At 36.5% G+C, this 144179-nt stretch overlaps 2 protein-coding genes across 2 annotated transcripts in view; both read right to left on the bottom strand.

The window, feature by feature from the left end:
* Positions 1 to 453: 453 nt before the first annotated feature.
* On the bottom strand, positions 454 to 94536 carry slc24a4a (solute carrier family 24 member 4a). Its single transcript, XM_056477034.1, has 17 exons — positions 94050 to 94536; positions 70428 to 70541; positions 39723 to 39799; positions 39368 to 39442; positions 36872 to 36956; positions 36685 to 36788; positions 33177 to 33251; positions 31204 to 31229; positions 31066 to 31119; positions 28553 to 28698; positions 24527 to 24696; positions 12325 to 12469; positions 8627 to 8793; positions 5207 to 5321; positions 5007 to 5119; positions 4856 to 4921; positions 454 to 838 (listed from the first exon to the last, which is right to left on the bottom strand). Exons 1-17 carry the CDS (start codon positions 94225 to 94227, stop codon positions 686 to 688), a joined length of 1863 nt encoding a protein of 620 aa, XP_056333009.1. The 5' UTR covers positions 94228 to 94536; the 3' UTR covers positions 454 to 685.
* A 46006-nt stretch (positions 94537 to 140542) lies between these two features.
* crim1 (cysteine rich transmembrane BMP regulator 1 (chordin-like)) overlaps positions 140543 to 144179 on the bottom strand; it is a 313308-nt gene continuing 309671 nt past the window's right edge. Inside the window, exon 17 of the mRNA XM_056477346.1 lies at positions 140543 to 144179. This exon is cut by the window's right edge and continues 1943 nt beyond it. The gene's annotated coding sequence lies outside the window, so the exon portion shown is untranslated.

Consider the following 144179-nt stretch of genomic DNA (forward strand, 5'->3'; position numbering starts at 1 on the left):
AAAACCCTTCACATTTGGGATGCGTGTGATTTTCAACGGTTTCCTGTGCGCAACGGGCTGCGAGAATCAGTTTCTTGCTCGAGGGCAGTTCGGTCGTTTTATTGCGCCCACACCAAGGACGTATTTTTCATTTTTCCATTCTGGAGGACATAAATTAATAGGATATAGATGTTTTATGCCACATATAAAGTGCATTATGTTCACGTTCATGTCAGACAGTGTCTCAAGGGAAGACAGAAATTCAAAAACGTAGATTGCTAATGCATACAGGAATGAGCAGCATTCTTTGTCAGTGCCGTGTGATGAAAGTGTGACCGTTTAAATGATCCTGCTCTGATCGATCCGGTAAAGACTTTTTTTTGTTTGTTTTTTTAATGGGGCTGCGTTGTGATTGTCCGAGATTAAGAAGTGGAAAGGATTTCCAGTTACAAAGAGAGCTGCCAAGGAGAATTTCGGTTCCTGGAAATTGGTGGAGTAGAGAGAGTCAGTGATTTTTTTTTTTTTTTTTTTTGTCTTTTTTTTGGGGAGATGTAGTTCTTCCATCTGAGCCACAGTGGTGTGAATGTGCAGCGAGGAACAGTGGTTTTCCTTTAACAGTAGAGCAGATTGAACAGGAGAAACAGCAGATTCATTGGTGATTTTGGTTGGAGGTATTTTGGTTCAAAGCCCATGGAGAACTTCTGGCTTACTCTGCCTCTATGCACATGGGCAGGTTGACAAAGGTAAAGACGTTGTATTCGATCATGATGGAAAAGGTGAGGAAGACTGCATATAGAACAAGCACGTAGATGCCCAGCCTCAAGTCCAACCGCCATCTGTTCACGTGGATTCCCAACACCTGAAGGCAGAGAAACAAATTTAAGACGCAAAAGCAAATGATCGCATTCAGAGTTCACGAAGACTTCCAAATAAGGTTAGGCTGGAGCAGAAATTTGTTTTCTGTAGCATAAAGTAGGTAATGGAAAAATATGTTTTACAGTTTATTGCAATCTTAATCTCAAAATAGGTCTCAAACTGGATTCCTGGTGGGCCGCAGCTCTGCACTGTTTTGCTCCAACACTAATCAAGCACTGCTGATGCAACTAATCAAGGTGTTCAGAACTACTAGAGCAGGGGTTTTTAAACTGTGGGGCGCGCACCACCAGGGGGGCGCCAGCACCTATTAAGGGGGCGCAAGACATTGATGCGTGCACTCGAGTTATTATGATGACGATTTTTATGCGTTCACTAGAGGGAATAATATGATTAACGTTAGCTCCACAGCGAACTATCAGGCACCTGCAGAGTTAATGCGTTCCAGTAAAATATATTCAAATAAAATGGACCGGGTGCCTTTTAAAACGAATGACGGTGAATGAAGGAAAGTCAAACCGGTGATCTTTCACTTACTTTGAAGACATGCTGACTTTGTTTACATGGACATCAGTAATCTAGTTATTTGCCTTAATCTGAATAGGACAATACTATAATTACGTGAAGTGCTTTTTTGAATGTTGCTTCACCAGGCTATTCACGTTTCCTGCAGAGTCTCATGTAATTTTAGGCGTTCATCTTCAATTTCTCGACTTTAACTGCAGATTGGCAGTTCAACTTTCACTCATGAACATATGGAGTATTTGACGTGAATATGAAGGACTGGTTGAAGACTGTTGCTTTTATTGATACCGCACGTCGAATGGAAAGAAAAAAACTTCCGCATTTCGTGATGTGCGTGTCTGTGTGTGTGTGTGTGTGTGTGTGTGTGTAGGTGCGCGCGGTCCAGTATAGACTGACAGCCGTGTGTGTGGATATGGTCACAAAATGCGGCGAAAAGTCCTACATGACGGTAATAATTTGATCGCGGTGTTTACTTCAATAATGCATACTCCACGTCTTAATTTCATTTCCATTATGACTTTAGTCAGATTAAGGTAATCAAAAATTTCTGTTTACATTGTAGACTCTTAATCGGGGGGGCGAGTGAAATTGGACAAACTTGGGCGGCATGTGTCCTAAAAGTTTGAAAATCCCTGTACAAGAGACTATTAAGCAGGTGTAAGTTGGAGCTGGTTGGAGCTAAACTATGCAAAGCTGTGGCCTTCCAGGAATTGAGTTTGAGACCATTGATCTAAACCACAGGTGTCAAATCCAGTTCCTGGAGGGCCGCAGCTCTGCATAGTTTAGTTCCACCCTGCTTCAACAAACTTAAGCTGCGGTCACACTGGACTTTTCTCCCTATAGATTTCTATTCATTTGCACGCGAATGCGTCAGACCAGAAATGCAAGTTCGTGCATCAAGTTTCGCAGTTCACTGCGTTTCAAAGTTCCAGCTTGGTGAACTCTGACCTGCGAACAATCGAGGATCAAAACATGACCTTTCTGTACAGAAATTTTAAATATGGACCAATCGCTCGCTTTTTTAAATGTCTAAATATCTTAATAATCCCACCCCTTTTCGCAGGGCCATACAACAGAATTTCGCAAGCTCAAACTTTAGTGTGACCGCAGCTCTACGTGTAGGTTTTAAACAAGCCTGAAGGAGTCAATTAGTTTGATTAGATGTGTTTAATTAGAGTTCAAGCTAAACTGCAGAGCTGCGGCCCTCCAGGAACTGCATTTAATACCTGTGATCTAAACTCTTTCACAGGCAAGTTCCCTCTGACATCCCTGCATTAGTTTTATTGTAATGTGACTTATTTACAATGCATCGCTTTAAGGTTTCCATGGCGACACGTCAAGTTTATCACACCTGGATGGTTTATGCATATTTTGTTTACTTTTTTCATTTTCTGCAAATATTGACTTATGTCCTTACTGTGAAATATCAGACATTCCGATTCTCAAATATGTGTAAGAACATGTACTGCATCATTTAAACGTGATCATATTATTTGATCTATGATCAGCGCATAATGTAATCCTGCGCTTTAGTGGAGAGATTAGAACTGCTGGACATACAACATGTTAATTCATCAACTTCTTGCAAAACACATGAAAGTGAGTGGCTGTTTAACTGGGAGAAGAAAAGAGTAAATGTTCTAGTTAACAAAACAGTGTGTATCAGATATGAACAACACACATTGTCTGATTATGTTGAATAATTATCATTATTTCCATCTGCTTGTTAAGTGTGACGTTATGTGAAGCGGCTTCCAGGTGCAAGCGCTCTATTAAACTCTATGGGGAGACTCAACAAATGGTAATTATTAACATTTACAAAGTGATACTTTCGAAAAATCACGATCACAATACATCCATGCCTAATATCTAATGGCCAGAAAGTGATTAATTTTGTATAAATTGATTAAGTATTGATGTCTGTGATGCAGAAAGTCCAGAGACTGTTGTGTACACCATGATTTTATATAAAATTCACTTTAATGTGTGATATGACCAAAAAGTGGTCATAAACAAATATTTTCTCAATTCAAATGAGTAGTGGCTTGAACCCTGAAACAGTATTCCGTACATCACGACTTATCAAGTAAATAGACATCAAAGTATATTTTATAAATCATAAATGTTATGTTTTCCTAGTACATATGTGCATTTCAAATGCCTGAAACCTAAAACAAACATTACTTGTTTGAAAATTGACACACGTGTGCCGCAAGTGAGACAGAGAAAATGAAAGCACATCAGCAGCAAGGAAAAATCAGATACTCAAGACATAATCTTTGAAATAATTACATAAAAATTAGCAAATATATGACAGAGGTTTGTGATACAACAATTTCAGTGAATCATTAAATAAATCCTTGTTTTCCACAAAGCGAAAAAGTAGTGTACTGGCACAAACAAAAATATAATTTGTATATTTTTCTTGTGAAAAAAATCTATGTAAAACAAATTTTGTTTGGTATAATTTGTGTCTTAATTTTAATGTAATAATAATATGTAATGTAAAAATAATGTTTAATGTGTGTCTTAATTTCGTCTGTCAGTTATCTTCTAGATAAACAAGAATAACGAATAACATCAGAGGTGACGTGCTTCAGAGTCAGAATCAGCGTCAAAGCACAAATTGGTTTGTTAAATAAAATAAAATCTAGCCTAAATAAAATTAAAGTGAAATATTCAAAGTTTCAGAGAAAATTATCTTAAACTGTTTTAATTTTTAATGACAAAATCATACATTGCCGGTGGGCATTTACAATGTATTGGCAGCACTGAACATATTTCCAGATTACCTCAGAAGAACAAACTCTGTTGGAAGAACTCAGAAAGTCATTGTGAGAATGGAGATGTCTGCATATGTGTGTCAGTCTGTCAAATAAAATAGCTTAAAACACTTTATTATTTTAGAGAAAGTAGTTAAAGTTTGCATAAACAATGATTGATCTTATCCACCGAGACCCACCCATAAGTAAATATGCAGCCTATTTTTTGACCTGACTCACGTATTAACGGCAGAATCTGTGGATATAGCTGAGAAATGATGTGCTCCTATTGTCCAGTGTCACCCACATGACGGAATTCAATGTGAAAATCAGGGAAAAAAAATGTAACATGCTAGACTTTCTGTGATGGTGTCTTGAAGTGTTGCAGACATGATATGGGTTGTCGTGAACTATGCCATATTACATGAAAAGAAACGATTGAATCTTGTGTCACGATATCCATTTGTCGTTTACGACTTCCCACAACACCCTACGTCAAGGAAATCGTGCCAAAATCGTGTGATCTGACCTGGGCTTAAACATATAGTAATGTTTTATTCATAAAGTAAATTCAAACACTACAGACTAAAAGCTAGATCTTGGGCTTTCAGAACCATTATCGATTAGTTAAAATTAATAAACAAATACTGGATTTTCTATTTCTGGTTAAATGAACACAATCAGTAACAAACAAAACAAGTATCACATTTACTCACAGTTAAAGCCACTGAACCTAGTAACAGAACGACAGAGTATACCAATCCTCTACTGTTGATTTTAACCTAAACAGGAGACAAAAAGAAAACATTTTTACAGCCTTTGCGGGAGTGTCAATGTGTCTGTTTGAGGAGTGAAAAAGACAGATACCACAGAGCCGTAGTTGACAGCCATTGTCTGGATGCCCCAGGGAACGCCAAGTCCAACCAGGATATCAAAGACGTTACTGCCAATCGTATTGGAGACAGCCATGTCCCCCAGGCCTGAGCGCACAGACACAGAACTGGAACTTTAACTCAACGTGAATGAAAGATGAGCAATGGTAGAAACGCCAAGAAAATAAAACGTACCCTGACGTGCCACAATAAGACTTGCTATGCAGTCTGGAACACTGGTACCGGCAGCCAGGAAAGTTATGCCCATAATGACATCTGGGATTCCAAGAGTGTATCCGACAATAGTGACCTGCACACAGCGACTCACATGAATGAATGGGTTTCAGTGATGTAACATGCCAGCAAGCAACATGACCTCAAATTGGCACCCTAGGGGCTGCAAGGAGGTGCTGGAGGTCATATGTTTGATCAAATTATTTCATCAAATGTATTACAGTTAGTGGTGTAACGGATGGCAAATCTCATGGTTCAGATCACATCATGGTTTTTTTAGTCACGGACCATTTTTTGGATCAGCCAAAAAAAAAAGGGGGGGGGGGGGTCAAATGTAATTTGCTTTCCATTTATTACAAAAACAGTACAGCAAGAAGCTTTCAGTTTGAACAAACAAAACTTAGAACCTGTAATTTTATTCAAAATAAACTGAAGAAATAATAAGCTGAATAAAAATAAATTGTAAAATATTTAGTACTGTGTTACTACTACTGTTGCTGATAACGCTAAATGTATAAATCGACCATAATAATTTGTACAACCCATATTTATTTTTAGTCTCATTATCAATAAATGATTCACTCATAAAGCTTTATGTTTCGTTTCTAGATGGACCATTTTTGAAGAATTATTCAGTGGCATATTTTTGAAGGCTGGTTGTCGCCACCTATTATTTTGTCGCTGCTTTGTTTACACTGCAAGATGAATCGGCGACAGGTGGTGTCACACTGCATGAGTTTACAATAGGAATCGGCAACAATTCAGTCCAAAGCATGCCAAATATCTCACGGGGGTCAGCGACTCATCAACGATTCTCTCAGATCGCGTCTTTGATAGTTCACACTGTTTGATTGTTACTCATGTGAACGAGCACTGATATGCCTGTGATTTCAGGTATTTGTCGGCAATTTCACAAAACCTGTCGGCGAGTCACAAAAAAAAAAAAAACGAGGCTAAAATCGCGCAGTCTGAAATCAGCATTGATGGTGATTTTAATCTTTACTATAAACATCAATGGTTATATCTAAACTATAAACTGTTCTTCCAGTACTTCTGTTTTATTTGACTGTTTGTAAACTAAAGACTGAATCTGTTTTTTTTTTTGCACTTTGCAAACACATTAGAACGCAGCGATTTAAAGGATTAATAAACATACAGTATGCAAATCACCATCATTTACAGTTTATGTTGCGTGGGTGTTGAGATCCCGATCTCTTAATGATTAATCATACAGCCTTCACTGAATACATTAATGCAGGCTAAACAAGTAGTGACAGAAAACACCTTTAATAACCTAAGAAACCCACCACATCCCGAATAACCTGCCACAACTTCTTCCGTCATCATTATATTTTACAGGAAAGCCTAAATGCTTTCATACATGTGATTTGAATGACATGAGACAATCTCTCTGCAATCGTAACAAATTTAGTAAAGTAAATATATATATATATATATATATATATATATATATATATATATATATATATATATATATATATATATATATTAATTTGCGGCACACAAGTGTTCCGAACCGTGGATTGTGATCCGTACGAATCACGGATAATCCATGATCCGTTACATCCCTAATTACAGTCAATCTTAATGCATATTTACATATTATATGATGCATGCATTTTCATGTGTTAATTACATTTTATTACCAATGAGAGTGCAGCAACAAACGTAAAGATAATTCATTCAAAATGTAAAATTCTGTCATCATTTATTCCGGTCACAAACCTGTTGAAGTTATTTTGATTACTACACTTTGGAAGTCAGTACTTACCGATTTCCATCATACTTCAAAATACTTTCTTTTGTGTTGAACAAAGTCTTGTCGTCAATACCAGTTGTAAAAGCAACAAATAATAACTTGACTTCAAATAGATCATTTGGAAAAGTGGCAGAAGGTAGATTTTTCCTATGAATCATCTGTTGAAATGCATCCTAATCATCACAAATACTGCAGAAGATCTACTGCAATCTCACAGAAACCAGTCCCAGTTGGTGAAGGGGAAAACCATGGTTTAAAGGTTACATTCAGTATGGGGGCATGCGAGAGATCGGCAGAGTAAATGGCAACATCAACAGCCTGAGGTATCAAGACATTTGTGCTGGTACATTACATTACAAACCACAGAAGAGGGTAAATTCTGCAGCAGGATAGCGCTCCTTCTCATACTTCAGCCTCCACATCAAAGTTCCTGAAAGCAAAGAAGGTCAAGGTGCTCCAGGACAGCCCAGTCCCCAGATATGAACATTATTGAGCATGTCTGGGGTAAGATGAGAAGGAGGCATTGAAGATGAATTCAAAGAATCTTGATGAACTCTGGGAGTCCTGCAAGAACACTTTCTTTGCCGTTCCAGATGACTTTATTAATTTGAGTCATTTCAGAGATGTATGGATGCAGTCGTTCAAGCTCATAGGAGTCACAATACACAATATTCATTCTTTTTCCACTGCACCTTGACTGATGACGCCATATATTCTACACTGTACATTATTTCTGTTAAGTAACAAGAGTTTGTCTAAGTAAAGTCAGACCTTACTGTTATAATTAAATAATTAAAAATCAAGGCATGATCATATTTTATTTTGGTAAAATAAGCGTAATCTAGAGGCCTTTCCCTTTCATATAAGCTACTTCTGAAACCAACTGATCAACTAGAAGTCAAGTTATTATTTGTTGTTCCTAAAACTTGGATAGGTAATAAGACTTTTGTCATGTAGTGTATATATTTTCCAAATAAACACAGCAAATTGTTTAGTTTGTTATGCGTAAAAACCTGAACACTCTTGTCCCCATATGCACCAGACACTTCGCTTAAACTCCATCTTAGAAGGTCTCAATAAGGTAAACAATGTTCACATGTGAATGAACCAAAAATCATGTTGCACATAGTATAGTATAGTCTGTTATGTGTACTATTTATAGTACACGTATAGGTTTATTACCGCTCCAATAAAGTGTTAGTATGTATAGGTTTAAAAACAAATTGCTCTTACGTCTAGTGTTGTGTTATATAGTTATATATATAGCTAGATAGATAGCTAGATAGACAGCTAGATAGACAGCTAGATAGACAGCTAGATAGACAGCTAGATAGACAGACAGATAGATAGCTCCGTGGTCCTGCAAGACATGACAATTCGTTCTACTTTATGTCCACACATGTAGGGTAATGACAATAAAGCTCAAGTTGACTTGAAAACCTTGTATCCAAACATTTAATATGCATGTGCATAAAAAAATGCAACGGCACCATTAGATATTTATAAATTCATCTGAACCCCACTCTCAGCAACAGCAGAGTGCATTTTTAATGTACAGTAAGATTTTATGTACAATGCCTTAAAATGTAATATTAACTCACCATCCACACCAAGATGTATGAGAAGGCAGCGATCCAGACCGTGGAGAGGAAGAAGGACAGCATGAAGCAACACTCCCAGCGCTTCTTGGCACAATTGGGAATGGTGAAGTACAGCAACAGCGAAATGGGCCAGGAGATGAAAAACTTCACTTTTTCCATAGCGCCCCCTGCAGTCACATGGTGCAGATCATCACCAAAAAAAGAAAGAAAAAAAATCATGTCGTTTAATGGAGCATCCAATCCTTTTATTTATGGTGGCTTAGGAGTTCACTGAGTGGCCAGCAGATTACATTCCAGCTCACAACAAGAAAACACTTGAGAAATATCTATACAATTCACAGCACAACACTGATACTTTATCACAATAGAGTGTTACTTTGAACTAACTGAACGAATCATTGAAGGTGGATTTCTGAGCTTGAACACAATTCTTTGTACAATTACAGATGTTTTCTTTATTTTCAAAGAACTTGAATGGCCAAATACACGTAAAATTGTCAGTGTCGATCTAGGCTATTATTCAAGTAAACATTATTGGTAGCATTCAATCTGTGCATTACTGTAGGTCAATGGATAGCATCTATATTCACGACTGTCTGTGCTAATGATAATCAAACAGCAACAACAACAACATTAACTGCATGTATTAATGTCTAGTTGTTATTTTTATACCAAAAATAAACATTTTAAGTTAAAATGAACAGAATAAAAGTATTTGAAAAAGGTTTCTTTGGCCCCGTTTCACTGTCAGGTCTTGATGTCCAATTCCGATTTGTTGCCTATATCTGATTGTGATATTGTCCGTTTACACGTTCTTTTAATTGTGACCCATATCCGATTCATGCGTTTACACTTGCCATACAATTTACGATGTCACGCATGCGTAAAGGCAGGTTCTAGCATCTGCGCCACACTAGCCACGATGAAAGAAATTGCCTTGCTTTTAGCTCTGCTAAATATGCGAAGTTCGCCCAGCTTTAAAATGATTTTGAAGCGGAGGAAGAGGGAAAGGGCCGTCATCGCAGCTTGTGCCTATGGTTTATATATGGTGTCCTCCACCATTCAGAGGAATTTGTGGGTACGAGAGAGATCTCAGGTCTGGTGGGAGCAAATTGTGACGGGCTTTAATGAGGAGCAGTAGGTCTGAAATTTTAGGATGCCTCAATAAATCCAATCTGCCTGTTTACATGACAGTGGCATTGTCACATATCCGATTTATATCCGATTTATTTCCACATATGAAGGAGGCCTGAAACCAATTTCTGAATATGCGAATGCATGCATTTTTTTTTTCATGTATACACGGTCATAGAACAGATGCGACATGTGTCACATATGAGCAAAAAAAAATTGGAATTGGGTCACATTTACTTGGCAGTGTAAATGGGGCCTTATACTCACCAAGCCTACGTTAGTTGAATCTAATTAAGTTAATCTCATTTATTTGATCAATTAGGTCATAACAGTTATCCTTAAATATTACATGATTTAAATTAAATTAATATATCTTTATTTGAAAACCCCAAGAGACCAGCAAGTCACATGACCCCTAACGAACCCATTCAAATATCAAAAAGTCCTGCTTTTGAAAAAACTTTTCTGTACTGATTAATATTTTTGTAGAAATTGTTTCATTTTTCAGTAACACTTACTTTAGGTCTCAATTCATGCTATTAACTACCGGCTTATAACCTGCTAATTATTAAGATATTAACTGTTCATTAGTAGTTATAAAGTATGATCTTAATCTGCATCCCTAATCCTACTCAAAACCTAAACGCAACTTTTATCTTACTAACTATTAGTGTTAGTATAGTGTTAGTTAATGGTTTGTTAATACTGTGAATTGTGACCTAAACTAGTGTTAATAATTTTTCTGATGAATAAAAAAAAAAAAAAAAAAAAACACAAATAATATTTTGTTAATCTATTTTCTCCTTGCTGACCCTTGACATTTGGAGGTAATATACATAAACACACAAAATGTATTTAAATTATTTAAAAATTATCCTGGATTTTTATTTTTTTATTTAAGATTTTTTAAGAAAAACTTAAAAGGGCCATGAATGGTCTCAGCAGAGTGTTTTCACACCTATAGTTTGAAAAAAGCCAGGAAAGTGGGAGTTTCATTAAGGGAACTACAGCTGATTTTCACACAGGCAAGACAGACACAGACGCAGAGATAGATGGACATTAGTAATGGAATTATTTGCCTTAATCTGAATAAGACAATAATATGATTAAGGTGTTTACATGAGTTGCGTTTTGAATGTTCCTTTCATGATCCCTTTTTACGTGTTTTAGCACATAATTTGACACCGTGCTATCCACATTTCCTCTGGAATGTAATTCATGTAATTTCTTTAAACTGCAGTTTGGCACTTTCGCTTTCATTCAGGATTTCATGCATGCCCCCCGTGACAAATGAGATATTGGATGCGAGGAACTGCCGTATGGAAGAAAAAAAAAAAACTCCACATTTCTGCGTGTATAGACTACCCTGTCACAAAATGCAGCGAAAATCCTACACGACGGTAATAGTTGGATTAAGGTGTTTACATGTTTACATTCTGAGAGCAGCATGTACAGCGCATCTTTCAGTCTATAATATTGCAGTGATATTAACGTACTGTAAACTTATAAATCATTTTGACTATGTTTTTAAAAACTGAAAGAGTACTGCTGACGACATGAACTAACTTTGCCATCTGAATAAACAAATAATGAACACTGATCGCACACTTACCAAATCTGTAGAGACAGGACAATCAACACAAACTGGAACTACGTCTTTTTTTTTTTTAAAGAAAATGATTTTTGCGAAAAGTAAAAAAAAAAAAAGAAAGAAAAAAAAAAAAGTTCCTTACAAACCTGTTTTTTGTCGCGTATTAGCAGACCACTGTAATCTGGGGCTTTTGACGCTGGGAAATGGAAACAAAACCTTCGTTGCGGCACATTTATACATGCAACACTGACAACCCATGTCTCCAAACAATTCTTCTTCTTCCACTTGTTTTAATTACGGTTGGCAACACAACATGGCATCTCTCTGCTGTCTAAACACTGTAACAGGTAACTATCTTTGAAACTATTATGCATATTAATAAAGATGCACCTCATTTACAATAGAGCGTGTTGATTGGTTTGAACCAAGTCTGTCTCATGAATTAATGCTGAAAGCTCAAAAGACGTCATGTTGTACCCACTGGAGAAGACATGCAGTCTTACACAATGATCTCATGGCCGTGATGTAGCTTCTATTTCTTTTCAAACCGGAAGAACGAATTTGCTCGAAATAACGAAAAACAACCAATTTTCACTTTTTGGTATAATATATGTGTCCTAATAGTGTTTTTAGCAGCGGTAGACACATATATGACTGTCAACAGCTCAAAAAATGTGTTTTGGTGTTTTCTGACCCTTTAATATCTTATAATATGTCTGAAATAATATATAAAATGTCTGTTCATATTAAATTCTACGACTTTCCTCAAACCTGGAATCCTAATTTTTAAATACATTGATTTTACATCATTTAAAATTATTATCAATACTTTTTATTATTAATAGTTGATCTTTATTGTTATTATTAGTTGATCTCTGCAGAAACCATGCTGACTATGTCACAGTATTAACTAATATGAAAATGCAGACATTCAGCTAAAGTGGCGATGTGTTAATGTGTCAAAGCGCCTCACCAGGCAATCTGAAAGGAGATATCTCATTTTCCTGCTCCTCGGAGAGTTTGTCCTCTGCCACATTGCCATTTTCCATGGTGTCAGCTTTCTGATCACAGACCAGCACAGAGTCCACACCATTGGCTGACTTCACCAGCCGCTGCTGCTGCATAAACAGATACAAAATCCATTCTTATTCACTTTTTACATAAGACACTGTAGTAAAAAAAAATAAAAATGTTGCTCCCATCCAATATGATGCTATTTTTCTGAAATAAATATGGGTTAGAAATGACATCAGACATATTCACCCAACAATAAGCTCCACCTTAAAATGTGTTCTTAAAGATGCAGTCAGGTTAAAAATAAGCAATCCAGTCATTATATATTGATCAGCAATTTCTGAATCAAAGACTGCTTAACTGTTGAGAGGCAGTGGAGCCACTGGAAACGGTTCGATCTGCCATCTTACTATTCCCTAGCAACAGAGGACTCCAACACATGCACTACAGGGATTGGTCGATACAAAAATGACCCGCTGTGCAACCTACAAGCGTTTACAGGTTCACTTCAAGCTTATATAGTCATTTTAAGCACATTTTAGGTTATTTGCCTATGAAGCAGTAGTAGTTGCAACAAATAGACAACACTGTATCTTATCACACTGGTGTTTTGATTCTGATTGGTCATTTGCGACATTCCATAATATGTGATTCCCAGATACCAACTACTGAAACCAATAACACAGGCTCACCCAAGTTCAGTGTGTCAATCATTATAAGGTTGTCTGTCACGCTGCTGTTTTTGACTGTTTGGTGCCATCTTGAGACTGAATAGTATGTAGGTTAGTGTATGCTCCATTCAGCAGTTTTTGTTTCTGTCAGCTTTGCATTTAATTAAAGAATTCATAAACTTTGAAGGCTCTAGAGTTGTCGCGATACCATTAATTCATGTTGCGATACTTTACCAGCTGAAGTATTGTGATACCAAGTAGTATTACGATACTTCAATCCAGAACTCAAATCCAAGAAATAAAGAAAATTGTCAGAAATACTATATTTTATGCTATAATAGGCCTATTTGAATTTAATTAATAATTCACTTATTATTAAAAAAATAATAACTTGCACATCACTTCACCTAAAATGTATTCATTCTTTTTGTTTATTTTAATACAAAAAAAGCCCATTAAAATAAAGATACAAATTATATCACATTTACATTTAGTCATTTAGCAGATGCTTTTATCCAAAGCGACATACAAATGAGGACAAGGAAGCAATTTACACAACTATAAGAGCAGCAGTGAACAAGTGCTATAGACAAGTTTCAGGTGTGTAAAGTCTAAGAAGCTAAGCATTAGTAATGTTTTTTTTTTGAGAGAGAGAGAGAGAGAGAGTACAGTTAGTGGTATAGCCAGAGAGGCAGTTAAGATTAGGAAGGAAAGTGGAGACTAAACAGTTGAGTTTTTAGTCGTTTCTTGAAGACAGCAAGTGACTCTGCTGTTCTGATGTAGTTAGGGAGTTCATTCCACCAACTGGGCAGATTGAATGCGAGAGTTCGGGAAAGTGATTTCTTCCCTCTTAGGGATGGAACAACGAGGCGACGTTCATTTACAGAACGCAAGTTTCTGGAGGGCACATACATCTGCAGAAGTGAGAGCAGATAAGGAGCAGCAAAGCCAGAGGTCGCTTTGTAAGCAAACATCAGAGCTTTGAATTTGATGCGAGCAGCAACTGGCAGCCAGTGCAAACGGGTGAGTAGCGGAGTGACAAATTAAAATTTAATATCAAATTAAATTTGTTACAAACCAACCAAATTAGGCTTAATGAAGTGGTCGAAAATTCTTTCAATTTTTCCTGTATCTATTGTTTTTTTTTTTCCAGTCTTATCCGATAAGAATTGACATTGTCGCTGTTGTTGTTGCAACTAAATCATATTGACAGAAGCAGAAATGGACTGATTCAGATTCGAACTGAAGCGTCAGAAAACATGCAATAGGCTACCATAAAAGGCGTGAATTCTACAGTTTTGCACCCTTAAAGGACTTCACAGACTATTAAAATAAAATGGTCTATTGTTGCACAAACGTGTGAGAATTTTAGTGACTTTCCCACATGCAACATTATGTATTGTAGATAAACTGTTGATGATGATACTACCATTTACAAACTACTGTGGCACCGCCAGTATTTTGAAGCCATTGTATCACAATACTACCATAGTACCGGTAAACTGTGCTATCCTATAAGGCTCAGAACAATTTTTTTGTGTCTCATTTATGTTTTGTAAAATCAATTCAAGTTTGGCTTCTGATAAGCATGTCAGGCTTTATTATGTAAGAAAAACCGCCTGGATGTACTTTATCCCTTACATACAGTATACTGTCCAATGGGGACATCATCTGACAGTCTTTTAAGCAATTCATAGAGCCACATACAAATACAATTTCATAAACTAATTTACTGTTGTTCTTTAAATTGCATTGGGATCATAAGAATTTAATTGGTGAACGTGTCTTATGTACTTGGCTAATCAAAACGCTTACTTACTATAATAAACCAATATAAACCAAAGAAAGAGGTATACAAAACATATAAGATGTGCATTCACATGTTATGCTTGGTTGCACCTCTGACATATTACCTCGGATATGCCTGTGCTACGTTTCAAACATTGAAAGCCACATTGGCATCCAATGGGGTATTCGTCACTGCAGTGAATGCACACACTATACTGACACAGAGAAAAAGAAACTGTTGAATAAAGTCGTTAATTTTGTTTTGTGTGAAAAAAAGGATACTTTCCAATGGAACCACTTAAGGCAGATGGTCTGTTTAGAGATTGTTTTGGGTATTTTTCTAGACTTTGAATGAGTTCTCAGATTTCATCTAAAATATCTTCATTTGTGTTCAGAAGAGGAACAAATGTCTCAGGGGTTTGGAATGACGTGATGGTGAGTTATTAATAACAATTTTAATTTTGGAGTGAATTAACTCTTCAAAGTTGTGTACGATCAATTTGAAAATGTAGAGCACAAAAGTGATTATTGTTTTATAAGGTAGGGAATGACTATTTAAGATTCAAACTGAACAGAAAACAGCTTAAAGAAGCCTCTCATGTGGAGAATGAACTCATATGCATTCCTCAGGTGTGACTTTTTTCAGAATGAAACAAAGTGTAAAAATCTTGATGGTTCGGTGGGTTTTGTCTATCCAAACTAAACTTTATTTAGTATTTTCCATTGGATTTAAGTCAGGTGATTGTCTAGGCCATTCTACAGCTTGATTTTCTTTTCCTGAAACCATTAGAGTTTCCTTGGCTGTGTTTTGGTACATTGTCTTGCTGAAATGTCTACTCTGGCCTTTCTACGCCTCCATTTCTTTATGTCTTTAATACTTTTTTACCTGTGCCATTTCATTTTATTATGCATAACTTTATTTGTAAACTAATTAGATTTGTTTTCTTTTCATATATGGATTTATTTGGTTGGTATCAACATCTGGTGAAAATTTCTAGTCAATGACACCTTTAGAAATATGTTTTCTGAGAAAAATGGTGACGTGTTCAATACTTATTTTCCCCACTGTATGTAGCCTGCATCTGCACAGCTTTTATGGTCAGTGCAGTTTACAATTATTCAAATGGTTACAGTGATTAAGAAACAACTGAATGACAAAATTAGAAAGTTAGAAAGTATGAGATTGTACAAATTAAATGTATTATTATTGTGCTATAGTATTAAAAGTAGAAAGCATAATACATCACAAAGAAAATAAAAAAGTACAGTGATATTTTGATACTGGTGATACGGTGATGCTGGTTAAAAACAACATAAGACTACATTATGACTAGGGATGCTCAGATCGCACGTGCGCGCCCGTATATTATACATAGCCAAGAGCAGCCACAACACGTGAGGAGGTAAATGATGCATAGGGGCATGAACGATCAATGAGCTCGCGTCACAAGAGCTAAAATATATACAGATGTGGTGTGACCTGTTAGTGATGGTCTCTTTGCTGCAAGTGCAACCATTGTATTTCCAGTGTGTTGAGTTGCTGTGACTCTAGCGGAGCAATTGCCTCTATTTAGTGTCTCGTCCAACCTCATGACCTCTCCCGGAAGCTCCACAAGTCTCCTGCATATTCATTGGGGCTCCATGATCCCCAAAAAGGAGTTAAATACCCAGAAATCACGGTGATGGGAATGAATAATCAAGATCGTGAGAGGCATTGTGATGTTCTAAGCATTACATTTATTAGGTTTAATGAATCGAGCAGTAAAGATATCGCTAGTGTAAATCCCCCTCTCTCATTGAGAGATCTGCTGTCGATAGTTGGAGACGAGCAAAATATTTAAATGGTATTGCATATATTTAGGCTTTTTTTTTTACATAACAACTGAAAGTTTTATGTTTTTGACAATATTGCAAGTTCACTAAAAGCTGTCTTATTAGATAAATAAAAGTTTTAATGAATATTTAATAATATAACTTCTTGTAATATACGATTTATAAACCTTTTTCCATTTAGTAAAAAAAGTAATAGATTTTTACTTCTTATGCATTAAATATGTGCTCCAAACTTTTTCTTGATTGAGAAATGTTGAATTTTTTCATCATTTGCAATGTTTCCATATTGTATCGTTTGTCATTTTTCTTTCAAATGTTTATATCGGTGTTATATTATTTTCTGTAAAGCTGCTTCTGGCCTTGACATGTTCATACATGTTCATAACCCATTTGTGCCCATATATTTAAAATGGTTTCATGCATGTAGCCTTGTTATAGTGTCCTATATGAACAACTTGCATTTATTTCCTTTAGGTGTTTCATTTTTTTCAAGAAAATCATATTCGAATATGCGGCAACTATAGTTGTCGGTGGGCAAATATGTTCTAATGTAAAATTTTAATAGAATAACATTTGGTATTCTAATTCAAAACAACTGCTTTCAAAAGATCAATTCATATTCATAAACGCGTTCATTATGATTAAAATTAGAAAACCATTTGATTTTGAACCCCCTGAAAATTCTGTCATATAATTTAATTAACATGAAAGCACTAAGTGCTTTGTCTTAAAGTGATGAAACACACACTAGTTTCCCCAACAGACTATTGTGCGTCAAAAAGATAAATAAAAAGTTTTCAGTAAATCTCACTACAGATTTTTGTAGACATCTGACAGAAATAATCAGACAGCTTAGTATTAAGTAAAACTGCTGATTCAGTTGTCAAGAATCAAGACCAATAACCTTGATTTATTAACTTAATAATACATTATTTCCCAATCCCCATGATTTATGTACTTACAAGGTATTTGCCCACCGGCAGCTATAGTTGCCACTTGAACTTTTGACAAAGTATACCAAAAACTAATAGATCTCTTGAAAGATCTGTTTTATTTGAATGAATCTAGCGACCTTCATGATTATGTTGATATACATTTGTGAATGAAATTTTTATTTAGTAACATAAAAAGTTGTCATTATTTGGGAGGGTTTGCCTCCATTTTGCATCCTGGAACTAGGGGTAGGAAGTTGAAGGCCTCATGTGACAGGAAGTAAACCATTTTTTCTTTCTTGAAATCTTCGTTTTGATTGTTTGCTCGGTACTCCGTATCAGCTGATTACCATGACTATGAATCGGTACTCTGTATCAGCCACAAAAATCCTGATCAGATCATCCCTAATTTTGACAAATTTTTCTCTGAATTTCTGGGTGAACTACCCCTCAAAACATGTCAGTTTGATTCTGATCCATTTAAAAAAGTGAGTAATATTTTATATGGCTGAGTATGACGATGTAAATATCAAATCAATAGTGATCTGTTAATATCAGGACATGTAGCCTGTATCCATACAGCTTTTATGCGGTTTATATCTACTCAAATGTTACAGCGATTAAGAAACATGACATTAAACAAAATAAAAATAAAAAAGTATGACATGCTTTAGAACATCAAAAAAATAGAAAGAGAGATATTACAATATTAGAGAGATATTACAATAGATTAGAATAGAAAGAGACATTCTGGAAGGAGAACAAATACTATTTTTATGAAACACTATTCTTAAGAAGCCTTTGTCTTGTTTCTAGTGCAGATATCTAATAATTTCTAATATCAAGAAGCTTTTTCTGGACAAGAAAATATATTTTCTTGTTTTTAAAAATAAAATATCTCAGTTGAGTGAGTTTTTCCTTAAACTAAATCTTCTGCCAATGGGGTAATCAAACTAATCTATTTTCAAAGCAAAAACAACATTATTTTGCTTGTTTCAAATAAAAACTCAATTCATTGTGACTTATATTTCTCAGAACAAGACAATTTTTTTTTCCATCTCTAGAAACTGCTGCTTGATTTAAAAGTTTTTAGATATTTAAACTAGAAATAAGACCTAAACTCCAAATAAGAAAAGCTTTTTTTGGTTACAAACAATACTGTAAGATTAAATCATGATGTGTTTTTCTTTACTTTTGGGTGAACCATCCTTTAAAATGTGTCAAAGTTGCCCATGATCAGTTTTAACAGCATTCCCAGCCTCTTTTCATCCTTAATTAGCTGACATGTCTCTATCAAATTCCTCAGCGGTCTTTGTAGCAGGGGTTTGAATTTCTAACGCAATTCTTTGAGCGCCAGCATATGGATATTTATAGAAACAGTTTAATCAGCCTCACACCCAGAACTGGGCTACCTGACGCGAGGATTCCACAGTGCTGAGTTAACCAACAAAGACTGGCCATTAAGCTCTTCTGAACTCTGGTTTATAATCCAATCCCTGGTTCCCCAGTGTTAAATACGCTCTGTTATAAAACGGATAGCGCAGACCATTCAGAATTGTGAATGGATGAGCACGCATGTGAAGCTGAACACATCTCTCACTCACAGCAGTTCAATTCAGAATGAATCAGCACTGGCAAACCATTTTATGTCTGAATTGTGACATTTTTCCAAGTAAAAGATGATGTTTGAGGAACAAGTCAGATTGGCCTTGATTTTAACCTCAGGAGTTGAGCGGATTTGGATCTTGTTCTATAAAATACTGAAGCTTTTGAACTATTTCTTATTACTAATAAATGAATGTTCTGTTCTCACTTATCTTTTTACATGTGGATATGTACAGAATTGTGTGTGCAACACAAAAGTAATAATAAAAAAAACCCAGATCTATTCCCAGGACTTTTTGAACATTTATTTCAGCATATTTGGGGATGGACTGAGATGATACAAGAAGAATTTTTGTAATTTACAGTAACAATATTTTGTGACACTGATGTCATTGGTTAACTAATCAGTACTGAAATTTAAAAAAAGTCCATTTCCTCCTAACTTTTAAGCACTGTTGAGCGAGTTCTTAAACACAGCTGATCTGCCATCATGTTCAGGTGCTCAATGGAAATCACTGGGATTGGCCAAGAAGGTCATCAGTTCCTCGCTGTTCATGGAGTGCAAACATAGATACACACACTGGAGCGTTTTAAAGCAGCAAAGGTCAGCTGGTCTGTCTATAAGCTGACATTCAAGCAATCCGCTGATGAATGGAATGATCTTCTTGGCTTTAAAATGCTCCAGTGTGTGTATCTGTGATTGCACTCGGTGAACAGCAGTGAACTGATGACCCTCTCGGCCAATCACAGTCATTTTCGTTGAGCATGTAAACGCAATGGCAAATCAGCGGTGTTTAAGAACGCGCTCAATAGCACTTAAATGCTAGCAGGAAATGGATATTTTTAAAATTTCAGTTTCCGAAATTCAGAATCGTGACTAGACAACACTAATTAGTAGTTGTTTTTTTCTCTGAAACGGATCAAAATTTAACATGGCTGGAGACTTTAACAAGTTGGACTACACAATACATCACAAAAGTATTATTATTGTGATAATAGTATATGCTATATATGTATTGCAGGTATGTGGTAAATTACATTTATTTTATGCATTGGTTGTTTATGTAAATTTGACCAATCAGATGGGGGCTTACTATCTTTATCCCCATCTCCCCAGTAGTTGCTGTTCTGTTATTGGCTGGAGCGGCCCAAAAGTAAACCCACAGTTGAAAATAAATACTTTTAAAGATAACAGCCCAGAGTCAGAATATCTGAAGAGGTTTTCACTCATTCGTATTGTTTTAAAGACTTAAGGCCCGTGCACACCGAGACGCGAGACACCAACGCGCAAAATGTCAGGCTTGAAAGCATAATTTTTAAAGAAACGCCTCATGCTTGTTTTTTTTGTGCATCAAAACCTTCTCCACCAATCAGGTTGGCACTTTTGTTCACGTGCATGGAGCTGCTGAAGTTACAGTAAACAGCACTTGGAGGCACTTAAGCGAAAAACTGTCAATGCGAGCGCACATTGAAGAAGATGCCCAGAGGCGATATGAATGTGGAGCTGCTTATTTCTCTGGTGAACAATAATCACTTCTTCATCGCGAGAGCTGGAGCTGCTACTTGAACCATCCATAACAACGAGCATGTCAACATGTCAGAAGCTTAAAGTTGTGTTTTGCAATCTAATGTCAATGAGTGATTTGCATACTCTTCTGCTCGACGCCTGTGGAAAAATCGCTTGGGTTTGAATCCGGAAAAACATCTTAAAAACGCTGACGTTGTGCTTATTCTCTTAATGAGTTATGGGTGTGTTTTGAGCATAACGTTCATTAAACAAAGCAGAGTCTCATCTCCCATTCCCTTTAAGAGTCAGTTGCATTGGCGGACTTTGTAAGTGGAAAAACTGAACGCTTCACTAACGAGAAAACCGTTAAACAGACCATCTACAGCACGAGGATAAAGAATGAGGCTTTTCTATTCGGCCTCTTTCTCTTTATTTACTTTTACTCTTTACTTTACTCCTTTACTTTGGTGGAGTAAGGAAACAGTGTTGTGCGCACTCCACTGAAGACATCCATTAGTCTACATATTCCAAATTCAGTTCTAATTTCCAGAAATTTAATAAATGAACAATAATAACGAAGTGTGGTCAAAGAGTTATGTCCAAACACAGGTCCTATTCTTATACCCTATATAGTTATGCATACGTCTCCAAAACTCAACAGATGGACAAATCTAAACTTCTTTTATTAAAACAAATATAATTTTTCATATAATAAATAATACTGCTAATAATATTAACATTAAAGTAAACTGTCATGAATAAACTGAAAATGCCCCCCAAGGTAAAGGCATGCAGGTAGTGGTTTTTATATTAATGTAGAAATTAATAATTTTTGTTACATTTTAATCCTTTAATTTTTTCATATGTAAAGATATTTGTGTATTGCTGTACATCCTGTGTGTATTAAGCAATGTGCAAGCATTTGAACGCATAGGTGCATAACTAGCTCTGCGCTGGACTTTAGACCAGTTTTTAGATAATCATTGGCGCAGTCCATTATAGTTCTTCAAAATAGCAACACGCCAACAATGCACCTTAACACACCTCCTTTTTAGACCAGCACACCCATGAGTCCAAAGTAGTGCAAATGGATTTGCTATTTAAACAACATGGTGCAAAACATGAAAATTATGGTTGCGCTGGTCTAAAAATAGCAACAAAACGCGCCAAACACATTTTGCGCCTTATTGTGCCGGGTGTATGATAGGGCTCAATATGTTTGCTTGACAGTCTGAATTAAAATTAATATAAATTAATATATATTTAACCTGTTTATTTTAATATCATATTAAATGCAGACGTTTTTTGAAATTTTTACAGAGAATTTTGGGAGTATCATAACTAAAATCTTAATACTGTATGTGAAATAAAAAGTATGACCTTTTTAACTTTTATTTAATGTTTAAAATGCAAATCCAATTGGATTCACTTTATTTGGTAAACAAAGCAAGTCTCTCATATTAAATATCTACTAAAAGACAGTAACTAAATATTACTTTACAAACTGCATTGTGCATAAATCAGATGAACATTTTCATATTAGTCAATAATATTACTGTAATTAATTTAAAAACTGAATAAATATAGATTTACATACATTTACTCGAGTAAATAAACAGAATTAATGAAAATTCTGCGGAAATCTGCGAAATTCTGCGGAAAATCTGTGAAATTCTGCACGCGCAGATTCCGTGTGGGCCTAATCATAGCTAATAAAACATTTTCCTTAAGGTATAAAAAGAAATATTATTATCACAATACTCAACCACATCACATATTTTTCCAGTATTGTGCAGCCCTAGTAACAAGACAGAACAGATGTCAGCCCATTTTAGGCTTTAGTTTTTAACTCAATTTGACCCAATGTGTAAGTGTTGCTCATTGCCTTTGCAAGCAGTTGTACAAGAACCAGGTCTGTATTCCTGATGCTCTCCCGCAGTAACCAATCATATTTCTTGAAGCACATTTAATTCCAAATGAAAAGCAGCAGTTGTGGGTATCTCTGGTGAACTCATGATGGAAGAAATAACCGGACACTCCTGAAAAACACTCTAAAAACAGTTTATCAGTGGTTGATCCACGCGTCACTGCTTCTGCAACGGTCAGCCTCACACAGTTTTTAGTTCCCAACCTTGAGGAAACTGACATGATGTTATTTGTATCCCAGCCACGAGTGCATCTTCAGAGAGAGCATTAGTCAGATCTGTCAGTCAGCGACATGTGGATGTTCTACACACAGTAGTTAGGTTTTGCGTTTTTTGTTTTGTTTTAGGAGTATAAAAAACTAAAAGTGTTCATTCATAGCCAAATTTTGATTGGAGAACTATGCTGATTGTAAAATATATTAAAACCATGTTATATAAATGAATTATATAAAACTATTACTATTTTGGTCCCCTTAACTTAAACTTTCTTTATGGGGAAATTTAAATGTGAGACTGGGAAAACGAGACATGCATTTAGTGGGATTGGTGGGAGAAGAAAATCATTCAAAGCAAATAAGAGGTAAAAACAGAATAAATTGGGAGCAGACATTTCCTAATATATACAGTTGAAGTCAGAATCATTAGCCCCCTTTAATTTTTTTCCTAATTTCTGTTTAACAGAGAGAAGATTTTTTTCAACACATTTCTAAACATAATAGTTTTAATAATTCATTTCTAATAACTGATTTATTTTATCTTTGTCATGATGACAGTAAATAATATTTGACTAGATATTTTTCAAGACACTTCTATACAGCTTAAAGTGACATTTAAAGGCTTAACTAGGTTAATTAGGTTAACTAGGCAGATTAGGGTAATTAGGCAAGTTAATGTATAATGATGGTTTGTTCTGTAAAATATATAGCTTAAAGGGTCTAATAATTTTGACTTTAAAATGGTTTTTAAAAAATTTAAAACTGCTTTTATTCTAGCCGAAATGTAACCAATAAGACTTTCTCCAGAAGAAAAACATTATCAGACATACTGTGAAAATTAATATCTGTTAATATCATTTGGGAAATATTTTTTAAAAGACAAAAACATTCAGAGGGGGGCTAATAATTCTGACTTCAACTGTATAAAGACATTCCAATATGTTACAATGTTCACTTAACATCATTTTTTTTAGTTATTTTTAAAAAAATAATTAAACAAAAACTTTAAAAAGTGAAATAACACAATTTTAGTCATTTAAAAATGAATATATAGCCTATAAGACGTCATATCTTTTTTATTATTTAGAAAATGTATGTTTATGTTTTTTTTTTTTAATGCATTTTCTATTTGGGCTACTTAAAATTATATTTGGGCTACCAAAAACTGAAGAGTGCCTGCCCGGGGGCTACCAGGAATTTAGAAAGTTTGTGAGCGTTTTAAAAAAATAAATAGCTGTACTGTCCCAGCCTACACACATCTCTCTTTTCACATTAATTTTAATGTAATGACATGTACCTTTTGTAAAGCTGCTTTGTAACAATAAGTGTTGTGAAAAGCACTATACAACCATATTTAGATTGAACTGAATTGAATTCGTTGCACTTAATATAAACCATACTTTTGTTTTATTCACAGAAATTAGTGGTTTTATGTAATCTGAAATAAACCTTGTGCAGGAAATGCAATATAAAATAGTATTTGTCTTAATTTGGGAGACATTATACTAATACAATGTTAACTGCATTACATAAGATGAACTGAAATGCATGTCTTATCATATTTCAGATTATTATATGAGATTCCTATTCTGAAAAATACAAGTATTTGATTTCTTTGTTAAAAATCCCATAACCGAGATGTTTATTTTCACACAGATGTTGACTCTGCATGCGTATTTTCTTACCTCGTTGATGATAAGCCGGCTTGCCATGCGCAGACGTGTCTTGGGTCCAAAGTGGTTGGTGATCATGACCCTAAGACCAGCTTCAGGGAAGCGATAGTGCGGAGGGCTCGAATTCATCATCTCATCCACCATCACGACAGAGCCCCTAGTGTATGTTTTATTGGGCTTTACTGCCGACAAAGAAAAAAAAAAAAACACTGGTAAGTGCTCTTATATGTGGTATTCATTCTCAATACACACAGCAAGTATGGTATTTGTTCATGAACCACACAGACACACACACACACACACACACACACACACACACACACACAAACTACTGTCAAACCTGCCCTGAGAGACCAAAAAGAAAATCAAAAATAAATCCACACAACAACTGTGCGGAGCAACCAGCGGGACCATAACCACGTACTCAAAAGAAAGAAGTATGTGTCAAAATTTTCAATATAAAGTCCTGTCTGTCAGCAAGAGCCTGATTCCTGCTGGGACGAACCGTAGGCCCACCTCTGAGCCCCTCAGGATGCTGTCAGAACCCATTAACACAAATAATACTGACGTGAAATGAAATCCTCAACCATCCTCCAGATTACAGCTGGATGTCACAGGAAGAGCTCTACTGCCATATATGATCAAATATGTAGAGACAAACACACTGACCAAAAGGCTTTTGCCAGATTAAAGGAATATTCTCAAACAAATTCAACTTGAATGGTTAGCATTTTTAGCTAAACTGTTTTTTATTTATTTATTTATTTATTTATATATATATATATATTTATTTATATATATATATATATATATATATATATATATATATATATATATATATATATATATATATATATATATATATATATATATATATATATATATATATATATTTTTTTTTTTTTTTTTTTTTTTTTTTTATTATATTTTTAAAAGTGCCATAGAGTTCACATTATGGTTTAGGTGAGTTAAAGAAACTGTATAATATGCTCAGGAATTTAACATCCTACAGAAATTACCTTTGTCCATGTCCACATAAATATTTACATTTGATGTCGTCTTTTGGAAGGAATGCGCCGATAGAGCTGCCATTTTAGTACAGGGTAGCACTCCTTTGAAATTACTGTGGGACCAAGGTGCAGTGGAGGACTGGCCATCTGGAGCCATAGATATGTAAACATATACATAGATCTACAACCAGGAGTTTTCGTAGTGGTCAGTACACATATTTTTTTTAATTACGAAAATTTGAATTTTACATCACTTTTCTATATGAATGGATAAGTGACCGCATGGGCATTGCTGACAAAGAGCATGTGAATACCCATTATGAACGATTCGTTTGAACCCTATCCCTGCATCTCAATATCCCAAGGATGTGCCACCTTTTCTTTGAAACAACGAGCATGTGGGAATTCCAATACTGACAAATTTATTATCAATAATTAGTCAATCATTTTAATAAGGACAATTAAACAAGATTTTGGCCTTATCCTTCACCAAATCCACAGACAGTCAGCAATTAAATTACCGCATGACCTTGAGGGTTCTTAAAATATAAAGAAATGAAAGAAAGAAAAGAAAGTAAAGAAAAATAAAGAAAAAGGAAAGGAAAGGAAAGAAAATGAAATAAAAAGAAAAAAGAAAGAAAGAAATGAATGAAAAAAAGAGAAAAAAGAAATCAAAGAAATAATGAAGGAGAAAGAAAAATAAAAAAGACAGACAAGAAAGAAAGAAAGAAAAAGAAATGAAGGAAAGAAACCAAAAAATAAGAAAAATAAAGAAAGAAAAGAAACAATAAAAAGAAAGAAAGAAAGACAGAAAGAAAGAAAATGAAAAAGAAATTAGGAAAAAAGAAAAAAGATAAAATAAAGAAAAAAGAATGAAATACATAAATGAAAGAAATAAAGGAGAAAGAAATAAATGAAGAAAAAAGAAAAAAGAAAAAGAAACAAAAATAAGATAGAAAAATAAGATAGACAAAAGAAAGAAAAAGAAAAGAAAGAAAGAAAAAGAAGAGAAAGAAAGAAATGAAAAAGAAAAATAAGAAAAATAAAGAAAGAAAAGAAGAAATAAAGAAATAAATAATGACAAGAAATAAAGAAAGAAAGAAAGAAAGAAAAGAAAAAGGAAAAAGAGAAAGAAAAGAAAAAAGATCAAATAAAGAAAAAAGAATGAAATGCATAAATGAAAGAAATAAAAGGAGAAAGAAATAAATGAAAACAGAAGAAAAAGAAAGAAAAGACAGAAAAGAAAGAAAGAAAGAAAGAGAGAAAAATTTAAGAAAATACATTAAGAAAAAAAAAATTAAATAAAGAAAGGAAAACAAGAAATAAAGAAAGAAAAAGAAAAGAAATAAGAAAAAGAAAAAAAAGAAAGAAAAGAAAAAAGAAAGAAAGAACAAAGAGGAAGAAAGAAAGAAAGAAAGAAAGAAAGAAAGAAAAGAAAGAAAAAGACAATAAAGAAAAAGAAAGAAAATAAAAATAATATTAAACAAAGAGAGAAAAAGAAAGAGAAAGAAACAAAGAAAAAAGAAAAGAGAAAGTAATAAAGAAAAGAAATAAAGAAAAAGAAAGAAAGAAGAAAGACACGAAATAAAGAAAAAAAGAAAAAAATTAAACAATAAAGAAAGAAAAACAAGAAATAAAGAAAGAAAAAGAAAAGAAATAAGGAAGAAAAAGAAAAGAAATAAGGAAGAAAAAGGAAAAAAGAAAGAAAGAAAGAGGAAATAAAGAAAAAAGAGAAAGAAATAAAGAAAAAAGAAAGAAAGAAAGTAGAGGAAAAAAAGAGAAAAAGAAAAGAAAAAAAAAGGAGAAAGAAAAAGACAATAAATAAAGAAAAAGAAAGAAAATAAAAATAATATTAAACAAAGAAAGAGAAAGAAAGAAAGACAAGAAAAAGAAGAGAAAGAAAAATAAAAGAAAAAAATAAAAGACAGACACTAAATAAAGAAAGAAGAAAAAGAAAGAAAAAAGAAAGACAAGAAAAAACAAGAGGAAAAGAAAAAGAAAAAAAGAAAGAAAAAGAAGAGAAAGAAAAAGACAAGAAATAAGTTAAGAAAAAGAAAGAAAATAAAATAAAAATAATATTAAACAAAGAAAGAGAGAGAAAGAAAGAGGGAGAGAAAAAAGAAAGAGAGAGAATGAAAAAGCGAGAGAAAGAAAGAAAAATAAGAGAAAGAAAGAAAATTTTGGATGGTCTTTGGAAAAAAAAAAAAAGTCACAGACTAATGTAAACTGTGAAAATGAAGGCTTTGGAAAACAAAGTGAAAAAAAATATATAAAGAGTATTTATTCCATTAATTCCATTCATAACACACATTCTAATGGCTTTCTAACTGCATTGTAACAGGCTCCATCACACCATGAACACTTTTGAGCCCTCAAGTCAATGTCAGCTCGCACATCATTAAAACAACAATTACGATATTATCGTAGACAATAAATACAGCCCACCCCTGACATCCACTGATAAACAGTGCAGGACTAAATCCTCAATTTTGATTTGACGTTCCTTTATATCTCCATATTTCACTTGCCTTTGTCCTTCGCAGATACCCTCACATAAGCAAATACGAATACAAACCTTATCATGCAGGCACAGCGACAGATACCATTTTGTAAACGAGTAGAAGGATGTATCGCTGGAAGTAAGACATGAACACACACATACACACACACGCAGAGCACTGCAGGATAAGACAGGAGCCAGGGCAGATTTAGTAAGGCTAAACAGACAGGCTTCAGCAGGGGGGGTGACAGAGACCGCCATGGTTAGAGCTGCACTACAGGACATGACGCTCTGAAACAGAAAGCGCACCACGGTTATTCAGCAGGGAAGCAAAAGTGTCAGCCTCTCATAAGAGATGTCAGATGGCTACGCTTTCAGTAAGTGCTGCTGGCGGAGGCTTTACAAACAGTGGAAATACAGACAGCAGAGTGGAATTAATTCGAAGAGAGCAAGATCCGAATTTCGTTGTTGCAAGCGGGCAGAGGGTTAGTCGCTGGCCCATGAGGAAGCCTGTCTAGTTACCCTTACCTGGGGCGAGTAACGGCCATGATGGATCATCCCAAAACTGCTCAAAACAATCATTACCAGGCTCCATCTCGCTGATGACCGCATTACCGTTGGTGACCCTCTTGTCTTCCTTTCCATTAAAAAGGTTTTGCAGACTAGTGTTAAACCTTTAAAACAAGAAGAGATAAACAATATCAATAAGACAATAAAAGTGCAGTCACATTAGTTTGATTTCAGAAGAATTATTAATTAGGAATTATTATTATTACATCAATTAAATTGTAATTAAAGGTGCAGTATGTATGTTTGACAGCCAATGGTTGAACTAGGTATTGGACACCTGGTTCAAAACACACACAAGCACAGGTTGACGGATTGACAACACCAACTAAGGCTGATTTAAGTCGTGTTCTAAAAAAAAAGCAACAGCACGTGATAGAAGGAATATTTTTGTCCTATAATAATAATGTACGAATGATGTGTTTGTCCTAACCAACACCTGAAATTTATATTTTAGAAACTAATATTTTAGAAAAGCTGAACAATGGAAAACTATGACAATGACCATGTACATCTCATGTGCTTTATTCAGTGTTAAATGCTATTAATGCGAGTTTGCATGCCATTTCACATGACATGTATTGCCATACTACTGAAAGCAGCAGCAGATAGTTCACCTCAGATCTTTAAACCGAATAAATTGTTAGAAATTGAACTTTAGAACTGTGACTCAGTGAAAGCCAACACATATCAGTGATTCAACATGTACATTTAATAATGTTAAAGAGGTTTAATATGTATTAATTTAATTATAAACCTTACCATTTTGTTGGAGTGCAGTGAGTGCACTATTCTTTGCTTCTGAATGCCTGCATTTACATTTCTGTCGTGTTTCATCTGGTGCAAACAGCCAAATTGCTTATCACTGCATATCTCATCATGTAGCGTGTTGTTAGGACACAGGGTTACAATGTAACCTTCTCACCTAATGTTTACGTTCGTAATATTTATATTATTTGCTAATTAATAACCGCCTCATGTGGAACTCTGAATCCGCATCTAATCTTCTGCTGACCACCGGAGGTCATATTTCGGTCGCAGATGCTTACTTTGAGAGCCTTCCTGGCTGAATGAATGAAATGTTTTCCAGCAAGGCAACCCGGGGTGCTGAAATATAATTGGCTAAACTGGCATTGGGCAGGTTAAAGGGACCAAAACAAAGACAGACGTTACAGCACTGAAAGCACATTTTCAAAGCAGAATATCAGCATTGTTTTTCAGATTTAAAAAAAAATGTTCAATTAGCATGTTTCTTAAATATCTACAAACATATTATGTCATTTTTATTCTTTAGAAGAATCAAAAACATACATACAGCACCTTTCAAATGCTTTTATGATTACTGTGTTTGAAAAGTAATTTGATTACTCAAGAAGGAATTCAATTTAACCTAAAATTCCTTTCATAACTAAAATTAAACTCCAAATTCTTTATATTTGAGTGAAACTTGTATTTTTAGTTTCGTTACAACATGCTTACATAATAACAAATACAACTTTAGGTAAAAAAACGGCCTTCAAAAGAGTGAAACATGATATGTAACAATACATGAAATGTTTCCAAGCAATGACATATTTCATATGATGTCATTAACTAATTTCTGACTTTCATTCATTGTTTCATAAAGCGATAGTTCACGCAAAAATGAAAATTTACTCCCCTACTGACTCACATTTCATTTGTTTCAAACCAGTTAAAGCAGATATTTTGAAGAAAGCCGAAAACCTGTAACCATTGACATCCAAAGAAGGAAAAACAAACGCTATGGAACAGTTATGGTGGTTACAGGTTTTCAGCCTTCTTCAAAATATCTCCTTTTGTGTTCTGCAGAAGAAAGAACCTTAAACAGGTTTAGAACAAGTGACGGGTGAGAAAATGCATAAATGCATTCGGTGTGATGGAGGTCTGAACAGCCATTCATCACTCACAGGAAACATATATACAAGTTGTTCTTGAATTTATTTTGCAGATTTAGGATAAATTTTAGATGAAAGTTTTAATGAATCATCATTTATTTATGAAAACTTTATTTATGCACATTTTACGTATAGATTTTTGCATATGAACGGTTAGTGACTGAGACCCACTGTGATTCAATGTCCCAAATAAGTACTTTAAATGATGTTTTGTAGAGGAAAGACAATAATTTTTTTCAATCGACAGAGATTATTATGATTATTATTATTTTAGTAATCATATTGGTGCATTGCAGTACTGCAGATACAGCATCAGCAAAACATGGACAACAACAAAGAAAGAGCCGCATTTCTGTGATTATATAACTTGTTTTGGAATACGTAAGTTGCAGCACATTTCAGATGATAAAAAAAAAAGTGACGTTTGAGAAAATGTGGCATTTAAAAGGTTTTCCTAAAGATTACAATTATTTATTTGGAACAATCCAATTGAACGTATTTCAAATAGAACAACCATTTGTTCAAATGAATGAGTACACAAACTGAAGGAGGACTCACTTCATGACTATGATGTAGCCAAGATACATGACAATCAGCACCAGACTCTCCCACCTGCAGAAACAGAAAAAAACTGCCAATCAGATCTCTAAATTCAACCAATCAGCATAAGGTAAACACAGACAGAGGTCCACTTACCACAAAATCTCATCATCGTAAATAAACTGAAAGAAATGCACAGAGTTTGTGTTAATATTCATTGAGTAACAGCAGACAATAAAGATCTCAGTGGATGTCTAACTTACTTAAAGTACCTTTACATAGATTTCCTTCACAGATTACATTTTAAAAGCCTTGAACCAAATGAACCTGCCTCATCTGACCAATAGACCCTTTTCACAAGGACGTCACTTCACTTCCCCCTATTTTCAACGCAGTGTATTTTTAGTTCCAGTTTACCTTTCACTTTCAGAAATAAAGATGCACGAGCTGTCACTGGGGTGGTACCTTTTCAAAAGGTACACATTTGTGCTTAAAGGGTACATATTGGTACCTCAAAAGTATATATTAGTACCTATAAATTTTAAGAGGAATACTTTCGTACTTTTAAGGTACTAATATGGACCCTTGAGGTATTAATATGGACCTTTTAGGTAGAAATTTGTACCTTTTGAAAAGGTGCGACCCCAGTGACAGCTTGTGTACCTTTATTTCTGAGAGTGTTGAATGAATGGGAGACTTCTGTGGAAAATTTACAAGCAAAAATATTAACGTTGCACGATCTGATTTAAGACTATTATTGGTATTGGGCATGTGTCCAAATGTTTCCCTTTCAATACTGAACTGCTTTCTGAGTTTGAAAATTATTCTTTAAGGTTTTAAGAATAGGAATAAGCTATTGTTTATCAAGGAAAGCAACCTTTTCAATTAAGTTTATTTCCTCAATAAGGGATTTGTTTTCACTTTAATGCCGCTCTGAATATAAAAGTATATTATTTGTCATATGTAAATGTTCCAGTACAATTGTACAGGAGTACAATTCTTTATTAAATCTTCTTATATTACCTAGCAAGTATGTTTATAAATGCAACCAGTTTCATGATTTATTATTTACTGATCTATTAATGTTTTGTTCAGTTTCTCCACTTGAATGAATAAATTAGGTCCTACCGCCACCTACTGGGTGGATTTAATTTGATATTAGTACTACCTTTGAATTGATAATGTTACAAATAATGTCATAATCTAATAATACTGAATTCAAATGCAGTCTTCTTGGTGTTATTTTCGCAATTGTAAATTTTTGTAATGATTTTGTTTGATTATTAAGAGTCACATACAACTTTGTTATTCTATTTCAATTAATTTAAATATCAAATAGAATAATAATAGAATATAAATGTTTTATGTTCATGAATAAAATACCTATACAGAAAAAAATGAGCAGTAGAGCAGTAAAACACTCACAGTTTCATTTATTTTTGATTCTTCAGGACACAAAACAAAAAAAAAAAAATTCTGACATTTTAAAAAAATGTGCAGTACCCATGTAAACATCTGAAACCTTTATTTGACAAATACTGACAAGTCCATACCAACTTCATCTGCAGTAAAGACAGCAACACAAAGCAATAGACTCTGTTTAAAGTCCCATTTTCTTGGTTCAAGCCGAAATCTGGATGATCCGTAAGTTTTTTTTTAGATGTCAGATGTCTCACCTTGAATGCAGGCAACAGAAAACAGCCGTAGTCACAGTCTAACCATTTCTGTAGTAAATGTACAGCTAACCGGGTGAGTTCTCTATGGGGATTTCTGTGTAGGCGGAAGTAACGATACACTGCGTGGAGTGAAACTGGAAACCACATGACGACATGTGAAAAGGGTCTATAATAGATTATACAATTATAAACTTGAAGTCGATGTTTTCAAAGAAAAACAAAGCTACAAGGATTTGTCTTATACACACATACGCTTATATAATGTGTATGCGATTTCCATTTAATTGGTTGAAAGCACCAACTTGTACACAAATCACTCTCTTTGTATAATCATTTATACGTTACTGCTAATTATTAATTTCTCTATGGGCAAAAATAATGGGATTTTTACATCAAGGCTTTATTCCTTTGCACCATTTAGTTAGCAGATCTCATTAGAATCATGACACTTACTACAATGAGGGCGACAACAGAAATAATGTAGTAGGAGGAGTCTCTGAACACAGCATACTTGGTGAGGAAAACAACCTAGTAGGGAAATAGAAGAGCTGTGTTAACAGAAGTCAACAAAAACAACTTTTCTCCTATTTTTAAAGTCTCATGTTTGCTGTACCCTCAAGTCTGCCTATGGGTCACAACAATATCACCTCAAAACATCGCAGCAGTAAAAGTGTTTTCCTGAATGTCAGTAATGTATCAAAGTTATTTAACTATAATGTTGTTTAATATCTATATTTTTAAGCATTAAATTAAATAATTTGCCAAAAAACGAAAACTGTCATTGACTTCACTTGTTGAACACAGTAGATAATATTTTGAAGAATGTTGTAAACTGGCATAGTATTTTCTAAATCTACTATTAATGTTAATGGCTATCACCTTCCAACCTTTTTTAAACTATATTCAGTTCAAATGGGAACAATATTCAAATAGGGCTGAGTAAATGGTGAGTTTCATTTGTTTGTTTTATTCTATCCTTTGAAGTAAAAAATAAAATTCACCCTGTGAATCTGATATGAAATAAAAAAGCAAGCCTGGAGAAGTAATTCTTCTCACCCCATGACGCTTGGCTGAAAACATGAAAAGGTCAAGAGTGGCAGAAGCTGTAATAAAGAGCTATGAGAGTGGCTCGCAAATATCACACACATGCTTGCGATGCAGAGGGTCTTGAACACAAAGTAAAAAAAGGCCTTTCCTCCTTCTCTTAATTAGATGCTTTGTTTCCAGTGAAGACTTAGAGAAACTTGTTCATGCTTTTATCAGCAGCAGGGTGGATTACTGTAATGGCCTCCTCACTGGCCTTCCCAAAAAGACAGTCAGACAGTTGCAGCTCATCCAGAACGCTGCGGCCAGAATTCTGACCAGAACCAGGAAATCAGAGCACATCACACCTGTCCTCAGGTCTTTACACTGGCTCCCAGTCACATTTAGAATAGATTTTAAAGTATTATTACTGGTCTATAAATCACTAAATGGCCTAGGACCTCAATACATTACAGATATGCTCACTGAATACAAACCCAACAGATCACTCAGATCTTTAGGATCAAATAGATTAGAAATCCCAAGAGTTCAGTCAAAGCAGGGTGAATCGGCTTTCAGCTACTACGCCCCTCACTGCTGGAATCAGCTTCCAGAAATGATCAGATGTGCTCCAACATTAGGCACATTCAAATCAAGACTGAAAACACATCTGTTTAGCTGTGCCTTTACTGAATGAGCACTGTGCTACGTCCGACAGATCGAACTACTATGTTTTTCTCTTCTTTTTAATTCTTTTATAACACATTTTATCAGCTTTTATTTTATTTTATTTTTATTCTTACCATTTTTATGTTTGTTTTTATTTCTCTTATAATTGTTTCTTTTATTCCTGTTTATGTAAAGCACTTTGAATTGCCACTGTGTATGAAATGTGCTATATAAATAAACTTGCCTTGCCTGCCTTATTTTTCTCTCATATCTACAGTACCATTAAGTCTGGTCTCATGTCACAACAAAAAGACAAAAATATATAACCAAAGACCTTTTAAAAAGCTACTGTATATCTTCCTCACTACAACAAAGCTATTTACAGTGGGGAAAATAAGTATTGAACACGTCTTGTTTTCTCCTGGGCATAATATTTCTAAAGGAGCTGTTGACATGGAATTGAACCAGATTGAACCAGACAATACAAACATAGAAAAATAAAATAAGTTATCAGAAAAATAAGTTATGTGTAATAACAATGAAATGACACAAGGAGAAAGTTCTGAACTACTGAAAGGTATTTAATACTTTATATAAAAGGCTTTTTTGGTGATGGCAGCTTAAAGACACCTCTCATATGAAGAATGAAGTCACATGATATGCTCAGGTGTGAGTTTTTCCACAGACGTCAACAGAGTGTAACAGATGGTTCTGTTGGTCTCGTCTATCTAATCTGATCTTTAATTTGTATTCTCTATTGGATTCAAGTCAGGTGATTGGCCGGGCCATTCTACAGCTTGATTTTCTTTCTCTAAAAGCATTTGAGAGTTTCCTTGGCTGTGTTTTGGATCATTGTTTTGCTGAAATGTCCACCCTGGTTTCATCGTCATCATCCTGGTAATGTAGATGTTGGACTGAAGCAGCTAATATGAATTTACAGTGACAAAGAACAGGGGGTTACTTTTTAACTACTTAGAGATTTCAGCTGCTGTCTGGGCTTTCACTGCCTTTCTACACGTGTTCAATACTTTTTCCGTGCGTCATTTCGTTTTACTGTGCATAACTAATTAGATTTGTGCTCGTGCATATATGAATCTCTTTGGTTGTTACCCACATCCAGGGAAAACTTCAAGTCAACGGCACCTTTAGAAATATGTTTTCAGAGAAAAATGGTGACATGTTCAATACTTATTTTCCTGTATCTGTATCTGTAATTTGGCATCAGTTTTACATATTTTAAATATGTAAAATCCTATTGAGAGTAGAACAATACATCATTTACATCATGGTGAACATTAATTTCAAGCATTTTCCTTCTCAGATTTAAAGAGTTGATTTTTTTATTTAAAAAAAAAGGACAGGTCACCTTAAAATGAAATCTTTCTCTCGCTTTTTCCAAATCTGTTTGCGTTCTGAAGAGAACAGAGAAGATGATTTTTTGAAGAATGTTCAAAAATGGTTGCTACTGACAATATATATTTTTTGTTTACTCTGGATGTCAATGGTTACCGCTGTCTGATATTTTTTTTTTCATAAAAATCTTCAGTTGTGTTCAAAAAAGAAAATTTATTAATTATTATTTGAAAGTAAATAAATGGTGAGTAAAATTCTGTTTAGGGTGAACCAGCAATTAAAATGGGTAGTTCACCCAAAACTGAAAATTGGCATAATTTATTGCTCCATTACTTGTTTAAAACCAGTCATTCTTTTTTCTGGTAACCACAAAAGAAGACATTTTAAAGAAAGCTGGAAATGGACCTGGGGGGGCTCACTATGGTCCCCCAGGCTCTGCGATTGGTTAGGGAAATTCCAAATTAAACCAAAACAAACCATTACAATTGGCTTAAGATTGGAAACCTAAATCCGGGATATTGCAACCTGCAGAACCTGGAAAAAAAAGCTGGAAATTGACTCCCGTACTATTTGTTTTGTCCTATTAAATATGTTTTTGAATTTATTTGTCTATTCCTATGTCAGTGGTTACAACTTTCTGAATATTTTCTTTAGTGTTTAACAGAATAAAGAAACTCATAAATATTTGGAACTAATTGAGGACGAGTAAATAATGAGTATATTTTTATTTTTGGATGAACTACCCCTTTAAGTAAAAAGTAATTTTTAAAAAAGGCTCTTTAATCCTGAGCAAAAAAAGGCAATGTTGTGAGCAATTCTCCTCCTGTGATGCTCGGCTGAAAACATGAAAAGGTCAAGAGTGGCAGAAGCTCCAAAAAAAGCCAAGCTGTAATAAAGTGCTCTGAGAGTTACTCACCTGCCCCGCAAAAATCCCACACACGCCGATGATGCACAGGATGTTGAACACGGCTGAGCCCACTATGGTGCCCACCCCCACATCTCCATGTGTAATGAACACACCTGCAGAAAAACGAGAGGTTGTAATAGCAGCATCTGTTGACACATGACTGATGCCCATATAAGCACCTGCACGTGTTGCTCACCGATTATAGAGGCGAACAGCTCAGGGGCGGAGCTTCCAGCTGCCATGAAGGTTGCTCCTGCTACATCTTCACTCAGGTGCAGATTCTAATGGAAGGGAGGAACGTACTGATTGACAAAAAGGAAACGTGAGGACCATAATTAAAAGGCCTAAATAGACACTAGAGAGCTGTCAGTGGGCTGGCTGAATGACTAGCAGCTGTTAAAGGATCGCTTGGCTCGAAAATTAGATTTGTCATTACATTTTTCCCCCATTATTAAATTAAAATTAGCAGCATAAAATTGAATCTGAGAAATATTACAATTTAACTTCAACTGTCGTCTCAGGTTATCGTTTATTGGGGAAGAAATTATGATGCAATTTTTACATTATGCCATGTCATGTTATATTACATTATGTTATTTTATCGTTCAGCCCTAGCAGAAGTCAAAACTAATATAAAATAATAGATTTTAATCTGTGGTAAATTTAATAATAGTAATTTTGTGTTTAACTACACTAATTATACCAATGATCACTGAAGTGATGAAAACAGCCTCATTACTATGCCATTACTTACGCACTCTCCACTTGTTCTAAACCTTGTTGAACACACACTCAAAATCAAACAAAAAACAAAACAAAACTGAAAATCAATTGCTATTGACTATACCATACTATTACTTTCTGTCCTAGATGTAAACGGCTAAAGGATTCCAGCATTCCTCAATAAATCTTTTGTGTTTTACAGAAAAAATAAATAAATAAACAATGATTTTAAACCACCTGAAGATGAGCAAATTTTCATTTTTGGTCAAACTAACCCTTTAAAAGTGCAGTATGTTAGTTTGACACCTAGTGGTTGTACTAGGTATTGCACGCCTGATTCAATACACACGCTAGCCCAGCTGCCAGATTGACGACAAAAGCAGTGTGCCTGAGGCAAATTTAGGGCTGATTTAAGTAGAGCTCTAAATAAAAGCAACAGCACATGATAGAAGGTATATTTTCCGTATTATGAGGATTTTTTTTGTCCTTACCAACACCTGAAATTTATAGTTTAAAAGCGGCTTCAATTTCTTGCAGCTGAACGACAAAACTCACAATGATCACCTCAGGTACACCTCATGTGCTTTATTCAGTGTTCACATGACATTTATTGCCATATACTGAAAGCAGCAGCAGATAGTTCACCTCAGATCTTTGAAAAAAAAAAACTGTTAGAAATTAAACTTTAGAACTGTGACTCAGTGAATGCCTACACATATCAGTGATTCAGCATGCATATTTAATGACATTAAAGAGGTTTAATATGTATTAATTCGATTATAAACCATTTCGCTGAAGTGCAGTGAGTGCACTATTCTGTGCTTCTGAATGGCTGTATTTAAATTTCTGCCTAATTGCTTATCATTACAAATCTAGTCACATAGCATGTTGTTAGGAAAGGGTTACAGTGTAACCTGCTCACATACCTGCTCACATACATCTTTACGTTGGTAATATTTATATTCTTTGCTAATTAAAAACCACCTCATGTGGAACTCTAAATCTGCGTCTCATTTTGGAAGCTGCTACTGTCTACTGGAAGTCGCATTTTGGTCACAGACACATACTTGGAGAGCCTTCCTGACTGAATTAATCAAGTACATTGTTTTCCAACAAGGCAACCCGGGGTGCTGTAATATAATTGGTTAAACTGGCATTGGACGGGTTAAAGAGGCCAAAAAGAGACCTGAAAGCACATTTTTAAAGCAGAATATCTGACTTCAGCATTGATTTTCAGATAAACAAGAATGTTCACTTAGCATGTTTCTTAAATATCTGCAAAAATATTATGGTATTTTTATGCTTTAAAAGATTTAAAAACTTACTTACAGCACCTTTAATGAAGCATTACACTTATGACCATTTTGTCATGGCATTAAACATACATTAAAAACTCTTCCATAATACCCCTTTGGGTCTCCAAACTACATGAAGCAAACAAATGGCACTATTTTCATTATTTGACTAAAGTGTTCCTCAAGGAAACTACACAATTAGGCTGGTTTTAAGGTCACGTCAGTGATCAGACACATTTCTTGGGGATATTTTGACACTAAACACAGACTAATTGACATGTGCAAGTAATAAGTCAGCTGGATAACTATAACCATTTATAACAGGATTCTAAAAGATTATGCAAAATTAGAATAAAGCTCTCAGCAGGCAGTTTGAAGTCGGACAGTAATTTGTCTTAAAATGTATTGTAGGAGACGGTGTTTCTGTTACAAAGGCAGTTCTCTGACTGCTAAGGCACAGCAGGCCATCAGGATACTAAAACCTTCTTTGAGAAGCCGCATCTCTAATTTAATCCCCATTAAAGCGCCGCCTGTCCAAATGAAAAAAATAAATAAAGAAACCAAACATCCTGAGCTTTATCATTATGAGACTAACCATTACAGGATGGTGCAGGAATATCCAGCTTTACATGAACAGTTGGAAGTCATTGTTGCAGCTGTAAATTCATTCTTACCTCACAAATCTTCTCAAGAGAGGTCACAAAGTAGTCGTCGCAGACAATAGCGAGGGCCAGAAACATATATAAAGCCTGCAATGTGAACACAATTAAACCAATTAATGAAACTATAAAGAGATGCACTATAAAAGGCTTGCGCACAAAAGAAATTAATTACATGTCTAAATGTGCTTCTGTTCTAAGCAGTTAACAGGGTGACCAAAGTCACGACCGGCCACAAATGAGGACAACTGCTGACAAACTATTTATAATTGTCATAAAATTGTGAGACATGCACAGTTTATCCTGGATGACAAGGTTAACCGGTGAGCAAGGCTAGATGTTGATTGACGTGCGCGCAACGTTCTCCTACCACAAATATGTGTAGCAGCACGGCTCCTTGTGAACGCTGTTGGTTGGTGAACAGGTCCTCGGGGAACTCGTGGATGGCTGCATTGAAAATGAGAAAGAAAGAGTCACTTTGGTGCAAGTTGTCACTTTCCATAAAAATGATCCTGATAAACACCTGATGGTACGGTCCATAAAGCCAGATCTGCATGAGATTCCAAGAAACGATTGGAACGTGTGGGCAACAGAATATAAATCATGCCCTAGAGATGGGCAACTTCATCATAATGCAAGATAAACACATTGTTTACGTGGTACACATGGTCAGTAGTGCATGGGACTGAATGTACTTGACACACTGACATACACTACAGCCAAGGGTAAGCTTAGTTAAAAAAAAAAAAAAAAAAATTAGCAGTGCATGAAAGCATGTAGTTAGTACTGTATATAGCATGTACTGTAGCTTTGCTAGTGGGATGTTTTGATCTCTGCCCCTAGCATTCTTGGATTTAAGTGGGATGGAAGTGGTTTGAGTAACATGGATTTACACGGCATGTTTCAATAGCAGATTCTAGAAAACATGCGTATTTGTTGTGGCCCTCAAACCTAATTACAGTGACTGTCAAGACAGTAGATAATAAAATGTAAAACGTGCTGTAAAGAGAATAGTTTGATTCACTTGACTACACAGCGTTAAAGTCTGCATGAAATCAAAATTTACTATGGCTGCCCCCGAAAGCATAATCAGCTGACTTGCTGCCACGCTGGCTTATCAGGCAGTGACTCTGGAGGCAGGGTTTGTGCACCTCGTAAAACTGATTTCAGACAGACTTCTGAGACAGCATTACGACTTAATCATGTACAACCAAACAAAAAGAGCTTCGGTGATCACTACGGGAATATTTGCTTTCTAAAACATCTTCTTGCTAGACATGTCATCAAAACGGAAAAATGTTGGTCAAAAATGTGGGATGTAACACACAACAATGATACCTGAGAGGTGCTTTAAGATGCCATGTTTATTTTAAGCTCAACTGTCTGAAATGTAACACACAGTATAGACCATTTCAATGTGATCATGTCATTGGCCTGTGTTATCAAACAATTTTAGAACTGTAACAAGGCAATTCAATCATAACTTCATGTTAAAACAGCTGCCATAACATTATTTATCAATATGCGGCCTTTTTTAGATTCTCGGAAGCTATAGAAATAAAAATACAAAAAACTGTAAAACAGGAAATACGTTGGGACCGTTGTTTTTGTTTACATCCCTCAAAATGGTCTATAGTGGGATATTGAAGGCAGTGAAGAAAATTTTATCAGAAAGTTCTTAGTCTTAAATTGAACAATTAATCCGTGCAAGTTAATCAACTGAAAAAATTATATTAAAATAAAATGAGACAGTGTTATCTATCCGAAGTCCCCAGGAAATAAAAACCAATCATATGATTTTGTTAGCTCACATTACTAATTTTGTGGTAAACAATTCATCTGTACAGGTTGTTGCTAGATCAGATATGGTTGCGGCTGGAAGTTAACGAAAATGATTTGTCATTTATTAAATTGCCCATTAATTGTATTTTGTCACCCCAACCCTAAACCCAAGCATCACAGTAACGTAAAAACAGTAGTATTTATGTTATCTAAATTACCTAATAAATTTTATTTTTTAACATCTACCCCTACCCTAAGCCTAAACCCAACCATTACAGTAGTGTAAAAATAATGATTATTGTTAAACAGTGTCATAAAAAATGCGGCTTTATTGATGTGCATATAGCACTTCCATATCCTATCTAGACTTTACCTCCTCTGTACATGTCATAAAATCTGAAAATGCACTTCCTGTTTTTTTTTTTAGTTGTCAGCTTACATATATTTTAGGAATTTGGCAATGCTAACATACTTCTCCTCAAACCCTTTTCCCCATCTTTCTGAATGAAATTCCTACTTTACTATATCCAGTCAGCTTGCAGTAGAAAAAACAAGCCACGCCCACTGTTTTCTCATTTAATATTTTGTTTCTCTATGAACTGCGTCACAATAGGAAATGAAAAAAAAAAAAAAAAAAAAAAAAACACGCTCACAGCTTCCGGTTTATGTGGACTTTAAAGTGCGCAATCTACTAATACAACCTCTTCTCGATGGATGTTGGTGACCATTCAGTTACCACTGATTTCCATTGTATTTTTTTCCAACTAGAGCTACCATCACCTGTCTGATTACGATAATTTTGGAACCGTTTGAGAGAGAGTCAAATTTTATTCTTAAATGAACTATTACATTAAAGTCAGCATGAACTGGAAGATGCTGAGACTTTTCAGTATGTTGACTTGACGTACTGTACTTTCAACTGAAACAGACTACCGAGTTGGGGGAGGGCTTTCTTTTGGCAAACTATTGATAAGAGGGGTGCGGGTAAAAATATTGTCATTATAGCTGTCAACCTGACATCAAAAGAGCCATATCAAATGCAAAAGCAAATGGTCAGACTTTGGCCCAGTTTACAGGAATACATTTTAATTTTAAAACACTGAAGTTCTGATATGGTTATGTCATCTGTCCACACTACCACAAAGTTTTTAAGCCCCCAAAACAGAGCGTTTTGAAATGCTGAAGGGGCCGTTTTCATTTAAAGATGCTGCTCCTCTATGTCAGTGTGGATGGGGAAAATGGAGACATCTGAAAATGGAGGCTGATTGGGACTTTTCCCTCAATAATAAGTGCACAAAGTTTAGTCATGCTTTCCTTAAGTTCAGACCTCGCAAGTTTGATAACTCCCAAAGACACATCGGGTAAATCTTCAAAGGGAACAGTGTAGGCTACTTTTCAACATCATTCACATCACCCTGGCTACGTTGTTTTTACTATCTTAACAATAAAATGAAAATTTTATCCATTTAAATTTTGATATTAACAACTTAACAGACACTAAAACTGTTGAGGCGTCGTGTAGCTACATATTTATGACCGTCACCTTCACTGTATGCATATTTATAACAAAACAGAGCCTATAACATAACTGGCTCCTTTCATTTTCATTGAAAAATATGAAACATACCGTGTCTCTTTTGCTGAATATCAGTGTTAATAATCAATAATGGCCATTATAAAAGTATAACGTACAATAAAGTAAAACTATACAATATAGGAAATAAAGGAAATATAGGAAATAAACCAAGCAGTCAAATGGGCAGAGTCAGTTTTTGTGGCTATTTAAAATAATATATTAACTTATCTTTGCTGTCAACAAAAACACGTTACCTACACGTTACAGACCAAAGAGTCGTTAGATAGAGACAAGATGAATAAAATATCACATTTACAACAATAGTGAGATGAGATCTAGCTCCTTGATGACCTGTCTGACGTGCGCTGCTCTCACCTGTGGTTTTGTGCTCAAAGTACCCACTGACCAGTCAGACGTCCGCATATGCTGCAGCGCATGAAAGAGTGTGTGTGGACACGTGATGTGCGTTTTCAGCGGTGTAGTGTGAACGGAGATCTTTTCAGAAATGCTAGGTAAAACGCCTGTGTGAAGGTGGAACGTTTTCATTCTAAAACACTATGGATTTACTTGCATGGATTCATTGTTCACCTAAAAAAAACTATTTGTAATAGTAAAATAAACACTGTAAATTTCGATTTCACAGATTTTAACATTAGCATCATCATTTAAGGTGACATGGCTTTAACAAAAAATGTTTATGCTATATATGAACTATATGTAACTATATCTAGGCTCAGTATTTTGCATTTTATGTGCTACACTGTAATCATGATTTATTTATTTGATAAAATGTAAGTCCAAAATCTCATTCTATAATAATCAGCATTAGGTCACATATGCTGTCGATAGAGCTTAACTTTGTATGGAACCCAGAACATTTCTTTAAATCTGGCTGAAATGCCTCCAGGCCTTCTGTTAGAGCAATCTCTCTAAACATCAAACCCCCCCACAAACACATGGTTGGGCATGTCACACGCTAGTGCATTCTGCCATGGCAGCTCTGTTTCTGACCTGGGCAGCCCTGTAGGTCAAATAATCCCCAATGGCACAAGATGATCCCTGCCAGGGCCACGCTAATGAAGCTCACAATATAAATCAACATCACGCCATAATCTATACAGTCATCTGCCCCTCTTTAGCTAATGAGGACTTTTCGGCACTTTCAGTCTACTGATGGGGACAACGTTGCCGCAAGTTGATGTTCTGATTTGTTGCTAGGTGTTGCCAAGCAGTAGATGAAGAATTATAAAGCTATCAATAGGCAATCCCATACCAAGGCTGTATTCCCCATGTCCTAAAGCCTTTAAAAGGGTTATTGAAGGATGTTTATTGGAACACACTTTCAGATCATCTGCGCTACAAATTAAACATGCCCATACTATGGGCCCATTGAATGCTTTATTCTGATTGGCTGAAGAACATTCTAAGGGGCCATTCACACACCGCTTAAATGTTTGCATCTAAGCAGCAACACAAAAGTCAGGAAAAAAATGCACCTCCTTCACAATGTTGCTGTCATGGCAACTTGTTACTGTAAACAGAAGCTCGCAAAGGCTTTGAGTTACAGTATTCTGATTGCTTTGGAACTGACATTGATGAGCAATGCTGCATGTAAATGTCTTAACATATTGCTGTGGTACAGCAACAGACAAGAAGCAATGAACCATCTCTGCTTTCATTTGATTGGAGAACGAAAAAGACGCGACTGACGTAACGCAGTTGAAAAAGTCAACTCGGAAGAAGTACGTGTGCGCAACGGCAAAAATGCGAGGCACAGTAGGCGGTTAAAACGCAAGGCAAATTTTGGTAAATTTGTTCTGTGTAAATGGCCCTAATGCGGAAGATACAAAGGGCAACTTTGAGCAATATTGAGCAAAACTAATTAGGGCAAAAGGTGACAGATACAAATATTGTAGCACATTCTTAAAAAAATAGCCAAGCACCATCGCTTTGCAAAATTCTCCAGCAACATTGCTCAAAGTTGCCCTGTCCATTAGCATGTCCACCAAAGCATTTTTGAGATACAGAACACTGCACTGTTTGAGTTGCACTATTCATTTTTTTGGTTGTTGTCAATGAAAATGGCACATTTTTAAAATGCTGGAAGTGTAGCTAACAGTCTGGAGGTGCAATTCCATTTTTCCTCCGTTTTTCTGGAAGGAAAGAGCAAAACAACCCCACTTTTCTGTGCAAACACACAAACACTCATATCGAAAAAAATTTAAATAAGGAAAAAAGTATATAAATAAAAAATGCACTCCAAAGTGCATGTAATGCATGTACAACTAGCATATACAGGTACACTTTATAATCCTAAACAACTGTTTTGTTGCCCCTTTCAAGGCTCTAGATAACAGACAAATGCATGAATCATGTTTGTGTACATTTAAACATATCACGTTTAGTGTCTTTGTGTTCCTCATTTAATTCTACAGATCTAGGACACATGATGATTTGCTGTAGGGTTTGTGTAATTTTATTCCATGACTTTCACCACAAGAGAAATTTATCTGAAACTTGAAGACTGCCAACACCAGTAAAGACAACAAAGGAATGTCTTCCGCGCATATGTTCCTCTCAAGCTATCGGTCTTGGACTTGACCGATCCATCTACATGCCCCTATCTTTTGCAGAAGGTCTCCACCAGAACGTCTCCAGGGAAGACCCCTTGTATGTGCCTGTTTTTCTTTTCCAACAATTTTAAACTTATACACTCACACAACACGATAAAGAGTAATGCAAGTATTTCTTTATATCCCCTTTTAAGGTGTTTATCAATTCTCGGTGGTTCCGCATCGTGAACCTCAATTCTTTATTTTTCTTGTTTTTCTGTTTTAGGTCTCATACGTTTTGTTTGTTATGTGTTAGGCTAGTCATTAAATCACAGTATCGGTCACTTTAACATTAAAAGATCTTTTTTTGAAGAAGAGTTTAATAAATTAAAGTTAAATAAAGCTTTTAAAATGATTCCCTTACTTCACAAGAAGTATTAATTATTTCAAATTAATTGACAATTAAATTAGTTTACTTAGTCAAGTGAATAAATTCATTGTCATATTTATTCTTCTACATTTAACTGTAAGTTCATTCATTCATTTATCTTCAGCTTAGTCTATTTCAGAGGTCGCCACAGTGGAATGAACAACCAACTATTTAACTAGAATATGTTTTACGCAGTGGATGCCTTTTCAGCTTCAACCCAGTACTGGGAAACACCCATACATACTCATATACTATGGACAATTTAGTTTATTCAATTCACCTTTACTGCTCGTCTTTGACCTGTAGGAGAAACCCAGAGGAAACCCACACGAACAAGGGGAGAACATGCAAACTCCACACAGAAATACCAACTGGCCCAGTTGGGACTCGAACCAATGACCTTCTTGTTGTGAGGTCACAGTGCTAACTACTGAGCCACCGTTAACAGAGTTAAATCTGAATATTCATAATTACATGATAACTTGTTATTATTAATCATTAATATTCGTAAAATTAAGCTAAATTCATTACATGAGGCACAAAGTGTGAGTTTTATGCTCATCGCTGAGCATTTATTGTTTTTTAAAAAGCTCTTACAGTTTGAGAAGCACTCGTAATGGAGCGTTTTTGGAACGTAGCTCGCATCTCTGCAGTGCAAAAAATACTTTGGTGGAAACACGACCTCAGGCTATCTTTTTTGACAAGAAAATGTTGACCATCCATGTTATTGCCATTCAAAGCAAGCACACACAATAAAAGCACCTTCTGCGTAAAAGCATCAGAACCAGCTTAAAAATCCATCTCTGCCAAGTCATTTTTCAATCTAAACAGCTCATTAAAACACTTGTGGCACTAATAGCTTTCCCCGTTAAGAAGTGATCTATCATTGATGACTGCAATTGTGGCGTAATGTTTTATCATCACAAGCACCACCATCATTTCCATCGTCGTTATCTGAACTGTTGAGAAAAACCCAACAGGTTTATCCATCAAGCGGAAGAGTCATTGGTGCCCTGATCACATTTCCTATCCCACAGCTTTCCCCTCCCACTGCACACGAGGAGAAGAGGACACCTTCAAGGTCATCTCCTGAGAAAACCCACTGAGCACATGCAGACATATGGAGAGTCATGCACGGATTACCATACAGAAATAAAAATAACCCTAATGATTCACACTACAGACTCCCAAAGTAGAACTTTTTTACCCTAGAAAATCTCAAGTTAATTTAATCAAGGAAGAATCCTTGTTTGCTCTTCATTAAAAATGACTTGTGTAGTTGGTGCACACCCAAACATTACCACCATGATCCCTTAATGTTCAATAAAATACCTGAAAAAATATACACACGTTTTTATACCTCTGTCAAACTTATTTTACAAGTAAATCTCAAAACAACATGCCTATTTTAAACTACAGGATTTGAATCCAGATTTAAGAGCAATTTGTAATTTAAGAAGCTTGAAAGGTTGGTCTGTGATCAGGGGAAAATCAGCGAGTGATTGGTGCTCGGCACTCTTTGTGTGGACTACTATACTTGATGACAAATCAAAGAGGAGCGCTGACGTGAAAAACATACCTAGCACACCAAATATCTGGACCAGTCAGCCAACTCAACATCACACAGGTTTTCAGGTGTAACAACTGGCTGCAGTCAATGAGAGAGGGCAAGTGATGGGTTGACCATTGTGCTCACGTACTCAACAGAAATGTCTGTGACTGGCTAAATTGATCACTGATTCATGTTCTCCACTGAGCGACACGTACTGTATGTTGGAGCATCTGAAAGCTACGTCTATCAGCTGAACCATGCACATGTATGAGTGATCTGCAGATAAATCAGCTGATTGACCAGGATTTCAAATGCTCTAGTGAACGCTTTCAGAGCTTTAACCAACATCTGACTGGATGAAATACCATGATGGTTGAATTACACCTACAATACTTTGTCAATACTTTCCAATTGTAAGAGCAACAAATAATAACTTGACTTCAAGTTGTTCATTTGGAAAAGTGGCAGAAAGTAGATTTTACTGATGAATCATCTGTTGAACTGCATCATAATAATCACAAATACTGCAGAAGACCTATTGGAACCCGCATGAACCCAAGATTCTCAGAGTATTCAGTCAAGTTTGGTGAAGGAAAAATCATGGTTTGGGGTTACATTCAGTATGGGGGCGTGTGAGAGATCTGCAGAGTGGATGGCAACATCAACAGCCTGAGGTATCAAGACATTTGTGCTGCCCATTACATTACAAACCACAGGAGAGGGCAAATTCTTCAGCAGGATAGCGCTCCTGCTCATACTTCAGCCTCCACATCAAAGTTCCGGAAAGCAAAGAAGGTCAAGGTGCTCCAGGATTGGCCAGCCCAATCACCAGACATGAACATTATTGAGCATGTCTGGGGTAAGATGAAGGCGGCATTGAAGATGAATCCAAAGATTCTTGATGAACTCTGGGGGTCCTGCAAGAAAGTTTTTTTGGCATTCCAGATGACTTTATTAATAAGTTATTAGAGTGATTGCAGAGATGTATGGATGCAGTCCTCCAAGCTCATGTGAGTCACAGACAATATTAATTCTTTTTTCACTGCACCATGACATTATTTCTGTTAAGTGTCAAAGTCAGACCTTACTGTCTTAATTAAATCATTAAAAAAAATCAAGCCATGATCATATTTTACTTTGGTAAAATAAGCGTAATCTAGAGGCCTTTGCTTTTCATATAAGCCACTTCAGATACCAAATGATCAACTAGAAGTTATTATTTGTTGTTCCTAAAACTTTGATAGACGACTTTTGTCAGGTAGTGTACATATCCCCCAATTTATTCCGTCTTCATGCGCTCATCACCATTTGAATGCAGAAGAAAAGTACCACTTTCACTGATCTTCTTTGTATTTCAAACTCAGGAGACCAAAAAAGTTCTGCAACTTATTCAGGAAATGTGCTATGGCTTCCCTTACCATAATATACCTAAAACACAGACTACCATAAAAAATGTCAACGGCAGGGAAGCATCGTCTCTCAACTCACTCGTCTATGGCAGAAAAAGAGTTAATGGATTTATAGTCCACACATAACTAAAGAGCTAAAAAAAAAAAACACTGCATAAATAACACATGTGAATCAAGATGCACTGGAGACCTCTTTGCATAATAAACAGACTCTATATAAGCTTGCATTCATATTTAAACTCAACATGCATTGAGTATTGTAAGCTCATTAAATATTGTAAACAGGGATGTTCAATTCCTGCAAGATTGGCTTGCGAGGATAAATTATAATTATGGAAAACATGCAAATAAACATAAGCATACGTGGTTAAATATCAGCTGATTTGCATGAGGCAGCAAAGGTGGCGCTGCTTCTGCAGGATGGGACTTGATGTGGTATCCAGCGAGACCTGCTGTTTGTTGACAGCGAACCTTGTTTTTCTCCAGGTTGATGTACTTGTGTGAAGCATCGCAGTCTCTTGCAGGTAAATCCATTAAAGTCCTTTGGAGCTGCGGCACACTTCATCAATTATTAATGTTGGAACCATTAAAAACAAACTCTGCCCGTCTCTGTGGGCATCATGACAGTACTTTCAGGTAGAGGCTTTGTCTGGGTCTCAAATGGTGAACAGTTTACAGTACAAGCATGCATGGGCTTTCTGTTTGTATTCACTACATAAAAAGCATATAGCTTGTCTGGCGAAGAATCTCAGGTAGAGTGAGACAGTATGCGCTTCGTTGTCTCTTGTCATCTGATGACCTTATCCATCAGCGTCATGTCCTGATGTGAGCACACGTGGCAGGATCAGCGCCTCACAGTTGGACAAACTGTGCAGAGTGTGTGTGTGTGTGTGTGTGTGTGTGTGTGTGTATGTCAGTTTGCGGTGTTAGAATCGCTGCCTGATGCAGGAAATTCCTGCATTCACAAAGACATAGAATGTGCCTGATTATATATGATAAATATAACAAAATCCGCTTGTCAAGCCTATATTGTGTGGTTGGGAAACAAACAGGAAACAAACACATGATTCAAGTTGATCCAACACTTCCATCACTCAAATTTAGACCATTTCTGTGATGAGTGTTTCTTTTTATCCAGTGTTTTATCCATTATTCAACTCTTGAAACTAGGGTATTGCAAAATAAATAAATAAATATCACAATATCAAGCTTCATATTATTTAATATCAATAATTATTGAATCTTTTTTTTTACAATCCATTTAGGATTATTAGGATTTTTTTATCTAACCACTTTATTTTATTTTACCAACATTAAGGAAAATTGTTTTAATAGTCAAAAACTAAAATATTTAAACAAAATATATAGTCTCTTTATAATAAAATAAACATAAGTGTTAAAAAGACTCTTAAACTTGATAAATAAAATAAAAGTGTGCAATGGTGAATACTGAACAAATCAAATCGTAAATGCTGAACAATCAAAACAAATGTTAAGGTGCGAATAATAATGATACAGTAAACCTCAAACTCTGTCAACAACACAAATTATGATAATCAAATCTGAGCTTTCACTTAAAGGAACTAGCCATCATTATTCAAATACACACTGCAAATTACAAATTCTGAAGTTCAATGACTAAATTACCCCTATGCTAAAAAAAAAAACCTTTAAAATGAGGAGCTAGTGGCTGGGATGCACAAGAAAAGAAACCAAAAACACATTCTGGTGACATCCTTAAAGCTTCACTGCTGCTAGCCACTCATTTTCACATGTGTTGTTATTGTGACCTGAAGTGACAAGTGTGCGTGTGGATTCCTTGACCATTTACAATTGACTTTGCACTTGCGCTCTCCTGACGTCTCTCATAACTAGGCGACCATCAAGCGTTTTCTTAGAGGATGACAAATTAACAAACCATTGCTGCGTTTAAGATACAAGTTTATGGATAAAAGTAAAAAACACTGCAGTGTTTGGGGGTGCTGTGTTTGTCTGAGGTAACTAGTCTGCCGTGATGATTGAAATGTGCATATTCAATCAATTCCAAATGTGCGTTTCCCAAACAACGACATAACTCATGGCTGAACTATCATAGTACGATGCATTGTTTGTGAAATGAATGATACAATGACGAGTGTTTCCCAAAACTATAGCTGCATTGTCGCAGATCGATCATTCGAACCACATTAGTTATAACGTAAAACGTCCATAATGACATTCAAACTAAACGGGGTGGAGTAACAACTTCTTTAGAGAAAAATCCGTATTAACATGTGCTATATATATTTGTTTTCATAAACTTTGGAGACGTAATGTAAATTCTGCTTTTAAATCATAGGTCACCTATAGCTATCATCATGAGCCACAGCTGCGTTCAAAATGGCATAAATGTTTTCAAAGTGCATTAAGAAAGGAATTCAATTGTCAATATGAAGATCGCTAAAACTGAACTGTAAAAATACTTTGAAACTAAATTACACCTAAGAGAGATGACTTTAATGCTTTTTTCTTTAATCATTCCAAGTTTAAAATGTTGGAATGTTTAAAAGGAATAGGGCATAGGGGGATAACTGAAAATAGAACACAACCAGGAACTATGCTTCAAACTACAGCTCTAGAGGCGTAGTTGCAGGCGTACAAGTTTGCGACGCAGTTTGCAAATGTTCATTAGAATGATGGATTGGGGAATCACCAAATCAACAAACTATGTTTGTAATGACGCAACTGGTGTCTTTAGTTAGCCAACCATGGTTTTCGGAAACGCACCCCAGATTGGTTAGTTCTAATTACATTAATTGCGGTGCACTCACGGCATTCAAAAAATACGAGATGTTTTTAACTAGGTACTGCTGGAAAATGCACGCAGTTCACTTGCGCGCCATAAGCCGTGTACCTCCATTGGAAATGACAGACTTACACCCTAAGCTTATTGGCATTGCTTCCAAGGCGCGCGCTCAGCAGTCACATTTTAATAAAACTATAGCGCTTCAAACCAAAACTTAATACCAAATCTTTTTTTCCAATCGATATTTACAATGGTGTTCGGTCAGTAAATATATACCGATTTTATCGCCCAGCTCTACTTGGAACCCAGGGAAAAAAAAAAAAAAAAAAAAGCAAGCAAGCAAAGATTGTGAAATTAAAAGTTTATCACCTCAACATGTTGCTGGAATGATTAAATAATTAATTCATGTTTATTATCTATCAGTTTCAAGAGCATCTATGATGAAAATCATCTTTTGTAAGCTGTTAGGGCATAACTGTGTGTGTTTGTATTGAATTGACAGTGATTTTACCATCTTTACTTCAATCACCACAGCCGCATGTCAGTACAATTATTAAAGATGCTTCAATCCCAGTTTGTGGACATTAGATCAGGTTGATTTTGTATATTAACATAACGGATATTCAGCAGTGGATATTAATGTGTATCTGGTCACATTTGTCGTGCAAAAACAGTGCAAAGTTAAACGCCATTCAGTGCGTGTGCGTGAACTTTGTAACAACATTGTGTGTGACTCATCATTGCAACTCCATAACAAATCCATCAAATAATAATTGGGAAAGTTCGTACTGTATTATTTCTCTCAAATGTTACGCGAGATCTGCTTCCTTCATTTTTGTCACTGTGCTGTTTATCTGATGCAGCTGAGGCAGAGATTGAGGCACACTCTGACAGGCACGTGGGAACGGTGGGCGGGGAGAACTAGCATTAACGGCCCAGGCAACAAAAAACAAAACCGCTACATTGTGTTCATAACAGAAAAGCCAATATTCTGAAAGGTATAATAAATAATCTTAAGGGGTGTTGAGCTGAAACTTTACAGACACAAAAGACTTGTTAAAACTTGAAAAAGGGGTCAAATAGGTGCCCATTAAATGGGTTTCGTTTAATAGGTGTAAGTTAAATATGCACTGCTTCCATAGAAAATAAAGATTGGAAAAACACTTTGATGAACACAGAGCTTTTGAATTCGGGTAAAACACTAAAATTTTAAACCACTTATTTTGAGCTCTTATTTTTTCCTATTCTGTAAGATGTTGCAAGCTGTGGTGTCGCAATAGCCCAAACTAGCCCTCCTGTGGCTATGGTCATTCTGCAAATGCCATTTTATGTTCAACCGTGCTTTATATCCAGTGATTACAACCCAGAGCATAACATATGACTGATTTACTGCTTGACTTATTGCTAGAATTACACCAGTCAAGGTCTGCAAGCGTTTAAATGTCAATAAACATTAGATGTATTTTCCTGAATAAACTGCGTAGTTCATGTACAGGAGTAATCTGCAAAAAGGCTCTGTTAAAAGTGAATGAAATACAATGCCGCCTCCAGTGCTCCATCTCTATTTGACTAGTCTCCCGCTGTAACAGTATTATGTTTTCTTTATGAGATATGCTGCGTAACTGTAAAGCTGTTGAATAGTGTATTAGTCTGCTTGTCAGTGTCTGAGCCTGCCGTTATTTTGCATCTTAAATACGTGCACAAAAAAGTGCCCACCCTGACAGATTCTACCTTTTTCCTTACGAACAGCTCGATCAATCTGTTCCAGTCTGTAAAAAAAAAAAAAAAAGCAAGTTCCTAAAATAAGCCCTCTTCAGGCACAGGAGCATTCTGCTTATTCAAATTTCAGTCAACAAGCTGGCACCCAACCCAGACTGTCTGAGCGCTCGCTCTATTTCAGATTACTTATTGATTTGAGCAGCTTCTGAGGAGCACAAACATAATGGAGGCCGCTCTCATCAAAGCTCCTGCTTGTTTGCCTATGTGAATGCCCATTCAGTGCCAGTCTCTAGCATAAAAAAATCAATTTTTGCCGCTAAAACCTAACTGTAAACTTGTAAATTTTGAATAATCCTGAATAGTGTGGAAAGGACAATAACAATTGTTTTCTATGAAGACTTATGTTTTTTTTGTCGTTTCATGTCTTTCCTGACCTGAAAAGATTGGTGTGATTCCCTCATCACATCAAATTAAATCAACTCACTTCACACAATCTGACAATAAAGGAGCATCTTATTAAAGGTGCAGTATGTAATATTGACAACCTGTGGTTGCCAGATTAACGACACCAATAAGAGCTAGTGTGCCTGACTATGCAGCTTGCACCATAACTGACACGATGACACACAAATCTTTTCCACGTTCCAAGGAGTTTTTGTCCGCGACACCACCTAAAACTTCTATTTTAGATACGGTTTTCATTTCTTACGGCTGAACAACAGAATAAACTACTATGAAAATGATCACCTCAGGTACTGATTATGTGCTTTTTTCCTTGTTAAATGCTACCAACGGGAGTTTGAATGCCATTTTATGGGACATTTATTGCCATATTGAAAGCAGTTGCAGATAGTTTATCTCAGATCTTGAAAGTAAAATAAACATTTGATTTAACATTAGAATTGTGACTCAGTGCAGTCACTCAACATGTATGTTTAATAATGTGTAATGTGGCCAGCTAACGAAGTGCTTTGCAGGAGGTAAACCTCACTCCTCTGACCTCAAAAGGTGCTCTAGCCACAGACGCTAGAAGCCATGGTCTTTAGCCTCCTTGTTAGAGCAACCGACTCAAATACAAAGAATTGTCAGTTCGATCCCAGCTCTAAGCGGTTTGTGTGTAGTAGGACAGGTCAGTTACATGTGGGGGCTCATCCAAGATGAGTGAATTTTAGGGGTAGTAAGTGTAACAGAGGCCAGCTAGCAAAGTGCTATGCAGGAAAACCTCACTCCTCTGACCTTAAAAGGTGCTCTAGCGACAGACGCTAGAGGCCATGGTTTTTAGCCTCTTTGTTAGAGCAACCGACTCAAATACAAAGAATTGTCAGTTCGATCCCAGCCTAGATCGGGTTGGGTGCAGTAGGATCAGTGGATTACAAATGTTAAAAGAGGTTTAATAAGTATGAACTAGATTCTAACACCATGTCTTAACTACACACAAAGCAACACTGTGACACACAATTAAAAATCTTTTCCAAGTTAAAAAGAGCTTTTGTCCCAAACATCAGTGATGGCAATGCACAGAACTTCTACTTTAGAAAGGTTTTTCATCTCAATGATGTCGCACCAGAACAACAGTATACTTCTGTCATGATCACCTCAGGTACAGTTATCCTTGTGTTAAAGTATAACGTGTTAAATGCTACCAATGAGTGTGTAAAAACCATTGTATCTAACACTTATTGCCATACTACTGAAAGCAGCAGCAGCAGATAGGTTAGCTCAGACCTTGGGGAAAAAAAACAAACAAACCAACAGAATGTTTAAAGATAAAAATCAGAACTGTGACTCAACATAAACTAAAAATAGCAGTCACTCTGTAGCCTATTAATAATGTTTAAAAGCCTTTACCGTTTCATTGGGAGTGCAGTGGCTGGTATTTAAACGTTTCAACGTCCCCGGATTCCACCATTTTGGAGTGAAAGCGATCAGCCGTTCATTGGATCTTATTGCTGTCGCGACAGCAAGCAGCTGCTTTGTTTTTTTATTTATTTATTTAAAAAGTGCATTAAAGCTGAGATACAACCTGAAAGACGACAATACAACACTTATCACAATCATCAGCACTTTTAATCATTTATTTTACAGACTTATAATATGCTTTTTTTCTATTAGAGTTTTTATTCCAAAATGGCCGCCGTGCATTCTAATGGCTGTTTCCCAAATTACACTAGAGTGTCACCTCTTGGTGATTCTATGCTCTTTGCTAACGGCCACGAGCATTGTGCGCTCTGCTTATGTGCCCGTGCACGCCTCGCCTTTTTGCCCTTGCACGCAGTGCCCTCGCAGTTGGAAAAAGTTAACTCTGAGCACGCTACGCTAGTCGTGTCATTTTCCAATGAAATGAAAGCAGAGGCAGGGTTTCCCTTGAGGTGCCTGCAGTGTTTGTGTTGTCAAGACAACTCCGGTAACATTTGAGGATGGAAGAGAGACATGTGGTTGCTGATTTGAGTTATCTGGTGCTGTATGAATCACAACACTTGAGTATTATTACATTTTAAAGTTTTATTAATATCAACAGCCACACTCTCACACATTACGCAGCCGATTCAGTTGTTGCCTAGTGACATAAAAAGCGCAGCGCACTTCTTTTATCTTGTCAACAAAAAAGGCAATGTGGTGCGCCTTGCGTTTTTAGAACGGAAAGACGCGTTCGGTGTGATCGGTGTTTTTTAAATAAAAAACACCTAATGTGGATTTTTCAACTCTGAATTTCCGTCTTAATTTGAAGGCTGCTACTTTCCTGCAGAGGTTGCATTTTGGCTGCACTCGCATACATTGAAGAAGCTTTCAAGATGAACTAAATATTGTACATTTTCCAAGTGCTGAAAAATAATTGAGTAATCTGGCAGAGGGCAGGTTATAGAGACCAAAACAAAGACCTTTCAAAGACGAATAACTCTCTTTAGCATTGTTAATCTCAAAAACAGGTATGTTCACTTAGCATCTTTCTTAAATATCTGCAAACATATTATGCTATTGGAAGAGTCCAAAACTTACAAACAGCACCTTTTAGCCTATGTTTTTGCTTTATAAGGCTTCTGACTATTGACAACTTTTTTCGTGAATCAAGAATATTTCCAAAACTAAATGTGCAAAAAGTATGTTTTGATCTCAATCAGATCAGATCAGTCATTTATTTACATAATTTTTTCATCAAATCATCAAAACAACATCTTCAGTAACTGCATAGAACATACAAAAATAGCAACTCAGTGGGAGATCGGAGCTTGCTTCCCTGCAATAATGAAGTCCTAATCAGGTGGGATGAGCAACTGTATGAAACAAACCATGTTGAATTGATAAAAACAAACCCGACCCAAGACAAACCGACCCGAGTGTGACCCTCATTTATTTTCAAACTGGACTTAAGGAACAGGTGTACCTCAAAGAGTTGTTTTTTGTTGTTGTTGTTGTTCTTTATTTTAGGGGGGGGGGGGGGGGGGAGAAGATCAAAAAAAAAAAAGTATACTCTCAGCCTTTTGGAACACACCCAACCATGCTATGGTAGGTGGGTGTTATAAATGTGTTGTGCTGCTCATGAACCCTTAAACACAAAGATGACAGCTGAGAGAGAAGAACAGTTTCATAAACATCTGGCAAACAGCCTTCTCCAAGAGAAGTCCTACTGTGTTGAGTCACATTTTTATTTTGTTTCCATTTGCCATGGCCCAACACTGAACGCTTTTTTTAGAATTTATCTGAATCAGGCCGTGTACATCAAAGACGGTGACATGAAATGCCTGAGCGGGCTTATCGAACACCAGGAAGTAGCTATGCATACAGCCCATTAAGAGCCTATCTAATGCGAACTAATTTTAATCAGTCTGCTAGAAAACAGTACTTACAAGTTTCCAGTCGACTATCCATGAGCCCTTCAAAAGGAAAACTCAAACCCTTTATTTGAATGGCAAAAGTCCTTAAAAGATATCTGAGAGGCTCTTAGTAGCAAACTAAGCATGCTACATGGGTGTACTTCAAAAAGGCTGAGTGACCGTATACTTTTTTTGGAACAAGCCCAACCAAGCTGTAGTAGAAGGGGGTTTTAAACATGTAATGCTGCTCATGAGTACCCTTAAACACAATGATGGCAGCTGAGAGAGCAGAACAGTTTCATAAACATCTGGCAAACAGCATTCTCCAAGAGAAGCCCCACCAAGTCACGTCACATTTTTATTTTGTTTCCATTTGCTGTGGACAGACACTAAATGACACATGGGGTGTGCACAAACTCATAGAAAAGATGTTGGTGCAATCAGGTGGACTTCTTTTCCGGTGTGTGACCTCCTCTGAATCTTTAAAATCTCTCTGTGAACGATCATACAGGTGCAGATACATCTGTACCAGCTCTGCTACTAGTGTATTCATGTGTTGTGGTTGTTTTGTAAGACGTTCTCCTGTCTGACTGCTGTGAAATGAGGAGAAGGATATAAAGTAAGGTCGGAGCCAGCTCCAAGTAGGTGGGACTTGAGCTCCAAGTGGGCTGTACAAGCCTTTAGTTTTCATTTTATTAATGCCTTTTATATGACAGAGTCCAACCTGTTGTGTTTTATGAATGTCTACTACACCTGCAGAAACCCAGCCCATTTGGGGCATTCATCCCTCCCACTTGGAGGTCCCCCATCCAACTTGCAGTAAAATCCCTCCCACTTGGAGGTCTCTGGGGTGCAGTGATACCGCAATAGAAATGAGTGAAGAAATAGCATGTTCAAAGCCACAGGAAGGAACAAATTACACATTTTCAGTTTTGGGCCAGAAGTTTCACACGCATACCTAGTACTAATAAATGTTCACATCTCGCAGCAAGATGTTTATATCTGTGCTTAATATTAGATGTTCAAAGTGATTCCTTATTTATAAATCGTTAAAATATTAATGTCTGGGATGCAGCAAGTTCAGCGATTGAAATCCATGACTTTATTGTGTGATGTCACTAATCAGCGGTCATAGATAGTTATTTTCTCAGGTCAAATGATTAGAGATTTGGACCAGGAAATGGTATGCCACAACTTTAGCAGACAGTCTAAACAATCATGTTCACCTCATCTCCAGTGACCGCATCCACACATACTGTAGAAAATGTCCTGCGTGAAAACACAATGCAATGATGTGATTGACTGCTGTGATAGAGCTAACGGTTAAAAAGTTATTTCTGTGTGCGAGGTTACAAATGTTTGTATCTTTTTTTTTTATGGATGTTTCTTAAGTGCTGAATTGTCACTCAGTGATGATAACTGTAATCTCATGACATTCTACAACCTTTCAGGTCTTAAAAACCCCTTCACACTAGGGTTGGGCGATGTCGACCAATTTGGCATCATACGATGTCTAATGCGAAACACTGCGGTGGACGATGGCATCGTTGTCATAGGCAGAGGTTAAATAATTATTTATGAATAATTAATTCATAACAAGTTAATTATTTGTAGCCTATCGTTTCAACTACCTGACCCGCATGGTCTTTGTTTTACCCATAACCAAATCATAAATAAAAGATAAGTTACACACAAATTATCACCTATCAATCACTTTTTTCCACGGGACTCTGGCATTAGGCAGAGTGATCTGTCATTTAAATGGTGTCCACAAACTTGGTCGGTAAAAAAGGTTCCCAACCAACAGTATCTGAAGTTTTCACTAAAATTACAACTGAAAGTGAAAGATTGAAGCAGTGTACTGACGCTGTGACACATTACCTGATAGATTCAAAAGACCGAAGAGTCGTTAGATGGACACAAGATTAATCAAATATCATGTTTAACAACTGAGACGCCATCCAGCGGTACATCCTGGATAAACTGTCCGACGTGCACTGCTCGCTGGAGCTCAGAGAGTGTGTATGGCTGTGTGTGGTCACGTGATGTGTGTTTTCAGCGGACGGAGGGCTGTTCAGAAATGCTTGGTAAAACATGGTGTGGCTGTGGATCATTTTCATTCTAAAATGCCATTTTAAAACTAAGACGTATTAGTGTAAACGGGGCCTGAGTGTGTATTTTTCGTGAGCGGGTTTGCGACGGGGGCAGAGGATCAGCGATGGCGGCTCAGCATCATGTTGTCTATCAACCATCAGCGATAGACGATGGTATCGTCTATCGGCCCAACCCTACTTCACACCAAGCAAGATAACTATAAATATGTATGACTATTTTATCATTATTTCCCATGGCATAACCAATTGTTCCAACATAGTCATTATCTTTAAATAATCCCATCGATTTCGTTTCTCTACATCTTTATCATTATAGCTGTAGTCTGAACTGATGATTTTTAGAACTCTTTATCATTTTATTTATAGTTATTGTACTTTGTGTGAACATGGTTAACATTCGGTTCAAAAATAAAAAATAAAACGAAACCTAACCCTTGTCCAAAGCACTGAAAGATTTAGGCCCCATTTACACCAATACGTTTTAGTTTTAAAACAGTGCTTTAGAATGAAAAAGATCCACGTCCACACTGGTGTTTCATCTAGTGTTTCTGAAAAGCTTTCCATCCACACTACACTGCCGAAAACGCACATCACATGACCACATACACTCTCTGACATGTGCTGCAGCATATGCGGATGTCTGAGCCCCAGGCACAGTCAGCGGGTGCTTCGAGCACAAAAACACAGGTGAGAGCAGCGCATGTCAGACAGTTTATCAAGGATATACCGCTAGATATCATCTCACTAAAGTTGTTAAACGTGATATTTAATTCATCTCGTCTCTATCTAACAACTCTTTGGTCTTTTGAATCTGTTACTTGTTCTCAGGCATGTGTTTTAGCTGAGCACAAAGTTTATATATTAATTTATGTAACCACGTACACTGATTCTGCACATTTGACTGATTGCTTGCCTTTATTTCCTATAATGTATAAACTTACTGTATGTTATACTTTTATAATGGCCATTATTGATTATTAAAACTGATATTCAGCAAACGAGACATGGTATGTTTCAGATTTTTCATTGAAAATAAATGGAGGCAGTTATTAGGCTCGGTTTAGTTATAAATATTTTGATATCAAAATGAAAATAGGCAGTTCTTTATATCATGTTCTCATTTTATTGTAAAGTAAATGACATCATAAAGTACAGTTTCCTTTGAAGATTTACCCGACGTGTTTGTTTTCCATATCAAACTTATGAAGTCTGAACTTACGAGGAAAGGATGCAAAACTGAACTTTGGGGCTTTTTGTAAATATTAAGTCCACAATCAGAGGCGAATGGTCCATGCCTCCGTTTTCAGATGTCTTCGTTTACCCCACACTGACACGGAGCAGCAGGGTTTTAAAATGAAAACAGCCTCTTCAGCATTTTCAAAATGCTCCGTTATTTCCACTCAGGTCAGATATCAGAATATCTAATCAAAGTAAACCCGTGATCCCCGTAATGTACACTCATTGAAAACTAGGTGCTGAAATTTCAAGGCATGACATGATGTGATGTATCAAGGTTCGTGTGTGACGCTTTGTAGAATTTGTCTGGATCACGGAGTGCACATCAATGAGGGTGACATGAAACGCCTGAGCTGGCTTATCGAAAACCAGGAAGTAACTATGCATACAGCCCATTAGGAGCCCATCTAATGCAAACGCTCCATTTTGATTGACTGACTCCGATGCAAGATGAATGAGCTGATTTTAATCAGTCTGCTAGGAAAGAGTGTTTGCAAGTTTCCAGTCAACTATCCATGAGCCCTTCAAAGGAAAATGCAAGCCCTGTATTTGCATGGCAAAAAGTCCTTAAAAGATATCTGAGAGGCTCTTATTAGCAAACTAAGCGTGCTTTATGTAGGTGAAATAAATGCACGTTATTACTTTTTGATGGATGAAAATTGGGATCACAAAGTGCTTAAGTGTTGTCTGAACAAGCTTTCACGGAGACTGCTGAATCAGTACTTGAATAATACACAAGTTTGCACACTGGCTTATTATTATCATTGATTTCACATTTACCTGCCTCTAAACATTGCTAAGCTCAAACTCTGGTTGGTTGCTTTTTATATCCATCAGACATGATTTTCTTCCCTAAGTGCTTCATCAAACCCACAGCTACACATATCATGGCAACATACCACATTTCCTCTGTGAGACCATCTTGTGTCTAATTTACTGATAACGATTTGCAAAATGACTTGATTTAATTTGAGAAGAGGCATTAAACCTCTTAAAAGAAACTTCATGAATTAACTCATTATTCACCTACAATTACATAGCTACAGTCATGTGGACTGTTGATGTCTACAGCCAGGAATGAACAATGTTTTTAAAGAAAACATGAGATGTTATTGGGCTGCTGTTCTGATGGATTTTGGACTCAGGCCATGGTAGATCTGGGCTGGAGCTCAAATGAAACTAAGAGCTGTACAGAAATATCAGCAGTTTTACCACAGGGAGACTTTTCTGCAAAATAAACACTAAATGTTGACTGGATGTGCTCAATCTCTAAGGGTTGTTTTTTTTTAGGTAATGGCACTCAGAAAATATTCGGTTAACTAGACAGATATTATTTAATAAGGCTTACTGAAATTAAATCTGTACCTGTGACAGCCTCACAAAAAGGTCCAAAAACAAAACCTTCATGTCAAGAGCTAGCCTGACTGCTAGAAGTCAGCCAATAAGTAAACAGTCTAATTTTCTGATTCATATTAGACCAATATACATTTTTATGCATTTATGACCAGTTTTTAGGAACATTACTTTACTTTTAGGACAACTGGCTTTCGTAGTTTTGAAAATGTAAAAACGTGTGCAAGCAAATATAGTAAAATGCCCTTATTTTCATAAAGACATTTTTCTAGTCATGTAAAAGTATTCAATTTTTTTTGCAGGTAGAAATTAAGATGGTTTAATATTAAGTTTTTTTTTTTTTTTTTTACAGTAAACTATAAAAGATGTAAGCTTGTAAAGTAAATAAATTGGGATCTCTAAAGACAATTTGTTCTTAAGTTTCCTACAATTTAGTTAAAATAACTCCTGCTCTCTTTTTAAGAGGGCCTTTAATTTTTTTTTATGTGGCCAAATAGGTAGCCTTTACTTTGCTCTTTGATTTTACTTGGTGTGTCAATTAGGAACTTAATCAGACCAAAATTTTACTGGGAGTTCAAAATGGCTATCTGGAAAAGTTTGCTGTGACTGGTAAACACATTTGGAATACAATTAGTCAGAGGCCATTTTCTGATCAGATTTCCTTGGGTAAAAGTAAAAACACCGAAACCCTGCTTTATACAGTAACAGTAATCCACAAAATCCATAACAAAAAAGTATTTACAGTATGTAGAGTACAAAATACAGATCAAATCACTTAAGTCAGCATTTGATTATTGGGTTAATATTGTTTTAAAACGGAAGTTGTTTTAAAACCAAGCACGTCAACGTTAGGTAAAATTTGCCTTTTTATTCTGTTGTCAAGAAGACCAGCTTCATAAAAAGCACACATACATGTAATACCCATACATAGAATGTAGTTATGTGTTTGAAAATGTTTTTTATTGTAGTAGTTGTTTAAATTCACTACCTGACAAAAGTCTTGTCGTCGATCCCAGTTGTTAGAGCAACAAATAATAACTTGATTTCTAGTTGATCATTTGGAAAAGTGGCAGAAGGTAGATTTTTCTGATGAATCATCTGTTGAACTGCATCATAATCATCACAAATACTGCAGAAGACTTATTGGAACCCGCATGGACCCAAGATTTTCGGTCAAGTTTGGTGAAGGTAAAATAATGGTTTGGGGTTGCATTCAGTAAATGGGGCGTGCGACAAATCTGCAGAGTGGATGACAACATCAACAGCCTGAGGTATCAAAACATTTGTGCTGCCCATTGCATTACAAACCACAGGAGAGGGCAAATTCTTCAGCAGGATAGCGCTACTCATACTTCAGCCACCACATCAAAGTTCCCGAAAGCAAAAAAGGTCAAGGTGCTCCAGGATTGGCCAATGAACATTATTGAGCATGTCTGGGGTAAGATGGAGGCATTGAAGATGAATCCAAAGAATTTTGATGAACTCTGGGGGTCCTGCAAGAACGTTTACTTTGACTTTAATAATATGTTATTTGAGTCATTGCAGAGATGTATGGATGCAGTCCTCCAAGCTCATGGGAGTCAGACACAATATTAATTCTTTTTCCACTGCACCATGACTTTCAATTCAATTCAATTCACCTTTATTTGTATAGCGCTTATACAATGTAGATTGTGTCAAAGCAGCTTCACATAAAAGGTCACAGTAAATAGGAACAGTGTAGTTCAGTTTGTAGTGTTTAAGTTCAGTTCAGTTTAGCTCAGTTCAGTGTGGTTTAATAATCACTACTGAGAGTCCAAATACTGAAGAGCAAATCCAACGATGCGCAGCTCTACAGATCCTGAACCATGCAAGCCAGTGGCGACAGCGGAGAGGGAAAAAAAACTTCACTAAAGGCGGAAGTGAAGAAAAAAAACCTTGAGAGAAACCAGGCTCAGTTGGGCACGACCATTTTAATTTCTCTTTATATTCTAGACTTTATATTCTATACTGGACATTATTTCTGTTAAGTGACAAGACTTTTGTCTAAGCAAAGTCAGACCTTACCATCCTTATTAAACAATTAAAAATCAAGATGATCATATTTTATTTTGGTAAAACAAGAGTAATCTAGAGGATTCTAAAAGTGTAAAAATCACTTTTTTTGATACCAAATCATGAATTAGAAGTCAAGTTATTATTTGTTGTTCCTAAAACAATTATTTTTTTATATTTTATATATATATATATATATATATATATATATATATTTTTTTTTTTTTTTTTTTTTGTGTACGCTTGCTTTGTCTAAATGAGGAAAAATGATCAGAATATTGGCAAAATCCCAGTTTAATGTAATTGTGCAAGTGTATTTAAGCTTAGTCAGTGACAACAGTGCCTCTGCTACTGCGTCTAGTGGCAGGCAATCGATAATCCTGTTTCCACAGCACAATCCACAGCACTGCTCAATAGAACTCGAACCGCGAGTTTCAGTTTCTGTGCTCAGTGTTTATCATGAATCCACTGCAGAAAACAGATAGAAAAGTGACATTTAGCAAGTGTTTCTTAGGTTTTCAAATAATTACTGCAGATTACATTTATAAATATTTGACTACTGATGAAATAATGAGTGCAACAGGGTTCAAAAAAAGTTGAGAACCAATTCATTATTAGAAATCACTGAGGTATTTTTTCTGCAAGTCAATAGATATGCAAGTTCCCACAGGAAGAATGAAGCTGTGAATGTGGCAGATGAGTCATACGTAGTGTCAATTTTGCTAACACTGCCTTTGAAAGCAATTAGATCAAGCTAACATCTTCAATTCCTAAAAGGAATAAACACAGCCAGAATAAAACATTGCATCAGCATTGCACAGCAACAGTAAGAAGGGCTCTTTGCAAACTCTCACAAGCAGTTGGGCAGAAATATGCAAGCAAACATTTCACGATTGTGACAGGCGACGTGACCTCCACCTGGCCTTCAGCTCCGAGGGTTGCTGACAGAGATGGACAGATCTCATCTTTCTTCTCCCTTCTTGCTCGTGTAGCTGGCAAAGGCCTCAGATCACCGCTCGCTCACATTCTGGCTGGGAGCAGTGAGGCTAAGATCCACAATGTCAGCGCGCGGCGTACCGCTGAGCAAATCTGCCTGAAAGCTGTGCTGTTCCTTTGCTCCCAGAGACATTGAAACATTCATTACGGGCAGAGAGCAAATTGAAAGGGCAGATTCCATCAGCCCGCGATGACAAACTTCACCCGGCTCACCACTCTAATGGAGACTCAACCCCCGAAACGCTCCGTAATCTCACATCGCAGTGCACGTGGGGTCACGCACACCGAAGTGTGGCGTTTGGCAAATAAGAGCCGCTTAATGAGAAAACCCCCGAGCACCGAGATGCCAAGACTCCCAAGACGCATTCGAAGACCTGGCCTCATCTTCCCCAGCAACTCCCATGGTCACAGCAATGTTGAGGGAACAAACGTCTAAAAATAGCCTCCCTGCTGCCATTTATAGAAAGCGCAAAGCAGAGCCACAGATCTATTTCTCTTATGATTGCGAACACTTCCCTTACAATTCTTTTGTCTTTCAACAATGCTGCCCCGAGCACTAAAGATTGCCAGTCAGAGGAGCTTAATTTAATGTTGGAACGATTCTTTTCAATGAGCTGGCAGGACCAGGCTTCCATTCCCCTGACGTTTTCATGCATAGATTACATTTCGCCTGAGATCTGTGTCTTTTTCAACGTTGTCTTGTCAATATCTGCAACAAACGTCAACGTGTGGATGCACATGATAAATCAAAGTCATTGAGATTTCATCATGTGTGTAAAACTTTCACAATCAATGATGACAGTCTTCCGAGGATCAAGTTGCCAAGGCGACAGGCAGGTTTTCGTGGTTTTAGTGTTAGAATGTTTTTCAATGAAGTGCAAATTGAGCCCAAGTCAGATATCAACACAAGCCTTGATAAACACAACCTTGCCTAACTTCATAGGTCAAACGCCAACAGATTTTTATAGTAATGCTCTAGGAAAGTCAAAAGCATATGCTGTTTTATGACGCATAAAAATAATAAATCATATTTACATCTCTGAATATGAGCAGATGCTTTCTTAACTGCCATTTTTACATATCCGCTGTAGGTTTATTTGGTTACTGAGACAGAAGAGTGCAGCACATATTTACATACTCATCTAAATATTGCTCTCTGCAGCATAGACACCATCTGGATTACTAGTGTACTTCAAGCTGCAGTTCTTTGGAGTCGTTGTGCTTCATGTTAACATGTGTTTCTTTCTTATGATACTTTTGGAGTAGGGTTGCCAACACAAAACAAAATTAGAAATATATTGAAAATATATTTAATAGGTGGTCCAGAGTGTATTTTTAAGAGATGGTTGTGTTTATGTGGTGCAAAACGTTGTGTGTTCATGCTTCATTTGTAAAAAAAAAAAAAAAAAAAAAAAAAAAAAAAAAAAATCATGTTCTTTTTTCATATAATTCTTTAATTATATATTGCTACTAGGCTAACATTAAAAACGACAATCATATTTCCTAGTTTTTCCGAAAGGCTGCCCTCAAGAGGCTCTGGTTGGTCAGCTAACAATGTGCTGTGATTCGTGGAACGGCTCCACATCACCAGGAATCATCTTTAACAGCACACGCTTTGCGGTTTAGTAAATACTGTCAGTCAGTGTAACTGTTAGCTGTATCAGTTTGAGCTGAACCTCATGTCTGCTCTCCAAAATAAAATCTGACAAGTGTCTTTCATGTATATTGGATATAATAAGCATGCCTAACTAATATAAAACTTTCACATATCTTTTGCGAGTTTCTTATTTGAGATGTAGAACGAAGGGAAAGTGGCCGCATTGAGAGACACTGCACCACTGGTGAAGATTAGTGTTTATATGGGTTTGATGAATAAATATGAATTTGTAGCCAAATTGTTAACGGTGCCGAATGGCATTTCTCATTGTTTACATCCTTGCTGCTACAACACACCGTTAACGCTAGAAACTATGCATGCAATAGATCAATTTTTCCAGGTAAAAATGCTTACAGGTGGTGACTCACAATCCACAGCTTCTTCTATTATGGTTGGAGCTGCTCCTTCTTTGAGGAGTTTTTAGCTGAATCCAGCACTGCACTGGGAGAGACTCTGGAAGCTGTCCTTTGTCAAATGCTTATAATATATATATATATATATATATATATATATATATATATATATATATATATATATATATATATATATATATATATATATATATATATATATATATATATATATATATATATATATATATATATATATATATATATATATATATATATATATATATATATATATATATATATATATATATATATATATATATATATATATATATATATATATATATATATATATATATATATATATATATATATATATATATATATATATATATATATATATATATATATATATAGTTGAAGTCAGAATTATTAGCCTCCCTGAATTATTAAACCCCGTTTATTTTTTCCTCCAATTTCTTTTTAACGGAGAGAAGTTTTTTTTTTAACACATTTCTAAAATAATAGTTTTAATTACTAATTTCTAATAACTGATTTATTTTATCTTTGCCATAATGACAGCACATAATATTTTAATAGATATTTTTCAAGACACTTCTACACAGCTTAAAATGACATTTAAAGGCTTAACTAGGTTAATTAGGTTAACTAAGCAGGTTAGGGTAATTAGGCAAGTTATTGTATAACGATGGTTTGTTCTGTAGACTATCGAAAAAAAAAATAGCTTAAAGGGGCTAATCATTTTGATTAAAAAAACAATAATAAAATAAATTAATGAATTAATAAATAAAATAAAAAAATACTTTTATTCTAGCTGAAATAAAACAAATAAGACTTTCTCCAGAAGAAAAAACATCATCAGACAGGCTGTGAAAATTTCCTTGCTCATTTAAACATCATCTGGGGGTTAATAATTCTGTATGTATGTATGTATGTATGTATGTATGTATGTATGTATGTATGTATGTATGTATGTATGTATGTATATATATAAATAAATAAACAAACAAACAAACAATTTTCTAGAACATAATTAAAATCTTGTGTGTCGTGTCCTTTGGAAGCTCAAATACAGAAACAGAAGAAGCTCTGTGGAAATAGCAGCATTTGGATAGTATTTTAGCTTTCGCAGCTATAACATTATAGCGCCTCTGGCTACGCCCCTTAGTTGCGCGGGGTTATATGCCAGTGTGTATTTTTGTGTAGTCCCCAAACTTTGTTCACTGTCAGTTTTGCTAAGCTAAGCTCCTTTTGAGCATATTACATTCAGAGATGTTGTTTATGTTCACACAGCTATATTACACATCAAATAAAGTTTAAAATATGATATCGTAGTGGACCATCCTTAAAAAAAAAAAAAAAAAAAAAAAAAAAAAAAATCCACCAGCCTCACTTGTTAATTTAAATTCCTAAATCACTGCTCTGACAGTGTCTTCTCCAAGTATGCTGAACAATTTCCTCTAAATTTCTGGAAACTTTCCAGAAACATTATGGGAATAAATCAAAACTTATTCGTATCTTCGTATCGTTTCCATCACCCGTTTTTATGCTCATATTCAAAATGCGCATATAAATATGTGGATGGAAACATAGCTAATGAAATAGTACAAGCTCATTTTTAAGATTATCGGATTACTAGCTGGCTAGCTACAGCACAGATACATTGACATTGGTATTTGCTGGTTAACTCCATTGATAAAACATATCCACAATGTGTTGTGTTTCACACGAGTAAAATCAAAACCTATTTGAATTGATTCAATATTTACACTCAAAAGCATCAGGAAATCACGCAGACTTATGTCCAGCTCTGTCATGTTTATAACCTTAAAGGGTTAAACAAGTAGGCCTAATGTACTGCACTACTACTATTACACCTTTTAAAGAGGTGGTCCACAATGATTTTTTAAGGTTTGATTGTGTTTATGGGGTGCAAAACAATGCGTGTTCATACTTCATTTGTAAAAAAAATCACATAATTTGTTTACATATCTTAACTTCATTTTACACAGCTACTGAGCAAACATGGAAACTACCATCATATTTCCTGGTTCCTCCTATAAGGCCCGCCCTCAAAGGGCTCTGATTAGTCAGCTAACCAAATGTGTTGTGATTGGTGGATTGGCTTCACGTCACGAGGAAACGTCATGCCTCTCTTGCATGCTGTCTGTCAGACTGTTATGGCAAGCCGTTTCAGCATTAAACACTTCTTGCTGTACTATATGGATAGTGAAAACAAAGGTTTCAATGTTCCAATGGCTTGCCATAGACTGTAAAACATGTCGGTGAAGCCGTATCAGTTTGAGTTAGAGTCAGACACAGAAAATGAAGGACACTGCTGAACCCATGTAAACGCCACTCTTGCGAGATATTTCTGAATGGTATGGTTTTTTTTTTTTGTTCGTTGGTGGGAGGGGGCGGTGGCAGCACCTCAGGGAGACTTGGGATGTCTGTACATAATATACTCCATTATTTCAAATGTAAAAGTCACGGAATGGGGGAAAACGGATACATGTTTGTCGCTAAATCATACCTGCCAAACTCTCGTTTTCCGAGAGTCTCTCGTATTTCCCACCCATCTTCTGCCACCCTCTCATTATGTTATTTCTCCTGGAAAACTTCCGTAATTTCATCTCCATGCCAGGTCATCAATTTTGGTATAGTAACTGATCGCCGCCGGCCGAAAACATGGTACAGTTGATAACACCACATACACCTGCAGCTCATCCACCCCACCGGTTCTCAACTTTGTTACTCAGAGACCACCACACCAAACCACCAAACCAACACACCGCCCGTTCTCTGGATATTCGAGCACAAATGTTGGCAGGCATGAGCTAAGTTGCTAATAATAATTGCTAGTAACAAACTGTGGTTCTCGTTGTTTATACCCTTGATTTACATGCTTACAACAACATAGCCTACAATGAACGCTAGAAACTGCATGCAAGATATCAATTTGAACAAAAAGAAGTACTTCCAGGTTGTGGCTCACAATACACACCTTCTTTTATCGTAGACTGAATCCTGCACTTAACTGCGAACAATTGTGAAAGCTGACCTTTGTAAAATGCTTTGCACAGAGAGCTATATCTTTTTTTATAATATTCTGGAACATAATTAAAAATGAAATTTAACTCCTTCTCTCTTTGTGTCACGCCCCTTGGAAGGCCAAATATTGAAACAGAACAAGATCCATGGAAATAGCAGCGGTTGGACAGCATTTTCCTTTCTCTACTAATGCGTCTGTGGACACGCTCCTTTGCTGCGAGAGGTGTATGCGCAGTGAATGCGTGTAACCTGGAAGGTTTGTGAACTCATTAGCCCGGATGTATTTTTTTGTAATCCCCAAATTCGTTCGTTGTAGGCTTTGCTAAGCTAACTCTGTAAAAACCAATGTCTCCTTTTGCATTGAACTTTAAGCATCTTGCATTCAGAGATGATGTTTACAGTATGTCCACAAAGCAACATTACACATCAACTAAACTTTAAAATATGATATCGTAGTGGACCACCTCTTTAATGCTTTCCACAGTACAGCATGCAATTATAACCCTGTATTAAAAAAAACAAACAAACAAAAAAAAAAAACAGACGACTGCAAGAATTAAAAGCTGCAGCCCTCTCTAGGATGCTTTTTGGTATGGCGCCCTGCCATGGCAGAATGAATGTAGCGGAAACACTGTCTATGCATCACCTGGTGCTGTGCAGTTCTTGTCTTCCGTCTCGTTGTCTCCCACTGTGGCCATGAGCCTTCGACCCAATCGATCGCTGGGAGCAGCAAATCCCTCCTGCATAACCAACCCATGACCTGTGAATAAATACATATGCATATACGAGTTAGTTACATGAACTTAGGCCTTGAAATCTGTATGAAAAGGAAATTGTTTGCTGTCATTAATGTTAGTATATTGTCTTTTCAAAGTAATTTGAGGTCTTTTATAGGTTCAGCATGTCATCTTGCATTGCATTGCACATCAAGTGCTCGAATGCTCATTATCATCAAGGGATGGTTTACAACTTGGAGCTAATTAGCTAAATTACTTGTCAGTTAGGCTTGGGGTTGGTTTGTGATACTGCAGCCTTCATCTGCTGGGCTTTCTGAATCAAATTTCCTGCAGGAAGTGCATTGTATCATGTTAAAGAACCACAGGGGTATTTATTTATGGAAAAATATAATAAGAAAAAAAAAAAAAAGCGTGTGAAGACTCAGCCATGCATACTTCCCTAACAGCTAGAGCTTGAATTAGGATTTCATGTCTCATATATTTTGCCTGCGAGTCTTTGCTTCAGCCGTTGCTTTCAGCACACATCACTTTTTCATGAGGATATGCGGCGGGCTCCAAAAAACAGGATAATCACATTTATCTTGTTATGAAACTATGCATGGCAGACATTTAGCGGAACATATTTATGGGACAGTTGGCATTAGAGCTGAAAATCATTGAACACATTGTGTTTATTCATGTTATTAAAAGAAAGTGTTCACCCAGCAATGAAAACTGACAGAAATTGTGCCTTTTGAAAGAAGGCACAACACAGAATGACTAGGCAGCTGTAGTCATTACTCGAGTTGACAATTTGCTGTATTTTGTAGCATTTTCATGACATTTATTTCTATAGACACATAGGCATCTGGATTCTCTCTCCAATGTCATCTGATAACTGTATGGGAAAAAGTTTTTGGCAGAAAATAAATAAATAAATTTGAGTTTCCAGTCTAAAGGTGTGTTCACATTTATATTTTGGGTTTGATTGGTTCTAGATGACAGACAAAAATACATTTAGTCCTTTTATGTGATGCTTATTTTGCAACAGAACTTGTGAACATCCAAAATGCTATGTGCTGGGCTGAACATGTTCATTGTATGTGTGTACATTTGATGATTTTTCATCACCTGAGACTTCATTAACTTCTACAATGTGTCTACAAGGTGTCAAAGCACCACCCGGAATTCCTCGGACACACATACGGTTTCTAACACCTGTATTTAATTGTAACCGACTATACTCTTGTTTCACACGACCGCCATTTTAAAACACAAAAGCGAGGCTGCGATGGGAAGAAACCCGGAAGTAGAGGATCAGCACTGTAAACATTGCAAGAACATGCTGTGGACTACAAACCTCCAGCTGTTGCCCCGATTTCAAAACTCAGATGTGGTGTAAACATAACTTTAAATTAAACAAAACTGAATGAAATTAAACAATTAAAAGCATATTAGGCATCAAACAACATCACAATCTCTTGAAGAGTGTCCTCCTAGGCTTCAGTTAATGGCACCAGGTAAACACCATGGGGGCTTCCCTGCTTGCCTCAGCCTATGCAACTCAGTGAGCGATAAAACAATGCAGCCCTCTGTAGCACACCCTTGTGTTGTCTGTAATAGTGTTGTCCCGCTACTGAAGTTTTATAAACAGCCATTTCCCGCTAACAGTTAAGCGCAGCTGAGCGCGTTCTTAAACACCGCTGACTAGCCATAGTATTCACCAGTGCTCAACAGAAATGACTGTGTAAGCTTTTCAGAGTACAAACACAGATACACAAACACTGGAGCGTTAAAAGCTGCAAAGATTGGGATCGCTTGTCTGTGCTTGCAATCTATAAACAGCGGTGAAGTGCAACCTCCATGAACTGGTGAACTCCATGGCCAATCACAATAATTTCTGTTGAGCATAGGTGAACATTATGGCAGTGTTGCATTCAACAATGTTTAAATGTTAGCAGGAAATTGGCGTTTTTTTTTTGTTTTGTTTTTTTCAGTACCAAAATTCAGCATTGTGACTGGTCCAATATGGTGAAAGAATCAGTTCATTAACCTGAGTTTAATAAATGCCATCTAAAACGTGTGTTTAAGAAATAAAACGTTAGCTAACTAGTGCCATTTCCCTGAACTTAGCTGAAAATTGGGTCTTTTTGTTTTCACTTTGCACTCAGAACAGACCTTCGGGTTACTCGGAAGGCGGTGAAATGATAAATTTGTGTCAATTTCTCGTCGCTGATAAGATATACAGTGGAGAAATGGTCGTGCCCATCTGATCCTGGTTCTCTCGAGGTTTTTTCTTCACCTTCGGCAATTGGTAAAGTATTTTCCTGGCCACTGTTGCCACTAGCTTGCATGGTTCAGGATCTGTGGAGCTGCACATCGATGGATTGCTCTTCAGTGTTTGAACTCTCAATGGTGATTATTAAACCACACTGAACTAAGCTAAACTGAACTGAACTTAAACTTTGAAAACTGAACTACACTGTTTCAATTTACTATGATCTTTTATTTGAAGCTGCTTTGACACAATCTACATTGTAAAAACGCTATACAAATAAAGGTGAACTGAATTGAATATACAGCCAGGCACACAACGTTTCTACGTGACTCCAAGCAATACTTTCAGGTTTCTTCCCACCGTTTCTTAATGGCGGCCACGTGAAATCAGTCTATAGAATATATAAGATATGTCACTCTATAGTTTTGATAGGAAAAATACAACAGTCAATGTGGATGCTCTAGGGCAGGGGTTCTCAAATTTGGTCCTGGAGGTCCAGTGTCCTGCGTATTTTAGCTCCAACACACCCGCAAGGATGTTTCTTGAAAGCCTAGTAAGAGCTTGATTAGCTAGCCCAGGTGTATCTGATTGGGGTTGGAGCTGAAATCTGCAAGACACTGAACCTTCAGGACCGACATTGAGAAGCCCTGCTCGAGGGAAAGAAATCCCGCCTTCTAATAAAGGATCCAATCATCGATCACTATAGACTGCCGATTCTCTAGAGGAGAGGCTCGGTAAAGCTATTAGTTCTTTATGACGGTTTTTGCAGTTTTGCATCATTGTAATGAATCATCTGTGGTCAACAAACACTTTGGAATCTCAATGAATACTTTCTCACAGACATCGAAAAATATCTACATTTAAATAAATTAACAACAACTGAAAAGAAATGTTCTCCGGTTTTGTAATCTGTATGAAACTAATAGAAGGTGATCTTTGTTGCTTTATTGTTATGAATTCTCTGGGGTCAACAAACACGTTGGAATCTCAATGAATACTTTTCCTCACAGACATGAGAAAAATACTTACTTTTAAATGAACCAACTGAAAACAAAATGTTCTCTGGTTTTGTAATCTGTATGAAACTAATAAAAAGTCATCTGAAGCTATCTGCTTTCATTATTTTAATGCAAACGCTTGAACAAACTTTTTGTTTTTAAGTTTGTGGGCGATGTTATTATGGGAGGAGATTTGCCATCAGGAATACGTTAGAAATTACATAAGACCAGCACTGCATTATTTAGGGGATACTAGCTATTGTGCAACATTTAAGTTAGTGATTCTTATGGTAGATACATAGTTAATTCACCAAATGACGTCTGATTGTGTTCATAAACAGTCATAAATGAGGTTGATGTTCTCTTTTGTTCTCTTTGGGTGTGCATGAGCATTAGCTTGTGCAGCCTGAACAAAATATTCGAAGGTTTATAACCAAAATTCATTAGGAAGATGTTCATTTTTATTGGCGATTCAAAATCTGAAAATTAATCATAAGCTTGAAAAAAAAAATTTTTTGGAAAATTGATGTTTTCCCATTCATAAAGATAGCAGATGCATATCTGAGATGCACAGGGTGAAATGACTGTAAAGAGATCAATATTTACACACCCTTTACTCATTACAAACCTATCTTGAGTTTCTTTCTTCTGTTGAACCCAAAAGAAGATACTTTAAAGAAAGCTGGAAGCCTGTAACCACTGACTTTCCTACTATGGAAGGCAAGTTGTTACAGGTTTCCAGCTTTCTTCAAATATCTTTTGCTTTCAACAGACGAAAGAAACTCAAATAGGTTTGGAATCACTTGAAGGGGAGTAAACTTAAATTTTGGGGTGAACTATTTTTTAATAGGGGCTTTCACTGTAATGGGCAACACAGTGACTTTGCAGAGAAAACATGATATGATTGAGCACTCAGTACTTTTGTGCATCTTGTGATATGTACTACTTTTATTTAGATGCCTCTGGTCCACAATGCACTTGTTTTTTCAGTTGAAGGGCACAAGAGTTTATTTGCAGAAAACAAGGAGTTTCAGTCCTCTTTCTTGATACACAACAAGGTTCATATGCATTCACGCTAATTCAAATGAACCTAACTAACAGTACAATTGAATAAGAACAGTTTAGTTTAATCAAAACAAACTTTCCAAGTCTGAACAAATTCTTCAAACAAACCATACTTCCAGAACAATTGCACCAGAGTTTATTTAAACTGAATCAAACCTGTGAACTCTCTGCATTTTTTTTCGTCTGAAGATCAAATTACACACTCTACAACAACAAGCAATCTGATTTTCTCTGTTTTTGGTCATGCTGTTTTTATTGCATGCAGCCAGCAATGTAATCTGATTCATAAATTAACAAGGTGCAGAATCATTTAAATATGATTCATAAAACAATGATTAGTCATTTGATTAATTGAATCAGTTACTTAATTATATGTACAACTCAAAGAGAAAACAAACAGCTGTTGTGCATTAAGCATGAAATGTGTTTTGAATTTCAAAACATTTTAAATCCAATTTGAACTCAACCCAACCCAATTTGAACTCAATTGCTCTGAAAACTTTAGGTTTCCAACCAGTTTAGAAACAAATTTGTTTGTGAAAAAAATAAAACTAACAAACAAACAAACACACACACACACACACACACACACACACACACGTCCCAAATGTTATTATTAACTTAACCATGCACTCAGAGTGGCTTAATAAATATAGAATTTCATTTAAACCACATACAACAACAATCATGACTTGATTGACTCGAGGTGTGTACAGTATCTGACAAAAGTCTTGTCGCCTATCCAAGTTTTTGGAACCACAAATAATGACTTCTAGTTGACCATTTGGTGTCAGAACTGGCTTATATAAAGATATCAAAGCCACCAGATTACACTTATTTCACCAAAATAAAACATGATCATGGCTTGATTTTTAATTATTTCATTAGGTCATTAAGGTCTGACTTTACTTAGACTAAAGTCTTGTCACTTAACAGAAATAATGTACAGTATAGAATATGAAGTCATAGTGCAGTGACTCCCATGAGCTTAGAGGACAGCATCCATACATCTCTGCAATGACTCAAATAATTCATTAATACAGTCATCTGAAATGGCAAAGAAAGTTTATAGTTTATTCTTATAGGACTCCCAGAGTTCATCAAGATTCTTTGTATTCATCTTTGTATTCTGCCTCCTCCTTCATATTACCCCAGACATGCTCAATAATGTTCATGTCTGGTGACTGGGCTGGCTAATCCTGGAGCACCTTGACCTTTTTTGCTTTCAGGAACTTTGATGTGGAGGTTGAAGTATGAGAAGAAGCGCTATCCTGCTGAGGAATTTGCCCTCTCCTGTGGTTTGTAATGTAATTTACCAGCACAAATGTCTTGATCCCTCAAGCTGTTGATGTTGCCTTTCACTCTGCAGATCTCTCGCACACCCCATATTGAATGCAACCCCAAATCATGATTTTTCCTTCATCAGCCTTGACTGATTTCTGTGAGAATCTTGGGTCTATGCAGGTTCCAGTAAGTCTTCTGCAATATTTGTGATGATTGGGATACAGTTCAACAGATGATTCATGAGAAAAATCTACCTTCTGCCACTTTTCTAAATGATCAACTAGAAGTCAAGTTGTTATTTGTTGCTCTTACAACTGGGATTAATTACAAGTCTTTAGTTAGGTAGTGTAGTTTCTCTGATACACCCCAGATATTACAAGCGAGTAATAAGACGTCTGTAGTTAAAGTGTATTTAAATGGTGTTAATTGTGTTTGAACTGTTTTTAAGAATATCACACTTTGCATTGCTCGAGGAACTGGCAAGAGGACTATAGAGAGCATATGTGGTGTGAGGAAAGCCTGTACAGAGATATATTGTTTTATCCAAACAACAAACCTTCCCCATTTAGAACACTCTGAATTTACTATCATTACAACAAGATAAAAAAAAAAAAGAAGAAGAAATAGCTAAAATAAAAATGATCCATGTACATACACTCACCGGCCACTTCATTAGGTACACCTGTCCAACAGCTCATTAATGTAAATTTCTAATCAGCCAATCACATGGCAGCAACACAATTCATTTAGGGCTGTTGACATGTTCAAGACGATCTTCTGCAGTTCAAACAGAGCATCAGAATGGGGAACAAAGGTGATTTAAGTGAATTTGAACATGGCATGGTTATTGGTGCCAGACAGGCATGTCTGAGTATTTCAGAAACTGCTGATCTGATTCACAAACAACCATCTCTAGGGTTTACAGAGAATGGTCTAAAAAAAGAGAAAATATCCAGTGAGCAGCAGTACTGTGGGCACAAATGCCTTGTTGATGCCAGAGGAAAACGGCCAGACTGGTTCCAGTAGATAGAAAGGCAACAGCAACTCAAATAACCACTCTTTACAACTGAGGTATGCAGAAGAGCATCTCTGATCACACAACACGTTACAGCAGCAGAAGACAACACTGGGTGCTACCCCTGTCAGCTAAGAACAGGAAAATGAGTCTACAATTCACACAGGCTCACCAAAATTGGAAAATAGAAGATTGGAAAAACATTGCCTGGTCTGATGAGTCTTGATTTCTGCTGTGACATTCGGATGGTAGGGTCAGAATTTGGAGTCAACATCATGAAAGCATGCATACATCCTGCCCTGTATAAACGATTTTGGCTGGTGGTGGTGGTGTAATGGTGTGGGAGATACCGTCTTGTCACAGTTTGGGTCCATTAGTACAGTATTGAGCATCGTGTCAACACCACAGCCTACCTGAGTATTGTTGCTGACCATGTCCATCCCTTTATGACTACAGTGTACCCACTTCCAGCAGGATAGCATGCCATTTCATAAAGTGTGAATCATCTCAGACTGGTTTCATGAACATGACAATAAGTTCACTGTACTCAAATGGCCTCCACAGTCACCAGATCTCAATCCAACAGAGCACCTTTGGGATGTGGTGGAATGGGAGATTCGCATCATGGATGGGCAGCCAACAAATCTGCAGCAACTGTGTGATGCTATCATGTCAATATGGACCAAAATCTCTGAGGAATATTTCCAGTGTCTTGTTGAATCCAAGCCACAAAAGTTTAAAGGCAGTTTTGAAGGCAAAAACGGGTCTAACCTGGTACTAGTAAGGTGTACCTAACAAAGTGGCTGCAATAAAAATAAACCTACTGCATGCACATATAAACTGCTTTCATTATTTGCAAAATAATGATTTCATTCTAAGATTAAATTATCCCCATATAGTGCACTTCCACTAGCCATTTCTAATTCTATTAATGCTCCATGAAGTACATTAGAAATAGCCAGACAAAGTGAAAAAGAAACACACACTCACTAAAATGTACTGCAGCAAAACCTGTCAAAATATTCCAACTGCTCCTAAATCAAGAACAGAATGACCCACTTACAGCTTATGAGAAGCGGAGGAAAAAAAGAGCCCGTAAAGTTGTATAACGAAGAGTCACAGAAGGAGGACAGGATAATGAACTCGGCAGACGTAAAAGTTCATTAAGCAGCATTTTCTGCCCACACCAGCTCTCGGTGGAGGACGATGAGAAGGTGCAAGAGGAACGAGATTCGGGAAGCTGGCCCCGTGTTAGGTGTGAGGTTCTGTAATCACAGCGCGAGTGCACACCAGATGGACTCCTGACAGGCTTATCAGATATGCCAGCATCCGCAGAGCCATTAAGCAGAAAGCACATATTCAGCATCCTCATCATTACAATATCATGTGCAGGTAATCCCTTAAGCCGCTTGTAATTTTGGCATAATTAAACTCAACTGCACCCACCAGTATTGCTCAGCCAGACGGCAATGCTGTACACTTAGGAGACAACGAGAGTAAAGTGGAAGAGCGTGATGCAAAATCCCCTGTAATGAGACAGTCATTTGTATTGGAGATGTGCTTGGAGTGCCTGTTTGATCTGTGCTTGGATTAGAATAACCTATGGTCTATGGAAAAACATACATATTCTGTTAAAAAAAAAGCTACAGTAAAAATGTTCATCTGGATAACAGTAAGGGGTTAATATCTGCAATATACAGTTTAATTCAGAATTATTAGCCCCTTGGATATTAGTATACAGCCAAATTTGCCATTTAAAGACTTAACTAGGTCAATTAGCTTAATTGGGCAAGTCATTGTATCACAGTAGTTTGTTCTCTAGACAATCGGGAAAAAAATTAAGAGGACTAATATATAAATATTGTTTAAGTGTGATATTTCACTGCCAAATCACCCTGCAGCCCAAGACCGGTTACTCACTTAAACCAAGCCAGGCTGATCCTGGTCAGTACCTGGATGGGAGACCACATGGGAAAACTAGGTTGCTGTTGGAAGTGAGGCCAGTAGGGGGCGCTTAACCTGTGGTCTGTGTGAGTCCTAATGCCCCAGTAAAGTGAAGGGGACACTATATGGTCAGTGAGCTCAATCTTTTGGAAGAGACATTAACCTGAGTTCCTGACTCTCTGTGGTCATTAAAAATCTCAAGGCACTTATTGTAAAGAGTATGGGTGTGTTACCCCAGTTTCCTGGCCAAATTCCCTCCATTGGCCCCTACCGATCACGGCCTCCCAATCATCCCCATCCACTGAATTGGCTGCATCACACTCTCTCCACTCCACCAATAGCTGGTGTGTGGCAAGCGCACTGGCGTCGTTGTCCTGTGGCTGCTGTCGCATCATCTAAGTGGATGCTGCACACTGGTGGTGGTGTGGAGATACCACTTCTCATGATTGTGAAGCGCTTTGGGTGTATGGCCATACACAATAAATGCGCTATATAAATACGCATTATAAATATGCGAAAGAGCAACCGATACTTGCTGTTAGGCGATTGTGCTAATCACCGAACCACCGTGACGCCCTAGTTGGATTTAAATTTACTGGTACTGAATTCAGTATTTTTGACAACTTTGATAGTCAGAAGATGAGATATCATAGAGTTTAAGTCAACATGTTCCTGAAACATCAGCAATCACCATCCCCAACATTAGTTGTCAAATGAGAAGTCCATGCAGCATGCGTTTTTGTTTTTGCCTAGTCCTTTTTTCATTCATTATTTATCCTGGCTGAAGCAGTCTTTTTATTAGTTCAGCCAATAAAAACAAATTGCAATGTTAAACAGTAAAAACATTAATAGGTGAGTCTTTGTTTGTTTGATGGTTTATGATTATTTCCAACATGATCTCAGAGCAATTCGTAACTTTTCGTGATTTAGTGGCTAATTCGTATGAATTCGTACAATCTAATTTGTACAATTTAGTACGATTTGCCCCAATGACGGTTGGGTTTAGGGGTGGGGTCAGGTGCCACGCCTCGTTTTTAAAATCATATCTACGTACGACTGAATGACTGAATTCATACGAATTAGCCACTACACTGACAAAACGTAAAATACTTACGTTTTCCCGTGAGATCAGGCTGTTATTTCACATTTATATGAAGGATAAATAAATTGGTGACCATCTATTTATTATCTGTTCTTTTTTATTTCCAAAATAGTATATAATTTTATAGAATGAGGTTAATAGACATTTTAAAAAGATTAAACGTTTCAGGCTTTTATACAGACATCCATTGTGGGCGTACTCAGCGGTTTTATGAGGCTTTATATATACACACACAAGAGCTATTAAAGTATTGACTGTATTTAAGAAATAAATCATGACATAAATTTGGGCATATTGTCCAGACCTACTGAAACATCTGTCATTATTAACTCACACTTATGCCATTCGTAAATTTTTGGAAAACAAATTATTATTTGGATATTTCTGTCCCTTCGTTGAAAGTTTATTTGGCCAAACCTCTTCAAAATGTTTGTAAAGAGAGAGAGAAAAAAACGGAAATCAATTTAAAACCATTTAGTCCAAGTCTTCTGAAGAGACATGGCTGTTTATATGATGCTTTTACTCACATATTAACACTGATCAGCTCAACCACATCTGCTTGACATGCAAGAACAAACCTCAAACATGCTGTGACATTCAACAATGAACCTCACTGCTTCTGTGGCCAAATCTGAAATGATCCATGATTTAATCTGAATGATTTTATGATCCTTTTCCCTTTCTGAGTATTTAAATCAGAGTTTTGGGTGAAATGACTTTCAATAGAGTGGCAAGTCTCTTATCTGGGTTCTGATAATTAAACCTTTATTATAAAATAAAGAGTTGTATGGGTTTTGCAAGCACATGAGAGCAAGTCAATTTTTATTTTTTGTGGTGAACTATTGAACTGACAAACTGCCATGAAATGTACAACAACCAGCTTAAATCATTATCTGTGTGAGACTCCCTGGAACTGATTTCATTCGCTGTGTCCTTGATCTATAGGACGCTTTTCATCTACACACTTACATTTACACATGAGATCGCTATACCCTCCATCTATCTTACAGATGTAATTTGCAATTCAATTCATAAAAACTGCTTTCCCACAAATTCCCTCTTCACCTTCTTTCACAGCACTCTTAAGAAGAGATAAAAAAAAATCTGTCTCTTTCGATATTAGACAGTCTGCCGGCTAATGATCAACGATGGACGCGGAGCTCTGCACAAAACTATTTTCATGTAACGAATTCATGGCTTTTACAAACTTGTATGACCTTATTTCCTCCATGCAATGCACACATATGTTGGCTTAATATTCATGCTTTTCAACCTGACCTGCTTAAAGTCATCAGAATTTAAAATATTTCTTAAAAACAAACCTTGACCTTGTAAAATTCGATCAAAATGTCCCTTCTAGATCTTAAAAAAACGTATCCAATCATTTAACTTGCTTTAATCCCACACGCTCATATCCATCTGCTTACTTTTCAGTGAAAAGCCTAAATCAAATTGAATCAAGAACTGATTCACAGAACCAAGATCTAACTTTATTTTTTGATAACCTATTATACTACTTACATATACCATAGAGCAGAAAATGTGTACTTCACTAAATTCGTTTCATTTAATCTTAAAGGTGCCAGGATGATTCCATATTTGTTATATTTATATTTGCCTTGTTTCAGAAAATGTCTGCGTGCCAATGTAGTGTACGAATCTTGGTTCATGCTTCAGTTATGATTATTAAGTAATCAGTTCTGTTCAATTCAATTACTGGATGCTTTAATGCTGCCTTCCCTTCAAGGTTTGACAATTTACTTCACAAGAAAACTATTTAATCTTTTTAATACATGCAGTCAGATATATGAACTGAACTTTTAATTTTTCCTGCTCAAAGAAAACACTTTTCTTGAATGTATCAAACAAAATTCAAGTACAAGCACAAAAGAGAGAAAGAGCAATTAGAGCAAACACAGAAAATTAAATAATAAATGTGCAAAAAACAAAGTACTGAAATAAAAAAAGTGAGATGCCAGTATCTCCAGCTTTTTGATCGCTTTTGAGTGAGCATGATTGGCTATTGTGTTCATGCGCTCAACAGAAATGACTGTGATTGGTTCTAATGATCATTAGAGGACATGCCTCAATTAACAGGGAATGAAATAGGGGTTCTGGGGGTTATACTGTACAGTGCTCAGCATAAATGAGTACACCCCATTTTGAAAATGAATTTTTATCCATTTCTCATTGAATTTGGTTAATATATTTTGGTGCTTTTGAACAAAACAGATTTGTTAAACAGATATTTTTTTTAAATGATATTTTAGTCAAAGAAAATCTTTAGAAATGGAAAAATAATACATTTAAATTCATTCAAAAATGTTGCAAAAAATTACAAAACTACAACATTTCAGCACAATTGTACATATATTTTAGTTTCTCTTGATTTTTGCTATTTTTAAAAATTGTATTTAATATTTTTCCCTAACATATAAATTTGGGCTACTAATTTTTGAACCATTATTGAAGTTATTTTGTTGGATAAGCTCCAAATTTGGCTTCAGTACTGACTAAACTAATGTATATGCACAAATATAAAATGCAAAGCATCCTACAGAAAATATTAATTTAAATGAGAGATTAGCGGGGGGTGTTCTCATATATGCTGAACACAGTACCTTCAGTGTCAATGAAAGACACAAGCCATGAATTGTGCCTAATAGTTTTAAACTCCACACACTTGCGCCTTGCCTCTCTCGCCATATTATGCTAACTTGACATAACACATATGCGATAAATGACGTCAGTATGTTAGAATTGATTATGATTGTCAGCGCCAAAAGCCTAGTGGTTAAGAGCTCCAACATATACTGTATCACCATGGTTCTTTGTATTCACCCTTCCCCTCTCTCTGCTCCCAATACTTTCCTGTCTGTAACCTCCAATGTCCTGTCCCAATTAAATGTTAAAGCCCCCTTAAAATAATAATATTAAAAATAAAAATGTATTGGTTATGACAAGGCCCACAAGGAATCTGAGCCTGCAGAAATCCGCAGATTTCAGCAAATTTTTAGCCTATCATTGAGTCTATGTATTTACCTTATTAAATTAATTTCACTAATATTATTGTGATATAACAGTAATATAAAAAAATGTACATATGATTTATTTACAATACAGTTTGTAAAGTAATATGTTCTGTCTTTTAGTAGAGATATTATATGAGACTTGCTTTGTTTACCAGATAAGCGGATCTCATTGGATTTGCATTGTAAACATTCTATGAAAGTAAAAAAGTGATTATTTTTTTATTTCATAAATTAAGTTTGTAGTTACGATACTCCTAAAATCATTCTGTATAAATCCACAGATTTTACAAAATTCTCAGTAGAAATAGCAAAAAAATGTACGCAGATTCTGTCTAGCACTAATACTGAATTTTCCACATCTTCATCGCAATGCATCAAAGAAACCATTCATTTGACACCCCTAATAGAAACTTACTTACAGGATGTAGGTACCAAGCCAGAGTACCTTTCTGCGAAAATATTTTAGTTGCAAAAAAACAGTTGACAGAAACACCAAGAAAACCTCAACAATACAGAGCTGAAAACTAACCAAAATTGCCACAAATGGTATTGGGGTTGCGGCGCGACCTGGCCCAACGCAGCATAGCTGTTCAGACTCACACTGACACAATGAGTCATGGTCTTTTAATGACAGCAGTAAATAACTGAACAACTATTTGAACTGTACAACTGTTTGTAAATTATAAATTGACATTTATTTTATATCTTTTTATTCACAAATGGTGTATTGCAATGAATCTTTATAGACTTCTGGAAGAACATTTCCTGAGTCTCTTGGTATGGAAAGTCAGAAATGTCTGGCCCCTTTATTGAGACATGTATTTAACATGTTTCTTATAAAAATGTAGATGTGAACATGTCATGGCCAGAAGCAGCTTTACAGAAAATAATTCATTTTACATCAGCTTAGTGCCTTATTTTTCAGGGGTCCTGATAAAAATGAACCACCAGAGAAAAATGACAAACAATGCAATTTGAAAAAATTGCAAATGATGAAAGATGAAAATTAGTTAAAATGCACATCTATATATCTAATACTTGTTTACTAAAAGGAAACAGGCTCCATAAACTACGTATTATAGCAATGAGTGCATTACAAAAAGTTTTATTATTAAATATTGATGTTAAAGTTATCTAATAATTCCAGCCAGCTTTTAGTGAATTTGTAATAGTCAAAAACACAGAACTTTCAGTTGTTATATGTAAAAAGGGCCTAAATACATGCAAAACCATTTAAATAATTTTCTCGTCTCCAACTATTGACAGCAGATCTCTCAATGAGAGAGGGGGGGAGATTTGCACACGCAATATCTTTATTCATTTAACTTACCAAATGTAATGTTTAGACCATCACTGTGCATCTCACCTTCTGTTCACTTGCTAAATCACTCTCGTCGCCATGATTTCCGGGTATTTTAATTCATTTTGGGGGATCACGGAGTCGGTATAAATTTGCGGAAGACACGCAGAGCTTCCGGGACAGATGATAACTAGACACTAGATAGAGGAGATAGCTCTGCTCGCATCACAGCATGGGATGTGCGCAACGTATCTGAAGAGCAGGGAAGGAATCAAAAGAATGCGGGAGATTATCATTTGTTTGCGGGCATCCGGGAGTCTCCCGCAAATGCATAGAGACTTCCGGATGCCCGCAAACAAATGATAACTTGAGAGACTTGGGATGTCTGCATCTGTATTTATTTTGGCTGCAATGACGTGAGTGCAGAACAGAAATGACATGCTGTTGTGAAAATAAGATATTACATACGGCTATTTAGCTTGTTTATTAAGTTGTGATCTGCCGCTATATAGATAATACAATTAATGTGACTTCAAGGGGGGCGGGTACAGCCGTTGGGAGGGCGGGGCGCCCCCTTATACAATGGTAGGGGAAACACTGAGTAGGCGGGGCTTCACTCGCCATATTGACCGTTACACTTTTCCCCATTTAAAATTATACGGGTGACATGTCTTGTGTATTCTATAGCCTTCGCTGTGTATAGCCAGCATGAATAAATTATTAAACAAGTGTTAAAGTGCGAGTATGAAGTGGCCTTTTGTCCATTAGCTTAAAAGACAGCGTGAGGTGAGAGATGGTACAGGTGCAGTATTGATACCCTGGCTGCTGCTCACTCTCTGACACACCGCAGTCCCCCATGTCCACACTCCTCTCACACTCTCATTCAGGCCGCTTGAAGCTGTTTTTTATGGTGTTACGGCCCAGCACACTTTATTTATCAAGAGGCTCATCTCAGAGTTAATGCTGAAACTCGTGCGCTTCAGGTTTTATCAGTTTAAAGATTCCAGTGCAAGACGCTGCAGAAACCCAATACTAGTGCATATGGAACGATAACTGGTTTTAAAGGTTTACCGCAGTTTGCAAAAGGTTTTAAAATCATCAGAATTTTCTGTTATGCCGTTCCTACGATATATGTATAGTTTTTTTTACATGTTTTTTTGCGACTATTTTATTTAATTCTTTTTTAGCGCAACAGGACCTCCAGCAGAAATGGACCCATCACATCAAAAGCTACTGTTCAAAATATGTTAAATGTTTTTTTTTTATTATATATATTGTGTTTAATGAGGGAAAATGTGTTGTTTTTTTTACCCAGACATTTTAAAAGAACATATTTTAAAGCAGTAAGCACAATACTGTGATCTCATGATTTAGTTATCCAAGGTTTTGATACCATCACAATCTTAATTCGCATGCGTGCATCTCTGTCTCTGCACAAATGCTGAGTTCTTGACATGTTATTGCACTTCAGTAGGCTAAATGGCCTACATGTCAAATAATATTGAATTATCTGTCTTTTAAAGTACAAAGTAAACAGTTGTTCAGGAACTGGGAGCAGCCTATTGTTTTATTAACATTTTATTCAAATGAAAAAGACAAAAATCACTGTTGTTAGACTTAGGCCCAATCCCAATTCCATTTTAGTACCCCTACCCCTTCCCCTTGGCCCTTAAAAACGAGTGCTAAGGGGAAGAGCTTCAAAGTTTACCCTTAAGAATCATGTCATCGCGATCTCTTGCTACATATGAGATCAGACAAATCGCGACTGCTATAGTTATTCCAGTTGTGTTTTTTTTTTATATTTATCTTCAGGAAATCACTGAAGGCATATATCATGTTATTATAATGATCAAATGTGGCAATACGTTAATAACTATACTTCGCATTTACACCGTGGCCATATTCATCTATGTAAACACACCAAAACAACATTAACATTATAGCAGACACTGTAAAAAGCTCATTTCCAGCCACTAGACTTTTCTTACAGGGTATTTGAGTGTCATCGAGTGTCAGAATGTTGCTGGACTGCTGTACAGAAGTTATTATAAGGAATTATAGATTGCAGCGGTTTTTATTTTAGCAGTTCTTTTTTTATAGCATGACGGTAAAACATGAATGCGGTTAAAAATATATTAAAACATATGCTTGCTTGCTTGCTAAAAATTTGTAATAATGACAAAAATAAATAAATACTAATTTGTGGATCTCCTTGCTTCCGGGTGCAGCTGTGGCTGGTGTATTCTGGGAAATTTTCTTAGCCCTTGGTTTCAAGTGTGGTCCTGAAAAATCTTCGTTTGAAGGGGTATCTACCCTTGGCTTTAGCCCTACGCCTTCAAGCTAAAAAAAAAATTCGGACACCACGGACCCTTCGCGGGAACTCGTAAAACGAGGGGTAGAGGTAAGGGGTAAGACTTTTAGCTTACTATACTTGAGGAAAAAAAACAGTGTTTTTTTATTTACATTATTGTTCTGCTGTATTTATTTGTGTTATTGATAGTAATTTGCTTGCTGATTATTGACTGTTTAACTTTTCTAATAATGTACCTTTATATACGTTTTAATTGTAATTCATCTAATACCGAATTAAGAAATTTATTACAATGCAACATTATTAGTTTCAGCATTACGTGGTTTAAAATAAGGCTGCACAATATATCGTTTGTGCATCAATATCGCAAAGGCTGTTTCTCAATATGCATTTTCAGCGTTCTTGTGTCCTCGTGTTCTGGTGTAACGTCATAATCTACTACCCAAGTTCAGTTCCAAAACTCAAGACCGCAAGAACAGAGGACGCGTGAAAATTCCCAGATGCATTCTTGATATCGAGGACGCATCGATGCAGACTTGAGTGCAAAACTCGCTCGAGAAGTCCCAGAAGTCATTGCGACTGAATAAAGGAGGTGGGAAGTGCAGCATTTTATATAGATTTATTATTAAAGTTCGGAGAGATAACTTATTTATCTCAGGAGTTTCCCTAAATGAGACGGTGAAAGTAAACATGGACATGAAAATCTTATTAAAGGCATAAACACATTTAGGGTGTTTATTTGCTGAAAATAGTTTTAAAATCTGTTTTATTTGTATTGTGCAAAGTATATTTGTAAGGTTTTTAACCATATTGTGAAAAGGAGAAAAACAAATAATCGTTGTATGAATGCTGTAACATTTAAATAATTTTTCATTAAAAATGTGTGAAGGTCATGTCACCATCAGGAAGACCCAGGGAGGAACGCAGCATCTCATTTCTCACAGGACGTTCTCTGTTCTCACAGTCTCCCGAGTTCGTTTTTCCTTGGCAAGACCGGAATCCACAAGAACGCGAGTCCGTTCTCTGTGTTCTTGGAATTGAGAAACAGCCAATGCGTGTGTCTGCAATAGTCACATCGCAAGATATCCAGTGTTGAGTTGGGATTATAAATGACCAGGAACCACAGGTCAATTTTAGAAGACTGCAGAATGGAAGCATAATAGAGTGAAAGTTAATCATGTGCATGTGTTTTAAGGCCTGTAGCTACGTAAGCATTTTAAGCATGCATAAAGAAGCATAAAGAAGTTTAATAAAGATTCATTTTATTGAACAATTTGTATGATCAAGACTATTGTTAATTTAAATTTTATTATTCAATTTCCGTAACTGAATACTGTTAGACTCTTCCCTGAAAACCATAAATCGCCGTTTATTTGCTCCATTGTAGGGCTGCATGAAATTGGAAAAATCGGACATTGCGATATTTAGTTTTTCTGTGATATATATTGCGATATGAATACAACTTCACCAGATGGCTTAAATAGCTCTGTTTGGGAAGAAAATCATTAATTCGGATTGATTAAGAAAATTTCTAAGAGTGTGAATCATGTATACATAATAACAAAAACATTGTGAGCAAAAATAATTACAATAGAGCAACGAAACAAAAGTAAAATAAACAGTGCTTTCATAGTGTTCTGGGGAGTCAAACAGTATTCAGGTATAAAAACTGAATTATGAAACACAGTCTTATTGTAATAATGCAGTACAATAATTTCTCTTAAAATTTACAAATGTATTTTCTGTGCTCGAATGCTTTAAACTCTCTTGAATCCCTTTAAAACAGATGCAAATGATAAAGTTTCACTCTGCTATGGTTATACTTTGCTGTGAATCCACAAATCTCATGTATATATTGTGCAGCCCTACTCCATTGTGCTTATGACTGTATTTTGTTATTATACTGTATGGTATGTATATAATAAATTCATTCATTTTCTTTTCGGCTTAATCCCTTTATTAATCCGGGGTCTCCACAGCGGAATGAACCGCCAACTTATCCAGCACGTTCCAGCCGCAACCCATCTCTGAGAAACCTCCACACACACACACACATTCACACTCATACACTACGGATAATTTAGCCTACCCAATTCACCTGTACCACATGTTTTTGGACTGTGGGGGAAACCGGAGCACCCGGAGGAAACCCACGCGAATGCAGGGAGAACATGCAAACTCCACACAGGCTCAAACCAGTGACCTTCTTGCTGTGAGGCGACAGCACTACCTACTGTGCCACTGCGTCGCCCATATATAATAAATTACATTAAAAAATATATATTTCACTCCCCTAAAAAATCATTCCAATCAATCTAAAAAGAGTTAAGTAATCTGGTAAAATTACATAGCAATTTATTATATTATGTATATTGCAACAAATTGCAGAAAAAAAAAAGAAAAAGAAACAAAAATTTCAATATCGTGCAGCCCTAGTTCGAAATGATGAAATCAACAAAAAATTGAGTGAGAGACCAAATTGTATCCCCTTTTTTGTGCCTGTAGAGTACATTTCTCTTTTGTTTTTGTTTCACTTACAAGACTGGTAATCATTTTCTTCACAGTCTACAATAAGAGAAATGCCACATATTGGAGATGCTGTACATTTTTGGCAACTTTTTTCCCACTTTCTTACTTTATCTTTGTGAGACTTGGAAAATAGAACAGGCTTCACATTTTCTACAGCATTTATCAATATGTCAATCTCTGCAAAACTAAAATTAAAGGCATACTGTTCTTTTAGGATTTCCTAACTAGACAAGATGTGATCATGCAAGATAAGATAAGAATCCTTAATTAAGATTTGCTTCTGTAATATAAATGTAAATACATTTTTGGATTCTAAATTAGTCCTTTCATTGTCCAGGCCCACATGTCTTCTGGCTGACATGTACAGCAGATAAAAAGTTTATTTTATAAGGCTTCGTGTTTAGCATAAAAATATTAACGTCCCAACAACAACAACAGACCACTATATAAAACTCTAGAACTGTTTAAGAGGAGTAATTCCAGCGTTATGGGTGTTATGGTGTGACATTTGCAGCAAAAACAGAAAATGTGTTTGTTAATATTATATGTTATATTACATTATATTCATTCATTCATTGATTTTCATTTCGGCTTAGTCCCTTTATTAATCAGGGGTCACCACAGCGGAATGAACTGCCAACTTATCCAGCACATGTTTTACGCCGCCCTTCCAGCTGCAACCCATCACTTGGAAACACCTATACACTCCCATTCACACAAATACACTACGGGCGATTTAGTTTATTTAATTCACTGGAAACTGGAGCATGGGGAGACCATGCAAACTCCACACAGAAATGCCAACTGACCCAGCTGAGGCTCGAACCAGCAACCTTCTTGCTGTGAGGCAAACGTGCTAACCATTGCGCCACCGCGTTGCCTGTGTTATATTATTTTATTACATTACATTATATTATATTATATACTGGCGGTGGATGAGGAGATAAAGCACTTTGAGTGTCCAAAAAAGCGCTGTACAAATGTAAGGAATTCTAATAATAATAATAATTATTATCATTATTATTATTATATATTGAAACATCAGTTCATATTTTCCAAAGCAACTACCATCAGTGTTACGAGAGCTGAAAAAATATCAATCTGTGAATATATTTTATATGTTAAATGAGGGAAATAAACATGCATTGTGGATGTGACCAAAATAGTATGCGAGTTTACAGTTTACAACATACTTTGTAGAAATTCTTTGAATTCCAAAACTCCAAAAGAAATAATGCTAATCAAAAGAATAACAGTTCTGCAGAGATTTAGGAGGAAAAAGCTTTGTTAATGATGTGACATCTCTCTGTTATGGCTGTGACAGACGTGATTAGACGAAATTAGCACATATGTGACTCTGGTTAATAAAATATTATTTTTTGAAAGCACTGATAGACATTTTTTTGCATTTTACAGTACTGTGAACTACATGCCTACACAAACAACTGAGAAAATGTTTCGCTATTTTTTTTTTGGCAAAAACTTTTTTTTTTTATGGCAAGGTTGACATTTGCATGGAATTGCCAGCCTGATCTTACAAGGAAACATAACTATTTAACGTTTTGTCAGTTTAGTGGCTAATTCCTTTGAATTCATACGAGTTCAGTCATACGAAAACGTACGACTTTAAAAAGGAGGTATGGCACCCAACCCATGAACCCAACCGGAGCAAATGAGGAGCAAATTGTACTAAATTGTATGAATGAGATTGTATAAATTCATATGAATTAGCCATTAAATCAAAAAAGTTACGAATTGCCGTAAGATTGTCTTGGAATTGCTCATATACCATAAACAACATTAAAACCCAGTGTTCAGTTGATAATGATGAGGTCCCAATTGGCACAACTGTATATATAGCTTTCTTTGAAATTAAAGGGTTTATGTTACCAGTTGGACAGAATGTTAAACATTGGTCTCCTGAAACCTTGCTAAAGTTATATAATAACTTAACTTAATAACTTAAACAAAATTTGTCAAGTATTTCCAGCAAAAAGTATATGAATTAGAAAAACCTTCATACAATGCAAAAGCCCATTAACACAGCATGTACAGTAAAGTGTATCAATCATTACAGTAAAAAATAAATTAATTCAATATTCAAGAAATCAAGCAACATTTAAAGGCACATGGCACCAATTCAATTAAAGGCTCGTGAGGGCACATATTCACAACAAACAAAGGCGTATGTTTGATGACGCCATCACAGAGTGTGGAATTATGGGAGTTGTGGTCTTGATTTGGGAAATCATGTTCATGGAGCTAAATGGATTCAAAACTTATTATCATGGAAGTATGAAGCAAAGTAAAGCTGAAGGCCACTAAAGTGAAACGAGACCACTGAAGCAATTGCTGATGAGAGACTGACGCGGAATGAAAGCAGTGGAGCTTTAATTATGCCACAGTCCAACGCTTCTGGTTCTTCCAGTCATAATACCATGGGAAAGAACCACGGCGATTTATCATTCTCAATATATTTCAAGGTTCTGTTATAATACTGCTCTGTGCAGTCTGATAAAACACACAACATATTAAAGTGTCTGGTATTTTCCTGTTTGCTATAAATCAAGGAATGTATGGCGTCACTGGCATGGCGACACAGGACATGGTCCATGTCACTAGTTAAAACAAAGACTATAGAATACACAAGACGTGTCACTTGGATTGACCTTATTCCTCAATGCGGAAGTGCGCTTGTTTTTGTGATTGTTTTAGAACTTCAGATTCAGTTGCCTTTGAAAGAAATGACTGGGAATAATATACCGCAGAAAACTATCAAACTACTTGCTTTACAAAGAAGTGTTTGCATGATTATACAGACAAAGTAAAAATATATAATAAGAAAATATCAGTTTACAACATCAAGCAGCGTAACGAGCTGTTTTTAACTTCTAAAAATGAATGGAAGTAAATGAGACCGGAAGTCTCGTGTCAAAAACATTTAAATGGCTATGCCTGCTCATAAGCGAAGAATAAGGCGAATAGTTTTGAATGTGGAAAAGTAATAGTCAACACGGCACATGAAGCACCACCTTCTAGTACAGTAGCCAATCAGCCATCGCTATAGCCTGATGAATCTCTGCAGGAGGGGCTCAGACCAGCCGTGAGTTTCTGCAGATTTTATGTGAGTCGAAAGTTTAGAAATGAAACTAAAAAGACTGTTGTAGTTTAATTTTATTGGTGATTCCGAATATGAAATTTAATCATAAGCTTGGCAAGCAATTTTGTAGTATTTTTGTTTCTCCATTCAGACAGAATGCCCAACGGAATACAGCAGAGATGTGTTTCAAAGATGGCCGCAGAGTGAAATTACTTGCCTTAAAGGGACTCCGGTAAATAGGCATGAAAAAAACAAATTTTACTCACTTTAAATAGAAATAGGTTATTACCTATGCACAATAAAAGAAACAAAAAATGCCAAAGCAAAAAGGACTGTTAATTATTTTAAAGCCTTAAATTTTGTTGTTTGAATAATTGTATCTTTTTATTTATTTTTTTATTTTCTTCTTATATTGTATTTGTTTGGATGTCAATATAATGTTGTTATTGCCCTTGTATGTTGTGTTCTAAAATTGCAATAAAAATTAAATTCTATTAAATTGAAATGAAAAAAAAGGGACTTTGGTTAAAAGTGCTGCCATAAAAGCAAAGTGCCAAAATGGAGACGTCAGCATATCATGGTGTTCTGCTTTTACGGAATCTTTTGGTTTTGTTACCAAAACACAGAGAGCCACTTGCATCTATCTGCTGCTGCAAAAAAAAAAAAAAAAAAACTTAAAATGTTCAGATCATCATGCAATGTCTGCACAAGTCGTGGAGACAAGCAAACATTATCACTGTGTTCGCACTGGGTCAGTCCCGCTTGTCGCCAAGGTAGGTGATACATACACACATGAATGAACATTATTATGAAAACTAAAGTTTGTTTTACACTTGGCGGTTCTCTTCCGTTATTTGGTATGATTGTATTCATAACAGAAGTTAACCGTACCCCAGAACACGTCTTTCGGGCGGACTCAGGTCAGGTTCACAGGTGCGCACCCAAGTTCAGAAGACAGCGTTCACACTAAACATACCGAACTCTGACGTCAAACGAACCCGACTGCGGACCAAAAGTGCTAGTGTGAAAGCACCCTCAGATATTATGGCATGAGTTTCCACCCCTCAAAATCCAAACCCGCTCATCTAAACGTTTGACTCCGCCCCTATTGGTACGGTTCAAACTTACACAGCATAAATTATCAGCTAGCCACTGAAAGCTGCCATTCTTATATTTTTAAATATATACAATCCAGATCAATATAAACAGCCTGTCTGTGCAGATTACATATTTTGGAAATTAGTGTATTCATCGCGATACTCATCAGCGATAACGTTACAACTACTGGATATAACGTTAAAGTACAACGTGTAACCATGCCAACAGCCAAAATAATAACGGACGATTTAAAGACGCTGCCAATCCTCCTCATGTGTATCCCAAAATAAAGAATGATCGCATCGCTAACAGTATCCTCCATCCACATCCTCACCGTGAATAATTAAACATCCGACGTCCCAAAAAAGCTACAGCTACCGCGTCCCCTACAGCTGCCGCGTAACGGCGCATTAACAACACACTACACAATAATAATGCCACGCATAACTAGCGACGTGTACCTTTACCCAAACACCGATAAACACTCTCCACTCACCTGTTTTGGTGAGCAACGCTGACATACACCACGCCACAAACAAGACGCTGCAGATGAAGCACACCTGCACGAACAGCATCTCTCGCCTTTTGCGAACTTTAAAAATCTTGGTGATCATGCTCTTTTTCGTTATGCTGCAGCTCTGCTCCAGCTCCTCGCTTGCCTGTGGCTGGCTCATTTTCTCCCTTCCGAGCAGAAGCCACACACAGATGGCCGGGACCACGGGAAAATCAGGTTCGGGATGAAGTGCTCCTCAAGTCCAGCTCCGGCGCGCGGATCCCGTGTGAAGCAGTAGAGCGCGCGGCGTGCAAGTGCATGTGTGAGCTTCAGTCCCAGGTGCGTCCACGCGCTCGCTCTGCCGTTCAACTATTAAAGCAACCGTAAGAATTGTGTCCTGTTGCGAGAGAGAGTGGGAGAGAGCGAGAGAGAAATCTGCCGATTATAATCAGCTGAAATTAATCACTGGATATGTTCACGGTTGTCTGGTGATGATTCTGGTGACATTCTTTTTTTCCAAGCATACACTTGACGTTTTGTTATTGTGAAATGTATAAACAACAGCTTCAGCCTGTAATTAAATGTCTTTAGGATCCATGCTGTTCATTATCCGTGATCTCAAGTTGAGGTTTTTCATCTCCCTCTCATGCAGCTGCTGTGACTTCTACATGTGAGGGACTGTTACGCGCGTTCACGTGATGCTGGTGACGTAGGCGCACCGAGCCTACTACACTCACTAGACTAGACTACTATAATCCTGGGGAAAGGCATGGCTTCTCACAGGCATGTTGTGGAGGCTTTTTATAATAAAGAGGATGAAGGTCATTTTCGAAGGTGAGATTTTATTTCAAGCTAGTTGTTATACATTCAGATATTGTCGTTTTGTTCTGTGATTTTTCTGTCAGTGGGTCAGTTTTTGCATTTGGATGTCCTTTTTAGGTGGGAATATTAACCAGCTTGCCTTAATTATATGATCAATGGTACAAACGTTTAACCTTCCTGTCGTGTTTGGGTCAAATCTGACCAATTTACAACTTAAAACACTCTTAAACACTGTGTTTGCCTCAAGGCTTTATGATGTCCTCCACACTACATTTGAACATCAATGTGATGATCACCTCTTTCATTGAATTTTGAGTCTTTTAGTCAACCTCGTTACACCTGTGGTGTTCCCGGTCAAAAGTGACCACCATAGGAAATGAATAGTTATGCAGACTGTATTCATCCATCAGACAAAAAAGAAAACATCCACATTTACTGTACACCATCCCAACTCACTCACTTACTCGCTATTTGTAATTTCACTGCAGTTATTTTATGTCAAATTCAATAAATTCATCTTTAACACTACTTTGAGACATTGTTCACAGCTAAAGAATGTTGAATAAAAATTTGCTTTTGAAAACTGTTTTTGTGCTAATTTAATAGCAGATAAAACCAGCGGTCAATTTTGACTGGGAACACTAAAGTAAAGTGCGAGAGATGAACATGACAGGAGGGTTAAACTCAGACATGGGCCTATTAAATTTACCAAAACAACTGCAAAAGCAATCATTCAGATTAATAATATTTCAATTTCAAATAAATGCTGTTTGTTTAACATTTTTATTCACCAGTGTTTAAAAAAAGTATAATTACCTCCAAAAGAATGATATTAAGGAGCATAACTGATTTCAACATGAATAGTATAATCAATAGTATTAATATTATTAAATGTATCTTGAGCACATTGACTGTAAAACCTGACAAGTTAGGATAACTCAAAGCATTTGAGGAAACCTATTGGTTTAAACCATTTAAGTTTTGAATCCAGTGATATGTGAGATAAGAAGTGTGTATATATATATAGTCAAATACGGGGCAACACGGTAGCTCAGTGGTTAGCACTGTCGTCTCACAGCAAAAAGGTTGCTGGTTCGAGTCCTGGCTGGGTCAATTGGCATTTCTGTGTGGAGTTTGCATTTTCTCCCCATGTTGGTGTGAGTTTCCACCGGGTGCTCCGGATTCCCCCACAGTCCAAAGACATGCGCTATTGAATTAAATAAACTTATTGGCCATAGTGTGTGTGAATGAGTGTGTATGGGTGTTTCCCAGAACTGGGTTGCAGCTGGAAGGGCATCTGCTATGTAAAACATAAGCTGGATAAGTTGGCGGTTTATTCCGCTGTGGCGACCCCAAATGAATAATGGGACTAAGCCGAAGGAAAATGAAAATGACTAAACTCAAAATAATCAAGCGAGTCTTTCAAAAATATGCGTGTTTTTAGACTGTGGGGGAAAACGGAGCACCCAGAGGAAACACACACGAACACGGGGAGAACATGCAAACTCCACACAGAAACGGCAACTGACCCAGCCGGGGCTCGAACCAGCAACCATCTTGCTGTGAGGTGACAGTGCTAACCACTGAGCCACTGTGCTACCCTTAATGTGTTTTATATGTTTATAAATGTAAAGTTTATAAAGGGGGCAGCACAGTGGGTAGCACAATTGCCTCAAAGCAAGAAGGTCGCTGGTTCAAGCCCCCACAAGTCCAAAGACATGCGGTATAGGTGAATTGGGTAGGCTAAATTGTCCATAGTGTATGTGTGTGAATGAGTGTGTATGGATGCTTCCCAGTGATGGGTTGCAGCTGGAAGGACATCTGCTGCGTAAAACATGTGCTGGATAAGTTGCCGGTTCATTCCGCTGTGGCGACTTCAGATTAATAAAGGGACTAAGCTGAAAAGAAAATGAATAAATTAATGAAGTTTATAAAGTTGCTCTGAATTTTATTCCAATTTCATGCATAATTATTATCCAAAATGTTCAAATGTTGACCATAACAAACATGTCACAAATAATCAACACTTGTGTTTTAAATATTATATAAACAAAAAGTCAATCATTTACTTTTTGCTTTTCCCCCCAAATTGCCCTGTTAAAGATGATAAATTAATCCTTGGTGAGTCACTTTGACAGACTTAGGTAGAAAGCAGCTTACATGGTGACGAATGGCTGAGCAACATTTTTTCCAGGCTTTTTCATGGGTTCTTATTGTGCGAGCCTCTACAATGACAAAAACAGTGGTTCATAAACTTAGTAATGCAGTGACCACAGGATACAATGTTTGTACTTTGTTGCATTTCTGTAATGTAATTAGAAATTTCAGGTCAAGGTCAGTTCCACAATGCTATAGGAATATTCTATATAACACAAAACTGTTTTATATACAGTTGAAGTCAGAACTATTAGCCCCCTGAATTATTGGCCCCCTGTTTTTTCCCCAACAATTTCTGTTTAACGGAGAGATTTTTTTTTTTTGCACGTTTCTAAACATAATAGTTTTAATAACTCATTTCCAATAACTGATTTATTTGATCTTTGCCATGATGACAGTAAATAATATTTGACTAGATATTTTTCAAGACACTTATATACAGCTTAAAGTGACATTTAAAGGCTTAACTAGGTTAATTAGGTTAACTAGGCAGGTTTAGGGTAATTAGGCAAGTTATTGTATAACAATGGTTTGTTCTATAGACATTCGAAAAAAAAAATTGCTTTAATAATTTTGACCTTAAAGTGGTTGATAAAAAATTAAGAACTGCTTTTATTTTAACTGAAATAAAACAAATAAGACTATGTCCAGAAGAAAAAATATTATCAGACATACTGTGAAAATTTCCTTCCTCTGTTAAACATCATTTAGAAAATATTTTAAAAAGAAAAAAAAAATTAAAGGGGGGCTAATAATTCTGACTTATCTGTATATATTTTAGCCAGTCACAAAAAAATGAAATCAAATATAAATAAGAGCAATTTTAAGATCAGAGTGCTTGGAACAGAATCAACTCTGGGAAAAGCCAAGTGTTTTTATTAGTTTTACATTTTTCAATAATTACTAAACAACACAACAACAATAATAATAAAAAATAAGCATAATAATACAAATAAAATAATGATGATAATGATAAAAAAACTAAAAACTAAATTTAAATTGTAATTAAAAAACTATTAGGGCATAAACGGTTTCAATGAAAATACAAAGAGCCAGTCAATAGGAACAGTGAACAAATTAAGCACTGTACTGCTGCTCTGATCCAGCATTATATTGGTCCAGGTGATCAAGAAATGGTTGCCATATATTGTAAAACTTATCAAGGTTACCAATAGATCCATACCGACCTCTTTCCTTGTGAAATATTTGAGTGATAAAAGCAAATCTCTAAAATTGCTTATCTAATGAATCAACAGCACAATGCAGCGGAATATAACAGAAAAGGTTTGTTTTGATCTTTCTGATGTCATATTAGTTTCGTCTTTTTCATAATGTGCTGTTCATTCATTAGATGACCAGTCAATTAGATGACCTGCTACAGACAACAAATATTTTCCACCCTTATTTTCATTGATGAGGATTTCACTGATGTTTCTCAAATATTCTTTCCTTTTTTAACCTGAAACACTTTTAAAAAGAGCAGCTCCAAGAGACTTCTCACAGCAATTCATAAAAGAAAAACACCTAAATAACCTTTCAGTGAAAGCCATTTTTTTGTTCTGTTCTGTTTTGTGAAGAAAATTGTAATAATCTAAAGACATTTTAACATTATAATGAACATTTTCTCTAAAGTTATTTTTTGGAATCACTGATGCCAATGAAGAACCTTTATTTAAAGTGAATGGGGTATATGTACAGGTATTGTTTTTCATCCAATGATAAACATCCGGTGAAAGCTTAATGTGACTATTTTCAATTTCAGTTTGAGATCCTTTTACAGCATTGATGTAATGTAACTACAATACATTCAGTTAAATAGACTTAAGCATTCATTTAGTTCAAGTGTAAAACAAGACGACAGACCGTGTAAATGCTAGTGCCGTCAGGATCAGCAGGCAAGCGCAGAAACTGAAAATACTGCGGTAAAACAAGCTGTCATATTTTAAAGACATGGCAGGGGGAAATGGAATTTAATGCAGTGCTTCTCGTCCGGTCTGAGACCCACTTTATACCGTGTATCTATCAGGCAGTGCAGATCACTGATTTTTAAGGAAATCAGATCTTAAACATGGGAATTATAATGGAAAAACTGTTCACCAGAAGCGCTGAGGCTGCCAGGCTGAAATTAAAAGTTTGTGTGCATACACCCCAATTTCATTTTTAATGCAGAATATTTTCTGGGCTTTGACATAATAACCTTCCTTAAAGTCATTGGTAATCTATATTGACAAACATTATTTGTGCCCCCACCCAAAAATGAGAGAAAAAACTGTAAAAACAACTTTGTTAGCCAATGTTTGCCAACTGTTCAGGTCATCAGGGTGCGCATTTACTACAAGCAATGCAACATACAGTATTGCCATTAGAGTCAGCAGTGTGACATGCAAGGATGCAAGTAAAACCCACACCATTTACTATGGACACTTTTTTTACCCCAAAACTATGGGCACATTTTTGTATTTGGAGCTTGATTTGATTAAAGTTGAACCTCTGAAGTCACATGGAATGTTTCTGGTTCATTTTCTAGACGTTGAACATCTCATCAGATGTCAGAGAGCTCTGGGATTTCATCTAAAGTATCTTTTGTATATCTTTGGTGTTTGGGTTCTGAAGATGAATTGATAACTGATTCCTGATAGATCCCAGTGACAAATGAGTCTTTGCATTGACCCCGTGGGCCAGCCTGAACACCCGCTGGTGACCTACTCACAACTGCAGCTTCTCCACGATGGACGTCCAGTGTTCTCCAGCCTCGGGCGCCTAGACTGCAGCTCTGTACAAGACGTTTGGTCAAAGGAGAAATAGTCGGGCCCAACTGAGCCTGGTTTCTCTCAAGGCTTTTTCCTTCACTTTCGTCAATTGGTGAAGTTTGTTCCTCTCCACTGGCTTGCTTAGTTTGGGACTTGTGTAGCTGGGCATCAATGGATTTGGTCTTCAGTGTTTGGACTTTCAGCAGTGAAATTTAAACTACACTGAACTGAACTAAAGTGAACATCAACTATGAAAACTGGACTGACAGTTTCAGTTTACTAGAACTTTTATGTTAAGCTGCTTTGACACAATCTACATTGTAAAAGCGCTATAGAAAAAAAATATATGATGAATTAAATTGAATAAACAGAGGTCTCAGGTGACTGGAATGACATGAGGGTGAGAAATAAGACTTTATTTTCTACCATAATGACCGTGTGAACCTAATATTTTTGGTTTCATTTACAGCATTAATATGTTTGTGTCTGAGAACAGATACCACTTCCTTCCTGGAGTCAGTCGGTTAACCTGAATTCTGCCAGTCAAAAGTATGGTTGTTCTTTGACTACTTCCTGACTGCTTTATTAACTAGTACAAAACTCCTCAGTTGTAATTTGGATTAATATTGTACTTACCTACAGGCAGTTGAGTCAATGGTTTGGACCAAAAATCATATGGAGGGTCTTCCAGAAGTGTTTACATCAGTTGGTGAGATTTGACATAGAGGATCATATTTAGAAATATCAGCTTTCTTTTTGCAGTATTTCTCTTCTTACTCCCCAGAGTAATTCAGAGTGCTCAGACAAAGAAATTTGCCTTCCTGGGACATCAGTCTTTCTGCAATTACCTCAAGTGACCAACAAAAACTGGCTTCCTCTGGCAATCAGTTTGTTTTACACAATGGTTATCAATTTATTTAACACAAATACACGGCAGGGTAATAGTTAAAACCAATATTTACGATCATAATTCCCAAGCTAAGTTTGGGCCTGCAGTCTTGTTTACTCTTGTTCTGAATTGTTACGTTTAGATTTGCAAACAAGTCATTATCTAATTATATATGCGCTAATTTGCATACAGTTCAACAACAGAATTAAACATCTGAAATATCAAGTACATTATCATTATAACTATATTTTGTTGACTTGTTACAGGCATAAAATTATACATTCATAAAATACTTCAGAATATATAAATATGTTTATAGATTTATGTGTAAGTACAGTAAGCGGACATAAATTTCAGAGAAACTAAAAAAAAAACAAACAAAAAAAAAACATTGGTGGTGTGTGCATGCTTTTTTAAATATATATATAATTTCCACAATTGAGCACTTTGGGCCACCCAATGACCATTGAAACATCAAGAACTGTCCTTTTTACTATAGCTTGAACATAAACTGTATATGCTTAAAGTACTTCACCAGTTCACCTTCACAAATGTACACTGTAATTATTCAATTCAATTCACCTTTTTTTGTATAGCGCTTTTACAATGTAGATTGTGTCAAAGCAGCTTCACATAGAAGATCATAGTAAATTGAAACATTGTAGTTCAGTTTTCAAAGTTTAAGTTCAGTTCAGTTTAGCTCAGTTCACTGTGGTTTAATAATCACTACTGAGAGTCCAAACACTGAAGAGCAATCCATCGATGTGCAGCTCTACAGATCCCGAACCATGCAAGCTGGCAACAGTGGCGAGGAAAATACTTTACCTAATTATGCTTTGGGGCTATCTAATGCTTTATATATATATATATATATATATATATATATATATATATATATATATATATATATATATATATATATATATATATATATATATATATATATATTGTTTCTTGGCCATAGTGGGGTTCCTTGAACTAAGTGCATCAGCATACATAGGAAATTTGCATGCTTGCAAATCCTTTTTTTTTTACCAACTACAGCTTGTACAGTGACTGATGTCAGTGTTTTTTAACGTCAGTTTTTTGCTAACCATTCTCCAGGCTAAAAGGACCAGGACTGTGGATAAACTGTACTGGACATGGATGCTTCTGCTATGCCCCCTGCAGTGCATTATGGGTATGTTTGCCAAAAGAGGGTGTAGAATAGTTTAGCAGTCATGTCTTCCTGCCAATCGCGTGAATTCTCCTGTGGCATTTGTGTGTGTCTGTGTGGTAACTCGCAGAATTTTTAAAGGTCATTTGATGAGAATTTGGGCTGAAGAACCAGATAAGAAGTAAAACAGTGTGTCTGTATTTATGACAGGGGTTTTCAAGGGGTTCTCTACTAAACATCAGTAGAGGATTGGAGTGTGTTTACAAGGAAACAAATTTTCAGTCTTTCTACAGTACTTCAACATTTCACATTTAAGTTAATTCATGCTTTATTTTTTATTTACTAGTCATTTTTGACCTAACAACCTAATTGTTTTACTTTATTTTAAACCTTATTTCATAGTCAGATGTGGCAAACCTTTCTTTAGTTAACAGAGATGAGATTCTCAAAGTTAATGGGGTCAAACAACAAAAAATAAGGTCAAGAATCTTGGTGTGATTCTGGAGTCAGATCTAAACTTAAGTAGTCATGTCAAAGCAGTAACTAAATACTTTAACACTTTTTTATTTATTTAATACAATCGTGTATGAAATGTTCTATATAAAAACTTGACTTGCCATATTTTACTGTACTTGTTTTTATTGACTTGTAGTTTATTTGTGGATTTGTTCAGAATTCTTTTAGAATTATTTCGGATATCCATTTTTAGAGCCCTAAATCTTTCCTAGAACCATAAAATTAAATATTATTATTAACAGTTTTGAGTAATATATAATAATCCTGGAAAACAAAGCTGCACATTTATTAATACATTTTATTTTGCAATAATAGAAAGGATAATGCTGCAAACATTTAAGAATCAAAAATAAGTATTAGTTGGCAGGAGCTGACTTAAAAAAAAAATTATAAAATATTCACTCTACATAATATGACATCAAGCCTCTGTCTTCTGAGTTCTTAATAATTTGTCATAATTAAATTTTCAGCAAATACAGTTCAACGATTAGTTATAAAACGGGCTGTTTTACCTTTAAGTGAACACATTATTCAATGACATATGGTTAAAACCTTTTGTGCTACTTAAAAATATCTTTTAAATATTGTAATGTTGCAGTATTTACTTTATGTAAGCACAGCTTAAGTTTCCAACATAATTGTTCTGATTTAACATTTTTTATGTACCTATGATAACTATATCCTGCACCGGGAGAATGTAGTTTATTATATATTGCAGTTGATATAACATTGCATGCAGTTGTATTGCAGTTAGCTATATTTTTCGATAATCTACAGAATAAACCATCATTTTACAATAACTTGCCTAATTACCCTAACCTAGTTAACCTAATTAACCTAGTTAAGTCTTTGAATGTCACTTTAAGCTGTATAGAAGTGTCTTGAAAAATATCTGGTAAAATATTATTTACTGTCATCATGGCAAAGATAAAATAAATCAGTTATTAAAACTATTATGATTAGAAATGGAAGGGCATCTGCTGTGTAAAACATATGCTGGATAGGTTGGTGGTTCATTCTGTTGTGGCGACCCCAGATGAGTAAATAAGAATATATATATATATATATATATATATATATATATATATATATATATATATATATATATATATATATATATATATATATATATATATATATATTTTTATATATATATATATATATATATATATTTTATATATATATATATATATATATATATATATATATATATATATATATTTATATATATATATTTATATATTTATATATATATATATATATATATATATATATATATATATATATATATATATATATATATATATATATATATATATATATATTCCTCAGCAGGTTTTTCGACTGAAAGTAGACCAACAAGTATTTGAAGGAGGATTCATGCTGTTAAACTTGCTCTCTCATTCCTTGAATCATGTGTTTAGTTCAGATGACTTGCTTCCCTAGACAATAATGATGAAAGACTTGAGCCTTTTTCCATGCTGTGGGAAGGAGATTGTATTAAAGCACTGAAGACTGGGGCTCTTTTAACTGCCCAACACTATCAGGCTAACTTCTGCAGTCATCATTGTTGCATTGTGCTTCTGATTTTGAACAACTTTTCAGAGAAACGTCCATGACATGGGTTTCTCTGCAAGTAACTAAACATTTTAGTATGCATTTCATGCTAGAAAAACAAGGAATGCTGTTGGACGTGTGAAATAAAGAATACAATTTTTTTTTGAAAAGTGTTTCTTGAAAGGGTGTATTTATGTGAATCAAAAATAGTACACATAGTAATATCGTGACATATTTTTCCAATTCAGAAAATTCAATTTAGAAAAATACACACATTACGCACAGTAATATTATTTACTTTGTTATGTAATTAATGGAAAATAATTTAGACATTGTTAGTAGCCATAGAACCTTTTGGTTCCAGAGTTGGGTTGCCAAAGTTGGGTAAAATAAAAAGCAACTAACTAACAATAAATGAATAATAGCATACAACAAAATGATTGTAGCACAATCACATCACAGCAAGAAGGTCGCTGGTTTAAGACCCAGCTAGGCATTTCTGGTTGGCATTTCTGGTTGGAATTTGCATACTCTCCTCGTGTTTGCTTGGGTTTATAAGACCAGACCGGGTGCCACTCCTGTCAGCTAAGAACAGGAAACTGAGGCTACAATTGGAAAAACGTTGCCTGGTCTGATGAGTCTCAATTTCTGCTTCGACATTTGGATGTTAGGGTCAGAATTTGGCGTCAACAACATGAAAGCATGGATCCATCCTGTCTTGAATCAACGGTTAAGGCTGGTAGTGGTGATGTAATGGTGTGGGGGATATTTTCTTGGCACACTTTGGGCCCATTAGTACCAATTGAGCATCATGTCAATGCCACAGTATACTTGAGTATTGTTGCTGACCATGTCCATCTCTTTATGACCACAGTGTACCCATCTTCTGATGGCTACATCCAGCAGGATAACGTGTTATGTAATAAAGCTCGAATCATCTCAGACTGGTTTCTTGAGCACAACGTTCAGTGTACTCAAATGGCCTCCACAGTCACCAGATCTCAATCCAATAGAGCACATTTGGGATGTGGTGGAACGGGAGATTCGCATCATGATGAGCCGACAATTCTGCAGCAACTGCGTGATGCTATCATGTCAATATGGACCAAAATCTTAGAGGAATATTTCCAGTAGCTTGTTAAATCTATGCCACGAAGTGGCATCAAAATGGGGTCCAACCCGGTACTAGAAAGGTGTACCTAATAAAGTGGCTGGTAAGTGTATGCTGGAATAATCGGCGGCTCATTCCGCTGTGATGACCTCTGAAATAGAGACTAAGCTGAAGGAAAATAAATGAATAAATGAAGATGATTGTGTAACGGAAAATAGACCCAGCCGAGGCTTGAACCAGCGACCTTCTTGCTGTGAGGCAACAGCAATACCTACTGTGCCACTGTCTCGCCTCTTTTTTTCTATATATTTTTCTTATACAAAAACAAACCACTAAAACTACCATCGATAGTCAGTTTGATCATTGCTTGAGTTATATTTTCGAAATCAAATGTTGACACAGTAGAGATCTTAGTTCTATGATGCATTTTGGAAGAGTTTTCACATGGAAAAACATTTTAAATCATGAGTCACGAGCTTCAGTGTCACAAACGTCTATACATTTTTGTTGTAGACTGGCATTGCCACCGTGACTCTTGGCCAGAAATAATGTGTGCTTTTGCTTCCTGCTCTGCTGACTCAGGGATCATAATGATGACTCCTTAGGCAGGGATGATCAAGCAAGCAAGATTTAATGCTGTCACTCAAAATCTTCACAGCTCTTTACGTCAGCGGTAACTGGATCACGCTGTAAACTGGATCACGCTCTAAACAAAACTGGAAAATAGCCAAACCTCAATGTAGAGCCTGACATCCAGAACCGAGACCTCTTATTAGGTGATTTCACATAATGATCATTTGTTACAGTCATGTCAATCTGTTGCCCTGACTTTGCGCAGTAGAAAGCTCTATTACACTAAAACAGACAGCACAATTTGAAATTTCCTGGAATACACATTTTGGATCATACCCCAGCAAACATTTTGTGTTTTAGAAAGATGTCTAATAGATGTCTAATAGACGTTTAAACATAGTCGTCTTGGCTAAAACAAGGCTAAATTTGGGCTGTCAGTGAAAATTAAATATGAACGTCTAATAATGGGCCAAAACTAGACTAGTCATCAAATAAACAAAAATGAACTATAAGGTTTGTCCAATCTGTTTATTTGACCACTAGTCTAGTTTTGGGCTATTCGTAGAGGTCTATCAGATTTTCACTGACAGCCCAAGTTTAGCCTAATTGTTTTAGCCAAGCTGTCTACGTTTAGATCAAATCACATAAAATTGTTTGCTGGGTTCTCAAATCTTATTTTTTATCACTGAGAAACTCAAAACATTTGCAAGGCTATGAACTCTGAAAAGTTTGAAAAGAGAACTACTGTATTGTTTTATTAATTTTCCTCACAGCATCTACAGTACATAGATTTGTCATGGTGTTGCAGTCATGTACTTACATTCATTTTCCTATTTCAGAGATTGCCACAGCATAAAGAACCATCAAGTATTCTAGCAAATGTTTTACACAGCAGGTGTCCTTCCAGCTGCAACCCAGTATTGGAAAACACCCACACACACTCATTCACATACACACACTCCGTACAATTTAGTTTGTTCAGTTCCACACAGAAATGCAAAGTGGGTCAGCCGGGACTCGAACCAGTGACCTTCTTGGTGTGAGGTGACAGTGCTAACCACTGAATCACCATGCCGCCCTTTATACTTCTGTAAATAAAATGACATAAGATTGCATAACTTCTACATAAATTTGTGTTAATGTAGCTTACACAGAGAACGGCCAAAGGTTTAAAAATCTATGTGTGCTTATGTGAGGTCTTGTTTTTATGTCCTTGTGGGGACATGGACGCACACTCTCATGGGGACTATAGTGTCACCGTGGGGACCTAATTTTGAGTAAACATGCTCATAAACTGCATATAATTAAGCATTCTGAAAATGTAAAAGTGCAGAATGTTTAAGGTTGGGTTTAGGGGTAGGGAGTAGAATATATAGTCTGTACAATATAATCATTATGTTTATGGGACGTACCAACAAGCAGTGGTGTAGTCCTATAAAAAAGGTGGTATACTGTTACACCCGACCTAAGTTTTAAATGAAAGTAGGCATATAAAAAATAAAAAATAAATAAATCAGCAAAAGCTTGACGTTTGGTTGAGCGCTCTGTGTGCTGCTCCTCAAGAATGGATTGTTAGGCTAAAGGCACAGCCCTGATTCTGCAGCCTCAGAGAGTGGGAGAAGCAGCTCATTAGCATTTAAAGAGACATGAAGCAAAACGGCTAACTATGGACCTAGGTGTTTTTGATTGGGTAAAAATGGTGTTAATTTACACTGCCGTTGAGAAATTTAACCAAAGTAAATTATAGATGTTTCATTAAGACCCTAAAGAGTCATATAGACTTGTGTAAAATTAGCAACCGATGACAAATTTAAGCTTTTATTACTGACCTAAAAAGCATTAAAATTAGTGGTTGTCTGGATATTAATAATAGAATGAATAATTAATTAATTTAATAATTAATAATAATAATAATAACTCAGTTTCACACTCATTGTGCTAATAATCACACAAAAGCTATTCTAACGCATTGTTAGAATTTGGTAAAACAGACTATGCCAAACATTGGGTTAAATGTGGTCCTATTATTCATTCATTCGTTTATTTTCCTTTGGCTTAGTCTCAAACTCAATTCCTGGAGGGCCGCAGCTCTGCAGTTTTGCTCCAACCCTAATCAAACACAGCTAATCCAACTAATCAAGGTGTTCAAGACAATTAAGCAGGTGTAAGTTGGAGGTGGTTGGAGCTAAACTATGCAGCGCTGCGGCCCTCCAGAAATTGAGACGAGTGGCTTAGTCCCTTATTTATCCGGGATCACCATAGCAGAATGAACCGCCAACTATTCGAGCATGAATTACACAGAGGATGCTTTTCCAGACGCAACCCAGTACTGGGAAACACCCATACACTCTCACATTTACACACACACACTACGGACAATTCATTCCATCCAATTCACTTATAGTGCATATCTTTGGACGGTTGGGGCTCCCGGATGAAACCCACGCGAACACAAGAACATGCAAACTCCATACAAAAATGCCAACTGGCCCAGCTGCTATGTGAGCTCAGCAGTATGTCTGAATTGAAAGAAAAACAGTAATTACCCGGATGACCTACTACTTCAGCTGAAATTCTGAATTCTGAACATCCAATGGACACTTTACTATCCCATGAGACAACCTTAGAGAATTTATTAACAGCAGTGAAGTGACAGCTGATGCAAGTAGGTCATGTGATAATGACAATATGGCAGACAGTAGTATCAGAATTCCATTCATACTACTCATGTTCATACTATACAGAAAATACTTTATTATCTTGTAGTTCAAACATAGCACTCGGACGGTACAATGACTTTGCTTACATGTGTGCCAATAATGCAATTTTTTTCAATAATCTGAGCATCTGAGTTGGCCGCAGAGCTTATTTTCCGCAATAATCCAGAAGCCAACAGAGAACATTTCTCTTTTGTCTAGGGATTCAGGGTGATGCTAACTTCTGTGTTGGCCTACAAAAATACGCCATCGCTGCAGCGCTGCACAAAGGCTCCTGGGACATACTTTACTCTGGCAGCAGCAGCTCCCCCCTGGCATACGGAGACATGTAGCCTTGTTTCAAAGAGAGCTGCAGCCACCCCGGGTCACCCCGCTTACCCCAGAGGAAAACCCAATCCACAGCCAACTTTCCTGTTTGCGCAGATAAAACAATTCTCCACTGCTTTCATTTTACCTTCCACTCTGAGGTAAACGCCGACTTTAAATTATGTATCTGTGCCTCATGCCTTCCTCACGTGTTAAAACTGTTGTAGATGCTGAAGTGTCCTCATTAAACAACCGCAAATGTCATACAGCAAGAGCTCACAATGTTTTAATAGTGTGAAAACATATTTGTGCAGGCCAAATTTTGATAAAGCCAATAAGCTTGGGTGTACAAACTATAATAGTCAACATTTAAAGTATCAAAACCTTTCGTCAAAGTTGTCTTAAAACTATTTAACAACACCCATTCTTGTCTTAGGACAATTTTGAAAAACTTTGATCCACTTTAAATGTTGTCTACTGTATACTCTTTGTTATGTAAGCTTGTATCCTTTTTGTTTTAGAGCCAAACCACACAGATATGAGTGTGAGGTTATGTTTAAGCAACAAAGAATGTCTTAAAACCATTTTTTTGTGAGCAAGGATGTACAGAAACTTTGGGTTGGGACTATGGTTATACAAAAATCCTGGAAATAACTGGGTTGATTAAACAAACTTGAATATCAAACTAACCTAAAAATGTGTATACAAACACGCAATGAACTGTTTTGCGATATTAATTGCAGATAGACAGCAGAAACATTATTATGCAGGGTAATTTCATTCATTCATTCATTCATTTTCTTTTCGGCTTAGTCCCTTTATTAATCCGGGGTCGCCACAGCGGAATGAACCGCCAACTTATCCAGCACATGTTTATACGCAGCAGATGCCCTTCCAGCCGCAACCCATCTCTGGGAAACCTCCATACACACTCACTCACAGACTACAGACAATTTAGCCTACCCAATTCACCTGTACGGCATGTCTTTGGACTGTGGGGGAAACCGAAGAACCCGGAGGAAACCCATGCGAACACAGGGAGAACATGCAAACTCCACACAGAAACGCCAACTGACCCAGCCGAGGCTCGAACCAGCAACCTTCTTGCTGTGAGGCGACAGCACTACCTGCTGCGTTGCCGCAGGGTAATATTATGAAAGAAAATCCTTAGTTTTATGTACTATATACTTGCATTTATATAGTGGTAGATTCATAAAAGTCTGTAAAAACACGTTTGAGTGAGAACAGAGAGTTTGAATGGAATGTACACTACCTGACAAAAGTCGCCTATCCAAGTTTTAGGAGCAACAAATAATAACTTGACTTCTAGTTGATCAATTGGTATCAGAGGTAGCTTATATGAAAGGCAAAGACCTCTAGATTACGCCTATTTCACCAAAATAAAATATGATCATGGCTTGATTTTTACTTATTAGGACAGTAAAGTCTGACTATGCTTAGATGAAAGTCTTGTCACTTAACAGAAATAATGTACAGTATAGAATATAAAGTGGAAAGAGAATTAATATGACTCCCATGAGCTTAGAGGACAGCATCCATACATCTCTGCAATGACTCAAATAACTTATTAATAAAGTCATCTGGAATGGGAAAGAAAGCGTTCTTGCAGGACTCCCAGAGTTTATCAGGATTCTTTGGATTTATCTTCAATGCCTCCTGCTTTTTACCCCAGACATGCTCAATAATGTTCATGTCTGGTGACTGGGCTGGCCAATCCTGGAGCGCCTTGGCCTTGTTTGCTTTCAGGAACTTTGATGTGGAGGCTGAAGTATGAGGAGCGCTATCCTGCTGAAGAATTTGCCCTCTCCTGTGGTTTGTAATGTAATGGGCAGCACAAATGTCTTTATACATCAGGCTTTTGATGTTGCCATCCTCTCAGATCTCTTGCATGCCCCTATACTAAATGTAACACCAAACCATGATTTTTCCATCACCAAACTTGACTGATTTCTATAGGAATCTTGTGTTTATGCGGGCTCCCATAAGTCTTCTGCAGTATTTGTGATGATTGGGATGCAGTTCAACAGATGATTCATCTGTAAAAATCTACCTTCTGCCATTTTTCCAAATGATCAACTAGAAGTCAAGTTATTATTTGTTGCTCTAAAAACTGGGATTGACGACAAGACGTGTGTATGTCAGGTAGTGTACTTCAGTCTGTATGTTCCATTGAGAGAAGCACACTATCTGTTGACCATGAAAAAATTACCATAAAAACAGATTACAAGTCTTGCTATTGGTTAGACAGTAATGAAAGAGTTTCACCACAAATGGCATTCGCCAGGAAAAGGAGAGAGCTAATAATAGCAGAGTATAAGAACCACTAATAGATATTTTAATAAAGTATCAGTAACTAAGACTTTGCGTAAATAAATTGGCATTGACAAAAGTATTGTAAGTTTTAAAGGTGGAGTAACTGAAGACTCAAGAAACTGAAGGCAACTTCAAATAGGAAGATGTAGGGTTGCTGGGTTAAGAATATTTGGGCAGACACTCGATAGAGCAACCCTTGCTGCTGTTGTAGCAATAAAACAATAATTTTGAAAAGTAAAAAGTACATCCCAGTGTGTGAGGAACTACTTCCATCACAGATGAGATATTTTCTACTCGCTGCATCTGGAAGGTGCGAGCGCATCGCTCCGTATGCGCATGCTTATTGGCATATATTCTTATATTGAAAATAACGAACTTGCGTGCGGAAAAGATGTGATATGTGAATGGCCTGCTGCTATAGTCAATCCAGTGTGCGTGCGTACTAGCCTCGGTGTATAAGGTCGAAACTTTAAACTAGCGCACAGGTGACATAACTTTGTTTTAGTTGCAGCAGTTTCTTTCCATGCAACAGAAATGAGGCGTTGAGAAGCCTTTACGCTTAAGTATCCAACTGTTTTCGGCTGCTTGCACCACTTGCTTAATGTCAGGTGACTCACGCTCTGCGCAACCTTTAACTGCGGCTCGTGCTGTATTGAACAGACGCACATCACTTTATAACTACAGCGGCTGTTTTTCGACTGAACTAAATTTATTTTTGATGTCTTGGTCACACTATTTGGAGGGCCGGAACAAATTGTCGCCAATTGACTAGCCCTGACATAACGATATGATGCAAGAGTGTGCTCCATACAGGTAAGTGGGCTTGACAAACCCTTGTAGGACACACTCCTGTCCTAATGCATCAGACGTTTGGTTAGAACTACTCATATGCTTTACTTGTTTGTTTATAAAACTATTTTCATATATAGCACTTCATTTTTGCATCTCGTTTAAATACATTATGAACAGCAGCTATGCTAATTATTTTCTTTATTCTCTATTTCCACCTGGTGATACTCATCCCGAGGCTTCTAGAAATTATGCAGCACCACTGATGCGATCCAAGACCTGTGAAGAAATGATGCCAAGGAATCCATAATCCTGGACCAGGCCATATCCTGAGCTGATGCTGTGGTGGTCATGGAGGAAGGGAAAGCATGAGACTGATTCCTGAAAGACCACATTGACAAACGAATGCCCGCATTGATCCCCCCCCGGTGACCTACTCACACCTGCAGCTTCTCCACGATCAGGGCCGACGCATTCATAGAAATGACATAGGCCCCCCCCGGTTCTAACTTTTGTCCGCGACAAAACCACTACGGTGGCAGAATAGTGACACCATCGTCCCACCACCCCTAGTCCTCACTTTCATGCGACGTCACCACTCAACGACCCACACCAAACCCCACCCCCCAGGATCCTGACTTCCTTCCGCGACATCAACAACCTCCAACCCCCCGCCCCCTTATGTTTTTCCCTTTCGATTTGGTGATCGTCGTTTGCCTAGAGCACCAGTTCAACTTGCTCCAGCCCTGTCCACGATTCTCCAGCATCAGGTGCCTAGACTGCAGCTCAACACAGGACGTTTGGCCAGATGAAAAATGTTCGTGCCCAACAGAGCCTGGTTTCTCACAAGGTTTTTTTCCTAGACTTCATCAGTTGGTGATGTTTTTTTCCTCGCCACTGGCTTGCTTGATTTGGGACTTGTGAAGCTGCACATTGATGGATTTGCTCCATCAACTTTGCTCCATGAATTTCAGCAGTAAAATTTAAACCACACTAAACTAAACTAAACTGAACTTCAACAATGAAATCTGGACTTTACTAGAACTTCTATTTTAAGTGGCGTTGACACAATCTACATTGTAAAAGCACTATATAAATAAACATGAATTGAATTGAATATTTACCTTATAAAATATTGACATTTAACCAAATAAAATCCCCCAGCCAATTAAAAGAAATACTAATTTCTGCAGAAAAAAAACATAATACTATGAAAAAGTATTTCCTCTGGTAAACATCACTTAATATAATCAAATATTTGTGTGTGTGTGTAGTGCATGGCTGTCACATGAATGTATTAACTCTGATTCAGAGGAAATGGATTGATTGTGACAACTGTTTTCCTTTCAAAAAAACAAACCATAAAACCACCGTAACCATTTCACTAGTGCCAAATGTGACGTCAACAGGAAAGTCTTCAGAGCTGAGACTAATTAATTCTTGATGAAAGATTAGGAAGACAAACATTTTATCTTTGGAATAAGGTGCGCTGATGAATACACAAACCAAGCATAATAAAAAAGCAAATATTATCCATTTTGATTTCATGTTGACTGTTATCCCTACTAAACACAGAGGACAGACAGACAGTTGTATTACAGCACTGATGTAGAGACAGCAGTTCAGCAGGCAGTCTGTAATCATGTGAATGGTCTGAATACAGCAGAGGGTATGTGTGTGCGTGCATTTGTGTAACCCACCCAGGCTCAGGCTTCAAGGACTGGTCAGCTGATGAGAATTTAGGGTTTGAGGCACCAGGCAGGACAGTCAGCTGAGGGCTCAGTTCAGAGGATCAGTGACGTCTGTCTGCGGTGAAAAAGCTGCAGGACACACATACTGTACACTAGCAATCGTTACATTTCCTCTTTCTTATTCACTGTTGTATTATGTTTGAGAATAAATACACTCTCTGTGCATTAAAGATGGAATGTTTAGATATGTGGTTGCCTCAGGACACGGATTTTATACACTGAAAAAAGTGTTGCATGCAAAACTGTTGCAAACAATTTATTTGTGTTGAATTTAAACAAACAAATTAAATTGAGCAATGTTCAACTTAATTTGTTTGATTAAATTCAGCTTAAATAAATTGTTTACAACCACTTAACGTAAAAAATGTAGTAAATCCAAGGAATCATTTTTGAATAATTTTTTTCAGTGTACCAGACGTTGCCTAGTGTCCCAAAACTGTTGTTTAAAATGAAGCATTATTTGTACTTTTAGAATACTTTATTCATGCTATGTAATGAGAAAAAACAAATAAATGAATAAGGGTGGAAAAAGACTGATCTCAGGTCAATTGAATCACACCATGAGTAAATATGCTCTGATAAAGAAATAATAAAAGCATGACAAGTCCCATTCACAAATTAATGAATCTTCTGACATCATTCTTTCAATGCATATTTAAAAATTGAATTACCAGTTTGATAAATCCTTTACCTAACTTAATACATTTATTAATGCACACATTATTATTAAGTAAAAAAAAAACCAAGACATAAACACCATATGATATTTACACTGTAAAAAAGTTATATCAATAAATCATGATCACATGCATTTATCGGTTAATTAAACCCTTGTGTACAGTTCAAATTGACTACCCTTTTGTTAGGTTCGTGGCTGTTTTTCCACATTGACTTCCATTATAATGACATTTTTGCAAAGCCATGACAGTATCATGCATTCTTGATTGTTGGTGTTTTTCCGCTTGGAGGAGCTAAAACTTTTCATTTTTACTGTCAATCATCAGTTGGCAGCATTAACCCCTTAGATAGGCCTGTGCAAAAAGTTTCTGGCTCATATTGTCAGGGTTCTGCCACTCTGGTTTTGTAAATTCTTGTTTTGGTGGCAGAGTTCGGACACTAGCTCTGTCTTGTCTTGTCCTGTAGTGCTTGGCTCGAGTTTTCTTGGGTCGAGCACTTGTTTTGTCATTGTCTGGGTGCGCGTCGTCATAGGTGAGCGCGGACAGTGCGCTCCCGCTTGATGCGGGCGCGCGGGGTCTGCGTGTCCTTGGGACGCGGTACTCGTGTTTGTGTTTTGTTTCGTCAGCATCGCGCTGTTTCATTCTCAGCGTCTCCGTCTAGTTGGTTTCGGTTTTGGTTGGCGCTGAGATGAAACATGCGCGTTGCATTTGTGTGAGCGCATGGTAAGGTGTTTTCACTTTTCGTGTGCTCGGGTCTTGCGTCTGTCAAAGCACGTGGCTCTGTGTTTACATTGGTCGCCTGCTTTTGTTGTGTGCGTCAGTGTTTGTCTAGTCATTATAACACCCGGTTAATGAGTTCTCTCATTGGCTGCTTGTTCTAGTCTTGTTTTATGTGAGCACATGGCTTGTGTTGTCTCTTTGTGTCATGTGCTCTCCCGTCTATTGTCTAGTCCCACCCTCCTTGTTAACCCATTATTAGTTAATTATGTTCATCTGTTTGTTAATTTACTACTGCTTATATTCTCCTCATGTTTGCTGTCTTGTGCCAGTTCGTCATCGTATGTTGTCTCATCGTGTTACCTTGTCGTGTGTCTGTTCAACTCCTGATCCCTGCCCAGTCTAGTTTGGTTTGTTTGTTTTGTTAATGTTTTCCCCCTCTGGGTAGTTTGCTTTGCTGTTTTTGCCTTATTTTTGTTTTGCCATTTATTATTAATAAAACCCATATTCTTTTCTGCACCTGAGTCCTCGCTCCCTTTTCCTCTACACCGATCGTGACACATATGTAATGTTCTATGGAGTAAAACAGCACATTATAGTGTACGTGCATAAATACACTTACTATGTTCTGAGAGCTGAGCTGCTTTTTTATTTTCTCAAACATATCAAGGTAAGTGCACAAATGTCTCTCTCACACTCACGCACACCAACCCCTCCACACACACTACTTTTTATAACCATATGATTTTTATCCAAATTTATGCACTGCAACTAATGATCAACAATAAAAATGTGTAAATTTACCTTTTTCCAACAGGGAAAACCAGTAACATCAGGAATGCATGATTATATGCTGTCATGGCTTTGCAATTAAAAATGTCATTACAATGGAAGTCAATGGGGCAAAAACAGCCACTAACATATTGAAAGGGTTGTAAATTTGCCCAGAGTGTATTGTTGAATTTCCAAAGCATTTTCCCAAAAATGTGTCAAAATAAGTTGTCACCAAAAATCATTCCATTTGCTGAAACACAGAGAAAGTTGTGGCCAAATTAAGACTGAAAATCAGGCCAGAGTGGATGAAAACATCTCCAACAGTACATACGGGTTAGCTTTTTAAAAGTTTCAATTTGATTTTCAAAGTTGATGATTTGACTAACACTATAAAAATTTTACAGAAGTTTACAGAGTTAAACATTTGACTTTTACTATTTTTTAATCCATTCAGCAATCCGCTTGTTAAGTCGTGACGTATCGGTGACATACAATATGGAATATGTTTCGGGTCCAAGCCGCTACTCATTTAAATTGAGAAAATATTCGTTTATCGCCATTTTTTTTAGTCATATCACACTTTAAAGTGAATTTTATTTAAAATCATGGTATACACAACAGTCTCTGGACTTGCATCACAAATACCAAAATTAACATTTCTGGCCATTGGATATAAGGCATGGACATATACATTGCGATCGTGATTTTCGAAAAAAAACTACAGCGGTTTGTAAACGTTTATTATCACCATTTGATGAGTCTCCCCATATAGTTTGATAGAGCGCTTGGACCTAGAAGCCGCTTTGGGTGATGTCACACTTAACAAGCAGATAAAGCAGCACCTTTAGCTTAGCATAGCATAAATCATTGAATTGGATTAGAGCATTAACATCACAGTGATTTTAAGCAGTGCCTAAAAATTCTTCTTTCAATATAACAATTATGAGCACCTGCTTGCACAGTGAGAGAAATTTATGAGAGACGACTGAGAATACATTTAATTTGGTGCAGATGAACATGTGATTTTAGGTGCTGCGTAATATCGTTGCGTCTGCTGCAAGTTCCTTGATTATTACTCTGGAATGAGAGTATAGTTCCTAGTCATATTAGCCTAAACAATAGCAACTTTTGATTTTCTGTAGGTCTAAGTACACAACGTAACCACAGAAGAGTAAAGCTTTATGTAGGAAAACTATCAAAAATATTTCATCATGTTTAAGTGAAATAATGGCTAATGGTCTAAAGTGCTAATGGTCTAATCTGATTCAATGGTCCATGCTAACCTAAGCTAAAACTCCCACTGACAAAGATTTGCTAAATGGATTAAAAAAAACAAAAACTGAAATGTTTAGAGTGTTCCTTTAAGTCAGTTTAATGCAGTAACTGAAATTAAGTTAATTTGATTCAACTTAAAAATGTAGGGCAGCTAGAATTTTTTTCAGTGTAGCAATATTAGTATAAAGTAGTGTTTATTCGGGAGGTATTCAACACATTACTGTAGCAAATCAACATAGCAATACCAAATTGTACATTGTTGTTGTTTTTGTGCTGCATGATTTGAAATTTTGTTTGTAAAATAATTTGTAAAGACATGCGCTATAGGTGAATTGGGTAAGCTAAATTGTCTGTAGTGTATGAGTGTGAATGAGAGTGTATGGGTGATTCCCAGTGGTGGGTTGCAGCTGGAAGGGCATCTGCTGCATAAAACATATGCTGGATAAGTTGGCGGATCATTCTGCATGGTGGCGCAATGGGTAGCGCTGTTGCCTCACAGCAAAAAGGATGCTGGTTTGAGCCCCGGCTGGGTCAGTTGGCATTTCAGTGTGGAGTTTGCTTGTTCTCCCCGTGTTTGTGTGGGTTTCCTTTGGGTGCTTTGGTTTCCCCCAGAAAGACATGCGCTATAGGTAATTTGGGTGAGCTAAATTGTCCTTAGTGTATGTGTGTATGTCCTGGTCCTCCAGGTTGAGGGTTGAGTGTTGGGCCCACTAATGACCCTCCTCGTAAAAAGAATCCAACATGGTGTGGCTAAATATCAACTTCGATAAAAACGGCCCTGGAAGGAAGGAAGTAAAATACTTTGTAGGGTATGTACATACAGTGCAATAGTGTCAGTTTGTCCGCATCAAGTCCACTAATAACTTACTGGAAGAATTCTGAACAAGATGTTTCTCAGAGGAGTTTCTTGCACACTGTAGATGAGATAATTCAGTCCCTCTACTTCATTTATAACATCCTCAATATTTGGGAGTACATGAAAAATTCTGAAAACATAGCACTATATACATTTCTGGAGACTATCAATTATGTTGCCAGAAGTTTGTATGGCTGCATTCAAAACGAACGCTACAGGGTGGTATGACGCCATTCATTTTTACGCTTACCAGCTGACCACTTACCTCCACATGGACGGCTTTCACGCTGGTCCAGTTTGTCCAGTAGCTGTCACGGATTGGTCAGGCTCTCACGATCCCCACTCACGAAGATCACCATCACCTGACTTCTAATGAGCACACAGCTGCATCACATTCACGAGCACCAGATAAAAGCACAGCACTCCAGTCGCTCATTGTCCGGGCTCGTCTCGACGAAAGCGGACAACTGAGCGACCACTCAGCGTAGTCATCCTCAGCTAAACAAACGATTTACTTACCTGTTCTCTTTGTATTCCTCCTAGTCTTCCTGGTCCTCCCGAATCGTCCTGTCTTCCAGTCCTTCCAAGTCTGTGTCATCCTCTGTCAGCTGTATCTGGTGTGTGCTGTCCATCCTCGTGTATTCCTGTTACCCAGCCACGGAGGAAAAGACCCCAACATCATTCCTGATCCTCCTGGCTATCCTTCATGTGCTCCTTGTTGTCATTCAATAAACACCCTAACGTTTCCTTACCTCTGTCTCCTGTCCGCTTCATAACAGAAGCCCGGACCCATAACGACGACAACATGAGCACCCCCGATCACTTTCAAGAGCTGGTGGACCAGTTGAAGCGGATTCTACAGCCACCAGCTCCACTTTCCAACGCACCACCAGCACCGAGCACTTCCGCCTCCACAGTTTCTTCTTCGGCCCTTCCTTCCAGTCCCATGGCCCGACCAGCGCCCTACTCAGGCGGAGCGGGGGAGTGCAATGGTTTTCTGTTACAATGTTCCCTCATATTCGAAATGCAACCTTCTCTATATCCCACAGATAAGTCAAAGATCGCCTACATCGTATCACTACTCTCTGGGCCTGCACTTAAATGGGCTGAGACGATCTGGAACCAAGCCGGGCCGGTCATGAATTCCATCACTACCTTCACAGAGTATTTCAAAGAGGTGTTTGGACGTTCTGATGGGGAAGTAGCCGCTGGAGAGCAGCTGTATCATCTAAAGCAAGGTACTCTATCTACACAGGAATATGCTCTCCGGTTTCGCACTCTAGCAGCTGCAAGTGGATGGAATGAGAGATCGTTGTTGACCACGTACCGGCTCGGCTTGGAACCCACTCTCCGAATCCAGCTGGCCACATTAGATGATACTATGGGTCTGGAGAGATTCATCCAACATTCTCTCCGATGTTCCGATCGTCTCCGTTCCTATCAACAGGACACCATCACCCCCTCGTCTGCACTCCTCCAATCGCCTGAGTCAACAGCCTCTCCAGAACCAGAACCCATGATAATAGAGTCTGGAAGACTGACATCAGCGGAACGACAGAGGAGGCTGACCCGGGGTCTGTGTCTATACTGCGGTGTCAGTGGACACACCCGTATGGAGTGTCCCCTTCGTCCCATTCGGACTTCAGTGAGTGTATTCAGTACGAATATTGAACAATGTAAACCACTTACTACCACCGTACAAATAACTACTGCCTCTATTTCTCTCCTTGTCACAGCCCTCATCGACTCCGGGTCAGCAGGGAACTTCATCTCCCAATCCCTCTGTCGTCAACTCCACCTACGTACTGAGGCGTCCTCGCATATATACCAGATACAACCGATAACCCAGTGCACTCGATCTTCGACCCGTATCCATCGACAATGCGAAGACATCCTTCTTCAAGTGGGGTTGTTACATCAAGAGAGGATTCAATTTCTGGTTCTGGAGGGTGCAAATATGGACATCATTCTAGGGCGCCCGTGGCTGGTGAAGCACGATCCCATCATCTCTTGGGGCACAGGAGAGATAAAGAAATGGGGATCTGGATGTACACCTACCTGTTTTCCAAATCTCCCTCTTCAAGGTCGGAACCCCATTTCTTTGTTTACAACATCGGTCGAGAGTCCTCCTGAGAAGCAGTCTATCCACATTCCTAAGGAGTACAGCTCCTTTCATGATGTCTTCTGCCCCAAGAGAGCTTCCCAGCTACCGCCGCATCGGCCATGGGACTGCGCGATCGACCTAGTTCCAGATGCCCAGTTGCCAAGAGGTAGGATCTACCCGCTCTCGCTTCCAGAGAATCAGGCAATGGAAGATTACATAAGGGAGGCTCTGAGTCAGGGGTACATACGTCACTCAAAATCACCAGCCGCCTCAAGCTTCTTCTTTGTGGCCAAGAAGGACGGAGGGCTGCGTCCATGCATCGACTACAGGGTCCTAAATAACGGTACAGTAAAATACCGATATCCCCTTCCTCTGGTACCAGCCGCTTTGGAACAGCTCCGAGAAGCTAAAGTCTTCACTAAATTGGACCTCCGCAGCGCGTATAATCTGATAAGAATACGTGAGGGGGACCAATGGAAGACAGCATTCGTGACCCCTACTGGCCACTATGAATATGAGGTCATGCCTTACGGTCTGGTCAACGCCCCCTCCGTATTCCAAAACTTCATTCATGAAGTCCTCCGGGAGTTTCTTCACCACTTTGTAATAGTGTACATAGATGACATCCTCATTTACTCCCGGAGTGAGGCCGAACATCGCCAACACGTTGCGGAGGTCCTACACACATTGAGAGAACATCACCTCTACCTCAAAGCGGAGAAATGCTCATTCCACCAGAAGTCGATTCATTTCTTGGGATACATCATTGACCAAACCGGTATACGTATGGATGGGAAGAAAATTGAGGCTGTTCTATCCTGGTCAGAACCCACTTCCATTAAGGAGCTCCAGAGGTTTCTTGGGTTTGCTAACTTTTATAGACGGTTTATCAAGGACTACAGCAGGATTACATCACCTCTCACTAATCTCCTCAAGGGTAAACCCAAAGGACTGGAGTGGACCAAAGAAGCAGCCGCAGCCTTCCGCCTTCTTAAGAAGGAGTTCACAAGGGCCCCACTCCTGACTCATCCTGACCCAAATCTTCCTTTCGTGGTGGAAGTGGACGCATCCACCACCGGCGTCGGGGCAGTATTATCCCAACATCATGATACACCGCCCCGACTGCATCCCTGTGCCTATTTCTCTCGGAAGTTGAGCCCGGCGGAGCAGAATTACAGCATAGGAGACAGGGAGCTTCTAGCAATCAAGCTAGCCTTGGAGGAGTGGCGTCACTGGTTGGAGGGAGCCAAACATCCGTTCCAGGTGATCACAGATCACAAAAACCTCCAATATATCAAAGAGGCCAAGAGACTATGTCCACGTCAAGCCAGATGGTCACTTTTCTTCTCACGTTTTGATTTCTCCATTTCCTATCGTCCAGGACCCAAGAATCTAAGAGCAGACGCTCTCTCTCGTTTACACGAGCATCACGATCATGAAGAACTCCCAACGAAGATTCTTCCCGAACACATCTCCATTTGTCCGATCACCTGGAACGCTCCTCCAGTCGTTGCCACTCCGGAAGCCCCTGCTCCGCCGGGATGCCCTCCTCATCGGCAGTTCATACCACCTGAACACCGGGTAGATCTGATCCACTCCTTACATACCTCGCTAGGCACTGGACATCCAGGGATCAACAATACTCTCTCGCTAGTATCCCAACGATTCTGGTGGCCAAACATGGCAAGGGATGTGAGGCAATATGTTCAGGGCTGTAAGGACTGTGCCCAATCCAAGAGCCCACGTCATCTACCCGCTGGAAAGCTCCATCCCTTGCCGATTCCGAACCGTCCCTGGTCACACCTAGGAGTGGACTTTATCACTGACCTCCCCTCGTCAGAAGGTAATACCTGTATTCTAGTCATCGTAGATAGATTCTCAAAGTTTGTCAAACTAATCCCTCTGAAAGGTCTTCCCACAGCCTTTGAAACAGCCGACAATATCTTTAATCAAGTCTTCAGGTCATTTGGTATTCCAGAAGATATTGTGTCGGACAGAGGTCCACAGTTCATCTCACGTCTATGGAAAGCCTTCTTCAAGCTCCTAGGTGTGGCCGTCAGCCTCTCTTCTGGATATCATCCCCAAACCAACGGGCAGACAGAGAGGAAGATTCAGGAGGTGGGACGGTTCCTGAGGACCTTCTGCAGTGGTCACCAGAGCTCCTGGAGCCAGTATTTGGGCTGGGCAGAATATGCCCAAAATTCACTGCGGCAACCCTCCACCGGACTCACGCCATTCCAGTGCGTCCTGGGCTTCCAACCACCGCTCTTTCCCTGGGATGGCGAACCATCTGATGTCCCCGCAGTGGATCACTGGTTCCGGGAGAGCGAGAGAGTCTGGGACGAGGCTCATCAACATCTGCAGAGGGCAGTCCGTCGAAGCAAGGTAACCGCCGATAGAAGAAGGTCTGAAGAACCCAGATACACACCCGGACAAAAGGTGTGGCTATCCACCCGGGACATACGCATGCGACTGCCCTCTCGCAAGTTAAGTCCCCGATTTGTTGGTCCCTTCACCATCGTGGAACAGGTTAACCCCGTCACCTACAAACTACAATTACCCTCTCACTACCGTATTCACCCTACATTCCACGTATCACTCCTGAAACCCTATCACGATCCTGTTCTTCCCTCCACAGAGCCTGACCACGAAGAGGAACCCCCTCCTCCACTGCTCCTAGAAGAAGGAGCCGTCTACGCAGTGAAGGAGATCTTGCGTTCCCGACGTCGTGGTGGCCAGTTGGAGTACCTGGTGGACTGGGAAGGGTACGGCCCCGAAGAAAGGACATGGGTTCCCAGAGCTGATATTCTCGATCCTAGTCTCATGGTGGAGTTTCATGAGAGCCACCCTGAGTTCCCAGCGCCTAGAGGCAGAGGGAGACCACCACGGCGTCGGAGGTGTCGGCCCTCAGGAGCGGGCCCTGGGGAGGGGGGTACTGTCACGGATTGGTCAGGCTCTCACGATCCCCACTCACGAAGATCACCATCACCTGACTTCTAATGAGCACACAGCTGCATCACATTCACGAGCACCAGATAAAAGCACAGCACTCCAGTCGCTCATTGTCCGGGCTCGTCTCGACGAAAGCGGACAACTGAGCGACCACTCAGCGTAGTCATCCTCAGCTAAACAAACGATTTACTTACCTGTTCTCTTTGTATTCCTCCTAGTCTTCCTGGTCCTCCCGAATCGTCCTGTCTTCCAGTCCTTCCAAGTCTGTGTCATCCTCTGTCAGCTGTATCTGGTGTGTGCTGTCCATCCTCGTGTATTCCTGTTACCCAGCCACGGAGGAAAAGACCCCAACATCATTCCTGATCCTCCTGGCTATCCTTCATGTGCTCCTTGTTGTCATTCAATAAACACCCTAACGTTTCCTTACCTCTGTCTCCTGTCCGCTTCATAACAGTAGCATGCATTGTGTATCGGACACACGTGAGACTCAGAGAGGAGTTGACCACGACGGCGGGGTTCGAGTGCGGTGAGGAACAGTTCCAGAAAGCAGGTAAGACAAAAACAGAAGCCAAAAAAGTAAATAACAGGGTGAGAATGTGGTAAAATCTGAAAACATGGTAAAAATCAGGCGAGGCCTTTTCTTTTTCTGGATTGCTTTTGAAAATTGTCAGTTGGGTTTGGGGAAGTGGGTGGCTGCTGGTCAATCGGTGCTTTTTAAAACCCTATTGTTTGGGTTTAGGGAAGGAGGAGGGTGCGTCTGTCGATCGGTCAGTCAGTCAGTCATTCAGTCATTCAGTCAGTCTGTAGACAGTGGCCTCTGGTGAATTTATACAAGAAAAGCCGGCGGGAATGGCACTCGAGAGAAATTTGAGATCTCAAAAAGCGCACACAGCACCCTCTGGTGCATTCGCAAAAACAATCTCCTAGGTTGTATTTGGCGGTCTCCAGAAATGTATAGCAGTATGATTTCAGAATGAGTCTGGGTTGCAGTAAACATTGTTTGCGCTACATAAAATACTACATTTTTGGTCAAAAGAAGCAACAGAAAGACATCATTCTTAACTGTAGTGCTTTTGTAAAATAAAGTGCTGTCACTGATATAATTTTAGCATATTCCTTAGTCTATCCCTGCTGAAAAATCCAGCTTAAACCAGCCTAGGCTGGTTTTAGCTGGTCGACCAGCCTGGCTTTAGAGGGGTTTTGGCTTTTCCAGGCTGGTTTCCGCCAATTTACAGCCTGGTCTTAGCTGGTCAGGCTGGAAAATGACCAGCTAAATCCAGCTAAAACCAGCTTGACCAGCCTGGTTTAAGCTGGACATAGCTGGTTTTGGCTGGGCTCCCAGCCTGGCTAGGTGGTCAAGCTGGTTTTAGCTGGTCATTTTCCAGCCTGACCAGCTAAGACCAGGCTGGAAATTGGTGGAAACCAGCATTGAAATGGCCAAAACCCCTCTAAAACCAGGCTGGTCGACCAGCTAAAACCAGCCAACCAGCCTAGGCTGGTTTAAGCTGGATTTTTCAGTAAGGATCTAACTACTGCCTGCATCATTCACAAACTAGCACCTTTTCACAAATTGTTAATGTTCAAAAGCACCAAATGTTAATTTACTTAATACTAGATGGATGTAAAAATAAGTCATGATATGAATGTAACTTGACAATACTTTAACATTTTGTTCTACAACCTAAATTATAAAAAACACCAATTTTATTCTGTTGGATATTTGTGAAACACACAGTATGTTTGTAATAAGTACTAGATAAGATAACTACTACTATATAATACTAGATACGTTTGCGGTGTGAGTCTGTGCAGTTTATGTTGTAGAACAAAAGATTAAAGTATTGCTGACTTATGCTTACCATGGGTTAGCATGTCACGCATTTTTGTTATTTTATCTCCCGTTTGTCGGCCCACAATAACCCTCTTTGTTTGACACCATGTGCGTGGCGAGGTGAAGAGTTTTGCGATACGCAGTGTATGTCAACTCTGACCTTTTGTCCATTTTTCATTTCCATAATTGACCAGGCATGGCGGAAATGTCCATCAGCTAATCCTCTTACTGTGGCTCTAATGCCAGCTCTGTCAGACCAGCACCATGTTAATGGATCAAGCTGCTACAGACCAGCAAAAGGTGGAGAACGGCCAAGTCCTGACGCTCCCCGCTGGTGCACAGCATGAAGCATGTGCTGTAGTCCCATTAAATTAATATTCACTTAAATATTAATTGCTCTTCTATTATTGATCATCCTGATGGTTGGATATTATGGTTTTATTTCTGATTATTAGAGTTAATCTTGCTGAGTTTCAAATGTAAAATGACCGAGGTGCACATGGAAGCAATTCATTATTAGCATTAGCCATTTAGCATAGTACGAGCATAATTGCAAAATCTCCACGCATTTATTTTGGGCATTCAAGATCAACTTTACATCTAAACTTATGGACGTCTTGCTTTTAGCTGTTTTGAGTGTCCTGACAGGCTACTATTTAAAAAAAAAAATTCTTTAAAACTTTTCCTAAAATGTGCAGTCTTATTGTAAACAACATTAGCCTACTGTAAATCTGTTAATAATTTTTGTAAATTACACAGTATTTAACTGTAACATGAGCTGTATTTTACTGTAGGACCTGTTTTTTTCCTGAATTTTACAGTTATGCAGTATGTTACTGTATTTTAAAGTTGCATTGTGAAAATCACTGTATATTTTACAGTAAAGATACACAATACTGTAAATACATAGAGTAAGAAAAATGATGCTTAAAAATGTAAATACAGTATTGTTGCTGTAATTGTTTTACAGTAATTACTGGTGAACTACTGCCAGTAAGTTACTGTAGATTCTATAGGAAATTATTATCAATGTAGCCAAATATGTAATAGTATATTTTGAAGAACAAAATTACCATTTAATCACTTTCCATATACCGTAGATCAAGTTAAAATCAGCAACACAATCCAATGTGAACTGTCCATAAATGTTTGCTTCTTATGCTCAAATACTTGGGACATTCTACCAGAAAAGTACATTATCTGTCCTGGAAATAAAAACATAAATACAGTAAATAAAATGTATTTAATCCCCAAAAAATTCTAAAATGGACTGACGGTTGATTTTTATGAGTTGTTCTGTAAAGGAATATGTCATTCATTTGCTTCTCAGATTTTATGCCTGATTTTTTATGAATTTTTGTAAAGTCTAAAGGTCAGGCCCTGTCACATTTTTTTATAAGTGAATATGTACGTTTCTGGTAGAATGTCCCACTGTCAAATAACTTTATATTCAAGGAGGAGCAGGGTATATGTTATAGACTTGGTCTGAGAACACCCACAAAAAATGCCACATGTTGATGTCATGTGAAAAACAACCTTAGAATTTATGGAGAGACTTTGTTAGATGGTTTATCTTTAATTAAAAAAAATAAAATAAAATAAAATAAATTATATATGCTGGATTTAATATTGACAAGTTTCTGTGTAATGAATTTCAATTCTGATAAGTTTATAAATCCCAATCTGAATGTGGATGGAGATCCAAGCCAGACATTCTATATTTCAAATAATAATAATAAAAATAATGATAATAATAATAATAATATTAATAATATTAATAATAGAAAAAAACAGAATAGCATATGAAAAATGTATATATAAATTATATATAAAATAATTAATTATATATAAAATCCATGTACAGCTAAACAAATATAGCTGGGATATATACAGTTGAAGTCAGAATTAATAGCCCCCCTTTTAATTGTTTTTTCCTTTTTATATATTTCCCAAATGATGTTTAACAGAGCAAGGACATTTTCAGTATGTCTGATAATGTTTCTTCTTCTGGAGAAAGTCTTATTTGTTTTATTTCGGCTAGAATAAAAGCAGTTTTTACAGTTTTAAAGCCATTTTAAGGTCAAAATTATTAGCCCCTTTAAGCATTTTTTTCCCGATAGTCTACAGAACAAACCGTCGTTATACAATAACTTGCCTAATTACCCTAACCTGCCTAGTTAACCTAATAAACCTAGTTAAGTCTTTAAATGTCACTTTAAGCTATATAGAAGTGTCTTGAAAAATATCTAGTCAAATATTATTTACTGTCATCATGGCAAAGATAAAATAAATCAGTTATTAGAAATGAGTTATTAAAACTATTATGATTAGAAATGTGTTGACACAACTTCTTCTCTCCGTTAAACAGAAATTGGGAAAAAAACAAACAGGGGGCTAATAATTCAGGGGGGCTGATAATTCTGACTTCAACTGTATGTACACAAGCCTCAATTTCTTGTATAATGATGGAGTGTTGCAGGATGGCCGTCATTTGCTAATTTTAATTTTTTCTTGTCTTCTTTTGGTTTCTTGTGTTCACTGTTTCTCATTGTGCATTAATGAAGCCTGCTGTTGTGTGTTGTGTTCGTACCTCGGCGGCGTATATTAGCGGGAAGTGGAGCATGAAATAAAGTCTAACAACCTGAACATCAACATTACGGAGCTGTTCTGCATTACGGAGTCAGGCTTCACTTTGTAACACAGCCCCTTCCTGTTATCAATGTGCACCTTGATTATAAAAGCGTGAAAATGATCAGTACGCTGGAAAATGTCATCTGACGTCGACTGGAATCAATCAAGTTTCCCATATAGCATGCATAAATGATAAAGATTAACGTCTTGTGTCAGCGGAGCCCATAAAACACTGCAGATCACTCTCACAACCTTTCAGCAAATATTTCATAAACATTGTTAGACTCTGTGATGTTGCATGGTACTTACAATAAGCTTCTTGAATAACAGAGTTTAATAATAATAGTATTAAAATCATAATTTTATCATAAATTTTGGCCCTCAACATAATAGTAATAATAATAATAATCATAATAATAATCATAACCTTCATAAAAATAACAACAACCAACATATTTATAATAATAATTATAATAACGTTAATAATCTTAGCCTTCCTAATATTAATAATAATAATCTTAACCTTTTTAATAATAATAATAATAATAATAATAATAATAATAATGATAATAATAATAATAATAATGTTTTACAGGGAAAAGTTAAAGTTGTACGTTTTGCCCTCAAAATATTCATAATGGTAATAATAATAATATTAAATAATAATAATAATCATAACCTTCATAAAAATAACAACAACCAACATAATAATAATAATAATAATAATAATAATAATAATAATAATAATAATGTTAATAATCTTAACCTTCCTAATAATAATAATATTAATAATCTTAACCTTTTTAATAATAATAATAATAATAATAATAATAATAATAATAATAATAATCTTAACCTTTTTAATAATAATAATAATAATAATAATAATAATAATAATAATAATAATAATATTAATAATCTTAACCTTTTTAATAATAATAATAACAATAATAATAATAATAATAATAATAATAATAATAATAATAATAATAATAATAATCTTAACCTTTTAATAATAATAATAATAATAATAATAATAATAATAATAATAATAATCTTAACCTTTTTAATAATAATAATAATAATAATAATAATAATAATAATAATAATCTTAACCTTTTTAATAATAATAATAATAATAATAATAATAATAATCTTAACCTTTTTAATAATAATAATAATAATAATAATAATAATAATAATAATATTAATAATCTTAACCTTTTAATAATAATAATAACAATAATAATAATAATAATAATAATAATAATAATAATAATAATAATAATAACAATAATAATAATCGGCATCATTGTGGCGCAGTGGGTAGCACGTTCACCTCACAGCAAGAAGGTCGCTGGTTCGAACCGGCTGGGCAGTTGGCATTTCTGTGTGGAGTTTGCATGTTCTCCCCGTGTTCGTGTGGGTTTCCTCCGGGTGCTCCGGTTTCCCCCACAGTCCAAAGACATGCGCTATAGGTGAATTGTGTAGACTAAATTGTCTGTAATGTATGATTGTGTTAGAGTGTGAATGGATGTTTCCGAGTGATGGGTTGCAGCTGGAAGGGCATCCGCTGCGTAAAACATATGCTGGAAAAGTTGGTGGTTCATTCCCCTGTAGCGACCCTTGAATAATTAAAAAATTACATAACTAATAAACTAGTCAAATTAACATTTAGAATTCTTATTATTCAGGCATATACTAATAGTTAATTTGTATGTTAATAAATGCTTTATTAACACAACTAAATATTAAAGGCTCAGTTAAAATCTAAACAGGAAAAGATAAAATAATCAACTTTATTTATTTCTATTCATTTGAAGATACTCAAATGAAATTGTATCAAATGAAAAATAAATCTTCGCAATCTTATCTAAAATAAAATGACTGTGCAGTTTAAACATCACTAAATTACCCATATTATAATGTTTGATGTTATATTTTGACACTCCTGTTATTCAGCAATGTTTAAACTTTACAGTAAGTAAATTGTTTTAGATAAGACTGCAAAGATTATTATTTATGTGATACTGAGCCTTTAGGTGTGGTTTATAAGGGATTTATAAAGCATAAATAGTCCTCACTTTAGATTCGGTCACCAAACTGGATAAAGTTGAGTTAATAAAGCATTTATTAACATACATAGGAACCATTACTATATGCCTGAATAATAAGATATATAAATGTTGATTTCAATAGTTTATCATTCTGAATGATTTTAAAAACCATCAACTACTCTTAAATACAAATGGTTTGTAAATTATGCAATACTTCATTTAGTAAGGAAAAATTAACCTGTTACAAATTATGGAAGTATAATTATTTAGCATATTATAAATGTGCTTATAAGTCAGGAATAGAGCATTTTAGCTGCAGTTGTGAACTGCTTACTATTGTTTAATAATGTAGCGTTAAAGCTTAACAAATAATGCATTCACTACATGCTAATGCTTAATAAATGATTCATAGTGTATAACAATAATAATAATAATCTTAATAAATAATAATAATGTCTTTAGCAAAAGGCTACATAAAAATGTAAATTAAATTATATGATTAATAGTAGTGTCTGTATAATCATGATCAAATATAAAACAAAGACTTCTTTAAATAAAATCTAAATAAAATATATATAATAATTTGTTCAAACTAATTACAGTTTTAATTATTTTTACTGTTTAATAAACTTATTTATTATAAAATAAATAATAATAATAATAATAATAACAGTAGTAGTAGCAGCATTAATGTTAACAAAGGGAACTAATTGTGTAGTGTTATTATTATTATTATCATTACTATTCATTCCTTCATTCATTTTCTTTTCGGCTTAGTCCTTTATTAATCCGGGGTTGCCACAGTGGAATAAACCGCCAACTTATCCAGCATTTGTTTCATGCAGCGGATGCCCTTTCAGCTGCAATCCATCTCTGGGAAATACATACACACTTATTCACACACACATACACTACGGACAATTTAGCCTACCCAATTCACCTGTACCGCATGTCTTTGGACTGTGGGGGAAACCAGAGCACCCAGAGGAAACCCACGCCTACGCATGGGGGAACATGCAAACTCCACACAGAAACGCCAACTGACCCAGCCGAGGCTTGAACCAGCAACCTTCTTGCTGTGAGGCGACAGCACTACCTATTGCGCCGCCTATCATTATTATTATTATTATTATTATTATTATTATTAATATTATTATTATTATTATTATTATCATTATTATTATTATTATTATTATTATTATTATTATTATTATTATCATCAAAATGCCCTAAATAATATTAAATAGTGTAATACAAATCTTTCAAATGTAACATAAAAATGACAGCACATTGATTGGGCACGGCAGGAGGATGCACTATATGAAAGTGAATGAAGTATTTGAGCTAAATAATAAATTTTTAAAACCTTTTCGTTTAAAGTGTAGCTGTCTCTTTAAATGACCCTTTAAAGATAAAGTGGTTCATAGATTGTTGAAGTGCTGATTCTCTGCATGTGGACCATCATGTGACCCTGCAATTCTGCAACACATGAAAAACACCAACAGGGAATGCTGACTTCATATACTGTCACTACCTTCACATCCCATCAGTTTCACACTTTGATTATTGTTATTTGTTTCCCCCCACTTTAGAACCAAAATGCAGTTGAAGCTCCAGCATCTTTTTTACAGCTCTCTGTCGCCACTTTGTGGTCTGATTGCGTAATTGCACTTATTTACACATAATTCTTGTGTTTATATTTCCTATTTCATGTTATTGATTTCCAAATGACATTAAACTAGGACATGGTTTAATACATCGTTTGATAAAATAACTCTTCTATACATCGTGTTGCGTTTGACCGACCATAGTTCTATATACGTTTATATTGAGTTATAATGAATGCCATGAGGGCCTACGCCAACTCAAAACTTTTCCTCACTAATGCTATGCTATATCAAATATTGTGTTCATACTCACACACGTCTTGTTTACTGCTAAGTTAATGTGATTGACTAACTATGCACGAACATGTTTAGTGTGTGTGGATAGTTATTTTATTTTTAACGTGTTAATTAAGCTAATAGACGAACATTTATTCTCACCACACCACTAAGGCTTTTCGTCGTTGGCGTTTCAGCCATTCAGCTATGCTTTTCAGTATGAAATTAATGAGATGTGAGGTTGCCGAGCTTCAAAAGCAGGCGAATTATACAAATCTTAACCTTTTTAGTTGAATCAAATGAAATTTTCTAGTGATCTCAACTTACATCAATTAAACGGACTAAAAATATTAAGCTAAACTTTGTATAACTTAAAGTTAAAACTTTAAAATTTAAAAATTTCATTAACTTATTAGAATACGTTAAAGCAGCATACAAATGTTTGTTTGCTTGACTTTTTGTCCTTACATTTTTAACAGTGCTGTTGTGCCATCTCTTCTGCCGTCAAGTCCGTGTCATCCCATCCACTCCTCAGCTGGATACTCACCACTAATCCTTTTCGTCGTTGGCGTTTCAGCCTTTCAGCATTTCAGTATGAAATTATGAGATGTGAGGTTGAGAGCTTCAAAAGCAGGCGAATTATTACAAATCAGGCATTAAAAAAGGTAACGTAATAAAATATAAAATAAACTATTTAGGCTATGATATTTTTATAATAATAAAAAAAGTTTTGTTTAAAAATGTATTAAACGCGTCTCTGTTAAACAGAGGAATCAAGGGAAATACTTGACAAACATTTAAAATTTCACAAGAGCCGGGATTTCTTTTATGGTAAATAAAGATATAAGCTATAGTTTAGACCCATTTATAATATATACTTTATAATTGTATTTGTATATATATTTTTTTTACAGTAAATTGTTTTTTTATTCAAAAATCATACTGTTATTATATGCTAAATTCTTTCATTATCAGCTTCCTGTGATTTTAACCTTTACAAACACCTCTGTGTCTTTCTTGATGTTCACACATACTGTATAAACAAACAAACAAACAAACTGATTTATAGCAGACAGTAGATCAAAAATGAGGCGAATTATCAGCCATTTTACCTTGATGAGTATCAGGGGTGTCCAGATCTGTTCTTGGAGGGCTGCTGTACTGCACAGGCCATTTAGCTCTTAATTAAACACAGAACCAGCTAATTAGGTCTTCAGATAGGCAAATGAGTTACAGTTGGTATGAGCTGAAGATTTTTGTAAATTTTCTACTGTGTGTGTATACAACTTTTTAGTAATATACATTGCTAAGAATAATTAATTTGGACTTGATTAAAGGTGATTTTTTCAGTATTTTATTTATTTATTTTTTAATTATGCATCATTTATACTGTAGGTCTATGGTCTGTTCCACTGACAAGATAAGACACATACAGAGTAAAACAACACCCCAATCTTGAGGCATATGTAAACATACACATACTTAAATTAAATTGAGTTAACAGAAACTTTGCTAAAATTAAGTTTGTTATAATTCCTAAAGGATTAGTTCACCTCTTGTTGTTCTTAACTCCCGAGACCTTCATTCATCTTCAAAACACAAATAAATATACTTTAGATGAAATCTGAGAAACCTCCATAGAGAGGAAGAGTCTTTCTAAGTTCAGAAAGGAACCAAAAATATTGTCAAAACATTTAGGGCTCTATTTTAACGATCTAGGCGCAAAGTCTAAAGCGCAGGGCGCAAAAGCATTAAGGACGTGTCCAAATCCACTTTTGCTATTTTAAGGACGGAAAAATACGCTATAGCCGCGGTGCATGGTCTAACAGGGTTGAGCTTATTCTCTTAATGAGTTATGGGTGTGTTTTGAGAATAAACCAATCAGAGTCGCATCTCCCATTACCATTAAGAGTCAAATGCGTCACACCATGGCGCATTTGCTATTTACATGCTGGATTTGTAAGTGGAAAAACTGAACACTTCGATAGAGAGAAAACAGTTAAACAGACCTTCTGCATCGCAAGAATAAAGAATGAGCCTCCTCCATTCGGCCTTTACTTTCACTTTCACTCTTTCGTGGATAAGAAAACAGTGTTGTAGGCTATGCACAGACATCCATTAGCCTACATATTTAATTTAGTTCGTTGAGCGCAAAGATTTGTTTCAGAACTATTTCTAAATTCAGTTATAATTTCCAGCAAATGAATAAATGAACAATAATAACGAAGTGTGGTCAGTTATATCCAAACACACATGCTATGCCCCATATGGTCCAAAACCTGACAGGTAGACAAATCTAAGCTTGTTTTTATTAAAACAAATATAAATATGCATATAATAAAACTAATAATAATAACATTATACCAATGCAATTTTACGAAGCTACATGAATAATTTTGTATAAACAAAAAAACCTAAATAATGAAAGTTTTTTTCTTCAGTATCAGTTCAGAATGTGGTCAAGATTTTGGCTCAACATAAGGGTGAGTAATCAATGACAATTTTTTATTTCTTGGTGAAGCAAACCATATCGAAGTGATAGTTCACCCAAAACTGAAAATTTACACATCATTAACCCATCCACAATTGAGTACATGATTAATGCTGAATCATAGTTGAATCAAATGACATTTTCTATTGATCTCAACTTATATCAATCAAACTGACTAAACTATTAAGCTAAATTTGTATAACTTAAAGAAAATGAGTTGAAACTTGATTAAGAATGTTAACACAGCATATAAATATTTGTTGCTCTGACTTTTTGTCCTTACATTTTTTACAGTGTACTTGTGCCATCTCTTCATGAAAAATTGGAATTCTGTGTCGTCCCATCCACTCCTCAGCTAGGTCTGGACCTTGTCTACTGATCATGACGCTGCCTTTTTCTCGCAGTGGTATAAAATGGTTTAGTCGCGTGAGGCTGCGTTTACACTACTTTTATGCTCCTCTTCCAGACTGGTGTTTTTACGGAAAAACGGTCTCTGCTCACACTACATACCCTAAATGCATGATTCGTGACCATTCACGCTGAACTGGCATCTATATATTTTGCCAATATCTGTACTTCCAGTGTACTGGTTGTTTAATGGTCATATGAGAGTGGCTTGCTGAAGTAAGGAACTATAGCCAGAAGACCAATCAGAGCTATTGTGGAAGCCATGCCTCCATTTTTAAAATCTGTGCTTTGGTCCATCAACACTACATGTTCATTCATTTTCCTTCAGCTTAGTCCCGTATTTATCAGGGGTCACCACAGCAGAATGAACCACCAACTATTCCAGTATATGTTTTACGCAGTGGATGCCCTTCCAGCCACAACCCAGTACTGGGAAATACTCATACACTCATCATACACTCATACACAACGGCCATTTTAGTTAATCCAATAAAAATTGGAGCACCCAAAGGAAATCCATGTGAACATAGGGAGAACATGCAAACTCCACACAGAAATGCCAGCTAACCAAGCCAGGACTTGAACCAGTGACCTTCTTTAATCGCATTAGTGTGAGAGTGTATTGGTGTTTTCCAATAATGGGTTGCAGCTGGAAGTAAACATGCTGAAATAGTTGGCAGTTCATTCCACTGTGGCAACCCCTTATAGATAATAGTCTAAGCCAAAGGAAAATAAATGAATGAATGAATTCAGATTTGATTCAGTGTGAGCTTGATCAGGTTTGGTTCAGATTACTACGGAATCCAGTTGCATATACTGTACATTATGTAAACTTCCGAACTGGATCAGTCAGATTAGATAAATAAATGATGCACACAGTACCAACCAATTGTTTTTAAAATGATTTAAATCTTTGAACAACTCTTTAACTTGATTAAGAAAGTTTAAAGTTATTTAATTATACAGTATTTTAAGTAAAATTTGGAGCTTGACAGTGTAAGTGAAGTAATGTGTGATTTGTGAATGTCATTGCATATTGTCCTCAAATTCAAAAGAGTACGAAAAGAAATCACAACCTCTATTCTTTTGATAATATTTTGGTAACACTTTATTTTGATGGTCCATTTGAGTATTAGTAGACTGCCTGCTTAATATCTGTAGATACTGCTCCTTCAACAGACATTTAACTAATTATAAGAAACTTTGCAAGTACATGTCAACTTACACTAACCCTAACCCCGACCTATCAGTCTACTTATAATCTAATGAGAATTAGTTGGCATGTAGATGCAATGTAACTTCAACAAACGAACCATCAAAATAATAATAATAATAATAATAATAATAATAATAATAATAATAATAATAATAATAATAATAATAATAACATCAACAACAACAACATTAACAACAATAATAATAATAATAATAACAACAACAACATCAACATCAACAACAACAACAACAATAATAATAATAATACTAATAATAACAATAACAACAACAACAATAACAACAACAACAACAACAACAATACTACTACTACTACTACTAATAATAATAATAATAGTAACAACAACAACAATAATAATAACAACAACAACAACAAAAACAATAATAATAATAATAGGCAACGCAGTGGCACAGTTGGTAGTGCTGTCGCCTCACAGCAAGAAGGTCGCTGGTTCGATCCTCGGCTGGGTCAGTTGGCGTTTCTTTGTGGAGTTTGCATGTTCTCCCTGCGTTCGCGTGGTTTTCCTCCGTGTGCTCCACTTTCCCCCACAGTCCAAAGACATGCGGTACAGGTGAATTGGGTAGGATAAATTGGCCATAGTGTGAATGAGTGTGTGTGGATGTTTCCCAGAGATGGGTTGCGGCTGGAAGGGCATCTGATGTGTAAAACAAACGCTGGATAAGTTGGCGGTTCATTCCGCTGTGGCGACGCCAGATTAATAAATGGACTAAGCCGACAAGAAAATGAATGAATAATATTAATTAATTTTATTTGTAAATGGCGCCTTTCTAGACACCCTAGGTCGCCTTACAACAAGCATCAACAGCCATACCAGAACAAATTAAAACAATTAATAAAACATTTCCAAACAAGCATTTCAAATGCATGTAAGGAGTTGCAGGTGCAAATATGTTGTGAATATAAAATAACATAATAAAAAACATGATAAAACATAGTAAAAAGAAAGCCTGCTTAAAAAAGATGTGTCTTTAGACGAGATTTAAAAGTGTGAAGACTATTACTGCTCCTTAGATCCAGGGAAAGCGAGTTCCATAGGCAATAATTTCACCTTTATTGGATAGGACAGTTGAGAGAATTGAGAGGAAAGTGTGGGAAGCAGAGAGAAGGGAGGGATCAGCATAGGACCTCATGGTGGGAATCGAACTCAGGTCAACATGAGCACCGAAGTGCATGTGTCGATGCACTTTTTAAATACGCCTTTAGCATTAACTTTAATAATATTTTAGCGAATATTCACAAGCCACTGTTTAAGGTATATACATACACTGTAAAACCCAAAAAGCTAAGGTAACTCCAACCATTTGTGGAAACCGATTGCAACAAACCATTTAATTTCAAAAACAAATCCTAATGAGTTCTGTTAACTTAATCCATTTGAGTAAACGAAGCAATTTGAGCAGAGTAAAACTCAATAAATGAAGAGAACTCAAACCAACTGAGTACTGTAAAACCTAATAAGTTAAGGCAACTCAAACCGTTTGAGGCAACCGATTGCTACAACTATTTGAGCTAAAAAAAACTAATCTTTATGAGTATTGTAAACTTACTCCATTTAAGTTGAATGATGAGGTATTCAATTAACTCATTACCTTCAACACTGAGTTCAAAACTCTTTTCAAATGAGTAGAGTTAACTTTTAGTCAATTTTGAGTTAACTACACTCATTTTATTTGATAAAGCTGACTGATGGGTTTTACAGTGTACAGAGGGAGTTCCCAAAACATGACATGACTCTCAGATGTTTAAAAAGTATTTATTGTGCTGCAAAGAAACAAAATAATACAAGAAACTGGAAAAAAAATCAGCTGTGCTACAGGAATTCTGAGTCAACTTTTCATCTACCCTTTTTTTTTAAATATAAATCTGCAGTATCATGACCCATGTTGACATTATTATTCTTTTTCATGAACATTAAACACCAGTAGTATACAAACTCCAGAAGGGTCGATCATTTATGTAGAAAGAAAGAATGAGAGGGTGGAGAGGGGGACACATTTGTAGAAGCTTCTCCGGCTTCCATTTCTTTAAGCAAATAAACTCGTTTAGAATTTTCTTCGAGGAGCCAAAAATAAATGTCAAACGGACACTCTATGACGTCTTCAACTCTGAAACGCTCTTTTTTTTTGAGAGATCAATGCAAGCATTCGCAATTTGAGCTGCGTCTTTCGCTACGTTTGTTTTTTCTGCTCGACAATAAATTATTAAGGTCATAGACAATATATTACATCTCTAATTCTTATTTTCTCCAAACCTTTTTCTCTGTGTACGTTTTGGCGAGTGACACTCAAGTATTTACAACAATACTTAGAGAATGCACTAAAAACATCAAAAAATGAAAACAAAAGACCCTGTAAGACACCCCCCCCACTTGAATATAAAAATGTGCAGGTCTGTTCGAATTAGCTGGCTTTTATCCATGAACTTTTATCCAGGAGGAAATGTTTTGTGTGTGGAAATTGCATTTCGACTTGAAAGTGGGCTATGCGCAGATTTCACATCGCTCATTAAATATGGATGACATCTTGCTGAAATGCTGTTGAGTTTATTTTGGTAAAGGTGGTCGGGTCTCTCTCTTTCTCTCCACCGAGCCATTAATAGTTCTTGTTTACCATCTCTCTGATGCTTTCTGATTGGCCGTGACGGAAAGACAAGACTACCAATCAGTTGTTTTACTTCCACAAAACAGAAGCATGGTAAAGAGTAAACAGGAGCATAGGCGCAGATCTCTCTATTTAGCCTTAAATCCTCATAAGCAAGTACTTGTTTGTGAGTTACGACTCATATATATGTTATGCCTACATGTTACTCTGCTTGAATGAAGGCTAAAGTGAGAGTCTATAATGTCTGTCAATGCATAAAACTTTAATTGAAGGGGTGTTCATAAGACTGTCATAATCTCTGGTTAGATGACTGAAGAGACCGACCAGGTTGATGTTCAGTCAACATATCTGACAGATAAGAAGGTGCCAAAAACCAGAGAAGAATTACCAAGACAACATAACTCGTCATAAATCTGTCATAAACATAATTGTAATGAGGGCTTTATAAGTGTGTTTTCTGATCACGTTTTCAGTGGAACAAACTGTATTTGTCATTAAAATGTCTTGTTAAAGGAGCATGAATTGTCATTAGGCTATAAGCGGTCAAATATGGAAGGAGTTCGACTGGAAGATGAAGATGAGGTTCTTTAGAGTTCCATTAGTGGTCGCCAAATTCTATAGTTCTTTACAATTATCACAATGCTGGAGAGAATGCTATTCTAATAACTGATTTATTTTATCTTTGTCATGATGACAGTAAATAATATTTGACTAGATATTTTTCAAGACCCTTCTATACAGCTTGAAGTGACATTTAAAGGCTTAACTCGGTTAATTAGGTTAACTAGGCAAGTTAGGGTAATTAGGCAAGTTATTGTATAACGATGGTTTGTTCTGTAGACTATAAAAAAACAAAAAAAGAAAGTCAAAGCTTAAAGGGGCTAATAATATTGACCTTATTCTAGCCGAAATAAAACAAATAAGACTTTCTCCAGAAGAAAAAATATTATCTGACATACTGTGATAATTCTACACTCGGCTATTAATTCTGACTTCAACTGTATATTTCAGAAAATGACTTCAGATTTGCAGTTAAAATCAGATATTTTCCAACAGACTTGGGCATTAATCGAAACATACATACTTGATCTTTGAAAAGGAGGCAGGGGCTTTGTTGTAGTTATTGTCTCTATGTTGGAGTTTACTTATTATTTATTTATTTATTTATTTATTTATTTATTTATTTATCTATCTACTTTTCTCCCCCCCCCCTTTTTAATGTAATGTATTATATTTTTTTAGTCTGTCACTATTATTTATTTATTATTATAATTTAGTAATTAACTTAATTATAGTTTAATTATAATTTTTATCTATTTGTTTATTTGTTTGTGAATGTAAACATTCTAAGTAAATGTTATTTGTATAATGTTCATAAAAACTTTATTAAAAACACAGTTAAAAATTGTTGTTACTCTGTCAAATATTTTTTAAGAGCATCATTCATATTTAATGACATTTTAATGACAAATTCAGCTTGTACCACTGTAGTTGTAGGTCAAAGAAAATATTAACAATGCTGTTATAAAACTCAAGACATCTTTATGATTTGTGACAATCATGTTTATGACAGGTTTATGACAATCTTGGTAATGCCAAGTTGTCATGTCAAAGACAAAAACAGGTTGTGATGTATTTGTTTATGTCAAGTTGTTATAACAAACAATGTCATCTTTGCAATTAAAATGTCATAACTGAACGAACGCCAGGTAATGACAGTCATGCCATGACTTTAAAGGTTTATTGACACCCTTATAAACACCCATTCAATGAAAGGGTTACTAAACCACATTAATTTTTCAGCCTGACATCGAATGAAAGGGAAAAAAATTATTAAAGATGTGTATTTATATTTGTGCCATTATGGATTTGTGTTTATGATAATTAAATACATTTCCATCACAATTCTCTTTCCCCTAATTAAAACAAAAAAATGTAAATAAATTAATTGCTTTCAGATGTATTTTGTTAAATATCCCTACATCATGCCAATATTTGTTGGAACATGCCTGCATTCAAAATACAATTTCTTCAAATTGTGTTTACAAAGTTTACCCAGAGATGATACGGGTCTCGCTTTCACAAACATTCTCTTTAAAACATCTTGTAAATGCAACATCAAAATGCAGACGTGTCCTAAATCCAGTATATTTTTTAAAACCAATCATTGCAGTAAAGTGGAATTGCTCTTCTTCCTAAAAACGTTGTCCTGATTTAGGAGATGCAGTGTGACACTTTTTTAAAAACTTTTTTTTTTGGGGGGGGGGTTTTGGGGGGGGTGATTCACCAAATCAACTCTGCACAGGGTCCTACAAGGGTTTATACAAAAATAAATAAAAAGGGCATCTTTTTCTATGAAATAAAAGGATCAGTTAGAAAACAAACAAACCCAAAACAAGAAAGAAACACGTTATTTTTCTCTCTATATATAAAAGTGCCAAGTTGTATAGCTCTACAAACAATAATCACATATAGATAAAGATACAACCAAGACAAACTATCACAAATCAACAGCCCCGCCCACATCTTGCCCCTCCCACGGCCCGCCCCTGCCCCGCCCCCTCACTTCAACAGCTTATGTCCATCAACATTCCAGTAGTTCTGACACCTGAAGGGACTCGTGACAGAAAACAATGAAACAAGAGCTTAATCGTTCAGCCGTCAGATCACAAAAGATGGCTAAAGGTGACACACACAATTATCGACGCACACAAATTATAATGAATTTTTTCTAGAGAACTCTGCTGATTTCTTGTGTTTTTATATTTCAACCCACATTTTTTAATTCGCAAATACAAAAAAAAACCCCAAAGTGACTTTTATGGGTCTCAAAAAATGTACGAGAGGGGAGAAAAACACACAAAAATTTGAATAAAATGAGATGTTTGTCTTTCTTTCTATATCGTCATCGTCTGTGCTTGTTTTTTTTATAACCATCGAACAAAAAGGCAATGGAATGCCTGTCATCTTCAGTTTGCCATAATATAAATCTCTCATTTTGCTCAATCATAAATACATTCATTAGGAAAATGAACTTTACCGATGAAGAGAAGTCATGTGTGCGTACATGTGCATGCGCACCTGTACGTACATGCGAACACATATACATACACACATACATATATTTACTCACATAATATTTCAGGTCTTTTCATTTTAGCATTACTATGTACATTAATTTTATAATCCTATAATAGCTTTGGATTGATTTTTTTTTTCGAAGCCAAATTCGTTCTCAGCTAGAAAACCAGAACACAAAGGTGCCTCAGTAACGTTACAAAGCTTCCAGAAAAGGAGGCGCTTTCGTGAACAGTACAAATGAAGAAGAGAAATGGAAAACGTTTATCAAAAAAGCAGTATACGTTTATCTCAAAGCTCCTACAAAAGTCATTCAGATTCTTTGGACCTCACTGATGAAATGCAGGCAACACCTTTTTTGTGTAAATTGTTAGCAGAAATGTTCTGTCAGACTTTTTGCTAAATTGTTCTTGTAATGTACTGTATGCATAAGAACTGTATTCTTAAAGGGCACCTATGATAAAAATCTACTTTTGTAAGCTGTTTGGACAGAACTGGGTGTAGGTATAGTGTGTCCACAGTCATATTAGAGTGATATAAACACAATCAGTCTCTTTTTAAACATTTCCTGATGCTAAAATATGGGCCCAGTGATTTTAAGGCTCATTGCAACGTGACATAGGAGTGCGGTTTTCCCCGCCCACCAAACTGATTGGCAGGTGCCATGTTAGTATAATAACATGTAAACACATGTCCACAGAACATTTGTTTTGCAAATAAACTGGGATTAAAATATTTGCTGAAACTCTCTTGTGATTTTTATAAGTTTAAAACAGTTTAAAAATAGAGCATGTTTGTGATAAAGACGGTAAAATCGCTATCTAATTCTTAACCGCTATATATAACGACAAACGGCATTTGTGTGAGACTCACATTTCAGAAAGGCTTGCATAAACTCCACCCCTAAATACATGAAATACACTTACTTGGTATTTTTGACAAATGAGCTGTATTTCAGCTTCATCAGTGTCTGTCTCAATCACTGACTGCTGTTTATCTGATGTTATGCAGGAGAAGCAGACAAGCACGTGGGAGCGGTGGGCGGAGAGAAGCAGCTCATTTGCATTTAAAGCCACAGACTAAAAATGGGCAGATTCTGGAGGCCATAATAAATTATCTAATGGGTATTTTGAGCTGAAACTTTACAGACACATTCTGGAGACATCAAAGGCTTATCTTAGATCTTGTAAACGGGGTAACATAGGTGCCCTTTAAATCGCTTTCAGAAATTATTACTAAAAACGTTCCTTCATAATTTTTTGGTACCATGTTTACCTTTTTACAACTACTACTACTTGAACTTTTGTAAGCACTCTATTAACGCCAGAATTTTTGTAGAAATTGTTCACAAAACCATTAAGCAGTGACAATTTTGAGTTTTTTTTTGTGAATTTATTCATAGAACTAAACTTTTTTATAAAAACATTGTATTTCATTCAGAGTAAATTAAATATTATTTAAAAACCAAGCAAAGTTTGTATTTGAACTCTAAATATAGTAATTGTATTATGTTCTTGAATATGCAACTATTTCCATTTGCCCATAAGCCTGTTCAAGCCAAAGATAATTACTATACAGTTAAATATAATGATAGCTTTCCTAGCATCTACACCATCATTGTTTATGATTGTTCATTTTATTCTTCTATCAAGTGCTGCTTTAAGGGTGTGTGTCCACCGAAGTGTTTTTTCCCTTAAGCCGAGTGTATTTTTTCTAGTTTATTTTTGACAAGGTGCTGAGCTTCCATTTTACACAAACAATCAGCATTTTTAAAGGCTCCAACAGTTAGAAAAGCCTTTTATTTTGAAAAGCGCTGGCATTTTCATGAAACAGTTTTCCAAATTTACTTCAGTGTCCTCGCGCCCTAAGTGCTGAAGCTCTTTGATGCGAGAGAGATTCTTATTGGTAAATAAAATCTGTTCTGACGCTGGGCGAAATTTATTCTGGGGTGCATTTCCGAAAACTATGGTTAGCCAACAAGTTGCATCGTTACAAACATAAGCTGTGACTCAAATGGCACACTATACACTATGTACTCATGCACTATGTACTTTTGCACTTACACACTCAACAGCATAGTACATGTATGTAGTGTCGTCCCAAATGGAGCACTAATGGTTTTTTACTAAGCGTAAATTCAAACCATTTCCCTGATGACGTTTAACGTTTGCCAAATCAGTGAAATAAATGACCAAACTATCAAATAATACTCGCCATGAGTATAACCGCATTGACCATCGGGAGGCGCTATAATCACTCTCGTAGGAAAATTTAGCTCTCACCATCCAAAACAAATAAAGTTATCCAACATGTGCGCCCGATAGCTCCACCCCTTCCGTGAGCAAAGCTGCGGTCGTTGAGTACATGAAGTGTCCATCAGTCCACACTTCATTTTAGCGGCTGAATGAGTGCATCATCCGGATAATTAAAGTGCTCTTATTAGTTAGTTAACTTATTACTATTATTAGTTAGCACTTATTACACTTAGTTTTCAGTGTGAACGCACTGCTTACACTATTTATACTACAAAATGGTGTAGAATAGTGCATAAGTATGCGATTTGGGACGCAGCTATAATTTGTTTATTTGGCGTTTGCCAAATCGATCGTTCCGACAAACATTTGCAAACTGCGTGGCAAACTTGTACGTTTTCAACTATACATCTCGAGCTGTAGTTTTATGTAAGTAACTTGTGTTCTATTTCCAGTTATCCCCCCTATGCCCTATTCCTTTTGAATGTTCCAACATTTAAACTTGGATTGATTAAAAAAAAAATCTTAAAGTCATCTCTCTTAGGTCATCTCTCAATATCCAACTAATATTGGAATTTTTTTAAATGTGTGTGCACGTAAAACAATATAATTTGCACAAAAAAATTTCAGGGTTTTTCTTGAAAGAAATTGTTGCTCCACCCCGTTTAAAGCGGCATTATGGATGTTTACGTTACAACAGAAGCTACGGTCACACTGGGCTTTGTGTGTGCGAAATTCTGTCGTACTGCCCTGTAAAAAGGGGCGGGATTAAACAAGCTTATTAGATATTTAAAAAAAGCGAGCGATTGCTCCGTGTTTTAAATTTCTGTCCTGTTTTGATCCTCGATTATTCTCACGCAGTCA

Source organism: Danio aesculapii, chromosome 17 (genome assembly GCF_903798145.1).
Source record: "Danio aesculapii chromosome 17, fDanAes4.1, whole genome shotgun sequence".
NCBI lineage: Eukaryota > Metazoa > Chordata > Actinopteri > Cypriniformes > Danionidae > Danio > Danio aesculapii.

Excerpts from the sequence above, each read along its gene's own strand:
- slc24a4a (XM_056477034.1), bottom strand. The coding sequence starts at position 94,227 with ATGAGCCAGCCACAGGCAAGCGAGGAGCTGGAGCAGAGCTGCAGCATA. Across the intron at positions 36,957-39,367 it reads CTCTTGAGAAGATTTGTGAG|AATCTGCACCTGAGTGAAGA; the intron begins GTAAGAATGAAT and ends CCCTTCCATTAG. Across the intron at positions 5,120-5,206 it reads TCTTATTGTGGCACGTCAGG|GCCTGGGGGACATGGCTGTC; the intron begins GTACGTTTTATT and ends CTGTGCGCTCAG.